The sequence below is a fragment of the Clupea harengus genome, chromosome 5 (genome assembly GCF_900700415.2).
Source record: "Clupea harengus chromosome 5, Ch_v2.0.2, whole genome shotgun sequence".
Taxonomy (NCBI): Eukaryota; Metazoa; Chordata; class Actinopteri; order Clupeiformes; family Clupeidae; genus Clupea; species Clupea harengus.
Genome location: NC_045156.1, coordinates 29,399,020 through 29,532,199, shown reverse-complemented (window position 1 = coordinate 29,532,199; position 133,180 = coordinate 29,399,020). Strand labels below are relative to the sequence as shown.

The 133,180-nt window shown below is 41.5% G+C and overlaps 3 protein-coding genes across 3 annotated transcripts; all 3 read left to right on the top strand.

Annotated features, from left to right (window-relative positions):
- The first annotated feature begins 11,079 nt into the window (after window positions 1–11,079).
- alas1 (aminolevulinate, delta-, synthase 1) lies at window positions 11,080–18,039 on the top strand. Its single transcript, XM_012819948.3, has 11 exons — window positions 11,080–11,224; window positions 12,649–12,860; window positions 12,986–13,156; window positions 13,602–13,727; window positions 14,275–14,497; window positions 14,597–14,781; window positions 14,898–15,077; window positions 15,172–15,336; window positions 15,917–16,185; window positions 16,359–16,521; window positions 17,280–18,039. The coding sequence occupies exons 2-11, from the start codon at window positions 12,665–12,667 to the stop codon at window positions 17,438–17,440; spliced, it is 1,839 nt and encodes a 612-aa protein (XP_012675402.1). The 5' UTR covers window positions 11,080–11,224; window positions 12,649–12,664; the 3' UTR covers window positions 17,441–18,039.
- Window positions 18,040–33,452: 15,413 nt separating this feature from the next.
- Window positions 33,453–95,028, top strand: poc1a (POC1 centriolar protein A). Its single transcript, XM_031568474.2, has 11 exons — window positions 33,453–33,560; window positions 33,934–34,018; window positions 34,116–34,287; window positions 35,215–35,394; window positions 39,178–39,285; window positions 39,384–39,499; window positions 44,977–45,110; window positions 53,453–53,521; window positions 54,124–54,288; window positions 78,464–78,820; window positions 94,055–95,028. Exons 1-11 carry the CDS (start codon window positions 33,549–33,551, stop codon window positions 94,166–94,168), a joined length of 1,512 nt encoding a protein of 503 aa, XP_031424334.1. The 5' UTR covers window positions 33,453–33,548; the 3' UTR covers window positions 94,169–95,028.
- Window positions 95,029–101,107: 6,079 nt separating this feature from the next.
- Window positions 101,108–110,315, top strand: dusp7 (dual specificity phosphatase 7). The gene is made up of 3 exons (XM_012819936.3): window positions 101,108–101,914; window positions 103,191–103,619; window positions 107,166–110,315. Exons 1-3 carry the CDS (start codon window positions 101,512–101,514, stop codon window positions 107,471–107,473), a joined length of 1,140 nt encoding a protein of 379 aa, XP_012675390.1. The 5' UTR covers window positions 101,108–101,511; the 3' UTR covers window positions 107,474–110,315.
- The last annotated feature ends 22,865 nt before the right edge of the window (window positions 110,316–133,180 follow it).

The following is a 133,180-nucleotide window of genomic DNA, read 5'->3' as shown; positions in this document are numbered from 1 at the left end:
AATAAAAGTAGGCCTACTAAACATGTCAAAGCCAAATTTAGAAATAAATATAAGAGCAGAAAGACGTTATCTTGCAATGGTGTTACTCTCAAGCATTTTAAAATGTATTTTAATATAGCTAGCTCAGTTTGCAAATAACCTTAGCTTAGTTATCATGCTTCATACCGTAGACCTGTGTATTTTGATGTTATTTGATGATTTTATATTCATAATAGGCTACAGGTTATTCAGTCCAATTCAGTTCAGATGATGTACATAAGTAAAAACACACACAGATAAGAACATCTTGGAAATAGCAACAGGTCTCTTTCTGTGTATGTAATGTTTGTATGTGTAATTTCGATAAAACCTACCTACCTAGCAGCTTATGTTAGTCAGTTTAAGGTATTTTTTGCCAGCTAATCCCTAGCTAGCCTGCTCCAGTGCATTTTTGCAAGGTGGATCCAACCAACGTTTGTGGTGATGGAGTGATGAATATTGTTGACCGCATTTTACCGGATTCTTTCCAATCAGTTTCGTATGAGGAGAAATTAAGACTGAAAGCAGAGGGGAGACCAAAATACTGCTATATATATGGCTCGTTTTATGACGAGGAGTAGACTATACGGGCAGTCTACTGACAAACCACCTTTACTGTTGGCCTTGTGTGATTTTTCAAGAATGTTCGGTGAAGGCTGTTCGAAGTTGGCTAGAGATGAATTCATGATGTATGATACATACGAGATCTTAATTGATCCGTCAAACATCACGACAAATCAGAGGATATCAGTGAAATGTTAGCTGTTCAGTTAACTTAAAGCCATTATGTGAGACTTGGTATTTTTTGACATTAGAGATGAACGGCAAAAGAATGACAAAATAAGGATGACACATTTTAGGTTTGCTGAAATACTGCTCATGTTTCAGCCTATATACATGGTTTTGAACATGGAGTATGTGTAATCTGATAAAATGTTGTCGGGGACATGAAAGTCACATGTTGTGCATTATATACATTGGACAGTGTTATTTATTACAAGCTTAGGTTTTTAAGGTTGCAAACTTCCTAGGCTTATTTGAGATTGACGAAGACTGAACATTTTGGTCTGAGATCATTTATTTTGATGTTAGCCTGAGACGGGACTGAGGTTAATGCACATGGTTAAACAAAGGAGCACATAGCAGACAGGACGTAAACACACAACCACTACTAAATAAAAGACCAGAAAACAAGGAACAGAGACGCAAGACAGGGTAAAACAAAGGAAACACGTGAACCAAAACCAGAAGATCCTGGGCAGGATTGTGACACTTGTGACTCAGACAAACTGGAACCCATGATTGTGTTATTTCTAAAAGCAGTGATTGCTGTTGCTGACGTGGTGTTACTAAGATGAGAAAACAGCCTCCACGTGTGATAAGTTCCCCCTGCGAGTGGGGATTCAATGGATTCATATTTGTTTGGAGGTTTCCAACAACCATACTGAGGCACCCATGATCGTGGTGGAGTAATAGTTGGAGACCAGCTAAAACGGCCTCCTCAGCGGATAGGCCTAACTGGGACAGATGTCCAGTGATCGAGCGGTATAGGAACAGTCATACTACATCTGTGGTTGAGTGTGAGATTGTATGTGACATTTTGGGGCCCTTGTGTGAAATTGTGTCCATTGTGAAGCTAAAAAACCCAAGAGCAATTGCATTGCAACATAGCATATTTCCACAATATCCCCGATGACAAGTACTAAATTTCCCTCGGGATTAATAAAGTATCCATCTATCTATCTAATCTATCTACTTGGTGTAGAATGGTATAGTAATGGGAACATCGCTCGATAACAGCTGAAATTCTCAACATCGTAAGGGTGTCAGTGTTTTCTCACTGTCTTGCTGTGAGAGTTAGTGAGTTAAGGATTTATTTTTCTCTCTTAGTGGTGAGAGAGAGACATCAGACCTCATTGTCAAACTCAGTTAGAATAAGTTAAGAATACATTCTCTTAACTCCATTACAAAGTTCCCGGGACATGATGCCTCGTAGATCATGACTATTAATGTAAAACGTAATTGTTAATGATACAAATATTCTTGTATTTATATTATTATAATTATTTAAATCCATGGATGTCTGTAGGAATCTCCAACGATTTCTCATAAATTCAGCCCTTAAGAACATGGGCGCACTCCAATCTGGCCTATCTACGACTGCTTTTCCACGTTCTTAATTCCTGTTCTTTAGCTAAGAACGAATCCCAGATAAGAAAACTTGAGATCCATTGTGTATGAGGTAATTTTTTTTAAGTTTTCATACTGGTATATTTCTGAAAATGTATTTACTCTATAGCAAACCATTATATTAATTTGCATTTGACTTATATTCTAATGTATTTCCTTTTATTTTTAAAAAGTAAAGAACACATTCAAGTGATATGTAAATAAACAGGAAATATAATGCAATATATACAAATAAATCTTAAAATGATATGGCATTGTTTCAAAACATCTAGATAACGCAGTTGGTGTAAGATTTTCTATTGACCACCAGATGGCGTAGTGGAGCAATGTGTCAAAAGCTTCGAAGCACCAACCAGTTTGGTTGTAGAAGCATCAGTTTCAAAAAGCCTTGTTTGGTAAATCCCTAGGTATCTGGAGTCTCTAGATCAGTCTATGTCTCACTGTAGTTCAGTATCCCAACAAATGTTATGAAGGAGTTGGATAAGACTATCTGGAGGAAAAGAAAACATTATCTAAGAAAATAAACTATAAGAGGTAGTAGAGAACAAGGTTGCCTTGAAGTTGTGGACTTGAATAATACTTTTAAGATGGAGTGGATTATAGAATGTTTAAATATCCCTAACAGTATCTGGAATGCTTTCCCCACTTATTTAATTCTACTAGTGGCATTAAGTTTTTGTTCAAATGTTATTTTTCATTCCCCAATACACCCCTACCCCCGCAAAACAGTTTGATTGGCACAAAAGGCCAGCAACAAGCTCTTCTGGTGCATTGTACTTTCCCTGTCAGTTTGATTCGCTGCTTGTACATTTGTTTTGGGACGGTGAAAGTTTTTAAAATTTAGTTTGCTAAAATATTAATTTGTTTTGCCCTTCTCGGTTGCTGCTCTTGAAACATTTAGCCAGTTGCTCTCTAAGTTATTGAGTAAAGGTTAGTCTGACGATTACTCCTTGATCCCTATGAATTAAAAAAACAATCAATATTTCTCGCTAATTTAGCCAAGAATGTGGGCCCCTCCACGTGTCAAGTAGACTTATCTGCATCAGCCTGAGATTTAACTGTTCTTTCCATAGAATGAATAAAATATGTCCAAGCTGTTAAAAGTCTGCTGATAAAAGCTTTAGGACATTTAAAATTTACGAGCACAACTTTTTGCCTAATACAAACCAATGACTGAGGTTCAACACACCGGACCACTGCTACACAGTATTAAAGGACGCATATCGCTCTGTTCCCCGTGCAGCTTTGGGACTGTCTGATCACTGCCTGGTTCATCTTCTCCCAACCTACAGGCAGAAACCTGTGGTTAAAAGTGTGGGAAAATGGACAAACGAGTCAAAACTGGAGCTACAGGCCTGCTTTGACTGCACTGACTGGAGTGTTTTTGAGGGTATACAAACCTGGACGAACTTACTGACACTGTGACATCTTACATACGTTTTTGTGAGGACATGTGTGTACCCACCAAAACGTTCTGCTTGGTTTACGGCAAAGCTCAGGCGACTTCATCAGGCCAAAGAGGAGGACTAGAGGGAGTGGGGACAGGATCAACAATAACCATGCAACACTATAATACCCACTGTACAAATTATACCTACAAATTATATTTATTTATTTTATTCTAAACTGCCACGGAGTCAAATTCCTTGTATGTGTAAACTTGCTTGGCCAATAAACACGATTCTGATTCTGATTCAACGCACCACCGTTTCCAGTTAACAGACTTTTTGCAGCAACTTCTAATAAAGAAATATGACCCATTCATGCGTTTTGTCCTAACCCTGTTAGTACTAGCAGTGTAAGATATAATTAGGCCACGGAGGTATGCTTTTAAAGCCTCCCATACAGTCCCTATGCTCGTCCCAGACTCCATGTTTGTTTCCAGAAAAACATCAATATTCACAGACACAAATTTTATAAAATCTTCATCCGATAAAAGGCCTGTGTTAAGCCGCCATGCTCGGTGCGGGGGGACAAATTCAGGAAAGCAAAGTTGCATTACCACTGGGCTGTGGTCTGAAATGACCATGCTCTCATATTCAATAGAGTTAAGAATAGGAAGCAGTTTTTTGTCTAGGAGGAAATAATCTATTCTAGAGTATGACTGGTGAGCAGGGGAAAAAAAAGAAAAGGTTTTTGCTGTTGGATTTTTAAATCGCCAAGGATCCACCACCCCATAGCTATCAATGAAGGAATTTATAACTTTACCGGAATTCGATAGCGGTTTTAAGTTGACAGTTGAGCGGTCGAGGGAGCTATGGACAACACAGTTCCAGTCCCCAGATAAGACTAACTGATGAGAGTTTAAGTCTGGTAGTACTGAAAAGAAATGCTTAAAAAAGTCAGCATTGTCCCAGTTGGGGGCATAAACACAAGCCAGCACAACTGGTGTATTGTACAAGCGACCCTGAACAATGACATATCTCCCATTCTTATCAGTTATAATGTTAGACTGGACAGACTGTACCTGTCTGCGGATCAATATTGCAGCCCCTCTACATTTAGCCTGAAATTTAGAATGAAAAATTTGAGAAAAACCATCTCGCTGAAGTCTAGTATGATCTTTCTGGCAGAGGTGTGTCTCTTGCAAATATACAATGTCAGCCTTTAGTTTTTTTAAGTGAGCGAACACTTTACTGCGTTTGACTGGGTGGTTAAGGCCCCTGACATTCCAGCAATAAACTGCCCGTGTTATCCAGTTCTTTGGAATCTTTAGCAATAAACTGCCCGTGTTATCCAGTTCTTTGGGATCTTTAGCAATAAACTGCCCGTGTTATCCAGTTCTTTGGAATCTTTAGCAATAAACTGCCCGTGTTATCCAGTTCTTTGGGATCTTTAGCAATAAACTGCCCGTGTTATCCAGTTCTTTGGGATCTTTAGCAATAAACTGCCCGTGTTATCCAGTTCTTTGGGATCTTTTCACACTGATGAACAGTGGCAGGGCCCCTGGCCCGGACGGCTTTTCAATAGAATTTTATAAAAAATTCTCTGTACAACTTTCACCTTTGCTGTGTAAAGTCTATGCAGAGGCGCTACAGTTAGGTTCATTACCCCCCACCATGTCGCAGGCAGTTATATCAGTCCTCTTAAAGAAAGGCAAAGATCCTAAACTATGTGACTCATACAGGCCGGTAAGTCTGGTTTGTTGTGACAACAAAATTCTTGCTAAAGTCCTAGCTCGACGATTAGAGACTGTCTTACACAAAATCATCCACCCTGATCAAACAGGTTTTATAAAGGGAAGGCAGTCCTTTGGAAATCTCCGCCGCCTTTATAATATAATTACTCTAATTCAGCGCCCACCCCAGAGGTTGTTGTTTCCCTTGATGCTCATAAAGTATTTGACCGTATTGAGTTTGATTACCTATTTACAGCACTTCGTAAATTTGGTATCAGCTCTGGCTTTGTCTCCTGGATTAAAGTCTTATACTCTGCACCACTAGCTGCAGTTCGTACAAACGGAATTATTTCTAAGTATTTCCCCCTACAGAGAGGTACAAGACAAGGGTGCCCTCTATCGCCCCTTTTGTTTGACGTAGCAATTGAGCCACTGGCGGTGGCTCTCCGGGAGCGGGATGACTTTATTGGCATTGAGCGAGGAGGGGTTACGCACAAACTGTCTCTGTATGCCGACGATCTGCTCTTGTACTGCTCTAATCCTCTCCATTCGGTACCTGTTGCTCTGGACATCATACATTCTTTTGGCATGGTGTCAGGCTATAAAATTAATTTAACTAAAAGTATTCTTTTCCCAGTCAATGCAAGTGCCTCCAAACTCCCTCTCACGCAACTGCCGTTCAATGTGGCGACTGACTCTTTTACATATCTTGGTGTGTGTGTGACAAGAGAATATGCAGAATTGTTTAATAAGAATCTGAAACCAGCCCTTACTAAGGCAAAAGAGGATCTCATGCGCTGGGAGTCTCTACCCATATCATTGGCAGGTAGAGTTAATTCAGTGAAAATGGTCATTATGCCAAGACTACTTTATTACTTCAATACGATCCCTACTTTTATCCCCAAGTCCTTCTTTAAAGAACTGGATAAGCATATTTCTACATTTATCTGGAGTAAGAAAATCCCACGTATCCGCAGGTCATTTTTGGAGAAGTCCAAGTCGGATGGAGGTCTTGCATTACCTAATTTCCTGCATTACTACTGGGCTGCTAATGTTCCTAAAGTTGCATTCTGGATGTCATCTTTTAGAGATGGAGTTGGGCCTGACTGGTGCCACATGGAGCGACAGGCGTGTGGGCAAGTTGATCCTGCTTCACTGCTCTGCTCTCCTTTTCCACTTAGTAGGAGATGCCACCCCAACAACCCCATTGTTAGTGGTTCCCTTCGTATATGGTCACAATTTAGGACTCATTTTGGGTTCAAACACACAGTTCCATTCATCCCTATAGTTCGCAACCCTCATTTTAAACCTGGCCTTCTTGATTCTGCATTTCATCTCTGGTCCCGGAAAGGTCTGAAAAGCATCGCTGACCTGTACCACAAAACGATTTTTGCATCTTTTGACTCCCTGGTTAAGGAACATGACATACCACGGTCACACTTTTTTAGATATTTACAAGTCCGAGATTTTGCAAAGAAACATTTCCCATCCTTCCCATCAGCTCCACTCAGCAGCCCCGAACACGATTGCATCTCCCTTGATCCCTTTCAGCCAGGGTGTGTCTCCAAATTATACAACACAATTCAAGGTATTTCTAGCCCCTCTCTCAGTCATGTTAAAAGTACATGGGAGGAAGAATTACAGTTGGTCATTTCAGATAACATGTGGCAGGAAGCCATTGAGAGGGTGCCTAAATCTTCTCTCTGTGTGAGACATGGACTACTTCAATTTAAAGTCCTCCATCGTCTGCATCTCTGCAGAAGCAAACTGGCCAAAATGTATCCCGACACAGACCCCACCTGTGAGATGTCTCAGTGCCCCTGCCACTTTATCCCATATGTTTTTCTCATGCAGATCAATAGCCCCCTTCTGGTCCTCAGTCTTTGATACAGTTTCTCAAATGTGTGGCCATGCCATTACCCCAAACCCGCTGACTGCCATCTTCAGTGTTATGCCAGAGGATATACCAATTTCAAATAGTCAATCACAGGCCATTGCCTTTGCATTTCTCTTAGCCCGTAGATGCATCCTCCTCAAGTGGAAGGACAGACTCCCACCTTCACATGGCCAGTGGGTAAAGGATGTTATGGCACACCTTAAACTAGAGGAGCTGAGGTTCCGCATTGGAGGCTCTTGTAGGAAATACCACAAGGTTTGGCAGCCATTTTTAAACGACTTCAATAACTGCTCTTCGGACAGTCTCATGAGTTAAAGCCTTACACCCCCCCCCCCCCCCCCCCCCTCCTGTCCCTCCCCCTACCTGCTTGCTGTCTTGTCTGGTTTTTATTATTTAATGTATTTATTTATTTTATTACATTTTATTTTGTATATTTTATTAGAGTTGATTTTGTAGATTTGTATGTTAATTTCATCTGTATGAATTATCACATGACCAGCTTTAATGTAATATTGTCAGTTATTATTGTGTCATTGTATACATTTATGTGAAATCCAATAAAAAGAATTGAATATATATATAAAAAAAAAAAAAAAAATATGACCCATTACCCATATACAGTATGTAGGGGCTAAAATGTTTGGTTTCCTCAGTTTTTGCAACCTCAGTGTATGTCTATTTGGCCTATAGAGGTCAACAGGCCACACGCTTGAAAGGCTGTGGATGCCACACGGACGATAATTCCCCAATTTTAATTTCAGAATCATGTGCTACACCCTCTAATTAAGAGACTGGACCCCTATATTGAGGGGGTACAATCTTTTGATGGTTAGACTTTACTTTTTATTTTAGAATCTTGTTCTGCACCTTCCATCAATCAGATTTTACAATCTACGTACCTCTCGTACTTAATTTGTTCCAGTCTGTCAACTTTTCAGGTCTCGCTGACTCAGTTCATCTCATTTAAATGGTTAGGCTTCCTTCTTGAAAGTCAATGTAAAAAAATTCAATTCTCAATTCATGTGTATCAGATCAATTAAGCTAAATGTTAGATAAACTATTATGATAACGTCCTGAGTAATACAGCTATAGTAGACTATGTTTGCTTGTACAAGTATGTAGAAACTATTTTTAAATGTATAGACTATTTTGGTCTTATGCTGATTTACAGTGCCCTCCAGAATTATTGGCACCCTTAGTGAATATGAACAAAACAGGCTATGAAAAAACATGTCTTTGCTATTTATCCTCTTGGTCTTTCATAAAAATATTACCTTTTCATTGAAGTAAAACTATTGAAAGAAAACATTTTTTTATGTTATTATTATTAAAATATTTTTCTCCAAAACATGTGTGCCACAACTATTGGCACCCCTAGAAAATCTTATAATTAAAATCTAACTGAAGTATATTTCCAGTCATGTTTTACATTTTTAAGTTCACCTGTTTGATTAGGAAGTCTTAAGTGGTCAACCATGACTTCCTGTTTCACTGAAGTATAAATATGAGGTGACACAGGCCAAATTCCCTTAGTCTTTCATCACTATGGGAAAGATCCAAGAACACAGTGACGATGTGTGACAAAAGGTTGTTGAGCTGCACAAATCAGGTAATGGACATAAGAAAATCTTTAAACAGTTAAAAATACCCATTTCAGTTGAAAAAAAACATTTCCACTATCATGGCAATAATTAAAGCGACAGGAGAGGTTAAGAATCAGCCTGGAAGAGGATGTGTGTGTACATTGACCCCACGCACCGTGAGGAGGATGGTTCGACTGGCAAAAGATTCTCAAAGGATCACAGCTGGAGAATTGCACCTACATCACCACAAGTTGATTGGGAGGGTTGCCAGAAAAAAGCCTCTGCTGCCAATCAACAACAAACTAAAGCGCCTACAGTTTGCCAAATGTTACTGGGACTTTCAATGGGACTGGGTTATATGGTCAGATGAGACCAAAATAGAGCTTTTTGGCAACAAACATCAAAGGTGGGTTTGGCATAGACAGAAAGCCCCTCATACCCACTGTGAAATACAGTGGCGGATCTTTGATGTTGTGGGGCTGTTTTTCTTCCAAAGGCCCTGGACATCTTATAAGGATACATGGTATCATGGACTCCATCAAATACCAGCAGATATTAAATGAAAACCTAACAGCCTCTGCCAGGAAGCTTAAAATAGGCTGTGGTTGGACCTTCCAGCAGGACAATGATCCAAAGCATACCTCAACATCTACACAAAAATGGTTCACTGACAGCAGAACAAAGGCCATCACAGTCGCCCGACCTAAACCCCATTGAAAATCTGTGGGATGAGCTGAAGAGGAGAGTCCACAAGCGTCAACCTCAGAATCTGAAGGATCTGGAAAGATACTGTATGGAGGAATGGTCCCGTGCCATGTGTTCACCAACCTCATCAACCATTATAGGAGAAGACTCAGAGCTGCAAAGGGAGGCTGCACTAAATATTAAATGAAAGGGTGCCAATAATTGTGGCCAATCATTTTTTGAGAAAAATATGTGTTTCATGATAAGAATGTAATGTTTCTTTTAATTATGTTACTTCAATTTAAGATTCGATTTTTGTGAATATTTTGAATGAAAGATCATGAGGATAAACGATGAAGAATTTTTTTCGCATCTCGTTTTGCTAATTTTTACTAAAGGGTGCCAATAATTCTGGAGGGCATCTGTTTCTAAATGTGACATATAAATCTACAGGTTTTTATTATTATTTCGTGTGCACATGTATCCTGTCAAGTTAACTCCACCGAAATCCGTGAGGTCAGTGATTGAAATCTGTGAAAATCCGTGAGCCACCCCCACTGCCCACACGCACACAAAAAGACAATACTTGCAAGGACGCAAGTTCCCAAGTTTCGTAAACAGGTTTATGTATGCCCCTATAGAGATCTACGCAGACTGTCAGCCGTAGGCTACGTTGCGAAAACAGCATTCTCTCATTATTGGACTTGGTAATTATTATGCAATGCTATTGTGAGTGAAAATCCATGAGATGTATTGAGATCCGTGAAATTCAGTGCCACGTACGTGAAACATGTGAAATGTTGAAAGATAAAATGTCAGATTTGACCGGTCATGTAACCTCATCTGTGGCAAACGCATGATGGCGTAGTCTCACAGAAGTGCGCAAATGACATACAAACGTAATGAAATGTTTTTATCTTTATTTCTTTGTTGTTGTTTGTATCACAACTTCATGGATATGTGAGTTGTGCCTCTCGAAAATATTGTAGGCACCGCAAATTGCTGAAACATGGATAAGGGTGACAAGCTTTTTAAAAGTTGTTCTATTTCATAATTTTTTTTCGTTGTGCAGTGACATAAGTGCCATGAGAACGGAGGTAGGCTATGTTTTTTTGTTTTATGGTGAGCTCTGAACAATTGAGAAATTGTTGTAGTTTGATATACCACACTAAAGCATACAAATATAACTTAGGCTAACAACATTGGTGCAATGGGGCGATGTCTTAGGCCTACATATAGAACATAAAATGTCATGGACATTAAATTGATTAGAAGTAAAGTAAGATAATTTCGTTCGTGCTATTCATTATACCTCAGTAATCTTGGGCTTTTACTTTTCATTTTTACCGTCTCCCATCCAGAAATCGAGACCGGAAGCAACCTTCTGTATTTAAGCTAGTTTCACGCTGCCACGTTTGGCAACGTTTTGTCGGGGCTGTCTGCTGTGGGCTGTACCAATTCTCTGGCTGAACGTGCAAAGAGACTTTATAAGGGATTCGCCCCAGACCTGTCTATCTAGCCATGACGTAATACTCGTCATGCTCTCGCGAGATTGTTTTACAGTTTGTTGTATAAAGTCCGGTTACATCTACTTGTCCTTTCGTTCGTCCTCAGTGCAGGATAACGAAGAGGGTCTCTAACAACATAAGGAGTCGATTCAAAAGAGTGGCATTAAGAAAAACGTTAAAGACACTAACAACCATCTATTATACGATTACTGAGAGGTTTGTGTTGGTAAGTCATGCCATAACAGTTTTCATATTTACGTTGCTAGATAGCCTGTAATTTTGATGTGTTATGGAAAACTGAGCCGAAGGTAACGTTGGTAGCTAGCGATAGCATAGCTAGGTTAGCTCAGGTTGAGTTACGTGTATGGTTATGCCTGACCTTGTTGTCGGCATTCGATGCTATGTATTCTGAGTTGTATTTACCATCAACGTTACTATTAATGTGATTATTGCTCTGAAGTTCAACAACTAGTAATGTTAACTGCATTAGCCAGATAGATCAGGTTAACCCTAAAGCAATCGCAAGGCTCCGATGCTGTCGGTTCGCTTGCTAAAGTCAGCTGACAGCGTTGTTATACCATCGAGACGCCGGTTAACTGGAAACATTTAACTCAGAACAGTATTTACATCACCTTAATCTCTGTAACTTAAAGGTAATGTAATGCCTGACTCTCTGTTGGTAAATGTAGGTAACGTTAGTCCTCAGTATCCGTAACAGTAAAGTTAGATGGCTAGCTAGCGATAACAACAACTTCGTTCGTGGCTCTGTGATTTGTTCAGGTACGAGACCGGTTAAACACGGATACGGCTATAATGTCACCGGTTACCGTTTAGCCAGCCAACAACACTTAGTTTGATGTTATTGTCAGTAATTGAGGACCTTTTGAAAAGTTATCGTAAGGTACTTAAATGGTCAAAGGGTTGCTAACGTACTGGTGGCTGCAAGTGTACGAACTGGGGCACGTTCAATCTGGATACGGTGCGCACCATTTTGCTACGGTTTCCGGGTAAAATGACATGTTTCCATGAAACTATGCAACGGGCTTTGAGATGCGTCTTCTCTCGTTTTTTGGGTGTGTCAGGTGTTACCCAATTAGCAGCGACGTGTATATAAACTCTATTAAAAAGGCAATGCGTACAATGGATCCAATTAAAGTTCTTTAGAAATGCAAGAATAACAAGTTGAGAAAAAAAAAAACTCGTATGTAATACGTTTCAGCGGGCTATGACATTTCTTCCAAAATAATGCAAAAATGGCTTTCTCAACTGTAACGCAACAGGTTGTTTAACACACCGCCATTTCTATTAAAATAAACTCTGCTACGTTGTCAGGGCTGAAAGAAGCCCTGTTGTCACCTTTGGTAGCCTGTTGTCATTGCAAGCATGCCTAACTTTGGAATATTGGCTGTACAGTGAGCAATACCAACATCTCGAACGTGTCATGCTAACGTTACCAAACGGCTCAGGAAGCTTATGAAGCCTGATCCACACGACAATGGACTATGTTTTTATTTTATTTAAATCCATTTTCAAAAATATTTGTGTCCACATGACCACATTTTGAGAGCGGATGTACTTTAAGCAATACAAGTCTTTTTGGACGGTGAATTTCACTCTAAGGCTGATAATGGTTGTCTGTTCAATTTCCAGGCTTAGACAATCAGTAATGGATGCCATCATTCGCTGCCCATTCCTCTCTCGTGTACCCCAAGCCTTTCTTCAGCAGACCAGGAAAACCCTGGTGGGCTATGCCGTGAAATGCCCAGTCATGATGGATCTGGCCTCTCGGCCTTTGGTTAGAGCTGTCTGTTCATCCTCCTCAAGCTTCCAGAAGACTGAGGACACTGTCCCGGTCACTGAGGGTGAGTGCTTGTCTCATCACCAGTTATCCTTGTGGTTCTGGATGACCTCCTAGTTTTGTATATATGAAGTCTGAATGTGGATAGGATTGCAGAATGCTAAAACAACTGTGTTTTTGATACTCTAGCCCCCAAAGAGACCCCCAATATGCCTCAAGGCCATCCTAAACCTCCAGCGGGCCAGGCAGCCTCCAAATGCCCCTTCCTTGCTGCTGAGATGGGCCAGAACAGCAGTGTGGTCCGCCAAGCCAGCATGGAAACCCAAGAAGATGTGTCTGAGGTTCGCACTGTTCGCAAAGGTAATCCTTTGGTGTCTTAAAGATGGTATCTTAATCTCCCGACCATTAACCATGGTTTATACATTGATTTTTGTAATATTTATTGCCGCCCTGCAGTTAACGGGTGCAGCCTGTATGTGGGAATGCATATTTTTTTGCCTGGTATTTAGTAACACTTAAGTAACTTTGCTAGGTAAAACAAAAATGAGTTGTATATTAATATATCAGTAAAAACAACATGGGATGGATAACACATTTTCATTGCTACAGAGTGCAAATCTCCACGAGAGGTGTAAAACATTCAAAGTCTCATAACAGTTAACTTGGCTATGAACTATCCTAGCTATCTCTAGCATAGGGGGCCATTTTAACGGGTCTAACTGGTAGTCTGTGGCGTCATGAAGTTTTATGTGATTGTCTGACTTCTTTTTTTTTTTTTTTTTTGGGCTCTCCTTCACTTCAACAGATGTGTCTCATTCTGATCTTAACCCACTGGTTCAGAACTCCAAGGCTGCTGGAGACCTCCTGAAGAAGCTCATGAAGCAGCAGCCCACCAGGGTTTCCCACCTGCTGCAGGAGAACATGCCCAAAGGTACGAGCCCTGTTGAACATGCCCAAAGGTACGAGCCTTGTTGAACATGCCCCAAAGGTACGAGCCTTGTTGAACATGCCCCAAAGGTACGAGCCTTGTTGAACATGCCCCAAAGGTACGAGCCTTGTTGAACATGCCCCAAAGGTACCAGCCTTGTTGAACATGCCCAAAGGTACCAGCCTTGTTGAACATGCCCCAAAGGTACGAGCCTTGTTGAACATGCCCCAAAGGTACGAGCCTTGTTGAACATGCCCAAAGGTACGAGCCTTGTTGAACATGCCCCAAAGGTACAAGCCCTGTTGAACATGCCCCAAAGGTACGAGCCTTGTTGAACATGCCCAAAGGTACGAGCCTTGTTGAACATGCCCAAAGGTACGAGCCTTGTTGAACATGCCCAAAGGTACGAGCCTTGTTGAACATGCCCCAAAGGTACCAGCCTTGTTGAACATGCCCAAAGGTTCACAAGCCTTGTGTTTCAGATACAGGTGCTTTTGTGCCCCTCATTGCCTTCAATACGCTAAGCTCAGTTTCTATTTGCACATTTCAGCAATCTCCAACTTCCAGTACGACAAATTCTTTGAGAAGAAGATCGAAGAGAAGAAGGCTGATCACACGTACCGTGTCTTTAAAACTGTGAACAGACGAGCCACGGACTTCCCCATGGCAGACGACTACACAGAGACTCAGAACTACAGGCGAGACGTTTCGGTGTGGTGCAGCAATGACTATCTGGGGATGAGTAGTCACCCAAGGGTCACCCAGTCAATAATGTGAGCACCCCCAGAACAGCCTCTTTCCCTCCAAGCTGTCTGTCTATACTTAGACAAGGAGAGGTTCTAACAGCTTACACTCTTTCTTTTTCTTTCAAGGGATACTTTACGAAAACATGGCTCTGGAGCAGGAGGTACACGGAACATATCTGGGACGAGTAAATTTCACGTGGACCTCGAGTATGAATTGGCTGACCTGCACAGGAAAGACGCAGCTTTGCTCTTCACGTCCTGCTTTGTGGCTAATGACTCCACCCTCTTCACACTAGCTAAGATGCTTCCAGGTAGTTTAAAGGCTTACATCTATAGGGGAAGGGGAACCGTCTCTAAATAAAATTACAAGTAAATATACTACGTAAAAATGATCTGATCCAAAGTGTATTTATTTTTCTCTCTCTAGGGTGCGAGATCTACTCGGACGCTGGCAACCACGCCTCCATGATCATGGGCATTAAGAACAGTGGCGCCAAGAAGTTCATCTTTCGTCACAACGATGTGGAACATTTACGCGAGCTGCTGAAAAAGTCCGACCCGTCCACACCAAAAATTGTTGCTTTTGAGACGGTCCACTCCATGGATGGTAATTTGAACTTTGGTATTTGTTGACATGTCTTGAACATGGGTTGTACTTCCAAGAATCTGTAATTGACACCTGTGGCTGTGTGCCTCTTCAGGGGCGGTGTGTCCTCTGGAAGAGATGTGTGACGTCTCCCATGAATACGGTGCCATCACCTTTGTGGACGAAGTGCACGCCGTGGGACTGTATGGCGCAAGAGGGGGTGGCATTGGCGATAGAGACGCAGTCATGCACAAGATGGACATCATCTCAGGAACCCTTGGTAAGTACAGTGTTATTTTTCTTGAAGATATTTGCCACAAAGGGTGTTCTAGAAAGGACAAGCCTCATTTCAGTAACGAGTGCATTCAGTGTCTGGCCACAATGACTGCTCCTTTGAAAAGGAGGTAGGGACTGGTTTTGTCATTTAATACCCTCAGGATTACTTGAGAAGGAGATTCTCTGCCTGTTGCTTGGTAACAAGGCCTTCTGTTTTGCGCTTATTGAATTTCCTTCGCAGACTGAGCCTTTCATAATGTTTGTTTGCTCTACTTGTGGACTTGGACACCACATATTGGCTGTGATTTTAAACTAGTGTGTGTGTGATTTGTTTGTGCTCTCACTGTAAGGTATTATAAAAATACATTATTATAAAAAAAATTCCCACATTTATCGTGACTGTGGCACAATTGCAAACAAGGATTTTTTTTTCCGAGGTGAAAAATTGATGATTATGTTCCCTGACCCAGAAACCAATACAAAAGGGTCTGTGTCCTATGATTTACCTCAACCAGTTCTTGTCTTATGTTAAGTGGTCCCCCCCCCCCCCCCAACATATTTTGATACATGTTTCCTTCCCACAGGTAAGGCCTTTGGCTGCGTTGGTGGTTACATCGCCAGCACCAACGCCCTGATCGATACGGTGCGCTCGTATGCCGCCGGCTTCATCTTCACCACCTCGCTGCCCCCCATGCTGCTGGCGGGGGCACGGGAGTCCATCCAGACGCTGAAGAGTGAGGAGGGCCGCACGCTGCGTCGCGGGCACCAACGCAACGTCAAGCTGCTGCGCCAAATGCTTATGGACTCGGGCCTTCCTGTGGTCCACTGCCCGAGCCACATCATCCCAGTCAGGGTAAGGAAGTCCTGCAAGATGGACTCCTTAAGGCCATCAGTCTTATTTAGCTGGGCACATTGTACTTCAAGAGTTATAGTGTAAACTTACAAGCACATTAAAATAGTGTTTTGAAAACTCCTGCCTTGACTCTCGAAGTCCATGAAGTTGACGGTGTCTCGTCTTCCTCACAGGTCTCCAATGCAGAGAAGAACACTGAAGTCTCTGATATCATGATGAGCCGATACAACATTTATGTCCAGGCCATTAATTACCCCACAGTCGCCCGTGGTGACGAGCTGCTGCGCATCGCCCCAACACCGCACCATACTCCTGAGATGATGATGTTCTTTGTTGGTAAGTAAATAGAATGGTGTAGGATTTAAAAAAATAATAATTATTGGGAATTTGACCTTGATTGCAGTGGCTGGGTAGCCTGACTATGTCATACTCATAATTCTAGTCAGAATATGAGTCTGATACTGCTCTATTGGGCTGTGATTATGGGGCGTGTTTCAACCGAACCAGGAGAAAAATGCCTCTTCGCTCAATTAGTTACCTACAACCAATCGGAGCAACGTAGTATGTGACCAGGGCCAGCTGATAAATTAAACTTTTACCGGATCCCGTAGGAAGGAAGGCAAAAACATCTTTTCGATTGACAAATGCCTTGATCACGTTTCTCTGTTCCTCTTTCAAAATGAATGCACTGTCAATGTCTAAATGGACTCGAATCTATACATTTCAGCTCTCCAGCGGCAGCCATGTTTGTTGAAAATGAATACAACCCGTGTTTTGGTGACGTGGTTGATTACGTTACGGTTGATCATCTGTCAATCATCGTATAAAGCCCGCCTGACAATTTGATTGGTCCGAACAATTCTTTGATTTTTGATCATTTCTCCCTAACGGAGCAATGCCAGACCGAACTTCCAGACCTCAAATGTTGCGGGCGAGGCTAAGTTTGGATGGTATCCAGGCTAGTGGCTGGGGATTCTTAAGGCCCAATATATCTGATTTTGTTTTTTACAGGTTTTATTGGTCATGTTCTCCTTTTTCATTGTGTGTGTGTCACTTACCATTTATTTACTCATTTTTTTCTTTTCTTTTAATAGACAAGTTACTGACAGCCTGGAAAGAAGCTGGCCTGGAGCTTAAGCCCCACCCTTCTGGAGAGTGTAACTTTTGCCAGAAGCCCATTCACTTTGAGGTGATGAGTGAGCGGGAGAAGTCCTACTTCAGCGGCCTCAGTCATCCTATATCAGCCTGTGGCTGACTGAAGAAGAAATGAAAAGGAAAAAAAAAAAAACATTCCTGTCTGTCAAACTGTACCACTGGGTTTCTTTTTTTCTTTTTTAAATGTTATAAATTATTAAATCAAGATTCCATAATCTGTGCAGTCCTCTGAAGAGGAAATAAATGTGCAACAAAATCTGATCAATCAATGTTTGTTTCATTTATTACGGTGTTAGGAATTGTATTTAATCAGCCATCATGCTGTCATTTGGGCCCGTTATTACAAGCTATACTTAGTTTAAGCTTAGCCACTGTTCTATACATTAGTGTGTTGCCACCATTTTGCCATGGACAAAACACAAAATCAATGGGGCTGTACGCCAGCACCTCAAAGAAATCCTAATGCAGACCGAGTTTTGTAGGTTGAATTATGTAACTTTTATTTCACTTATAACGCTTATTGTACAGAGAATGGATTTCATTGGGCGTACTTTGTGTATGCAGTCATAGACCTTCAGTTTAACTTTTTTTTTTCCATGTGTTCAAACTCAAAGGGAATATATATATATTAAATGATCTTAACCCACTGGCCCAGAGGTGGGAGAGGGATGAAGTGGGTTGAGGTAATGCCATAACTCATTCCTGGGTCACCTGTTGTGTTTTGAGAGTTGCTCATTGCCTCATCTCCCCTAGGCAAGGAGGTTTGTGGAAAAACAGCTGCTAGTTGATCCTATCAAATGAAGGCTCCAGTGTGATGAAAGTGAAAAGGCCCATAGAGACTGAAATGAGGTCACCCACATAGCAGACAAAGAGAATTGGATATCAGGGAGAAATCTTACACTTACGGTCAACGGTCACAGCAGCATACCGGTCAACTGCTGCAAATATTGGTGTGTCCAATCAATAAATTGGAAAAGATATGGGTGTACATTACCAGTCGTTACAGGCACTCAAATTCTCCTGGTTCTGGAAAATATCCTGGCTTTCTAGTTGAATAGACAGAGAAAACCCCTGCTAATCACTGTGCTCCAAGAAGAACTGACCCCAAATGTTACTGGCTTTCCAAAGAAAGAAAAAACAAATACTAAATGTATTTATATCGTACTGTATATCTGTAAACTTTTAACTGGGCACTACTAATCAAGGTTACCTGGGTTTTTATTAGTTTTCTTCATCACTTTTGACTTAGTTTCACCACTGCAGCACTTTCTTGATTCAATTATATTATATAAATAAATGATATACGATGAATCAGAATCCTGGCAAAAACTACACAGAGAAGACAAAAGAACACTCCAAGCAACTCTGTGAAAGGTGTATTATAAAGCAAGCAAGTCGGGGGATGGATACAAGAAAATGTCCAAGTCACTAGATATCCCTTGGAGTAGAGTTAAAGCCATCATTGAAAAAAAAAAAAAGGAATATGGTGCTGAAAAACCAGGACCATACTCTATTCACAGTGACCGTGCACGGAGGACACTAATGAGGGAGGCCACCAAGACTCCTCTTGAAGGAGTTACAAGCTTCCGTGGCTGAGGTGGGATAGACTGCATACATCAACTGCTGCCCAACAGCAACCGATTTATGGGCCACAGCTGAAAAAAAGCTCACGTGAAATCTCGGCTAGAGTGCCTGAATGCATACGGACAATTCTGAAGTCAAGTGGAAAAAAGGTTCTTCTATGGTCTTTTTGGCCATCAGACTAGATGCTATGTTTGGAGTAAACCAGTCAGTGCACATCATCAGAAACACACGCCACCACTGTGAAGCATGGTGGTGACAGCATCATGCTGTGGGGATGTGTCTCTGCAGCAGGCCCAGGAAGGCTTGTTAGTGTGGGGGGTAAAATGACTGCAGGAAAATGTTGGGAAATTCTAGAGGAAAACCTGATGCAGTCTTCAAGAGAACAGCAACTTGAGAGAAGATTTATTTTCCAGCAAGGCAGTGGCCCCAAGCACACAGCCAAAGCTGCTGTGTACTGGAGGGGCTGAGTCAGAGTCCAGACCTCAATTCACTTGAGAATTTGTGGCTGGACTTGAAAAGGGCTGTTCCCTCACAATCCCCATGGCAACCTGACGGAGCTTGAGCAGTTTTGCAAAGAAGAATGGGGAAAAAAGGCAGTGTCCAGATGTGCAAAGCTGATAGAGACCTACACTCACAGGCTCAAAGCTGTAATTGCTGCCAAAGGTGCATCTACACTCCTAAAACAAATGTGTTGTTAGCTAACACAATGTTTGTGTTATTACCAATCAGACACATATTGTGTTGTTTTCTACAAATTGTGTGTTGTTTGATCTAACGATTGGACGCACACAACATGTGTTAAAACATTGACCAATCACATCACTACTTCAACATCTTTGCGCGCCCAAATAGAAAATTCCTTTTTGAAAGATGCACTCGTAACCACGGATTTTTGACAAGACACACGACAGCGAAGAAGAAGAAGACACAGGACAGCAGAAGACTAAAGGTAAATGTCTTTGTACTTTACTTGAGTTCGCAAAAATAAAAAGGTAAATACCCTGGGATTTGTATTTGACGATGAGAGGCTCGTTGTGTAAAGGTTGTGACCATCATGCTGGTGTGCTGAATGGGGACCGTTATGTGAGTGTAGCTAACACCAGAGCCATAATGAGGCTCTGGCTAACATTTACTAGCTAGCTTGCACTGACAACCTTCAGTTCGTCGTTAGCTAATGTAAGCTACTTCATAATAATAATAATAATAATAATGCATTTTATTTGTAACGCACTCTTCATTCAGAAGAATCTCAAATCTCAATCTCATACTTGCTAGCTAGCTAAGGTAACGTTAACGGTTCAAGTTAGCTATCGATAGCTAGCCAACCTGGATAATTTAATATGTAAAATTGGTTAGCATTTTGTATTCGCTATTGAAACATGGAGAGTGAGAGAGAAAGTGAAAACCTGTCTAGTAACAGCTTGCGTTTTGTAATGATGGAGGCTCTTTTAAGCACATAGATACTCTTTTGTCATAGTTTTAGAGCTAGCTATTTTGCATGTGGTGTTGGCTAGTTCGCGCCATTTTGTATTATAACCATAGAGCAGGTGCAACGCCAGTGGTGTAAATCAGTTTTTCCCGAACCTTTTTCTCTCGCATACAACAGTGATGGTATGTTGGGTCGCATTCAGGAAGATGTGGGGAACATGCACTTATAACTTTTATGCAATGGATAATTACTGAAGCCAGTTTAATTGTTCAAGCTGACTTAACCTTAGGTAAGGGTAGATATCTAATTTGGAATCTAATATTTTCATGTAGACATGCTTTGCTTCAAAGCACTTCAGGTGCTCACGCATCTTCTTCCACCAACTGCATCAGGACGAGGGGCTGGATGGAGTCGCTGCAGTGTGAAATCAGCCATTTCCTACCTCATGGACTTTGTGCAAGTATGTTTGTGTCTTATGACTTTTTGGTTGCATCACTGTTCACTGAACCTCCTGATGTTGTGTTGTGGTCTCCTCCAATGCTGGTTTACTAATGTAGTATTTCAAACGTTTTGTGTTACAGCCTGGAACGAGCATCTCATCATTGCTTGAGAATCCTGATTCATCGAGGGCCCAGCCTTGCATCGTGTGCATTGGACATCCAAGTGGAGCTGCCCAGCAGTATCTGATCGTTGCAAGAAGTAACAAGATTGCTGTGCCACTTGGAGATGAAGGGCGGACCTGCACAATTGACAAGCTCTTCAAGATGTATTGGGTTTGCAATCTCAAGTACCCTGCCCAACTGCAGTCTTTCTCCTTCCTGGAGCATATTTATGAAATACCCATTTCTGTTAACAAAAGATCCAAAGTGGTTGAGCTTATCTCCAAGCTCCGGGCTATATCATAAGTAAGCCATGTATGTGTGCCCAAGGTGCAAGCGTGTCATTGGAGGAGAAGTCAGGAAGCTTATCTGGCATCTTAGAACCTTTCATGCTTTATCAGATTCCCAAGACTTTCAAATTGTATGTTGCCAGAACAACTGCCAAAGAACATATCACAATCTAAACTCCTATAGAAAACATCTTAAGACCATTCAAAAATGATATCAAATGAACAAATTGACTATGTCCCAGGACACTTGGAATGTAATATGTTGAATGATGATGAACCAATTCCAGTAGGAGCCACAGTAGATCTCAGAACTGAAAATAGGACAGCGGATTCAGCAACTCTTAATGATTGCGCATCTGCATTTGTAGCCCAAATGTATTCTTCACCCAATACAACTCTCACTGATGTGCAGAGGAGCGTTACATGTGCTAAAGAAGTCCTAGACCGTACTATGGACATTGTTGAAGAAAAAAAGCTCTCCTTTATAGATACCCATTCTATACCTCATGATGACGATGCTTTTACAACTTTGATGCAAGAATTGGAAAATGGGAGGAAAATGTTTGAAGATGTTGACACACCCTATAAAATGAGCAAATATTTCTTTGATAAAAAGTGTCTTGTGAAACACACAGACATATTCTTTTACATACATTTGGGCTACAAATGCAGATGCGCAATCATTAAGAGTGAAGAGTGTTTGGCAGTTGTTCTGGCAACATACAATTTGAAAGTCTTGAGAATCTGATCAGCATGAAAGGTTCTAAGATGCCGGATAAGCTTCCTGACTCCTCCTCCAATGACACGCTTGCACCTTGGAAGATGAGTTTGAAAAGCGTACTAAAGACAATTATCAACAACATGTAATGCTGAACGATTCCACTTCCACAGGCATCAAGCAGGACTCTTGTTTGAATACACTTAAATACTTCCATGTAACAGAGGGTGTTTGTGTAGACAAACTTCCTTTAGAAGTAAAGCTGTTGCTGCGACAGTTAATATATGAAGATAATCTGTTTACATTGGAGCAGCTTAACAATAGAATATCAAGCTTTGATTACGGTTACATTATTGAAAAGAACAAGCCATCTGTGATTCTGAATTTTAGAACAAATGAAAATGCTGTCAGGCAGACAGCCAGCCAAATGTGGTGTCTCTTACTCTTTTTGCCACTAATGATAGGAGACCTAGTTAGTAGGCAGAGTTCACATTGGAAACTTTCTTCTTCTGAGAAGAAATATGCAGTATAGTATTTGCACCTGTAGTCACAAACGGACTAGGTGTGTTTTTAAAGAGGTTGATTATAGACCATCATAACATGTTTAAGACACTATACCCAGACAGGCGACTTATCCCTAAGCACCATTTTATGATTCACTATGGTAGAATGATTGTAATGTTTGGACCGCTTGTCAAGTTATGGTGCATGAGGTTTGAAAGTAAACACTGTCCAATGAAACGTCAGGCTCATGTAGTCTATAACTTTAAAAACATATCCAAAACACTGGCTTACAAGAACCAAATACAGAGTATGTACAGCTGGAAATTTGGGAAGCCACTTGAGAGAGAAATATCAGTTCCAAATGCTTTTCCTGTCATTGTAGGCTCTTTAGAACTCGGTGAGCGGCTCCTTGAAAAACTGCATACAAAGGATGAAAATCTTGGCATTTTAAGCACGGTTCATGTTGCACACACAGTTAGTGTGTTTGGTCAGACATATAGAACAGGCAGTGTAGTCCCCCTTAAATATGATACAAGAGGTGAATGCCAGTTTGGTGAAATAATTCACATCCTTCCAGAATGTGACAGAGTTATTAATGTTTGTCCGAATTTTATCAGTTCAATTTTTTGACAATCATGACTATGCTTATGTGATGGGGGAAAAAAGATGTGTTTGAAGTGGTTAGCATTAATGACCTTGCAGATGTCAGACCATTGATGTCAAGTTTCAGGGGAGATAGAGTTTGCTTAAATCCCTGGTACAAAATTTTGTAAGTTTAAATAAATGTTATATTCTTAAAAAGTATTGATTGATTGTATGGAAATGTATCGATTGTATGAAATATTGATTGTATGGAAATGTATTTATTACCATGATTTTAAAATAAATTAACATTTTTCTACATTGGGTGTACTCATTTAAATTCGAATCATTATTATGAACATTTATTAACACTAATGTGTCCATATAGGGACCACACATATTGTGTTATATTTGACACAATTACTGTGTGAAAATCTTAACACACATCATGTGTGTGTTTTTTTAACACAGTAGGTGTGTTAAAAGTAACACAATATGTGGGGTCCCTATATAGACACATTAGTGTGTTGGGAATTGACACAACTTGTGTTGATATTAACACATCTGTTTTAAGAGTGTACTAAACACTGACTTGAATGGGATGAATACTTATGCAATTCATTATTTTGTGTTTTATATTTTTAATTAATTTAGATTACTTAATAGTGATCTGTTTTCACTTTGACACGTACAATTATTTTTCTGCTGATCATGATCATAAACTGACCATGATTCAATGATGTAAAACAATAAAAGGTGAATAAGGAATACTTTTTATAAGCACTGTATATACACTGTATGCCAACAGTCTATCTAGATTGTGTGCCATTTCTCAAGTGCTAAATATTGACCAATTAGTTTCTATCAGCCCATGTATAGCCCATATTCCACCCACTATGCTGTTGTACAATCGGCACTTTGAATGCTGGTCACTCAATCCATTTTGACCCACTGCCAGTCTATGTATCCTTGAGTGTATAAAGTATATGCTACATGTAATGTTTTAGCCTGACTGCCATTGTATGTATGAATGTATCTGCTTGCTTCTGCCTCTCTGTCTCTCCTCCCTTCCCTCCTGCCCCCCCCCCCCCCCCCCCTCTGTATCTCCCTACTGGGCTGGCTTCAGGCAGATGGGCTATGTTCTCAAGGTTTCTTCCTGTTAAAAGGGAGTTTTTCCTCCTTGTTGCTGTCATCTGTGCTTGCTCTTGGGAGTTCAGGCCTTGGGCTATGTAAAGAGCCTTGAGAAAATGTCAGTTGTTAATGGTGCTATTTCAACAAAATGTGTGTCTTTGATGCCATCACCTGGGTGAATGTCAATTTTGAAAAGGCCAGGGTCAAGTGTGGTGTTGACTTAAACCTTGGGAATCAGCCTTTTTCCAAATTCAGAACTTTACTTTCAGGGTTTTTAGTCTCCCAAAGATCCCTCCCTCCCGAATCCCCACCAGCTGTATTTCAACCAGATGGAATTTTGTCTGTCTGCTGTCAGCAACCTTTAATGAACCTTGGCTTGTTGGATAGGTCCATGGTTTGCTTATCTCAGTGAAAGGTCACTTCCTCCTTTTATCTTTTATAGGTGAAAGCAAGTCAGACCTGCTTTGAATGTGTGTGTGAGCTATGCCTTGCAGTGTGTGGAGAAGCTGCTCTGAATGTGTGTGAGCTATGCCTTGCAGTGGGGAGAAACTCATTTCAAGAAATATTACACCTTCTCTCAGGGTTGGATGTGACATCAAAGAGCGCTTGACAAATCCTTCAAAATGTTCCTGGGTCAACCTCCTTAGGATGGATAACAATGAGCCTCTTCTTCTACCGAACACCATTCTAGTGGTTATTACTCACAAGCATGTGTGCCAATATAGGCAATGAAATGGACATCTCTGAAATAATCTGTCTTAATTGAAGCTGTGGTTCATGCCTGTGATCCAAAGCTCTCATAGCTGCTCTCATAACAGCACCCTTATCTGTCCGTCCCTGGGGCCTCCCAATGGTATGCAATCATGTGACCACACTCCTTACTCAAGCACGCTCCCTAAGCAAACACGTCAGAGCACTCGTTCTGGTACAGGGTCATTGGAGTGCCTTTGCACGGACTGTTTCCTAAACATCAACATTAAGCCCACGTCACAGCTATTGATGCCGCTCCCTGGTAGCCACTGTATGGAAAACTTGGAGCGTTGTCTAAGCATACTTCATACTTCCTGCCATGCCACTACACACTTGAATAAGTGAGTCATATACATCCAACACAGCCTCTACTGTTTATTATTAACTTTAGCAATCTATTTCTAGTTCTATATTCAGTTATTGGTGATATCTGAGAGATCCACAGTTCCACATAGAAAACAAAAATCACATCTTTTTTTTTATGTCATATGATGTAGTTGGTAAATCTGGTCATCGTTGTTAAGTATGGTTGCATCACAAGTATTTTCTCACATTTCACATCTACACAAAGCACTTCTCAAAGCCGTAATGACTGTAGTCATTCTTGGAAAGGAAACATTTCTGAGGGAGTGAAACTAATACTCTTATGGCGAGGTTTAATACTATTTGACTTGAGGAAAGTATTTTGTGCGCAAGAGAATTACAGAGAAAACTCTGTTCATTTACAGTACATCCTTGCAACACTGTTCAGTTCCTGGAATAACCCATGTAATGTAACTTCCAAGCTTTCTCAAACTTCAATCGCCACATGGGAAGTCCTGTAGTTGCAATGCGTCCTGTCTTCAGATTCCCCCTGAGTCTTTAACCAGAACTTGGTGTTCTGTACAAACAAGCTCAATATATTTGGTGTTTTTTTCATCATCTGATGAGATGAGAGTATCCCTTGTCAGATTCTTGTTACAAAAGATAATCTGAAACATATACTTAAAAACACAAAAATGTAGACATTGGTATTCATGTCAAAATGTTGACACACAGTAAACCAGTCATAATGCTGAAACCTTCGGTAGCCTTCATATTCCATTGGTAAAAGTGAGGAGGTTATTCCGGGTGAGTGGTACTCACAGTCTTTGGCAGACGGCTACAGGGGGCTCTTGATCCCGAGTGGCCACAGCACTCTGTGACTGGAATGACGCCAACATAGTCAGCTGGTCACTCCACTTATTGGCCAACACCTCTCAATTCTTCAGGCCTGGCTGAGCCCTTCTAGAACGAATCAAACAATATAGAATCAAACAGCCTCACGTGCTTCATCTCCGAAAATTCTCTTTAGAGGTCAGGAGGATTAATGTGGCACTGGCATGATTTTGTGAAAGAGCCTCAATAACTAGAGGGGAAATATATGTAATATGATATGTTTTGGGGTTGAACAGAAATTAAACATTTACCATATAGATGTTCCTGAATCCCTTCAATTGTGAGAACTCTACACGTGCCCACCTTCTCTTTCCATTCTGAATGTGCTTTCATCAGTAGAACAAAGCTCTTCATGACATGTGTACATACTTGTGACATAATCTAAGCTACCTTTACTCTGGTGAGGCTGAAAGGACTTTGTTCCAGTTGAGACACATCCATCCAGGAACAAGGATGTACAAATAATAGTAATAGTCCGACATGTCTGACATGTCTGACTTTACCGTCACCGAACTATTTCCTGACTGGCAGGTTGTCGCACCAATACAAGTCTGGAATTATTGCTTTGTTATTTCCTCCACAACTCAGTTTTGAAAAAAAGAGTCATTCAACATTTAGTCAAAATACTTTCGAGTACATTTCAATGTGTGACTATATACATGGTGTATTCTGTTCTCAGTCCCAATGGCCTTGCAATGCTATAAAAACTGAATATCCATATTTTCTATCAGCCATATTTTCTATCTTCATTCCTCTCACTGTTATGAAATATGATGGTGAGTGATATTCATCCACAGGGCTGAGCCAGGGCAGTCTTCCTCTTAAATCAGTTAAGAGCTTTGTGAACAGGTTAGTCGTGCTGTTGTCAGGAACTGAGTACAAAATAATTGTGTACAGAAATAACAGGTTGAAGTCGCTTGAGATTCTAGTAAAGTAGTGTACTTACCAATATTTTTAGTGTAATGCGTTACTGTACTTCGTTACCCATAATAGTAATATCGTTACTGTAATCCGTTACTTTGTAACTCGTTACCCCCAACGCTGTTGAAGTGTTAGCACATGTGTTAATTTGCCTTTTACTGTATTCACTAATGTACTATTGTTACTAACGTACTACTGTTTTTTGTTTGTAGATACATGAAACATTGAGACGTGAAAAGCCTGAGAGTCATTATGGCAGTCGACCTGTGTTCTGAGCTGCAGCCGAGACCTAAAATGATATCCTGTGGAAACCTTTTGCCCATATCTCTAGTTACGTATGCAAATCGTGGTCTAGCATTTTCATTTGAATCTAATCACTCTGAAAAGTGGTGGATTTGGTGGATTTAGAATCACCATAACTAGTTTGTGTGGCTTTGTCTGCATTTCTGCAACTCTTTGAATGATAAAAGGTCCACAACTGGATATGATTTCCAAAAAAAAGTCCAACACCTTAAGGTATGAGTAAATAAAATCCCTGAAAAGCAGTCATACCGAATAAAATGGATAATAGTATGACTTTGATTAAACCCAATGCACCGGTGACCTTTCTCCTGTGTATCTATTCTGGTAGCCAGGGGATGAGGGTAGGCACGCAACTAAAGTTCAAAGAAGGATACATTGCCAGATATCCTTATCATGATCATTTCATTGTCACAGTAACCATGGATGGAATGCTATTGTCTCTGTGCTCTGTCTACTAAGATGAATGTTGATGGAATGACACGCCCCTTCAAACATTACAAAAAAATATCTGACAATCTACATGCAACAATAGAATTAGCCAGAAGTGTTTGGGTGGGTGTTTTGTAGAAGGAAGTAAGTAGAAGGAAGCTTTTTGTTTTCCTGGAATGTGCTGGTTGATAAGCTCACGCAAACCTGCTATTAAGTTCACAGCTACTTCATGGAATATATTCATCAAGGCCTTGTTAATACAAGAATGTGCACTTCTGTGAGAACTGTGATTTGTGTGAAATGATTATGGAAAATTAGAAAATACTAATTTCAATGCAAAGGAAAAGTTATATATATATATTATGATAAAATATAATATACTAGTAATATGTTTGTGTATGAGAATAACGGTTCACAATATTAATGTTATTATCATGTGGGAATGATTTTAAAATATTGCATTATTGACTGGATTTGTGAGTGTGTACATTTCATATGGTATAAATTCCATCAAATTGTCTTAGTCTCATTGTGCTGACAATGTAGTCTTGTGACAGGAAAAATGTGTGCATGGAAGTAAACATCCCACTTCAAGTAAAGCCACTATAAACATCACAAAATGGAGCAGATGGCTAAAGTGGAGTTGAGTTAGGGCTGCTATCTCCCATCCTATGATAAGATACAGAGTAAGGTCAAGTGCGGGGCTGAGAGGAAGGTCATAATTATTGCTGTCAAAAGTTTTCTTGGAAGTCCAAGGCTGATAACTTGGTTGAGTCATGTGAGTTACAGAGAACCAGGATGTAAGAGAATATAATATGTATGGAAGGGCGTAACGCATCACCAAGTTCATACTAAGCATTTCACGGTGGTATTTAATCCTCATCTTAAGCAAGGATTTCAACTAAGTGGATTTCAGCCAAGCTACAAACACTTCATTGCAAAAACAGTCAATATAGCCTGGGACAAGTTAACCATGTCTGGAAAAGCTTCCTTTTCTTCCAGTAGTTCCTTGTTTATAAGTGATAAATTAAATGCCCCATGATAGTTAAATGCCCCGTGCTTCCTGATACAGTCATACAACAGTCTTTATGATTCCCGTCACTAAGCAGTTGACCCTTGTGTTATATAGTCCCTTATATAGTTCCCCTGAAAAAGTGACCTCATAGATGATTTGTCATAAAGCAATACTCAGACTATCTCTGACTAAGACATTATAACACTAGGAATGTTCGAGTTGACCAGAATATAGAATGCACAGTGTGTTATTTTTAATGAATACCTGGAAAAACATTTTATACATATGCAAAGTGTCTGTTAACACTCTGATAACTTCAAGCCGATAGTTTACAACATATGGCGGCAAGCTCTCCTGTAATCATTCTGGGACACTTGTTGATCTTGACCGGTCTCCATCAGGATTGGTCAAATGACTGAGTCATACAACAGAGCCGATCAACTGAGGACATTGAGATTTGTGGCCTTTGGGTGGCTTGCGTGGACACGTGTGGCTTTGTCAGATTGGGGTCAAAGGTGTCAAAGATCAGGTCAAGTCAACAGCTGTCCCAGTCTTCTTGCTCTTCCCAAAGGCAGCGGCCACAAAACAGAATAACATATTCAATAACAATAATGATGATTCATAGTTGTGTTCTTCAGAGTCTAGGGATACTTTTAAGAGACTAACCTAGGATATTATGACACAACATCATGCATCATATGTGCATACATTGATAAACACTAACAGAACTAATAAATAGTGGATCTTAATAATCATTTCAAAACTAAGAATGATGCAGTTAATCTCTGAGTTCATCCCATCCACCACTACCAATAACCTCACTACTGTGAACTAATCTAGCCTACAATTAATGTATAACAGCAGGTACGGTTATACAGTAGGCTACATTTTAACAGCGCTCAAAATCGAACAGCTCTCTGTAGCCAGACCTCTAGGGACATCTGGTGTTTTTCTACAGCATTAACACAATGTTTTTTTATTTTCTTTCTTGCCTTTAAAATTGTGATCTAGAGTTGCGTGTAAAGATTGCTTCACTTTCGGTTAAAAATGCAGTCCGCGATACTTGCCGGCAATTCATTTATCTTCATGCTACTTACAGGCGATTGATAGATTGTGGCAGCAATGCAATTTAGAAGAAAAGATTGTGGCAGCAATGCAATTTAGAAGAAAAGAGGAAGAAACTGGTTGTTTTTTTATTTACTGTGATGTATGTTCGTGTGTTCATGGGTTATCATTCTCGGCACGAATATCACACAATAGCCTACATTTTGAACTAATATTTTTGTATATGCCGAAATGTATCTACGGGAAATCCATGACTTGATATGTAGGCTATAGGAGACATGGATTTTACCCGAGGTATGCTGTCATTGCAATTTACGCCTGGTTTCCACAGTTTTGTTTGGTGTTTGTAGCTCCGTAGAATTGACGCAATATGCCCTCTAGTGTTCAACGCGAGGACAAGCATAAATCCACGGATGGCCTCAAAAAAGAATACCTTCGGCTTTTGGCTGCCGATACAGATATAACAATAAAAACTAGAAAATGCATTTCCTGAAGGAAATACCAGTGCATGAAATGCAAAAGTTAAGAAAGGAAGAAGAAAAGAAAGAAGAGTGGAAGAAGGAAATAAGAGTGGAAGAAGGAAGAAAAGGAAAGAAGAGTGAAGAAAGGAAAGAAGAGTGGAAGAAGGAAAGAAGAAAGGAAAGAAGAGTGGAAGAAGGAAAGAAGAGTTGAAGAAGGAAAGAAGAAAATAAAAAAGAAGAGTGGCTCTGGATAAAGAGAGAGTGAAGAGGGAAAATATTGAAAGAAGGAGAGAAAAATGGAGTGAAGCAGAGAGATGGAGTGTGAGAGAAAGTAGACTGAGAGAGATAAAGAGAAAGATGGAGAGAAAAAAAAGTAGAGTATGGAAGGTGTCTGTTAATATTCCTAGTTATACAGTTGAATGGAGAGGGACAGAGAGAAGAGGAGCCTTGGTGCAGGTGTCAGTTAAGCACAGGTGCAAGCCAGTTTAATGACCCTATTATGATGTCGAAATGGCCCAATGTAAGTCAATGGGAAAATTTGTTTTCGTTTTTCTTTAATATCTTAAAAAGTATAAAGTTCAGAAAAATGAAAAATACATAGCATAAGTGTCGTACCTACATACGCGACACAGTTTGAACGAAATTTCTACGTTAAGCGGTTCGAGCTGAATTAATCGCTGAAGTTGGTAAGAAAGAAGAAGAAGAAGAAGAAGAAGAAGAAGTATAAGAAGCCTAGGAATAACAATACAGGGCATTTCATGCACTGTAATAAACAATAGCATTTAACTGTCATTTGTGTTGGACTCTGGCAACGGTGAAGCAACCTCTATTTACACTAACCTACTGTGCAAAAGTCTAGGCCACCATTAGCTTTGTTGTTTTCACAAGGTTGAAGTGACAATCCATAATTATTTCTCAGTGTCAGGAAATATGTACACAGTATTAAAAAAACACAACATTTTCAGAACAAAATAAGTAAGTAACAAAAGTACGTTTTTAGGCATGCCCTCCCTTTGTACATCTTGAACTCTTTTGGAAAGACTGTCTTGAAGTTTTCTTTAGTCATTTTCTGGTATATTATACCAGGCTTCCCTCTGCACTTCCCAGAGTTCTTCTTTAGACTTAGGCTGTCTTTTCTTTCTTTCTCTGTATAGGTGATATTCAGGCCTGGACTCTGTGGAGGCCAGTCCATGACTGTCCGTGTTTTATCTGTCAGCTGTTTTTTTCTCCAAATATGATTTGACTGCATTAGCAGTGTGCTTTGGATCATTTTCATGCTGAATTACAATAATACGCTTTCCAGAAGGAATGGCATGTTGAATTAAAACCTGTCTCTACTTTTCAGCATTCATGATTCCATCAATTCGGGCGATATCCCCAACCCCATTGGCAGAAAGGCAGCCCCAAACCTTGACAGACCCTCCACCATGTTTCACCGAAGGCTGCAAGCAATCATTTTTACACCTCTCTCCAACTCTTCTTCTCACATATTGTCGACGATTGGACCCGAAAATTTCAGACTTGGACTCATCACTTCATAACACCCCCCTCCATTGATCTTCTCTCCAATCCTTGTGAGCTTTTTCATAGCTCAGCCTTTTCACCCTGTTTCCCCTTCCAAAAAAGAGGTTTCTTGGCTGCTACCCTAGCGCAAAGGCCAATCAGACTGTAGAAGGATCAACCTGCCATCCAGATGAAGCTGCCAGATGCTGAGCGAGGTCCTTGCTGAACTTCTTAAAGAAGAAACTCTGAGAAATGTCTCATTACATTTTTCTTGGCCTTCCACTCTTTTTTTTGTCCTTGACCTCTTTCTTTATAACAGCTTGAAGACCACACCTTGAGTATCAAGTTTGTTTGCTGATTTCCCTTTGAGAGTGGCCTTGCTGATTCAAAGTTATGATTTTATGTCTATGAAACTTTGTAATCTTTGGGCATTTTGAATGGGGTGATGTGATTGAAACTTGGTCTTATATATTATTAGCAAACTCCAAAATGAGTATACAAGAGGTGTATGTAATACTCAACACAAGGATTAAGACATAACTTGGAATCATACAATCAATTCATTTTAGGTTCAATTAGGTTCACTTGAATATTAGTGCAGTGAATCTAAATCTCATCTGTCAAGAGAATGTAAGACAGTTTGCTGTATTCTAATAAAGAGACTGAGAAATAAACAGCAAATAAGCATCAATATAATAGAGGAAAATCACAGCGTTAGAGGGAGATAAAGTTTTCATATCAACTGATAAAGATGATCTGTAGCCTATTTCTTATTGGATTATTGGTTAAAGCACAGTGTTTATCTGATATTATTATCACACTGATATCTATGGATAAAATGCAAAAGATGTCTGATAACACAAATTCTCAAAGTGTAAATGTGAGAGTTAAGTGTGAATTCTCCTACGTTTATGTAACTTCAATCTCGGAGGTGTAACAGAATAACATTACTCAGATCCACAATGTGTTAAAACTAGTTCCTTTTTTTTAAAATACAATTATATTGTATAATTGATTTGAATATCAATTTATTCAAGCAACTGAATTGAAGGAAACAGCCTGTTAGCAAATGTATTTATCCAATGCTAACTTCCTGGCACACAGTGTGTACAGGGCTACATGTGGATAGTCTTTTTGCTTAGGAATGTTCCTAACTGAAGTATTCTAAAGTACTCAAATGCAGGACAAACAAAATGCACTGTGACAAAACTAGGTAAAAACTAATTTAAAAGCTACGTCTGCTTTAAGAGAATGGTGTCGGTTCCGGGCGCCAGATGGGGCGCGTAAACTCAAAATAGGAACTCGGACTGTTTTGTTGATACCGCTTCCTCTTGGTTACAGCACATAGCATGCCATCTTGCATGACGTTCCAGGCAGATAATGATTAATCTGTAGTCGCGTTTCAAAACAGAAGAAATATTTGGATTTCTGACAGAGGTTGTGAAGAAGCACTGAGATATAATTAAAGCGAATATATTATTATGCAAAACGTTACTGTAAATCTGTTGAGATTTGGCAAGTAACGTATCTAGTGCTATTACTAACTTAGCGGGGTATCTAGCTACGTTAGCTCACTAGACAGCTAGGCTAAGTTTCAGTAACGAACACCCAACAACAGTTAACATGGTGGTTCTGTAGTCGACGTGTGGGGCAACGTCTTGGTAGCTAAATTGTCACGGACTTCGGCGTTTCTCTGTAAAATCTCTGTTCAGTAATCACCGCGAGTGATGTCTGCAATGGTAAGTTGGCTAAAGTGACTAACAGTTACAGGCAGTTAGGGTGCTATCCTAGCAGCTAAGTTATCATTCATCGTTGATACCTGACAATAACGTTACATTGTGAAATGGACAACTAACGAACATGTCCATTTCACATCATATACCTTTAGCTACGAATGTCACAGAAAGTAAGTGAGGCAATATAACGCTGCTTGTCTTTGCATTCAGAGTGTGATTGCTGAAGTCAGCAAGCATATTCGATAATATGTTATACTGCAAAACATTTGCTAGCAACTTATCTACGGACAGTAGCTAACTTTATCCTACTTATCCAAGTTGAAGTCGTTAACTTGTTATATGTCATTAAATGCCACACATTTGGTGTTCATTTCAGGATGACCCATCACTAGAGAGGCACTTCAAAGGCCACCGAGATACAGTTACATCCGTTGATTTCAACTGCAACATGAAACAAATAGGTAACGTTATCGTTCATTATTGAACTCCCCAATGTCAGAAAACACCGGCAAAAGTTGACTTGTACTAAATAACAGTATGGTTTAATATTCATTTTAGCCACAGGGTCCGTGGATTCATGTTTGATGATCTGGAATTTGAAGCCTCAGATGAGAGCGTACAGATTCGTTGGTCACAAAGACGCAGTCCTCTCCGTACAGTTTTCACCCTCAGGACACCTGGTGGCCTCTGCATCCAGGGACAAGACCGTCCGTCTCTGGGTACCCAGTGTGTGAGTTATCTTTCTTTAGTCTTTATGTACGCAGACAAATCACTGACTGTTTTCTATTAACGTCGATGGGATGAATTCAATGGAACAACTATTGGTTTAAGACAAATTTCCCTATAAGATTATTTAATCTATTGATGTAATTTCAAACTTTTCACCCAAGGCAGTCAATACAACTTAATAAGACAAATGTGTCACCTTCTCTGACTCCTGAGCAGTTCTGAGATGAAAACAAAACGAAAAAGGGTAGGATGTGGACAAATGCACTTTTTGAAACTATGTTGCTTTTACACTGTCATTCGTTTAGTAGACAATGTTGAATTAGAATTCATGCAAAGTATTTTCAATAATGAATACATTTAACTGACTTAATAAAACAAAGGTCTGAAAACATTTTAAACAAATTAAAACAATTTTCAAAATTCCAACACTAAATGATTGCAATATTTGTAAACCCCTTGCAGCATAGAGCTTTGTAAATGGTGGAAACATTACAGGTGAAGATAATTCAAAAAGGCACTCTCTTCTTATAGCATGTGAATGTGCCCTTTAGAAAAAAACATTCTTTATAGTTGCTCTTATGAAATGAAAAGTTAATTCAACTTATTTTTAATCACTGATATTCAAATTTCATAAGCAAACAAAGAGTAGGTAATGCAATGCAAAGTGAACTTGGTGATAGAATTATCGGTTGCTGAAATTCATCCCAGACACAGTCATAGTGTTATTCATTCTGAACAGCGTCTCTGTCTTGTGTATGTACTCACAGACTTTGATACAATTTGATACAATGTTCTCCTCAAGATAAAAATAAACATGTAGGTACATTTTGTATGTTGCACTTTTAATAGCTTGAATAGCTATGTTTTTTTTAACATAAAATGCAATATTTTCATCACTGTTCCTTTAATGGTACTTTCTTCCTTTCAGGAAAGGAGAGTCAACTGTATTCCGAGCACATACCGGCACCGTCCGCAGTGTCAGCTTCTCCAACGATGGTCAGTCCCTCGTCACTGCTTCTGATGACAAGACCGTCAAAGTCTGGGCTGTCCACCGGCAGAAGTTCCTCTTCTCCCTCACCCAGCACATAAACTGGGTGCGCTGCGCAAAGTATGTTGCCATTTTAATCTCTGTTTATCATTCAACGAAGAGCTGTTTTAGTGAGTGTAGGTAATGAGGCAGGCCAAAGACTGTGGCCTTGTCACAAGATCTGTGTGATTATATTCTGGAACTTGACACATTTTGATGGAAATATGTACATATTTAAATGCTACATTTAAACATTAGCTATCGTTGATGTTAGATGTTAGATCTTTTTACATTTAAAGGTAGCCAAAGTGTAGGGCTGGGTTCTATATGAAAGTATCAATGTATTCAATGCTCTTTTATTCACAAGGCACTTCTGGTCAGCGTAGATTGTTTTATGTAGTTCCCGAAACAGTATAGACGATAATAGTATGGGTTGGAGGCTGGACCACCACATTGGCCTTCAACTAAGAGTGAGCCCTCCTCATCTGAGATCAGATCTATTGTTGCAATCTTCCATAGGGAAGTCTCTTTGTCTGTAGAACACCAGCTCTGGCCTTATGCAACTGCAAAACACAGGGAAAAGAGACATTTTATGTATTTAGTGGTTTAAGAATTACTGGGGAAATCTCATACGTCTTTGATATCCTTTTGCATTTAGGATTTAAAATAATTTTAAAAAGTTGTCTGCATTACTAATTGCAACATATACAAAAAAAGTGTAAATTGAACAAATGAATGGTTACGTTTGGTTACGTTTGTGACATTAGACCTATTCCACAACAAGGGTAGGCCTAATTATTATCTAATTTTGTAACTTAATTACGAAAGCCATGCACACCCTGCTCAATAGATGCTGCTGTTACAGCCTGGTTTTGTTGGGATTGTACGCCCACACTGGGGAGAAGAAAAGAAGATTAGTTTAAAGTTCATGTAGATTTAGAAATCCAGTTCATGTTATGAAACAATTATGAGGATATGCCTTCAGAACACGTTAGCCTAGCATACCTTGGCAGTGGATCATATCTGTTTGTGTTGCTGCATATTAGTCTTCACAAGGCTTCCTGTAAAAAGTAGGCTACAGTTAGTACGAGGGTTCAATCCAAGCACTTTAAGGCAAAGAGCAGATAAAGTAGGCTGCAGTTAGAACGAGGGTTCAATCCAAGCACTTTAAGGCAAAGAGCAGATGAAGAAATGCGAACACTAAAAACAGCTGGTTGCAGAAATAAAGCTACCACAATGGAGTTCTTTTCTGCCAGTTTAATCGTCTTTGGAGCAGACACCTCTTGCACCTCTTTCAGGTCTCTCTTGTCCGATTCTATCCCGTCCGTTGCCATAGTATGCTGTTCTTTTATCTTCTTTAAAAACGCACTCCACTCCACATTCGAAAACTCCAGCGTTCTTTTGTGAGCCATCATCAGATAAGCTGATTTTATCAGCAGGTTATGATTGAGGCCTACAAGTTCATTTGAGATCCTTCTACTGCATATCAGTACCCTCCCTCCCACCCCAATGCAAATGTTGTGCTGCTGTTGCACATAATGGTATGCTATTGGTTACTTTGACACTACCCTCGCTTTGAAAATGGGGATGTGCCTTTGTACTACCTACTGGGGAGACACAAGTTGACTCGTGATGTGATGACCGTTTTCACCTTATTTTAGAAGGCTATATGTTTTTGCATGTTCCGTTCGAAAAGTCCATCTTTGTAGGACAGTGCAATGAAAAAGGTCTATTATACATTAGCCACACTATTAGCTATAGCCTATAAGGCTAGGTCTATATGCTATTGTACAATTGTGCTTTTTGGGTATTTTGTGGGTAGTTCTCAATTACAAAGATGGGAAGGTTCTGAAAAACCTGACCTGTGTAGCAACAGTAACCAGGGGGGGCTGGACTAAGGGTGAATTGAGTCTGCGTCTTTGATGCACATTGGTTGATGCACTGTAGAAAGGAATACACGTAGATCATCCTCTACCTGCAGCCTTGACTGGTACTTGCTTTTGGAGGGGAGACTCAGTCTCCACAGACGGCCAAAAGTGTGCCAATGACACTTAACTCATCTTTTGGTTCAAGTTCATATTAGAGTTCAGCTCGACCAGGGCCTCTTCCTCATGCATGGTCTGTCCATCACAGGGTGTCACAGGGAGTCACAGGGAGAATGGAGTTCACACCCACTGACTTGCCATGGTCTCCTCTCCAAAAAAACTCACATAACCCATTCAAACGTGTACTCTGTTGTGCAGAGTCCAGTTGCAGCCTTGCCTTCCCCACAACATCTTCCAAGGTTGGGACCATTTCCACCAAGTCCAGTTCAACAAAAGCGCAACTTTTTCCTGAATCCAGAAACTTGGTCATGTGCCAGGAGGACATGGCACTCTTTGCTGCTGAGCTTCCCCTAAAGCTGCACAGTGTAGCTACTTTTACGCCACTGTTGAAACCCCCCCAAATGGACAGTGTGCACGTGTATTTGTTGACAGGCTATGCAACTGGCAAAGACAACGGCAGAAGCCAAAGAAGCATGTAGACTGTTAAGGTAATGTAATATCACAAGATTTTAGACAAATATGACTCGCCATAGTTTTGCTGAAATCCTGCACATGTTTTCAGCCCTTATACATTTTTGTGTTGTATGTGTAATCTAATACAAAGTTTGTTGGCGTCATGTTTAATATACATTGGACAGTGTCATTTATTACAAGCTAGCTGAGTTAGGTTTTCAAGGTGGCACACTTCCAAGGCTTATTGGCGTGAGACTGACAAAGCCTGATCAAACTTTTTGACGTGAGATTCATTTATTTGGATGCGAGCCTGAGACAGGAATGAGGTTCGATGACTTTGGGCATCTGGAAAAACTACAAATCATCAAGTTATTACTGACCAGTCCAACAGAAAGAAGGCCAGCTCAACATCTGACTTCTGAGCCGTGGCATCCTTTTGTAACTTTGAGCTCTCACCAACGAGTAGAAGTGAGTGAAAGAGCCTGGAGAGGAGAGGGCTCTCATGAATACCACCCAGCGCCTGTGCCTTCACATCAGATGCTATGTCTGAGATGCAATGCTGGATGGTATTGTCAGACATTGGGATCACATTTAGCTTGGTAGCAGAAGCTTCTCTCGTCATTACCGAACACATGTCTTTAGCAGCAGTGAGGAGTAACGCTTTTCCAGTGCTGTGGGGTTTACCTGCCTTAGGTGTGCGTAACACCACACGGTATGATGCTTCGGTTGCCTGGGTATTTACAGTGCTAAATCTCTAAAAGTCTGTGACCGCAATTCCTTTAGCTTCCCGTTACCCAAAAACACATGTGGCTTGGTCTCAATATGAGTTTACATGATCTCACAGTGTCATTAGCTAGCACCTCTTTGCAGATGGAGTATCATAAGGACCATTCCATGAAAATCCAAACTTTATGTAATCATGTTCATACCTAGGGTCCTCCGTTTTCTGCTTGCCCCAGACTCTGTCTCCTCTGTCACTGTTTGTACTTAAATCGATCCATGTTGCCCTATGCATAGCAGAAGTTGGCTAACCAGATATTTACAGTTCTTTTTTTCTGTTTCATTTTTTCCTCACACTACACCTCACCTAAAGGGCTGTTCTTACATTTCAGAAGAACTTTTGGCCCTTATCACAAAACTATGTAGTGAATAGCCTAGGTGGGTAATGAGAAGGACTGGTGCGTTTATCTGCCCTTAACATGGCCAGAGCCCATCACAATGAACTGCCCTTAACATGGCCAGAGCCCCTCACAATGAACTGCCCTTAACATGGCCAGAGCCCATCATAATGAACTGACCTCAAGAAATGGTAAAACCCTGCGTAATGTGCCTTTACCTTAAGAACATATGCCATCTTATTTTTCAGGTTTTCACCAGATGGACGATTAATTGTATCAGCCAGTGATGATAAAACTATAAAGATATGGGACAAAAACAGTCGTGAATGCATACATTCCTTTTATGAACATGGAGGGTAAGTCTTTTAGGATTTTGTCCTGGAACTTTAATGACCCCAATGTGTTGATTCCAATGAGTCAAAATCAATTTCTGTTGATTTCCATTTATTTCTAGTATGGTGAACTTCGCTGACTTTCACCCAAGTGGGACCTGCATTGCAGCAGCAAGCAATGACAACACAGTGAAAGTGTGGGACATTCGCACCAATAAACTTCTTCAGCACTATCAAGGTAAGGGATTGCGAAGCTTATTTTCCTGGTTTTGAGCTTGTCACTTGTCAATTTAATTAATATGTTGCTCCAAGTGCTTGTAATAAGCACATTTATGTTTCATCATTTAGCAGATGGTTTTTTTGCGAAAATAACTATGGAACTGCAGTTCTGGCAGTGTAAAAATGTTACACACTAGTAGTTGTTTTGATTAAAGCAACACTATGTAACAATTTTATGTTAAAATAACAGCATCAAAATCATTTTGGTGGTACAGTGTAATATGGAGAATGGCGTCTGCCACAGCACGCCTGGTACGACCGGAATGTAACTTTGGTGGACAGGGCATGACACTTCTCGCGAGACTAATGCTTTATGGCACCACCTCACACAACTACAAGTAGACCCTTCTGTTGGCTATAAGAAGAAGCTAGCGCAGTATTCTCTGTATACTGTATTTTACTGATTGGCGAGAGCTAATAAAGACAAAAGGATGCAAGTCAAATGCCGAGCTGGCCTTCTTTCTTTTGGACTAGTCAGTAATAACTTATTAGCTGTCTTGATATGTTGTGTGTTGTGCTTGATTAATGTTTGGCTGTATTAGGAAAGTTGTCGACTTGCTAGCTTGTAATAAATTACACTGTCCAATTTATGTTATGCTCAAAATGTGCCTTTATCAAGTCGCCAACAACATTTGATTAGATTACACATACTCCACATTCAAACGTTTGGAAAACAATGTATATAGGCTGAAAATTTGAGCAGTATGTCAGCAAAACAAAAAATTGTCATTCTTTTTTTAAAAATGTTTTTGGGTGTGTCCGATGTCACAATAAATACAACTAAAATCATAGATTTTGTAAATATATTTGTGTAAAATCTTGTAATATTACTCTACCTTATCAGTCAACATGCTTCTATGGCTTATGGCATGTCTTTGCCGGTTCCATATCCTTCAATTTGTCAACAAGTACACGTGTACCATTCTCCATTAGGAGGTCTCAAAGCGGAATTTGTATTTACGACAGTGGTGAACGACACTATGCAACTACGCGAAACTCAGTAGTGAAAAATACCAATTCTTGCATAATGGGGTTTTAAGCAGTGGCCCATGAATTCGATTTTTGATGTGAAAGAGATGTTCTACTTCCAGACCAACAGATGGTGCAGTTTAAACTGTGTGAAACCCCTGTAGTCGTATCTATTTTAGAGAACGTATCCCCAAGTTGTCACCCTGCGACTGATGACGTGACTTAGACGATCTATTTAGTTTGTTCGTATGGGATTTTGCATCCATAGGAAGAGAACTGGGTTGAACTGAAAGAGCAGTGGTGTTTGGCCCATTTCAGAGCAAGTGAGGACACTTCAAAAGCTATAAATGGATTACAGATAAGTGGTATGAAATTCAATAATTTGGGCTCCTTCTTGGAAGTCTTCGAAGTCTCCGCCATGGGAAGTCTCAGCCATAACATACGAAGCCCTAAACGGCTTAGCTCCAAATTGCCTCAAGGAATTTGTTGTCCCCTACTGCCCACCAAGACCACTTCGTTCCCAGAGTGCAGGTCTCCTTGTAATTCCAAGAATATCCAAAAGGAGGCAGAGCCTTCTACCATCAGGCCTATGGAATAATCTTCCTGCTCCTCTCCGAGAAGCAGACACCCTTTCCATCCAAATCGAGACTAATGGCATTCCTCTTTAGTGCATCCCATAGTCATGAATAATTCATCAAAAACCCATCACCTGTCGCAACATTCTTCATGCTTGTTAGCCATGTTGTTGTGTTTAGCAGGAGTGGGCTACAGACTGCATATGTACCGTGAAGGACAGGTTACAAAGCCATTCCTAAGGCCCAGGGACTCTGGAACCATACATACAATTATTACGTAACTGAAGAAGAAAAAAAAAAAACTAAACGATGACAATGTATGACAAAATGAAGGTTTTTGAGTGACCTAGTCAAAGTCCTGACTTGAATCCGATTGAGATGCTGTGGCATGACCTTAAACGGGCAGTTCATGCTCCAACTCTCCAGTGTAGCTGAATTAAAACAATTCTGCAAGTGGCCGAAATTTTCCCACAGCGATGTTGGCAGATAACGCAAACATTTGGTTGCAGTTGTTACCGCCATTTAATGATCATTTTAAAGCCGCATTTTGTGTACTCAATTGTCTTATATCACGATGAGTTTGATGATCTGAAACATCTAAATGTGACAAATAAGCTAAAATTGAAGAAATATGGAAGGGGTAAATACTTTTTCACAGCACTGTACCGTTTCTTCTTTTTATTCCTCCTTAATCCTTTCAAGTCTGCCCTCGTTTTGCTCTATTCTACCACAGTACCACATAAATGTTTCTGGCCCAAGTGCTTGGTATCATTTTATTCAACAGAACCTCTTAACTTCAAGTATACATTTCAAGATGCTACATAGATTTGCCAAACCCAAAACCACCCAAATAATAGAACATGCATCTGAAAAACAATTACTAAAGGATTAGTTCTCAAATACAGCGAACAAACAGTTTTCATATTATCTAGTCATTCTTTTATATGCATACCAATCTTCAATGACCATAAAAACCTGTGCAGATCGTCAGACCAAGCCTTACAAAAGTTATGAGATGGATTTTTGATTCTCAAAATTGTTGGCAAAGCCACCCAACCGGAGGAGTTGCTATATCTCAGCCAATATTTGATCTATATCTCAGCCAATATTTGGTCTATATCTCGATCACCTGTCCTGTGTTCCCTCACTTCCTCCAGCACTCTCTCATCAGCTGCTCCCACATTCTCATGTGAAAGCTAGCGAGCTACAGTACATTTTGCTATGGCTGAATATTCTGGTAATAACAAATTTGATTAAAGAGCAGACAAATTGGCTATAATGCGCCATGGAGGTATATATTCATGGTGGTATTTCAATTTAATTCCAGATCGCACCTCCCAGCAAAAAATCAAAAAAGCCAGATAATTTGTTCAGTGTAACGTCGACTTACTGATTAGAGCTGTTCCCTTGTAAAGCAGGGTAGGTTTGTAACTAGCTAAAGAAAAATATTACACTTCATGCGTTTTTTTTTACATTTCCATAGAAGTCATGAGAATGTTGAGGACAGATTTCTTTTAGGACTGATCCTTTATTGATTTGCATTCTTAATCGCTTTGTCTTTATGTTTCATTTGGATGTTTTCATTTATGTACCGGTAGGCCTTAAGCTCATTGAATGTGTATGAAATGTGCTGTGTAAGTAAACTTGCCTTGCCTTGATAACAAAACAAGACACGACTGTTCAGAATAACTCACCATAGGTTACCACTATTATGATTTACCTGACTAATGTAATGTTTTATAATCCAGATAGGCAGTTTACGGTTCTGATCAAATTGGCCAGATGTTCTGCATGGACTTTTTGTGACATTTTGTGACTTTTTAGTTGACAAGTCACCAGTCTGTCACAATAGTGGGCCAAACCAAGGACATGGAAATGTGGAGCACACTTGACCAGTTCCAAATATCATAGCGTAGCTATGTCAGTTATCGGACAGTGTCAAACATCGGCCATTCTGTTAAACAATCAAAATGCTAAGTTTAATAATGGATTAACAATCGATATGCTCAGTTTAATAAGTTGCTGAACTTATCAACGGGGTTAACATGACAACGCGAACGTTTGCCGATAACACACGCCGTCCGATAATTAACACTGTTACGATAGGTGCCCAAGCCAAAACCAATAGGAGATCTGTGTGTCATAGACCCATGGACAAGTAGTGCGTGTCTTATGAGTTGTAAAAAAAATGTATCTTTCTGAAGAAGATTTTGGCTGACCAGTTAGACATTTAATCTAATCTTAGATGTACAGTGTTGTTTACATCATATCACTGTTCTGACTATTTTTATGGAGTTGTCGGAGAAAGCAGTGGTGAGTGATGTTGCTAAGCGTGGGATTGGTGGAGGGCCCTGTCAATCATTGTTTCGGTGATGGGTGAATTGTCATGAAACTTGTGAGTGCTTAAAAGCCATGCACTTGACATGATGATATCAAGTTGTTGCCATGGTGACAACGCATCATTGGAAAGGAGGAAGTCCGTGTGCACATCCCAGGTGCAGAACAGGGCATGCTTGCAGCTATAATAGTTTATTATATTTCTCTCCCAATGCATAGAAATTGCAAGTTTAGACTGGTTTGAGTTTATATGCTAAGTTATGAATACGTAACTTGTTGTGGTCATGGAATTTTTCTGTTCAGCAACTGTCAAACTAAATGTAGGCTGGCTTCTGATAAATGCTTGGCATTTGAAGTGCTCAATAAAGCAAGGACTGATATGATGTTGAACTGAAAATGTGTTTGTCGTGGTATAAAATCAGTGAAGAGGTAGGGTTCATCAGATATGAATTCACTTTAGTCCCTTATGGTGAGTTGCTTTTCTGGTTGTAGTAGCAGGTTCTGTCCTCAAGGGGGCTGTCTCATTCTTCTCATATCATATTTGCTTGTGAATCTTGGCAGGCATGGTGAGGATTTGGGGAAATGATATAAGAATGGTTGCCCTAGTTGAGTGTGAGAAATCTTGTTAGCTTGCTGGAATTTGTTTTTTTTAAGGAGATTTTTCAGGGTCTTTTCACTGACCACATAGAACTCCATTCCAACTCAGGTTGGAGAGAGTGTTTGAGTTGAGCTTCAAGCTGCACTAATCCACCACACCATCAGATTAGATTCCAGAGGTGACCCCGGGTCAGCAAAGAGCACAAAAGAGTACTGTTAAAAAGTGTAGCGTGTGTAAATAAAATCACTCTGACGCACTTGTTGATGTCTTTCATTGTTGGTACTTATTTTTGCTAAGATTTAGTTACATTATGGTTACATTACAAAAGGGTTCAAAACAGTTACAAATGTCAGCTTCAGTAAGGAGATTTGGTCAAAAAGTAATGAGCTAGCTACTTTGAAGGCAAGCAAAAACCCTGCAATAACCACCAACAGCCCAATTGGCACTATAAAGGCATAAAAGCTTTCTAACATACTAACTGGTATATTTTAGCGATAGCTGGCAATGTCGCGCTGTGAAAACTTTTTGTGCATTTTCGCAGGGTGTTCTAGCCCGGAACGGAACACAAAACACATATGCATCACATATGCACCACAGTGCATATCCTGACTGGGTAGTAGGAACAACATATGCGTTTGTCTGTCCTTCACTTACCATCAATCATACCATCAAAATTAATTTGAAGATAATGGCAAAACCTTTGCCTATAAAAACATAACCCAAAAAGTTGCAAATTGCAGTGTGTTTCTTTTAAGATATAAGGTCAAACGAATACATCGGAATCTCAATTACTACTAATGTGCTTTAACAGAACCTAAAAGTCGTACTAATTTGGCCTTCTTTCTGAAACGTTGTGTATAGCTTTTGGTACACAAGCTCATATTCAGTTTTCCTAGTCAGTGAAATTTGTGATTGTTTTGGTGGTCTGAGAGTTCACAATATGCTTGACCTCCACAGTGCACAGTGCAGCAGTGAACGGTTTGTCCTTTCACCCTAATGGGAACTTCCTCATCACCGCCTCCAACGATTCTACCCTGAAGATCCTGGACCTGGTGGAGGGGAGGCTTCTGTACACGCTGCATGGCCATCAGGTAGCGTTGTCTAAGCCCTAATGACCTACTAAACATGTTACACACTACTTTACACGCTGCATAGCCATCAGGTTGTGTTGTCTAAGCCCTAATGACCTACTAAACATGTTACACACTACTTTACACACTGCATAGCTATCAGGTTGTGTTGTCTAAGCCCTAATGACCTACTAAACATGTTACACACTACTTTACACGCTGCATAGCCATCAGGTAGCGTTGTCTAAGCCCTAATGACCTACTAAACATGTTACACACTACTTTACACGCTGCATAGCCATCAGGTAGCGTTGTCTAAGCCCTAATGACCTACTAAACATGTTACACACTACTTTACACGCTGCATAGCCATCAGGTAGCGTTGTCTAAGCCCTAATGACCTACTAAACATGTCACACACTACTTTACACGCTGCATAGCCATCAGGTAGCGTTGTCTAAGCCCTAATGACCTACTAAACATGTTACACACTACTTTACACGCTGCATAGCCATCAGGTAGTGTTGTCTAAGCCTTAATGACCTACTAAACATGTTACACACTACTTTACACGCTGCATAGCCATCAGGTAGCGTTGTCTAAGCCCTAATGACCTACTAAACATGTTACACACTACTTTACACGCTGCATAGCCATCAGGTAGCGTTGTCTAAGCCCTAATGACCTACTAAACATGTTACACACTACTTTACACGCTGCATAGCCATCAGGTAGCGTTGTCTAAGCCCTAATGACCTACTAAATGTGTTACACACACTACTTTAGTGAATACTATCCAAATCTCGGGTAGGCTATCATTGAAGTAAGTAGGAAACTATTCACCCGATCTTCAGTTCGGTGGTTGTTTTCTATTGTTTTCCCTCTCGTTCATAAGTGATGGTGTATTTTCTCCCTCCTAACTGCTCCCATGATCCAAGTTAACTGAGTGCATACAGCAGTACTGGAGAGGACCAATAGGCAATATATCTGGTAATAATGATGGAAGCTGCCTTGAGTGTGTTCTCACATGAGCAGCTCCCAGCTACATGCATTCATGTTTTCCAGTAAATGTGGCTCTTCACACCTGTGCTGGCTCGTGAGGCTCCATCCCACCTAGAACATTTCACAGCTTTGTCTAGTGCTCCTTTTTCTGGTGCTTTGTTGAAATGATCCATCCAAAGAGTGTCAAGGAAACCGCCCACCAATGCTGACTCACACACTTGAGAATCTACTGTCTCTCTCTCTCTCTCTCTCTCTCTCTGCTCTCTCTCTCACTTTCTCTCTCTTTCTTTCTCTCTCTCTTTCTTTCTCTCTTTCTTTCTCCCTCTCTCTCTTTCTCTCTCTCTCTCTTTCTTTCTTTCTTTGTTTCTTTCTTTCTTTCTCTCTCTCTCTCCCTCTCTCTCTTTCTTTCTCCCTCACTCTCTCTCCCTCCCCCCTCTCTCTCCCTCCCTCTCTCTCTCTCTCTCTCTCTCTCTCTCCCTCCCTCCCTCTCTCTCTCCCTCCCTCCCTCCCTCTCTCTCTCTCTCCCTCCCTCTCTCTCTCTCTCTCTCTCTCTCTCTCTCTCTCTCTGTATATGTATATGTGTCTGTAAGAGTGCAGGCGGCATCCTGGCAGCGTTGTGTCTTTCACACAGTGGCCAGTGGGAGTGGGTTAGTGAGTGGGCTGCCTCTGAAAGCTGGGAGGTGAAGTAGGTCTTTTTCTATGTGTCATTCTTAGAGGACGCTGGTGTACAACGATGGGAATGTTTGTTTGCTGTTGCTGTTAGTGGTTGAGTTGGTGAGAGAGGGTGGAAAAGGAATATGGAGGTGGAAAGACCAGAGAGATAAAATACTGCCTGTCCTTGGAGAAGAAGCTGTAGATATCTGTGGCCGTGGCATTCCTGTGAAGTCAGTCTAAGTAAGTCTCACACTTAAGGGTCTTCCGGGGAAAGAGGGGTCTTATTACAGCTCCCGGAGGTCATGGTGGGATTTTAAGCTGTAACTTTAATAGCATCCTCTCACATCTGTTTGCACCAAGCTCATAAACTCATGTGACTGGATTTTGTCAACATTTTTGAATATTCAGAGTGTTAATTCACTCTGGTCTGTTGCCTTGAAGCACCTGTTAGTGTGGAGTAGTATGTGTATGAATGTATATACACACACACAACCACACACACACACACACACACACACACACACACACACACACACACATATATGTACGTATGTATTACTTCCATCTTTTACTATTTCAAAATATCAAAAAAAAAGGAAAAGGGTCCGAGGCAAAGGTTTGGGCTCCCTACATGGTCAGGACTTCGTAACATCCCTTTGGCAAGTGTCACAGCTTGTAAACGCTTTGTGTAGCCATTGTAGTCTTTCGATTCTCGTTTGGGAGATTTTCGACCATTCTTTCTTGCAAAAGGATTCTAGCGCGGTGAGATTCTTCGGCTGTCTTGCATCTTTTGAGGCCTGTCCACAGATTTTTGATGATGTTTAGGTTGGAGGACTGTGAGGGGCCATTGCAACACTTCACTTTGCTTGGTACCAGTTTCGCTGGTATTTCAGCGAATCCATTCTTCCCTCTACCAGTTGAGAGGGGCGACAGTGGTACAGTGGTAAATAAGTCGGTTAGTAATCAGAAGGTTGCTAGTTCGATTCCCTGTCGAAGTGTCCTTGAGCAAGACACTGAACCCCTAATTGCTCCTGATGTGCAGTGTGCCATCAGTGTAAAATGTAAAATGTGTATACATTGTAAGTCGCACATATGTAAGTCGCTTTGGATAAAAGCGTCTGCTAAATGACTAAATGTAATGTAAATGTTCCCTGTGCCACTGGATGCAACACAAGCCCCAAGTCATGATTGATCTTCCCTCGTGTTTAATGGAGGAGAGGTGTTCCTTTCATGAAATTCTGCAGCATTGTTTCTCTCCTAAAAACACCTTTGCTCATTGCGGCAAACAAAGTCAGTTTCACCAATGAATGACCATGATATGTAATCAAAGATTTAAGGAAACCTGGAAACAAGTTGAAATACTGGCTTCTCCAAAAAACATTGTTACAGACAGTGTGTTCTCTTTTTAAATTTTCGTTCCTGAGCGGGAACGTCTGTTTGTGTTTTGGCCTGTGCGAGCGACCCTGCCGACTGCCCTTTTTCCATTGCCATTTCGACACCAAGTGTTGCCAGATTTGAAACAAATTGGCAGGCAAACACAGTGTGCTGCAGCCATGGAAGCAAGCTAATTAACTGGAACAGAAATAACATTAGCTGTCCTACCTGACCTTAAAAGCTTTGGCATTCTTCTAAAAAAAACTCCATGACCAGAGAGGTCGTAAAACAATTGGATTGTAAATATGCATTTGAAAGAGGGAGACATGTTCGAGCCCAGGTGGATTTTAAGACTGATGCTGAGTTGGCAAATGTTCTCCTGAACAGGTCATTATTGTACTTCAGCTAAGGTTAGCTAACCTTACCTAATTCATCACGGTGTCACGACTACTTAGCTCGCAGTAGCCATGACAGAGGGAAGACAAGACACCGTCGGGTAACGTTAATCAATTATTACATTTATTTACAAAATATACACAAGTCAGTAAGTGAGAGGAACGGTAAAACAAAGTGTCATGCGCGTCAGTAATGTAGACTATGTGTAATGCATAAAGTTAGGCAATGGGAATACTGCAGCCCGCCTTCCAGCGTCAGCTAGAGCAGAAAAGAGAGTCCTCCTCTGAGGTTCCGAGACACCGGCTATATAGGGATGGCCATCACCTGAAGCCCCGCCCCTGATTAGCAACAGCCTGTAACTCAGCTCCTCCTACAGGTTGAACAGAGAACAGGAGTCATACCCAAATAGAACACCAGAGCCTAGTGTCAATAGGCAGTGGGAGGAAGAGGCGTAACCCCAAACGGCACGGCAAAGCCGGGGCGTCACAACGGCTACTAATCGGGATGGGCATTTAAAGTAATTTCAACCTTCAAGCGCTTGCATTCATGCTCTGTGTTCCGTGTGCAGTTGGGTTATCAAGGCAGCGGGTATTTGAGACACACAGCTGGTGAAGGGATCCTGACTAGTGCTGGCTAACGCCGCCATGCTAACACACGCTAACGTTAACTCACTGGAGGAGCGGATGGGCACAGGTTTGTTTACTACGTTGACAACAACCAGCGTGACAAATGTGCGACAGAAACTGCAAGTTTGACTCTAAATTAACTACATTTACGAATGTCATCACTCTATATGTTGAACGAATACTGACGTCCAAATTGAGTAACGTTACTCATGCCCAAACAAAGCTTGTCTTGCGCTTAATCGTGGAGGTTCAGTGTCCTCCACCTGACAACCCACCTGAGCTTTGAGTCTGGGGAGAAGGGGGCGAGGGGAGACCACTCTCTCCAATATTTTGAATTTGGACTGCAGTACCCATGTTAAACACTTACTGGTAATGTTACATATTGTTCCTTTAACTTCATCGGTCCGCAGGGCTTGTTTCCAAAATGTATGAGACATGACCAGTGTTCAAAGTAGGGCCAATGATTTTCCGTTTAAAAAAAAATGCATTTTCCGTTTCACATTTGGTGAATTCCGTTTTTTTTCCGTTTCAGCTCATTTTGTTCACCCTGAGGTATATTGATGGCTTAAAATTAGTGAATAAGATGTGCCCTTCTTAGATTGTTGTTTGCCAGCATTAACAGAACAGAAGACTAAACATTTTTTGTTTTAAATGCGATTGGGAAGACGAGCAAGTGAATGTGACTGAATGTGGGTTTAGCGGACGTGTGTGGGTCAACCGTTAAAAAGGGGGCGTGGCCGGAGCAGAGTTCAGCGCAGACGTGACATTTTCTCAGTGGTTTTGTTCTTTAATTAATGTTTGTTCATCGTTGCAATCGTTGTTGTGTTTATTTGAAAGAAATATAGCCTTGCAGCCCAAAATACAGGGGAATTTGGGCGATTTGTATGCACAAAATGATGTTTCCGTTTCAAAGTTGCAATTCCGTTTCAAAGTGTTCATTCCGCGAATTCCGTCCGTTTTCCGTTATCGCGGAAAATCATTGGCCCTATCAAAGGCTTGTTTTAAATGCCCAGGAAAGGTTTTCTTCTGATACCTCTTTCACGAAGGTCATAATTGTGCAGGTGTCGCTGCACAGTAGAATAGTGCACCATTTCTCCAGGTCCTGTTCAATACTCCTGCTACTCAACTTAAGGTTTAGGGTACGGGGCCATTTACCATCATAGCTATATTGTCTATGAAGCCCGTCTTCAGCGCTTTGTTGGTAGGATACTTTTAGAGAATGCTGTCTGTTCGGCGCTCTACAGCGATTATGCATGTACACAAAGTGAATCAGTGACAGCGGTGCACCAGACTGTACTGTAGCTGTAGCAGACTGACTGTACTGTAGCTGTAGCAGACTGACTGTACTGTAGCTGTAGCAGACTGACTGTACTGTAGCTGTAGCAGACTGACTGTACTGTAGCTGTAGCAGACTGACTGTACTGTAGCTGTAGCTGTAGCAGACTGACTGTACTGTAGCTGTAGCAGACTGACTGTACTGTAGCTAGCCGGCAAGCCAGTCAGAAGTCAGAAGTCTAGCCAGCCACGTTTCTATATCAGGATTGTCATTTTCATTTTAGTAAATTATATGAATAGATATCTGACCTCACATGGCCCTACTGACTTAATGACCAAACAATGGCCCCTATATTTTCAAACCTTTGAAGATGACAACAAAATCACAATCTACAATATGATTGGCCATGGCTGGATAAAATCTTGTTCTCATATGTGTTTACCATTTCACAACTTTTGATGCTCAACTCTGTGAATTAGCTCCTACGCCACTGGTAGAAGAGATCCACATCGTTCTTCCCGGTGACTTCCCCCAGGTTTGTCAGCGGTTGGGCTACCTTCAGCCCCTCCTACGGTGCAACTCTGACCTCAGCTTCCGACATGGCTGTTGCAGAAGCCAGACTGAATGGCTTTGTTTTGCTTTCTCTACTTCACAACTTCAACACAGTACCACCATTACAGACACATTACTCACATCACTTAATAAGACTTCTCTTAGAATCATGTCCCATCTTTCTCCTCCTCGAGGATCAGGTTGATGCTATGGCTATGCTCAAGCTGATAAGCTTAAATTTGATTTTATTTGCATATTTTGTATGCTCTGTCATCAGAGTGAAATTGCATGTGATGATTATTCTCTCTGATTTGTTTACATTCTTCGCATTATTACCATGGAATTTGCTGTTGTCTGTAGACAACAAGTGGCTGTGAATGGGTGCTGCTTACGGCTCTGTGCGCTGCCTGCTGTGTTATCTGTCAGATCCCAGTGGCCTGCTGGGTCAATGATCCTGTGAGAAGTCTCTGGTAGGAGAGAGACAGATGGTGGTGTTCGATTTTTTTTTTTTTTTGTAGTGGCTGTTTTAGTGGCTGCCGGCCCCCCTGTTTCCACAGGTGTGAGAACTCAAGACACACTGTAGGCGGCAGATGATTTAACTCTGAACTGATAAACCCCACCAATTCAGAATCAGCATTTGAACTGGACATTTGAGATTGAAGACGTTCTGTGGATGTAAGCTTGTCTGTCATTTTGACACTTCTGTATTTGACCCTTTCCTCTTCCTTTCCTCACCCTTGCCCTGAAGCTATATCTACAAGACGTTTGCCTACATTTGTCTTGGGCCATCTTTGTCCCCATCGATTCCTCCTCTTCACGTTTTCTCCCATGTTGTGCCTTCACACCTTGCTAGCCTTTGGCTTTTGACCATGTTGAATGTTGGAACATCAAGAAGTCTCACTCTCTGTTCTGTGGTCACGTCTCGGCACAGCGTGGTTCATCTTCTTGTTCTTAGCTTTCTGTGTGTAACACCTGCACTTCCCAACCAACCCTGTGCATTTAGGAGTCGACGATAAGCTGTTAGCTGCATTGACGTGTCTGCCATGTGCTGGGATTCATACACAGCAGACTAGCGTGGCTTGACATCAGTGGTATGCTGTGATTGGAGTGCTTCCTCTGTGGTGGATGGGCTGTGCAGATAGTGTGGTGTGGAGCGGTTCTGCTCTGCTCTGGAGTGAGCTGGAGTGATTCCTCTGTGGTGGATGGGTTGGGCAGATAGTGTGGTGTGGAGCGGTTCTGCTCTGGAGTGAGCTGGAGGCTTCCCTCAGGCCCGCCCGCTGCAGGAGGTGTTGGTGTGATGATTCAGCAGGACTCATCCACGGCTGATCTTCCCTCTCACTCACAGATGTACAAACACACACTCAATCTCACACATACAGATTCATATAGATGCAATGATTTTCTCTTCCACACAGGCACAGAGAACCTCACTAACTAACTCAATGACTTACTCTTTCTCTTTCTCTTTCAGACACACTTACACACATTCATACATTTGTAAAGACACAGCGAAGGTGTACTGACACCTGCATGGATCAGTTGGGAACTCCGGACAGGGGAAACAATGTGTCTAAGGTCCTCTTGTGTCTTTCAGTCAGAGGATCTCCAGCAACAGGCCTATAGTTTTACCATAAGGTACACATTGTGTACTGAAAGGAGAAACATTTTGGATGCTGACTTAAACACTGTGTTCTCATACCTGCATAGGCAATGGCTTCCAAGCTTGTAGTTATCCTTCGATCCGTTATCTCCTCCGTGTAGCCAGAAGCTGCCAAGGACTGCGATGAGCCTTCAAGCCAGACCTGTAGCCAAAATGTTATTGAACGACTCCGCCTGCTATGTCTGCCTGTTGCCATGCCAATTTAGTGTGGGCGAATCTGTCTGTATGTTGGCGTTGGTCGTGTGTGTGTGTGTGTGTGTGTGTGTGTGTGTGTGTGTGTGTGTGTGTGTGTGTGTGTGTGTGTGTGTGTGTGTGTGTGTGTGTGTGTGTGTGTGTGTGTGTGTGTGTGTGTGTGTGTGTGTGTGTGTGTGTGTTTGGTCGGAGCTGCGTTGTCTTCAGTGCCCATGCAGTGCCCTGTTTTGGTACACTCATTGATGATGCCATGTTTCTTTTCTATTGACTAAGCCAAGACTTCCTGTCTGTGACTGATTCAGCAAGTCAAAGGCTGTTTTGCACTGTTTTGCGAGGGTGACATGTAGCTCTCTTTGACCACAATAACTACACCATCTACTTTTTCCTGAAAGCACAGAAACTGTCATATTTTTTTCTATTCAGTTGGATATACTGTAACTCCTGAACTTTTTTTAGGATGAAAAGTATTTAGGTTTGTTCAGCAGAAATGAATTGTCATTGGATGATGAGAGGGTTAGTGTGGGAGGTCTCATTGCTCAATGTGGTTTACCCTGTCTAGAATATTCCTGATCATGTCATGAATCATCCTACTGCTCTCAGCTAATGCTCTGTGTATGTGCTTCCTCTGCAGGGGCCTGCAACATGTGTGGCCTTCTCTAAGGCTGGTGACTACTTCGCCTCCGGAGGCTCTGATGAACAGGTGACTCACTCTGTCTCTTGCGCCTGTGTAGAGCTTTAGCATATTAGATGACTGGTATGCTGCCCTGACCTGCAGTGGTTGGTTCAAACGTACAGGTTGTTGTGCTAACATGTATGTTTTGACTGCTTTCTTGCTTGAAGTAGCAATTCTTCTCTTTAAAAAAGAGCCATTGAAGAACAGCTTTGACATTTTTAGGGTTTAATATAGCAATTTGCAGTTATCAAGCTACAATTGCACTTTTTTTATTTGATGTTTCTTTACAGAGTAGAGTACATGTTGGCAATGTAGATAATGCTTACTTTCAGAAAAAGGCCGCAAATACATTTTTGAAAATGAGTGAATTAAACAGTGTTTTTCTTTCATTGTAAGTGCCTTTACCTTTGTGATAAGATTTCTGCTTATTACGTGTTAGAAATGTCATTTTACAAAAAATACATCGCATGTCACATTTTTCAGCAATTAATGACAATGGCAATCCAGTTTCAGTCCTGAGTCTTTTTTTGTGCATGTTCCAGGTTATGGTGTGGATGGCTAACTGCAGTGTGTCTGTTCTATAGATGGTTGTGTGAAGGATAGAATTAGAATATATGTATGTTTTACAGGTGATGCTGTGGAGGACCAACTTTGACACAGTGGATTACGGGGAGGTATTGCGCAATCAGCAGCGTAAGGGCCTCAGGTGTGAGGGGGGAGTGGCACAAAATGGAACTTCAATGCACTCCAAAGGGCCAATGCACTCCAGCTCTTCCATCCAGCTTAGATACCAGGTAACTCACCTAAGGTTTGGATACTACTTTAGGAATAGATTCCCCCACTCTGAGCTCTGAGGTACAGCCCAAAGGATGACTCTCACCCTTAGGTAAATAGATTCCCCCACTATGAGGTACAGCCCAACGGATGACCCTCACCCTTAGGTAAATAGATTCCCCCACTTTGAGGTACAGCCCAAAGGATGACCCTCACCCTTAGGTAAATAGATTCCACCCCTGCGCATGGGTGAGTTCTCTTACTTGTCATTTTGTTGTATTGCTGTTTATTGCCAAAACCAACTAAGGCCTATAAACTTACACATTAGGGGCAGGAATCACAGGTTAACTCTCAGTACAATATTGTCAAGATATTAAGCCTATGATAATGATACATCAACACAGACAATTCTGCTGCACTAAAACAATTCACAATATCAGCTGAAAATGTATGCTTAAAAAGACAATATTACTTAAAAAGACAATAGTTTTAAAAAATCTGATGTCAGGTAATGTGCATTATTTATGAATAGGATGTGATGGTCATACAAAAGAAACATTTGAAAGTGTACTCAAACTATTTTAACCTTCTTCGGTGGCACTGATTGCTGGTTGTTGAATGATTGTTACCGTTATATCAAGCACCCCTACTTGGGGACAGAGGGCAGTGATCCTCTGAAAAGCCGGGATGGTTATGTGAATAAATCCAGTTTTGACGGGATTTATGTTTGAAAAAATATATCGATACTTCGTGCCAAGGTAACAATAGCATCTTGCAAGCAGAAATTATGTAGCTAATCTGATTTTTTTTTTTGTGTGTGTCCCACCGCATATTTTAATTGATTTCCACGCTTATGTAGCATATAAGTTACGAATGTGTACGGGAAATTATGTCTTAACCCAGGGGTGTCAAACTGAAATACACAGAGGGCCAAAATGAAAAACTGCGTCCAAGTTGAGGGCCGGATATATTCCAATATTTATATAAAAAAAAAGGAATATCATATTTTTTCATATGTAAACATGAAGTTAAGTTTAACATAGGCCTATTGAATCTGGGACAAGCGGCCTAAAGCTAAGGCCATTTAGTTATTGCCTATAAACACAGAGATCAAATTTAACAATAAAATAAACATCAGTGGCATTCATTTCTTATGGCTCTCTTTTCTGCACATCGCAGGCGCTCCATCTGTGGTCAGTCCTACAAGTTTCTCCCAAGGCAGCCCCTTTTCATTTACACATTTGGATACCTCTTCAAAGAGATATTTCCCAGTAGTTGTGCCATGCATTGATTTAAATCCCAAACGTTCCTCTATAACGCACAGAGTCGAGTCCACTCCACAGATGAAGATTGACAGCTGGGCAGTATTAGATGTGTGGCTGCTCTCATCCACAGCAAGGGAAATATTTTCCCTTTCCCATCAGCTGTTGTTGTAGACCGGTGGCAAGGTCACATACACAATCAGCAACCGTGTTTCTGCTCAGGCTCACATTTTAAAATTCTTGCCTTTTATCAGGGCACACGATGTCGCAAACTTTTATAATGCAGTTCTTGCTAAATCTCCCTCGGTAAAGGGTCGAGCTGCTTTAGCGATCGCTACTACAATAAAGCTTGCCTTCACAGCAGCTTCACTTTGTGATTTGGCTTTTACGAACACAGTCTGCTGTGACATCAGCCTTCTTTTCAACTCCTCTACCTTCTGGAGCTTCTGTTTCATGTCCAGATGTTTATACTTGTCTTGGTGTTTTGTTTCATAGTGCCGTCTTAAATTATATTCTTTCATTACAGCCACATCAGCACACAAGACATACAGGTTTGCCCTTTACATCGGCAAACATATATTCTGCCTCCCACCTCTCTTGAAAACCCCTGTTTTCAAAGTCCACCTTTCGTTTGGCCATTTTTTGGGGGGGGAGAGAGACAGGCCGCAAGCTAAACTTTGACTTCAGGTGATGAGGCTGCAGACAGTGGGGCAAGGGCTCGCGCTTGCATGTCTCAACTGACGTAGGCTACCAACGCGGTGGCAGTGCATTGTGGGACTTGCAGTATTAGTGGCGCGTGCGACATACCGGCGGCTGCGGCAGGCCAGCTCTGATAGACATTAGATATTACCTGGCGGGCCGAATAAAATGACATCGTGGCCCATTCTAATCAATGGAACATTTTGCAACATTCAGAGGAGCCGGCGGGCCGGATGAAATGGCTTGGCGAGCGGGATCTGGCACAGAGTTTGACACATGTGTCTTAACCCTACCAGAGTAAACTCATGGAACAGGGATTTTTGTGCACTTCTGTGGACAACTTGGTAAATGCTGTGTAAAATACCCCCAGATAGATAAAAAAAAACTTTATTGCCACACAACAATGTTGGTGGTATTCTTTTGTCATAGGTAGCTCAGTCCAGTAAGGAGGGGGGAGATGGGGATAGGAAAAAAAAGTTTCATCTTTGTGCGACTGTCAGAACTTCCATACCAGACAGATATTGATGCGGTGATGATACTTTCTATGATGGCTTTATAGAAGAGCACCAAAAGGTGTTTGTTCACATGAAACTTTTTCAGTTGTCAGTTGAGGAAATACAGTCTTTGTTGGGCTTTTTTGATAAGGTGGGAGGTGAAATTTTGGCTGATGTAAGAGCCCAGAAATGTAAAGGACTCTGTAAGGGTTATGGGCTGGTCAAATATATTAACTAAGGCTTTGGTGTTAGGCCTCCTTCTCAAGTCCACAACTATTTCCTTAGTTTTTGAGGCGTTAATATGGAACTTGTTCTTCCTACACCAGTCTACAGCCCAGTTCACTTTCTTGATGTACTGAGACTCATCCTCATCTCTGATTAGGCCGATGATGGTGGTGTCATCTGCATATTTGAGCATCTTGACGGAGTGGTGGTGAGATCTCAGGTCATTTGTGTAGATGGAGAACAAAAGAGGAGATAGCACACAGCCTTGCGGCGCACCAGTGTTGAGGGTCAGAGGGCATGATGTTGCGTTGTTGACTTTGACTGTTTGAGTTCTGTTTCTCAGGAAGTCCAGTATCCAGTGACACACAGCTATGTCGATGTTCATGGCTTGCAGCCTGGAGAAGAGAATGAGTGGATCAATTGTGTTGAAGGCTGAGCTAAAGTCAATAAACAGCATGCGCGCGCATAGGTGTTACTTGACTCCAGATGTTGCAGAGTAGAGTGAACAGCCAGGTTGATGGCATCTTCTACAGATCTGTTAGCCTGGTAAGCAAACTGATGGGGATCCATCAGCGGTGATACACTGGATTGTAGGTGAGAGAGTATGTACATGTCACCATGCAGGGGAGGGTGGGGAAAGTTGGTACACGGGTCGAACTGTGTCGAATTCCTCCTCACGGGGCAAGTTGTCACAAATGCACACTCTAATTCTGTGCTGAAATATTATATGACAATACAATGTATACCAAATACCTGCACAAGACTAAAGTCTTTAAACAATGGAACTTGCGGTATGTGTTCTGTTACAGAAGCGCCCTGCCTAGTCCTAAATTTGATCCAACAATTTTTCTTAAATATACATAAACAGTCAAGCCGGAAAGTCTGCACACCCCTTTCACCTTCTCCACGTTTTATTACATAACAGACTTATACTACAATAGATTTTCATTACACACAATAGCCAATAATGACGAAGTGAAAACTTTTAACAAAAAAAGGTTATTTAGGGGTTACATATCTGTACACACCCTTAGCCTAATACTTGGTTGCTGCACCTTTGGCAGCGATTACAGCTTCAAGGCGTCTTGGGAAAGAAGCTACGAGCTTGGCACACTTGTTTCTGGACATTTTTGCCCATTCCTCTTGGCATATCCTTGCAAGCTCCGTCAGATTGGATGGGGAGTGTCGGTACACAGCCATTTTTTAGCTCTTTCCACAGATGTTTAATTGGATTCAGGTCTGGGCTCTGGCTGGGCCACTCAAGGACATGCACAGACTTTCTCTGAAGCCACTGCTTTGTTCTCTTGGCTGTGTGCTTTGGGTCGTTGTCATGTTGGAAGGTAAACCTTCGCCCCAGTCTGAGGTCCAGAGCGCTCTGGAGCAGGTTTTCTTCAAGGATCTCGGTGTGCTTAGCTGCATTCATCTTTCCCTTGATCAGGACTAGTTGCCCCGTTCCGCTGCTGAAAAACATCCCCACATCATGATGCTGCCAGCGCCATGCTTCAATGTAGCGATGGTATTAGCCAGGTGATGAGCGGTGCCTGGTTTCCTCCAGACGTGACGCTTGGTATTCAGGCCAAAAAATTCAATTTTGGTTTCATCAGACCAGAGAATCTGGTTTCTCATGGTTTGAGAGTCTTCTAGGTGCCTTTTGGCAAACTTCTATACCTTTTACTAAGGAAAAGGCCTGATTGGTAGAGTGCTGCCTGGATGGTTGATCTTCTGAAAGGTTCTCCCATCTCCACAAGGATACGCTGGAGCTCTGTCAGAATGACCCGCGGCTTCCTGCTCACCTCCCTGGCCAAGGCCTGTCTTCCCCCATTGCTCAGTTTGGCCGGGCGGCCAGGTCTAGGAAGATTATTGGTGGTTCCAAACTTCTTCCATTTGTGTGCACACTTGTGTTCATATGATATTTTACATTTTGATTTTTAATAAATTAGCACAAATTTCTCTGTCATTATGGGCTATTTTTTGTAGAATTTGGAGACAAAACATGAACTCAATATATTGTAGAATATGTCTGTAACGTAATACAACATGGATAAGGTGAAAGGGGTGTGCAGACTTTCTGGCTTGACTGTACATACATTAACATGTATGTAACATGTCCTCATCAGTCCCTTCAGGAATTTGTGATCCTGTGATATCGAAATGTCAAAATATTAGAATATTCGCTATTGCTTTTGTTGTGTTTTAGCATAAAAAATACAAACTCCTAAAGAAGCTAAAAGCCTTTTATCAGGGTTATCAACACTCCTCATACATCACATGCGCTAAATGTTCTTCCTGGAATGTCATTGAGAATGTGGTTCAGTAATAGTTGCCAATGTATCATTTTTTCAAGAAACCCCGGCAATGAAGACTTAATTAAAGATTATGTAGAATGAGTGTGATCCATAAGCTTACCTTGCCACACAGACACTTTAGCTTACATACCCTTGCCTCCTCAACCCTTTGATTACCTTCATAGTCAAACAGACTATTTATTTCTGATTCTCTAAGATAACTTGGCTAATGTTGCGCACTGAAATTGAAAAGGATGAAACCAGACATTTTTGTTTCACAGTAGGCTGAAGTGAAATTATTACTTTTTTTAATGATTTGGAAACTTTATGATTCATTCTAGGGCTGAACGATTTGGGAAAATAATGTAATTGCGATTTTTTTCCCCCCAATATTGCGATTGCGATTTAATATGCGATTTTTTTTTTATTTTATCCTAATTTTTTTCCCAACAAATCGTAATAAATTATTTAAATATGACCATCACAATATTAGATACATTTAAGGTAAAATATAATTTTCCACATTTTACATTTTTATTTAACTGCTCATTACAGAATCAAGAACAACAAATCGGTGGTTTTGCCACTGTGCATTTAAGTAATTTAAACAAAGTCATTGTAAGAATAAACACAAGGCATGCACTTTTTAAACACTGTGTGCAAAATTTACCATCTTATTTTTTGTTTTAGACCACGTTTTAATCGCGAACGTTGCGGTTAGAAAACCGCGTTCTATCATATCGCGATTAAATCGCAAATACTATTAATCGTTCAGCCCTAATTAATTCACTATTATCCCCCTTGACACGGTTATCGGTTCATAGTAAGGCAAGGTGTTGGCTAACGATGGCTAACGTCTATGAGGAGGATGTGACATAGCAGTGGTAGCGACGTGCCATGACATGAATGGTGACTCATTCTGCACATTCCTTACTTTTGGCCCTGTTTTGCCTCTTGTGTGCCCCCCTTTGTGTGTCTCCCAGAGGGGAAATCACAGCTGCCAGACTCCCAATTGTTTATATCCTCCAAGCAGAGACATGCTTGGAATTCCTCTATGAGAAGCTGTGGCTGGCTGGCTGGCTGTCCGCGGTCATTAGCAGATGTTTCCCAATGCCTGATTCACATTTGGTTTTGTCAGTAAGTTAGAGGCACCCAGTTATGCCTGACAGAACTCCAGGTTTACTGTTACCTGTGGAGACCATTGCTGTACCAGCTCCGAACCACTGATATAAAAATTCTACTGGACACTGTAATGTATGAGCTCACCCATACCCACACCCAAAGTGCTAATTGATCAAATTGTAAACAGTGTGTTAATGTAGGTATACACAGTACAGATGTTTAGAAAGAGTGTCTGCATACCAAGTTTTGGACAAGTGTTAGCACTTCATGGTTAAGATTGAAGTTGATTTGAGAAGAAGTATGTTGGAAATATACTTAAAGATATACTCTGCGATTCTAATCCAATATACTTTCGATCAAATTGAGCAAATTGCTCCTCACAGTCCTCTAGCTGTATGTTTTGTGTGTGCGCTAAAAAAAAACGCTGGAGTTAGTACGCAGTCCTGGCTTTGTAAATGAATAAACATAGTAGTTCATACCAAGCCTTAAACAACTCCAGCCAATCAACATGTTGCCTCAGGAGCACAGAAGAGAGGGGTGTCATTTTATTGGCTGTTGAGTTTAAATATCAATCTTTCACCTGTACCTTTAAGGAATAAGTAGTTCAATATTTAAGTATCTTAAAGGGAATGGTCTACACTCTCCTCTTCTCACTAATTGTATCAATCCACAGGCTTTGTCATTGGGGTTCTCCAGCCAGATATCATTGTCCTGTTGTCATCCTTGCAAAGAACCCAGACATTTCCATTCAGGACATGACTTCTGTCTGTCCATTCCATCTGTCCATTAATCTGTGTACCTGCCTACCTCTCTCTCTGAGTGTGTGTGTGTGTGTGTGTGTGTGTGTGTGTGTGTGTGTGTGTGTGTGTGTGTGTGTGTGTGTGTGTGTGTGTGTGTGTGTGTGTGTGTGTGTGTGTGTGTGTGTGTGTGTGTGTGTGTCTCATTCTCTTTCTTTCTTTCTGCCACAAATGCAGACATGCAACAAATTAAGCAATTATAACAAAGAAATGTTAGGCTGAGTTGAAAAGTAACACATTTGTTAAAGCCAAGAAAGTTAACTGTGGTATGTCATGTCTTTCATAGGTTTCCATATTTAAATATGGAATTTCTAGACATATTTTGGTGTTGTGTGTAGAAAGATGAGCTCTGAACCCTGATACTGATCTTACCTTAGAGTCCCTGTGAGCAGCCCAACAGGTATGTGGTTTTGAACTCGTCATAGGAGTAATCTTCTTATATGATCACTGAGTGTCCTGGACAGGTTTGTGAGTTATCTTCAGTGGTCATTGGGAAAAAAAAAAAAAATGGTCGAATGTGCCAGTTGTGACTGCTAGTTTCTCTTGAAAAGATTTGCAAGTGAGTGAGGGAGACTACAGTTAATTCATCATTGATGTAGTGCATAGACAACTGGACATCTGAAATGTATTTTTTTTCTTATGCAAACTCTGCATGAACTACCCTTGCTGACAATTAGCTTGCAGTGGCACTCTCTCCTAGATGTTCTTCTGACTGTGCTGAACAGAAGAGCTGTAGTTGTATTAATCAGGCCCTGGACAGAAGAGCTGTAGTTGTATTAATCAGAACAGAAGAGCTGTAGTTGTATTAATCAGGCCCTGAACAGAAGAGGTGTAGTTGGATTAATCAGACCCTGGACAGAAGAGCTGTAGTTGTATTAATCAGAACAGAAGAGCTGTAGTTGTATTAATCAGGCCCTGAACAGAAGAGCTGTAGTTGTATTAATCAGAACAGAAGAGCTGTAGTTGTATTCATCAGGCCCTGGACAGAAGAGCTGTAGTTGGATTAATCAGAACAGAAGAGCTGTAGTTGTATTCATCAGGCCCTGAACAGAAGAGCTGTAGTTGTATTCATCAGAACAGAAGAGCTGTAGTTGGATTAATCAGAACACAAGAGCTGTAGTTGGATTAATCAGGCCCTGGACAGAAGAGCTGTAGTTGTATTAATCAGAACAGAAGAGCTGTAGTTGGATTAATCAGGCCCTGGACAGAAGAGCTGTAGTTGTATTAATCAGAACAGAAGAACTGTAGTTGTGTTAATCAGGCTCTGAACAGAAGAGCTGTAGTTGTATTAATCAGAACAGAAGAGCTGTAGTTGGATTAATCAGAACAGAAGAGCTGTAGTTGGATTAATCAGGCCCTGAACAGAAGAGCTGTAGTTGGATTAATCAGAACAGAAGAGCTGTAGTTGGATTAATCAGAACAGAACACAAGAGCTGTAGTTGTATTAATCAGGCCCATTCCATCACCAACAGGAGGAGGATGGGATAGGATGGGATCCTTGGACGGCTACTGAGGTGGTGTTGAACAAACCAGAAGGATTTTAGAACAGCAATTCCTGTAACTTGTCAAATAGTTTTATATACATTATAAATATAGTTATAGTTAGTTCTAAAAATAGAAAAGGGTTTCAGATCTTGGGACCGATGCAAGGCAAAGGAGAGGAACAGACCATTAGTGGCAGTTAAATATTAAAAGCCCTGATTTAGATGTCTGTGTGTGTCTGTGTGTGTGTGTGTGTGTGTGTGTGTGTGTGTGTGTGTGTGTGTGTGTGTGTGTGTGTGTGTGTGTGTGTGTGTGTGTGTGGTACAGACTTGCAGGTATTGGACAGGTGTAGGGTGTCACAGCTGGTCTTTTTCTCTCTTTAAAAAACAGCATTAAAAAGCAACTAAAAACAAGGGCAGTCAAAGATTGTTTTCTACAGTGAGCAACTGCTCCCGTTGCCACGCCTGACCCTGGCACCACCCGACTCCTACTGTTACACAGATCAATGACCTCAAACCCTTCAGCCAGCCATCTCTTATGGCCAACTGGAAGAGGACACCTTAACCCCAACCACCCATGCCTCCGTCGTGCACACATCCGCTTTTGGAACTCAAGGGTACAGCTGCCAAACGTGGAACAACAATAACGCGTAAACGCTCAAAAAGTTCAATATAGGCACCAATTTATGAATTTGCCCGACTAGTTCAGATCCTGCGACCTGGACCACACAGTTAGCCGTGCAGCCTTTTCCTGAGGGAAAACTGAACAGAATGAGAAGAACCATCGTAATCTTAAACCATGGTCATTATTTAGTATGCTTTTAAACATAATGATCACTAAATAAGCATTTCAGAGTTCAGGTGCAAAGCATTCCTTTTTTTATCCAGTATGGATATTAGGTAGCATTGCTCCTTCACTGACTAACATTCTAGTCCAAATAAATAGATCTTGGTGCCTCTCTGTGTAGGCTGGCTGGCCGGTGCAATGCTGTTGCAGTATTGAGAAGTTGTGTGGTAGCGTAGCTGTCTACTTTGCCCCCCTTAAGTAGTGCATACAGTATATCAGTATATAACTGAGGCACCTAGCCCGTTTCAGGGTAGACCTTTTCTGTACATTTTGTCATAGGGTTTTTGAATATAAATAGCTTTCTGCAATTTCACACTGTATTTCACTTTTACAGTGCAGACTCGCTCCAGGTGATTCTGCCCACTCATTCTGAGGTACCCTTAGAGGGTTTTTAACCACTATTAGCGAGGAAGTACAGTATATGTTGCACTTCTCTCTCTAATGCTACAGTACCAGTGCAGTTACGTAAAACAAGCTTTATTGCAGACTGTCTAGTAGACAAGCATTGCAGAGGAGGTGCTCTCTTAGTCACGGGGTGTTCTGTAAATGTCAGTCTCTTCAGCACTCAGTAATTCACAGAATTACCGCCACCAAGTCTGTAATGGACTTTAATAGACTTTATTTCATTTGTCAGGTGTAATTACACGGTCCTTAAGGCTGCTCTACAGTTGGTACAAATGGATTCATCCCTGTGTCCTAGGTTTGTTTTTAAATGAGAATAATGCATTTTGCTGCTGAAAGGTCTTTTGAAAACAGAATTCATTCTAATTCAGTCTATGCATTAAAACTAGGTTGGATGGAGAGCAATGGGTAATAAGGGCTGTTCAGGATAGAATAATCGTCTATGACATGCTCTGCTCTACCTGGCATACATTATGGTCTGGAAACTGCAGGGATTGGTTACATTGTGGAAGTTGCAAGGGTGAATTATGAAGTCACATTCACTACAAGATGTTAATTAGCTTAGACTAAAGAATGCTTTCCAAGCGATTGGTACAGCGTGTAACTTTCTTTGTGGACAGAGCTTTTGAGATTTGGGTTGGCAGCACCAGGCTAAGTGGAGCTGGTTGATAAATCAAATACTTCTAGCAGGGGAGAAAACTTGTGTTGTTTTGTGTCCTTGTGAGAATCATGCAAATGCAACTCCAGGATTAGTCATATTTATGTAAGTCATTTCTGATGATATTTGTCTCTGTGGCATCTGTATGACCCTTACATCTATGATACCGGGAGAATATGTTACTCCAGTCACAGCTATTCCAACCACAGTTTACAGTTTACATGAACACAGTTTGGAGTTGAGGGACAGATTCATGTTGTTTTTGTGATCCTGATGTGTTGTACTAGCTTTGAAAATGTCAGTAGCTTTAAACAGTGGTTCCAAAGTCAAATGTACTATAACAAAAGTTCACCTACAACAATATGTTTATGCTGCTAATGCACGATTTCGTTCTGTGTTTCTTAAGTCTGTTTCAGATATGAACTGGACAGTGTTTCTACATGAAAAGTACATTTATATTCGGTCCCTTTAAATTTAAAATAAAAGGGCTTATCCAAGTCCCATTGCCTAGTTATGGTTAACAACTCAAGTAGAGGTTATGTTAGGTTCAATGCAAGTGGTTTAACGTTACAAGTAAGATTCACCACGGTAAATGTTTTGGTTGAAGGTTCAGGAAAAACATGAATGACTGATGCAGATGTTGTGAATGCTTTCTTTCTTGAACTAGCGAATACTCACAGCATTTTAGCTAAGGTTAGATATACACTCTCATTTTTTTTTTTTTTTTTTTTTTCAGGGCAAGGAGTTTAAAGTTGCTAAGGTTACCAACATAGATTCACTTTGAATGTAGTGTTCCAAATTTGCTTTTGTCCCTAAAGCGGTGAACTTGACAGAAGTTTATAGGGAATAGTGAGTGAACAGTAGGCCAAGTCTGACCACAGCCCTGTTGAAAGATGAGGCAACATTAGTTTCCATTGCATTTGTGCTTTAATACAAAAGAAAATCACTAGTTTGTGGGGTATAACTCAGCGTAAATGGTCTGGACGATTTGCTGTCCCTGTTCATACAGAAGCTCACCTGGGTGTTGTCCGTGCATTGTCCTAGGGGGCTGGCGGTGTCGACTTACAGGGGTGGAGCGTGGTCATGCATACCACCCACCCACAGAAAGATCAAGTATTGTCCGAAGTGTTAGTATTAGTAGTTTGTTATTGCAGTCGCACAATATTTTCAAGGACATTCAGTTTTATTGTTAGACTATAAATCCATAGGATTCAAATGATTTGCCGAACTCTCCCATGCACACTGATTCTTTGCACTATGTGATTGACTCCTCTCTCGCTGCTAGCTGTTAGCCTTAGATTTGCCTAATGAAAAACTAGCAAGACACAGTGCTGTGGTGAAAACATGGCTAAATATTCCACACTACACAGGTACGTAGACTGGTGACAAACACAGAGAACTGGAGTCATCATATAGCTCAGGTGGGTGAATGTGGGCCTGATAGTCTACGGGAGAAGTCTGTCACATTATATTTATTTCTCTACCTAAACGATGAAGTGAATTGGGTAGCTAATACACAAATGTTTTAACGGCAACTGTTGGAAATCTAGCTAGTTCAACTATGTTTTGCCATTATTGCCAGTTCTCCATTAAGGGTTATTAAGTCATTAAAGCTAATAAACAGCAAAACTATTATGGAAAATGGAAGTGTTACTGGACAAATTTTGGAACAGAGAATATCCAGAATTTTTTTTTTAGTGAAGAGCAGTCTGGAGCAGCTGCAGTCATGCACATCATAGAGCTGATCTTTGTGGAATTTGGAGAAGACCAGTCTTTCCATGTCCTCATTTGACGTGGCTTTGTCTACGCCAGGCTCCTGAAAAGCTCAGGTTAATTGAACATGACCTTTTATCTGACCTTTTATCAGCAGTAGTGGAGAGTGGTGGTATGTGCCCTTTCAGGGCCTTGAATGCTGACATACCATGGATAGAGCACATTTGGCCACCTATATCCACACAGCACCTGGTGCCATTTGTTCATAGTATCAGTGTTCATTTTGGCAGCTCTTTTAGATTTAGTCTTAAGACGAAAATGCATATTAGTTTTAGTCACATTTAGTCATTTTAATCCTTCTTAGTTTTAGTCTAGTTTTCGTTGACGGAAACTTTTAGTCTAGTTTTAGTCACATTTAATAGTCCATCTTATAACCACATTAAACTCCTTTCCTTCCCTTCTTAGGCCCAGAGACCCCTGTGTTGTGTCTACAACTGCATAAGGCTAGCTTGCCGTACTTAAATTGAGAATACAATTAGCATATGCCTACAGCTGAATTTCAATTAATTCAATGAAAATTATTATTTAAAGGCAATACTTTATCCTTCATATGAATTGCTGTGCAACCTGATAACCAACAAATTTAGCTAGACGGCTAGTTTTGACACTGGAAAGTGGTGCCAATGATAATAACAATTGCCCAAATAGACAAGGATATGTAAACCAATCACATATTCATGTATTTGTTCTTGATTGTTATGCATGGCCTGTCCTATAGTCCATTCTGCATTGAGTTTACTAGCTATCGATAGCAAGTATAACTTAGCTATGCCACCGTATCGTTAGTTAACGTTAGGTAGCTAAAAGTTTTGGCGAACATTTGCCAAGGCTAACGGGAGGCTTCAATCGATAATTATTAGCTAGCTATCCAAGCTGACACCCTATACACTTGACTGCCCCTTTGAAGTTGACTTAACGTTGGCTAATATATGCTAATAACTAGTTAACATTAGCTAGTTATCATTGACAGTTACTAGCTAATTTACTGTGGCATAAATTGCAGGGTTTTGCGCTTTCAGGTGCCTCTTGAGGTGTGTTGTGTTCTTCCCACCTATTTTGAAGCCACATGGTTTCTCTCCCGTTATTGCGGTGCATTGTGTTTTATTTTCTGTCAAGTTATAAGATTGTCCAGATATCTATTCTTCTTTTTCTTCCAGTCCCGAGTGCTTGAACTTGCCATCATATAACGTTTGTTAGGGCGTCATTTGCATGTCTGGGCATCTCAGGGAGTGGAGGAGGGATACAGGGCCTGGCGACATTCAACCAATGATGTAAGGTGCATGCAAGTTTAGAAAAAAATTATTATTGTGAGTTAGTCAACCACCAACATTTTCATCTCGTCTCGTCAACAAAAGTTAAAATAGATTTAGTCATAGTTTTTATTTTCAAAGATCTGTTTTCATCACGTCTTAGTCTCGTCTTGGGACAACGCATATTTGTCGTCATAGTTTTCGTCAACGAAATTAACACTGCATAGTATACAGTTGGCAACAAAGCTCTGCACTCTGGTTTGACCAATGATACATCAAGGGAATAACAACCATATGGGTAACGTATAGTGCTTTGTGTGATACTCATGCACTACTCAACCAAGCAGATGTCTAACAGCTTGCATCTTTGTCATGTCTCCTGCTCCTTGCTATCACTTCAGGTAGTCTGTTGTTGCTGGGTCCTAGGTTGCTCTGTCCACTTCAGCAGTACTTGCTTTTACATTTACATTTACATTTAGTCATTTACCGGACGCTTTTATCCAAAGCGACTTACATATGTGCGACTTACAATGTATACACATTTTACATTTACACTGATGGCACACTGCACATCAGGAGCAATTAGGGGTTCAGTGCCTTGCTCAAGGACACTTCGACAGAGAATCGAACTAGCAACCTTCTGATTACTAAACGACTTCTTTACCTCCTGTACCACTGCCGCCCCGTCCTGCTTATTTATTTTCTTTCGAAGCTGTCCTGCCTCTGGTTTGGGCCTGATTCACCCTAGCTAAATATGGCGTGCGGTCCTTATTGGTTTCCCATAGAAGTAAGGGTCATGAGACCTTGTTTTGTGAGTGAGACGGAGCACTTGCCCTGTGTTTACTGTCATGGGAAGAATGTGTGGCAGGAAGTGAAAGGGTTGTCCTAGTTGGTTCTACTCTACTTTTCAGAACTAAAAAGACTAATTGATACATAGTCAAGTGGTTTTAATAAGATTCATAAAACAGATTGGCCTGGGCAAGCAGTTTATTTTACAGAACTGGTTTGAGAAGTCTTGATCATTTATGACACCTGATCAAAATCAAGAAAATCTGTGAATTTGACAGGTCTTCATAAATGTGAAATCATTTAGGAATGAGTCTGACCTTATTCAAGGCCCATTTGTATTTGTCATGCTCCGCTGCTTCTGGTTGAGATGCAGAGAGGAGAAGTGGCCCCCGTGTTCAACTCAAAAATGACTCAAAGTTCATTTCTCTTTTTTTCTCTCCTCTTCTCCCTCCTCCTTGTGTTCAGGTGTTGCTTCATGTCTTTCTGTGCTGCCTACACAGTCCTCCTCCACCTACTGTCTTTCTGAAGAGGTGCTCTGATCCTGCCTGCTCCTGTGTGCAATATGCCATGCACTAAGAACAAGAGAGGAGCTTTTTCTTTGTTTACAGCTTGCCGTGATGCAAAATTCACTGATCACGAGGGAACAGATTATGGACACCATTGATCCAAAATGAGCGGGGACCAGACCACGGTCACCTGCAGTTACGAGACAAACTAAAATATTTGTAATGATATTCGGGTCATTTGCAGGCAGGTCAGTTAAAATTAAATAGACTGAAATCAATATTTAAGCATTAATAATAATAATAATAATAATAATAATAATAATAATAATAAGCATGTAGGCAAAGATGGCATCAGTGCTTCGGCAAATTATCAACAAAGTTGACAGTGGACCTAATGATAAGTAGCCCAGTAAAATATTGCTGATGTCGTCACATGTGTTGTTGTCTGAAGTACAACAAACTATTTCATAATCTCCCTACAGGATACCTGTTGGCTAAACTGCCTTATAGTTGAACTTCCTTGTTGAATTTCAGAAAATAGGTAGTGTTTGTGCTGCTTTTGTCGGGAATGCTCTAGGTTGGCTTAGGTATTGTGAGACGGAGGCCATAATGTTTTGGTCTAAATGTAAAAGTTTGACCTAGCCAAAAAATGCCCAAATGAATTTAACCATGCAAAGTCACACGCACTTTTTTGGGGGCAACAACCACCGTGACAGAAATATACGACAGAACCCGCAAGTTTGACTCTAAATTCACGCAGTTTGTGTGATTCTCTAAACGTTGAATGAATACTGCCATCCAAATCGAGTAACGTTATGTAGTGACTCATGCCCATTGAGTAACTCATGCCCATTGAGTTTCTAGCTATTTATCTATCTTATCTGATATAAAACCATATACCCGTTTTAGAGGAGCTTTTTCAATTTTGTGACAATCAATGGATGTGGTCAAATTTTGCACGTGTCAGATTGCTAGGCCGATATTTTAGTTTGTTTGTCAGAAAGCTAGGAAAGAAAATCAAGGTCAAGCAAAGCCAAGTCAAGACAACAGTTTGAAATAGATTTGAGAAAGGAGGCAGCTGAAGAAACAATGGAAACAAGCAGATGATGATGAAGGTATTAGTGTACTGCAGGCAGAGGTAAAGAGTAGACTGGCTATGTTAAGGAGGGTGGAGCTCCTCAGGCGAAGAAAGAAGAAGAAAGAACAAACTAGAATTGCATTCTACAAGGATCCATTTAAGTTTGTGAAGTCTTTCTTCACTCAGGAGAAAACAGGAAGTTTGAAAGTTGAAAGAAAAGACCTAGAGGAGTATCTTCAACAGCTACATACAGACAATCGTCTGGATTGGATTTCGTGTTACTGGCAGACATTCCTCAAATCGGAGGGAGGTGCAAGAGGCGTTCTGAAGGGCTACGTCGTGTCCTGGCCTTAACGTGGTACCTTTATCGTGTCTATAAAGGAGCACCTGATGTTTTGAAATATATATGGAAGCTCATGGTGATTGTGTGGAAAAAAGGAACAATTCCAAGGATGTGGCGTCTGGCAAGTGGTATTTCATTCCAAAGGAGAAGAACGCCATGAACATAGGCCAGTTCCGACCTATCAGTCCTCTTAATTTGGAAGGAAAATGTTTCTTTAGTGTGGTAGCAAGGAGGTTGGTCTCCTATCTCAAGGCAAATAGTTTGATAGATATTTCCGTGCAGAATGCAGGAATCCCATTTTTTTATATATATTTGGAACATAGCAGCATGAATGTTTGGAACCTGCACTCTGACTGCAACGCCAAAGAGCCAGGCTCATTGGTAAAAACAGGAAAGCAGTTCAGCATAGGGGTATCATTGGGCAGGTACAGGGTAGAAGAGCAGGGTTTGGGCTAGGTGATAGTTGGGAAGCATGGGGTAAGGCTACGTTGCTGGAGAAGAGGCAGATGTAACTAGCTTTGTTCTTGAGCAAGATAAGGAAACTAAAGCTTCTAAAACCAGCATGGTGTTCAGGCAAGGAAGATCAGCTGGAGATAACGTTGGCTATGGATGCTAACAGCCATTAAATTAATAGTTGGAGCACTTCGGATGTCCTCCCGAACCCCGCCGAACCTCAGTCAGTGGGTGGGTGAAGGTAGAAGCTTAAAGTCGTGTTTGGGTATTGGCTGCATTAAAACATATTTTGTCTGGATGAAGAACTAGCCTGATCCAGGTTGCTGCACATCAGGTTTTTAATTATTTGCATCTTTCTTTGAGAAGAAGCGTGGGCACCTGGCACGTACAAACAGGACTGGCAAGATTGGAGATTGCTGGCTGATTTCGGTACACAACTTTTAAGTTCCACAGTGTGTTATTGTGACTGATATGAGACCAGACATGGTGTTGTATTCTGAGTGTGAGCGCATTGTTTATGTGGAACTGGTGGTGGAAAACATGGCAAAGAGCCGTGTGTGCTTTTTTGTGTTTGTGTGCATGTATGTGTGTGTTTGTGTGCATGTATGTGTGTGTGTGCATGAGTTTGTGTTTGAATGCATGTATGTGTGTGTGCATGAGTTTGTGTTTGAATGCATGTATGTGTGTGTGTGCATGAGTTTGTGTTTGAATGCATGTATTGTGTGTGCATGAGTTTGTGTTTGTGTGCATGTAATGTGTTGTGTGCATGAGTTTTGTGTTTGATGGGCATGTACTGTGTGTGTGGGCATCGAGTTTGTGTGTGTGGCATCGTATGATGTGTGTGCATCGAGTGTTAGTGTTTCGTCAGTGGCATGTATGCTATGGTGTGTGGTGCGTGGCATGTATGTGTGTGTGCACTGAGTTTGGTGTTTGTGGGCATGTATGTGTTTTGTGTGCATAGTATGATGTATGTGCATGAGTTTGTGTTCTGTGTGCCAGCATGTATGTGTTGTTGTGGCATTATGTGTATGTGGCATGAGTTATGCTGTTTGTGTGCATGTATTTGTGTGTGTCGCATGAGTTTGTGTTTGAATGCATGTATGTGTGTGTAGCTGAGTTTGGTTTGCGTGCATTATGTGGTGTGCCATGTATGTGTGATGTGCATAGTTTGGTTTGTGTGCATGTATGTGTTTGTGTGCATAGTATGTGATGAGTTTGTGTTTGTGTGCATGAGTTTGTGTGTGTGTGCATGTATGTGTGTGTGCATGAGTTTGTGTTTGTGTGCATGTATGTGTGTGTGCATGAGTTTGTGTTTGTGTGCATGTATGTGTGTGTGCATGAGTTTGTGTTTGTGTGCATGTATGTGTATGTGCATGAGTTTGTGTTTGTGTGCATGTAAGTGTGTGTGCATGAGTTTGTGTTTGAATGCATGTATGTGTGTGTGCATGAGTTTGTGTTTTGTGTGCATGTAAGTGTGTATGCATGAGTTTGTGTTTGTGTGCATGTATGTGTGTGTGTGCATGTATGTGTGTGTGCATGAGTTTGTGTTTGTTTGCATGTATGTGTGTGTGTGCATGTATGTATGTGTGTGTGCATGAGTTGTGTCTGTGTCTGCCCTTTAGCAGAGCTATGTGCCCCCTGCCATGTTGCTGGGATCAATCCTGCTGTTTCTCCTCTCAGCTTGGCAGGGACTGTCTGATGCACTGGGTGCTAAGTGCCATTTCCTTAAGGATCAAAGCTAAATATAGGAGACCCCCACACCGCCACCCTGAACAGAGACGGAACCCCAGTTGGAACCAGGAGTGCCGGGTCTAATCTGCAAACATTCTGTGTGGCTGCATGCTTCTGTTACAACTAGGCGGTTGTCCAACTGAGACGACTGAGCTGTCAAGTTAAGACTGAGATGCCGTGGTTAATGCATTGAAAGACTGTAGGTAGGTCCGATGCCCAGTACCAAATCTAATATATTCACAGAAGTTGTTGGTGTGAGTAGGTCTGAAGGGGACGATGTTGAGGATTACATCTTTGCTAGTGTATTTCCTTTGTAACTGACCTGTTTTCTATCACTCCAAGTCAATTGCCTGTGTGTCGCCAGAATAAGATGAAGAAAACAATCTGTTAATCTGATGCTATTCTCATAAAATATAAATATACAAAACTATTTTAAAGTTATTATTACCGTAAAGGAATTAAAATATTTTTGGGGAATATTACATGGCCAGCCCTCCAGCAGAAGTATATAGCTTTAGTATGACGCATGGTGTTCTGTGCTGTAGATGATCTGGAAAGCATGGGATCTCTTATCCTCATTAAAAGGTTCTTGTTAAGTAATAGATAGTTGCTTCCTCAAAGCAGGCAGTGTCATGACATTTCCACATCCCCATTCTTTTATTGTTTATCTGTGAAATCAGGGTTCATTTGACCCATAGCTGGATTGGACTCAGCTGACATGTAAATGTCTGATTGCTCGTCCTGTTTGCTTGTCATTGCTTTGCCAGGTTGGCTGGCAAGTCGATAGAGTTTCATTTGTACCGTAATATTAAATGCAAGGACCTTGAAGTGGTCAGTCTGGGGATTATTTACCTTTTGAAAAGGCATACTACAACATCTGATCTCACAAGATTACATGGCAATTTAATCTGTGTCAGTTCTCCACACAAGCAGCCCCAGTGCTCTGCACACTCACGAGACAAGAACAGGCTCAGGCACTAAGGGTTGCTTCTGCCTTGAACCACGCCTCTCTGAGCTGCCCTCATTGGTGCCCCTGGGAGAGGGGCAGGGTGGCAGAGGGGCAGGGTGGCAGCTCACGCGATGCTGAGAGACTGAATGGAGGTAGTCAGCTGAGGGCAGAGGGAGAGGGAGAGGGAGAGGGAGAGGGAGAGAGAGGGAGAGGGAGAGGGAGAGAGAGGGAGAGAGAGAGGGAGAGAGGGAGGGAGGGAGAGAGAGAGAGTGATGGGTTTGTAGTGATGGTGCAGTGCCAAGAGCTGACAGGCAGATCATCCCCCCCATCCTCTGATCACATCTGCCCCTTAATCTCCCCTGCACCACATCTGTGCTTCTCTCTCTCTCTCTCTCTCTCTCTCTCTCTCTCTCTCTCTCTCTCTCTCTCTTTCTTTCTCTCTCGCTCTCTCTCTCGCTCTCTTCCCACTCACGTGCCCAGGCAGGCGAGTAGCGCAGCAAGCTTCCCAGGCTCGCTGCACCACAGCAGCCGGAGTGGGGGAGGGGGTTTACTCCCAGCAATCGCTATCCGAATCTACCCTCTACTCCCATCCAAACGAGGAAGATTCTCAAACTAACCAGCCAACAAATCTGCTCTTAGAAAAAAGCTGCCGCCTGAAGCTCCTCTGTTGAAATGAACATGCTTTTTTTCTGTGACACGTCTGAGTTGCTTGGGACAAAATGTATTTTCGTTTCCTATGTGGGGTGTTCAGATGGTCGAAATATATAAACAATCTCTGTTTGCTTTTCAAATATACTGGGTCTTACTAACAATGTAAGTAAGAAATTCCCAAACCCCCAAACATGGCATTATATTAGTATGTGTTGTTCTGCTGTTTTGTTGTTTTGGTGAGGTGGTGTGATGGGGAAGGTCATGCGGGGGGAAACTGAGGAGGGAACAAGAGGCATGGAGGGGAGAAACTAATGCATCAGAGGAGCAGAGGGCACAAGAGGATGGGGAGAGGAGGAACAGGAGGGCACAAGAGGGATGGAGGAGGAGGAGGAGCAGGAGGGCAAGGAGGAGGAGTGAGGAGCAGGAGGAGAGGGCAGGAGGAGCAGGAAGGGCACAAGAGGGATGGAGGAGCAGCAGAGCAGGAGGAAGAGGAAGCAGGAAGGGAGCAGGAGGGCACAAGAGGGATGATGATGGAGGAGGGAAGGAGGAGCAGGAGGGCAACAAGAGGGATGGAGGAGCAGGAGGGCACAAGAGGGATGGAGGAGCAGAGGACCAGGAGGAGGAGGAGGAAGCAGGAGGTAGCAGGAGGGCACCAAGAGGCATCCCCTGTGATCCATTAACAGACATCTGTTTGAGCCCTCATCACACCCCTCAACAGATACACACAGAACATGCTGAGAGAGAGGAGAACGACTGCTTGTCTCCACTTCTGTCATTTTCCACCTCAGCAAGAAAATCAACTCCTCTTTCCCTCTTTATATTTCTTCCAGGATATCAAGCAAGACATAAGAGGATATCTTAGCAGTGAACCTTTTTTTTTTTACCGGGGGCAATGTTTTGAGTGGCCTCTCTCACCTCAGTTATGCCAAACTGACAACTGAAGATTCAAACATTGTCATCAAATATATGATGTGTTTGTTCAGTTCCTGCCATAGGTTGATAAAACACACTAAAGAGCAGTATGTATAGGCGGTCAATGATTTTTTTTTTATTAAAAACATGGCTGAACTCAAAACTAAAAGCAAAAAATGCTTTAATTCTATAATTTCCAATTGTGTCTCAGAATGTTCATATATTCATATGATATGTTGTGTTAGAAGAGTCATTTTATGGTATACATTGTGCAAAACAAAGGTATTTGAAACCCTGTACGGGTGAAATTCTAAGAACAAGTTTACCTGACATAAATGCCGTGGGTGATGGAATAGCAACAGTGTCGTTTATTTAATCTCTAACAGCGCTTCAGAGTATATTTGGCTCTTCAGCACTGTAAACATAGTTGTTGAGGGCTGCGCTTCAAAGTCAAAGTGTGGTTTCTATCATTTCACATTTGAGAGGTGGTTGATACTCCATTGCAGTAATGTGACACAGGAATAGAGAGGTGTAATATTTTGCATTGGAATCCATCGCTCTGTCTGTCCAGGGTCCAGGGTCCTCATGACAGCAACGCTATAGAGAACATTAAGGTCTTAGAGAGCACCATACTTCAAAGGCGTGCATTCAGAGATACTGCACCGCTGGGCCGAGAGATGTTCTTTAATCCTTCAGTCCACTCCTCAGCTCAGACTAAAGGCAGCTCAAACACACCCATAAACACACGGAAGGTTGCTCTGGACTGAGGGCTCCTCAGCAGGTCCACTTTGATCTGTTCTGGAGAGCAGAGATCAAACGTCCCAGCACACCAGCACCCAGCCAGGCCCTGTATGTCCCTGCACTCTGCTTCCCATCCCCAGGCTGAATAGGAGCTTTGTAGAGTGGGCCTTGATTCCCTCTGTCTGATGTCAGGAGTATGGAGATGAGATTTCCCTGCCTTTGAGGTCTTGAAGGTCAGTAACAGATCCCTACCACAAGGCATGTGGTCAAGTTCATTGAAATGACATTTGCTCACTATGCGATCACGTGGGGCAATCCGATTAGGTATGCGGATAGCGTGCAGACGAACACCAACAGCAATCGGTTTTCGAGGTTACTCACTTTGGACCCCCGATTCGAGGGAGTGCGGATACAGTGTGCGGATACAGTGCGTTCGTCTGCACGATAGGGCTATCCGGAGACGGGGTTCACCGGGTTCAGACAAACTAGAGTCCGTCTGCATGGGGTGAAAGATCATCCAGCTTGTGAAGAAGATAGCTTGATCTGTTGGGTAATAGCATGAGCAAACAATGCTATTAGTTTTCCTACATTTAGTGCCACAGCGTCTGCCTGCCTTTTGTAAAGGAGGTTTCTTTTCTACTCCTATGGTGCTGGAGACCACAGGGAACATGCTGGCAACATGTACACTAAAATGATCTGATTACCTCTGCGTCATACCACAGTAATGTAGGACTCTGGATGGAGCACTGACTTTTTTCTTCTTTTTTTTTTTGCAAATCCCTTTGCAGCAGTGTTCTGTGTTCTGTGTTCTGTGTTCTCTGTCTGTGAATGATTGCTCATGTGCACAGCCTTTGGTTTTTGGAACCGCGATCTCATTGGGCCATCCACTCCCGCTCCTCCACTGCCCATCCCTACCTCACCAACCTGCCCTATGTGTGTCATCCCACTTCCTGTGGTGCCTCAGTGTGTGTGCAACTCAGCTTGATGAATTGGTGTGTATGTGGGAAGGGGCTATTGATGTCTCTGTCAGAGCAGTGCAATTCTGTGTTTCACTGGGGCCCCAGGAAATTTTCCACTGTTGGTTTTTCCAGTCCAGGTGATTCATCAGGAGGGTGTTAAAAGTGTGTGTGTGTGTGTGTGTGTGTGTCAGAGAGAGGGAGCCTGGTGTGCACGACTATGTATGTGTGTGTGTGTGTGTGTATGTGAGTGAATGTTTGAGCAGCTGTTTTACTGCTGCGCTGCAAATAAGTCCTCCACTCAACAAGAGTTAATCCAGCCTTGTTGAAGCGTGTTGGCTCAGCACAAGCCTCCCCAGACTCGCACGGTTTTCTATTCTATTCTACTCGAGTCGCCCCCTTCTATTGCGCTCACACCAGTTCTGCCACCCATCTGCACAACTCAATCCAACAGCAGCAACCAGATGGAGATCCGCTGAAGAATTTTTGCATTTTTTTTTTTTTTTGTATTTTATTTTTTCCTTATCAGATTGATTTTACACACACAGAGTACAGGATTTGGATGGATGATTTAGGTCATACATTGGGTACATTTCTTTTTAAGTCTCAGCTTTTAAGTGACGATCAAAAAATGAAAAAGTTGTAACTGTATGCTCTTCAGGAGCGTTTTCAAGGCTGCTCTGCTTGGTTAAATATAGACCTACAGTGTGCTGTGTGGGCTGAGGTTGGTTTATGGAAGGGTATACCTTACAGAAAGTAAATATTTGAACTGGCAGGCCTAAGCCATTTCCCAGGCAGTGTAAAAATGCACCTTGTAGCACTCTTACCTGGCACCATTGGTATTGGACCAATACATGCTCAACCCAGTGTTTGTTCAACACTAATAAACATCTTGCACCTTTCCAGTGATTTGTGAGGTAATGGTTAGGATGATTGTGAATAAGTGAACTCATACTTTTAGGTCAGCTGAATGCATGTGTGGTAACACTGTTAGCCATTAGAGTTAAGCAAATTGTATGTGTTATTGAAGATTTCCACGTTAATGATTCAAAGGGGTTTCTTGGTTTAAGTCTGTTTTTCTTTCTGTCATATTTAGTTTTTAGTCTGTGTTTATATCAGATGGAACATGTTCTGAACTCTGTTAAAGATTCAGTTTGCTGATCTGTTTCAGTGGACATCTATAGTCACATTTGACTGGTTCTCTCCTGCGATATTGCATCATTTTGGTATGATCTCATGGATGCTGTGAAAGTGACATTAAGATACAATTCTTTATTTGTTTTCCTTGATGGAGGAAACTCCACTCCGCTTCACGTCATGGTTCTTTGCCCACACCTCGTCCAGTATTTCCGTAATAACGGAACACGGTACTATTTATTGCAATATCATATTGAAGAATATTTTAAAAGTTCTGATGAATCTATGTTAAATGAATCAAATCATGATGAAATATGAAATTTCATAATTCCATTGTGTGATTTCCCGCAGAATCCTGAATTTTGTGAGCTATCAGCCACCTTGTAGGCTTACAACAAGTGGCGAGGCCTTCTAAGGAAAGGCCCACATTTGGCTTAAAATGTGGCTTAAAAGCACCTATATTGATACTTCAAAAATACAAACATTATGACCTAACTATGACCCATACTGAAGGAATTAAAGGGGTTTCTTCTAATGTGTGTGAACTGTGTATGAAACTTTCAGTCATGCTTCCAAAATGGCGCCATTGCATTGAGTGTATTGAGTGTGTTGTCCTTGCTCATAATCTGGAACATCTCTCATTCTCTCTCGTAGTCGAGTGACGCCTCCAAGCCGTCCAATGGAAGGGGCTCTTCCTGTGAATGGAGTTGTGGCAAAAACCCAAGTGGACACACCAGAACCTCTGGAGATCCATATAGCCAGTCCTCCTCCATGGACCAGCAGCATCCATATACCCAGTCCTCCTCCATGGACCAGCAGCATCCATATACCCAGTCCCTCTCCGTGGAGCAGCAGCAGCAGCAGCAGCAGCAGCAGCAGCAGCATCAGCAGCAGCAGCAGCAGCAGCAGGAGCAGGACCAACACCCTTTAGCTGCACAGGAAGAAGGGATACCTGCTGCTCTGGCTAACACTCTGGAGCACATAGTGGCTCAGCTTGATGTTCTTACACAGGTAAAAAACGCAGTACTAACATTACAATATCACTAAATAAGATGTTCTTACACAGGTAAAAACGCAGTAATAACATTACAATATCACTAAATGAGATGTATATAAACAGGTAAAAAACGCAGTACTAACATTACAATATCACTAAATAAGATGTTCTTACACAGGTAAAAACGCAGTAATAACATTACAATATCACTAAATGAGATGTATATAAACAGGTAAAAACGCAGTAATAACATTACAATATCACTAAATAAGATGTTCTTACACAGGTAAAAACGCAGTAATAACATTACAATATCACTAAATAAGATGTTCTTACACAGGTAAAAACGCAGTAATAACATTACAATATCACTAAATAAGATGTTCTTACACAGGTAAAAACGCAGTAATAACATTACAATATCACTAAATAAGAGAGAATATCGTTGTATTGCTTATTATTTAATTCCAGATTGTGACACATTCTTTAGAAAGAAATGTTGATATTTGTACAGCCATGAAATAGTTTTATTTTTTTCACCATAGCACAATTCCGCTTCGCATTGTGGCCGTATTCCTACCCATGCACCCCTTTTTTCCTTTTCTGCTGGCCAAGTGCTGTGTGTCCTGTTATCCCGTATATTACCTTCTCCTGTTTTTGGCTCTGACACTAAACCAAGGCTTCCTCTCACTCTAACCTCACTTTTTAAGCGCTAACACGTACTGTGCGTAGAGGTCCGATCCCCTTAAACGGTTGTCCCAATCACATCACTGACTCCTTTTGTAGTACTAGTGCTCGTGTGACTTCACTCTGCCAGCTGATGAGATTTAAATATAAAGAAGAGTTTTCTGACTTGCAAACACAGTTTAACGGGTGTACATAACTGTTTAAGCCCAAGCCCTGAGCTGATCTTTTGCCCAATGACCTGTTTCCGCCCTGTGCACCAGATCTGTTTCCAGCATGTCTGTTGATCAGCCCTCCCCCAAGCTGTTGCACAACCACAATTGAAGCACGTTTACAGCCATTTGCCATTAAGACATATTTTAAGACATTTGTTTTTAAAAAAATGACTCAAAGAAGTATAATGTACTGTTACACATAACAGTTCGTAAAACTCTCCCCGTAACATCCTAGTGAGAGAATCTAAATGAGCACGCCAAACTTGAAGAACCGACCGGAAGACGCAGTCAGGAGTTTATTTCAGCATGGAGGCCCCTCGAAGCGTGTGCTCAGAGAATGGCCTACCTGATTGTATAAGGTGTTGGCACTTATACCATTCAGTCAGGTAGACTACGGGGGGGGGGGGGGTGTGAGACCACACCCTATAGGTAGTGGCAGGAAGGGGAGACATTGGGGTGAGGCGGTTCACCTGTGGGGGGATGGGGTGATAACAGAGGACAAAGAGTGATAGCAGGAAGGAGGCTATCTGGGGGGAAGGGGTTCAGATGCTAATCGTTCAGATCTCAGTGAGACAGACAAAGTACACATCCAGGGGTAAATAACGGACTCAGATGAACAGATAACAGTAAAATAGTTATATGCGGTTCTATTACTAGTATATAAGCTCATCTCCACAGTTTTGCACAAACTCATATTGACTGCCAACAAGGGTCTTGCAATGGTGGGAGGAAATGACCCAAACCAAGAAAGTCAGACCTGTTTAACTTGAGCCATTTGGTGAAACTGTGTCAAATAACATTGAGTTTTACAGCCTAATGTTGACAACTTTTTCAAACAAGCATGTCAGTGGTTTACAGTACCAACTCATGAAGCATTAACTACTTTGATCACATCACTGATTTGAGATTGTAATGTTTGCTAATGTTAGCTTTTGCAGACAGTGTCATGAAGTTTTCTTGTCAATGTCAGGTAACTAGTCACTAAAACCACCAAGTGATGGCAGAAAAACAAAGAACTCTACCCAGCTAAATTACATTCACCATTTACTGCAAAGAGAACGCCGTTTCCCTGGGAGTTTGTGTCTGGCCGATGATCTGTTATGATAACTGAGTACACACCAAGCTGAATCTGGCAAAGCCTAGTTATGTGTCTGCACAGGTTAATACGTATGAGTGTCATGGTTTTGAATGACCTTGAAGAGAAAAATGCTATTAGAGTCATGCTTGAGTGGAGCAGGACAGTGGCGACAGTGGTACAGGAGGTAGAGAAGTCGTTTAGTAATCAGAAGGTTGCTAGTTCGATTCCCTGTCGAAGCGTCGTTGAGCAAGGCACTGAACCCCTAATTGCTCCTGATGTGCAGTGTGCCATCAGTATAAATGTAAAATGTGTATACATTGTAAGTCACACATATGTAAGTCGCTTTGGATGAAAGCGTCTGCTAAATGACTAAATGTAAATGTAATGTAAATGACTTGGCTGGAGGTGGAGGTCATAATTAGAGAAAGGGCGTGCTTCACACTTTTATGGTCCCCGCTCTTGCAATATACCATGGAATATGTGTCATTTTGGTATTAGCACTGGAACCATTTTCCGAGCACTTAATGAACTTTTCTTTGGAGAGTGTGTAGACATACACATCTCCCCTTCTCTGCCACCCCCCCCCAGATATCTCCTTCATGCAGGCTTGTAGTAACATACGTTTAAACGAGAACGGCTCTTGGAGAGTGCAGAACAATGGGTGGATCTGTCCTGTGATTTGGGTTCTTCCTTGGCCCATGCTTCACCCCTCCACCAAGTTTCATGAAAATGAAACAAGTAGTTTTTGCATAATCCTGCTGACAAACAAACGGTACCAAAAACATAACCTCCTTGGCGGAGGTAAAAAATACATAATAAAGATACTGTCAATATTGTACGTTTTTTTGCTGAGACACTAAATCAACAAATGTATTATTCAGTTAGGGACTCTTTCTATCTGCAAACGAGAGAGAACTGTCCAAAGTGGTGATCCTTTGGACTCCTTTTTTTTGTTGCTCAAATGCTAAAGCCTTCAAATTCATTATACTAGTGTTCCCCTAAGTATAGGACCTTCTAGCTTTTTCATCCGGTGGGCCTTCCTGGCTTAAATGCCAGTGTATTTCCCCCCTGAGAGCAGTGTCATGTTCAGGAGGCTCCTGTGTCTCTGATAGAGGGGAGGTAATGCTTTGGATCCTGCTGCAGAGGGCAATGCATCTCTGCACAGGCTCACTCACTCACTGTGGATACCGACAGCTTCTGGTCTATTTGCTTGGTAAGCCAGGCTTTAGCTCATTTTGGACTGATCTAATCCACTTTTAAGAGAAAACAGAAAGAACATGTAATTGACACATCAGCATTGAACTGGAGCACTGATGAAAGGGAATAGAGAGCCCTTTCCAGATGAACACCAGTTAGGCTTGACGTGATGTGGAACACATCCCAAACTTAACATTTAAGATGCTGTTGGAAAGATCTCTCCATCTTACTAAACTGATGGGTGATATTCCAATTCAATTCAGTTGAGTTCATAAAAGCACCAAGAAGCATTGAACTAGTCTCTAGGCGCTTTACAGGGCTAAGAGCCTGAACCCCTAGAGCAAGCAGGGGTTGAAGAGAGAACCAGGAACAAGTAGATGGATTCATACACATATCAGTGGATAGACGGTATTGGCACACATGAAGTATATCTACCGTAAATCCTCAAATAAAGACCGGGATTCAATTAGAGGCCGGGCTTCAGATAGTAGGCGGGGGCGTGGTCGATACAGACAAATAAAGGCTGGGCCCCGAATACAAGCCGGGGGTAAAAAAAGGTACCGGTAGCCTATTTTACTGTAGCCTACCAGCATCAGTCCATCAGCACAAAGCAGACATTACAATTTAATTTAATGCATTTCATAAATACATGTTCTCCTCATGTTTAATGTTGTTGGCTAATTTCATGGCTGTTTGCAATAAAAAAAAAAAAATGTTTCAGCCTACAAGGCGAATTTGTTATTATACAGCTACTTGCCTAAACGATAGAAGACGTTCCTCCAAAATACAGTACCTCTTTTTAATGATTTTGTTGCCGTTTCGTGATTTCCGCTAAGAAAAACTTTTTCTTCAGGTTAATAGAACTTTAACGTTCCAGGTGTTGCGTAGCAACCCATTACTTGCTGACTTCAAGTTACAATGACTTTCCGCTACGGTAAATGACCCGACTTCTTGCGGAATGATATGAAAGATGTGAATTAGAAGCACAAAACCCATTGCCAATGACAGCGGTCATTAACTTTTCGCAGTGGTGAATATCAAGAAATTACAGACCTGCTAACGTTGGGGTGCCCCATTCAAATCAACGGAACTTTTTGGAACATTCTGAAGAGCCGTATAATAAGTAAGAAATAAAGACCTGCCCATGTTATTGCCCCTAATACAAGCCTGCCCCAAATACAGGCCGGTGCGCTGTGCAGCCTAAGTAAATAAAAGCCCCGGACACAATTTGAGGATTTACGGTACATGTTACATACATGATTGTAGAATTTGTGCATAATAGTTTTGGTGGGAATGGGCAGCTATACACCAAGGGTTTCTGCGGGTAGATGGGGAAGATAGTGGAGATTGTCTCTTTTCTTCCCCTCCTACTCCACACTAAGTTAGTGGACAGAGCGAGCGACGTTGCCTTACATGTGTAATTATAGATTATGGTGATGAACACATGAATCACAGTACACCTTCACCTGCAAATAGTACGGACAGGTTAGAAAAAATATCAGGTAATCAGGTAATATATCATCTTTTTATATACCACATGTATATACCACATTTTTGAGTAGGGGTGCTAAGAAACCCAGATATTACCCCTTTTCCACCAAAGCCGGGCCGGTGCTGGTTCCGGGCTGGTTCCAACTCTGGAACCAGTTCTTCCGTTTTCCACACAAAAAAAGCTGGCTCCGGTTCCAAAAAACAGGTTCGAAGTCAGCACCAGCTTTTAGGTGGGCCAGAAACAAGAACCGGTGACGTCGGGTTCGTCCCGAGGTTATGGGCGGAGCTACCACACCAGAAACAGAAATTTTCGCCGCCATTTTTTTCCACCGTCAACCAAGAGGATGAGTGAAAACGGTGAAAACATAAATGAAAAATCCATCCAGCAGTGGATCACCGATGAAATAAAAACATTGATAGCGATTTTGTCATCAACAGAAATGCAAGACAAACTTGGGGAGGCAGTAAGGAAAGCTAAAATATATGAGGAAATAGGGGGAGAGTTGGAGATGGCGGGGTTCAAAAGGACAACAGACCAAGTAACAAACTAATTTAAAAAAATAAAGAAAGCTTTCATCCATCAAAATGTGTTGTCTGCATCGTATACAGTAACTCTTTCAATCTATCTTGTTTTGGTTGTGTGATGTCACACCTAAGATTAGCTGTTGACTAAGCAAATTCGTGTAGCAGCTAGCTAACTAGCATTAGCTGCTAGCTGTCGTGAGGTACTGTTACAGCTGTTGTGGCAACTGGTAAGTAGGTAGTAGCTAGTCTACTTGTGTAAAGATATATGTATTGTTTATGTAATCACTTATATATGTATTGTTTATGTAATCACTTTTATATATTCAACCCAAATGCGTTGGCAATACTAGTCTACAACGTTATGGTCATGCCAATAAAGCTTATTTTGAATTGAATTGAATTGAATTGAATTGAATTGAATTGAATTGAATAGTCAACTCCCGTCATGAACTGCATTGTCACTCGTTTGATCTACGTGGAGAAATATAGAAAACCCGTTGCCAAGTAAACAGAACATTAACTTAAGCTTGTTTGGTACTACATGGTTTAAAATGAAACATAATAGAAGTTTTATCGAAATTTGTTTGCCTTCTCCCAGGAATAAAACCACTCGTGAATAACTAGTAACCTGTCACAACATTCCAAAATGTTCAGCTAGGACAACGGAGGCGTATGACGTGATTTAAAGACGTAGCTAGCCCTACTCTGGCTCTCGGTCGGTGGAAAATCGAGCTGGTTCTTAGATAAGAACCAGCACCGAACCGCTTAAGCACCAGCCCGGAACCAGCCCGGAACCAGCACCGGCCCGGCTTTGGTGGAAAAGGGGTATATGAGTACTTAGCTCTAGCGTTTTACATTAAGAGCTAGGGGCTAAAGCCAAGGTGAATTCATATGGTCATATGGTCACTGACACACTGCAACTCTGGAGCTTTGCTTCTTCTTGTAGCTGTTTAATTGTTTTGGAAAAGATGAAGATAATTTTGTTCTAATTTTGCTTGAAAAGACAAACTAACTGTGAAAGGAGGTAACATGCTTTCTCGTGAACATAGAATTACTTTTTCCAAAGAAAAAAACAAATTGTCCTAGAATCTAGAGTTGAAAGTAAAACAAAGCCAGAAAAAAACCCCAAAAAAACACTTTTATTGTTTTCTCTCCGATCACTGTTTTGACCCTGGCTGTTTCCGTGTCTAGCCTTCCCACATGTCATGGTGTTTCCGCTCTCTGGGACAGGGGACCTCCGTGTGTTTTCAGTGGTTAGAAGAAGATGGTGGGGTTGGTGCTTGTGCAGCAGATGGTTCTCATTGGAATGGAAGGTCCTTGGGTCCTTGGGTCCTTGGGCTGCTTCTTTGGCATGTGCTAAACAGCTCTGGCTTGGACCTGTCATGGTTTCTTTCTGACCATGCTGTTTATTGACATTCCAGGTCGACTGTCTTCCATGGAGACTTTTACCCTAGCAACATTAGCATATTCCTCCAGAAGATCTGAAAAATGACTCTGTTCCTCTCTTCCCATCTCCCCTACCACTACTCTTCCCCTCCCCTGTCTGGATCTTGTAGCACACTTTGAAAAGGGGTTTTCTTCTTGGTATAAACCAGCTAGTCAATTTAAGCAGATGAAGCAATGCTTAATAAAAAAATTCACAAATGCGGAAAAATTATACACGTGGCTTCAAACGGCGTGTGTGTGTGTGTGTATAATGTAGCAATTGATTGCTTGCCTGTGTTGCTTTGATTTCCATAGACAAACTGACAAAGTAAGCTGTAGAAAGAGTGGCCTCCACTGACCAAATTATAAATGACACGAAGCGCATGTTATTGGCAGGAATGGATTTCAGTAGGTGTGTTTAGGGGTCCAAACAGAAAAAGACAGTGAAACACGATGGGCAGCAAAAACCATAAATCGCAGAAGCACCAAATCTTGACCATAGATTCTAAATTGGTGAAATGATTCCTCTGAGTGAAATTGTCAAGCGAAATTTTTGCCTGTAGGGGGCACTATAATAACAAAATCAATTCAATCAATCCCGCCAATTTCTGCCAGGAAAGTAAAACACTCTTGTTAGGTCGTACATCCGATTCTCGTGAAATTTGCATTGTCTGCAGACCATGCTGACACAAACTTATTTTCCGATTTTTTTTATCAGTCAAACTGTTTCAAAGATTACAAAGAGAAACGATAAAGATGTCCTTGCTGTCAGCGAACATTAATGTGGTTGACAGGATCGCTGTCTGTGAGCTATGAAGAAAAAGTGCGGTTTAAGCGTGAAGGTAGACCAACGTTCCGTACCAGTCTTGAACACAACTTTTTTGGGACTGATGCGACAGCCATCCTCTCGCAAAACTGCTGATGTGCTGCTAAGCCTAAAGTGTCCAAAGCCCTATTTGCTAGGGGTGTTATGACAAATAGCAGTATGCCACTTATATTCATAAACCTTGCGTTTCAATAAGTACTGTAGTGTTACATGGCCAGTCATGAGTAGTGAACAGACTATTTGCGAAATTATATGAAATATGTGAATCTGAAGCATACAACCCTTTGCCAATTGCAGCAGTCATTATTTTTTTGCTCTGAACATTAGGGTGGCCCATTCAAATCAATGGACAATTCTGCAGCATCCTGAGGAGCTGTATAATAAGAATGTTTTAAATACCTCTATGTAGGTAACACTTATATCTACAATGTTCAGAGCTCAAAAGTCTTTGCCACAAACACTGTCCACCTCTAACAATAGGATTCTGAAAACCGTGTACTTACAGCTGATTTAACCAAAAATAATGATAATGACGCTCTCAGATTATTGTTGCTGATTGTGCTAAATAATAGCAATAATAAATAATAGCAATAATAGCATATATAGTACTTTGGGATCAATGTTTTTAGATGGGGGGGCAAAAGATAGAAATGTCAAGACATGTCAAACTACTTCAAAGGTGCCTGACAGGCCTCAAACCTCAGAGGCTTGAAGCAGTGGCTTGTGAATGAGTTAGCAAGCTAATGTCAGCTAACAAGGTAAGAGAATAGGCTTGCATCCAGACCCCTCTACCTTTCTTGGGTTCACAATTTTATGCTTCATACTGTGTTTTAACCACTAGCCGTCACTGGTATAAGCCTAGGGCAGCAGTACGATGAGATGGGAAATTACTGTTAGTCACTTTCGCGAAAGGTACAATTAGCTTTTAAATGCAAGGATTTTGCAAAGAAGCTTTTTTTGTTTTGTTCATTGGCTGTATGAAGGTAAATTAGCAATCAAAATGGGTGTCCTGGCCTGTGCTACTTTATTTATTTATTTATTTATTTATTTAGATACATTTGACCTTGTACACATGCTTGACATAAGTAGTGAAATGCTATAAAAAGCATGTGAGAGAAAAAAAGGCTTTGATGGCTGTCATCTCGCATGTGGTTGCCATGTGACCGCTTCGTGCTTAGGCCTTTGTGGAAACCACATCCAAAGAGTACTGCCTTCACCCAATGCCAGGTTTGAGTTAAGCACATTTATAGAGTATTCTGTACAGCTGTCCTAGACAGTGAGCCTAGTGAGCCTAGCTCCAGCATTTCCACTGGCGGACAGTAGTGGAAATATAAAGGATTCTGTAGTAAACTGCTCCAACAAATATACTGTGTTGTACCGTTTTCAGCCAGTAGGTTCAGACTGTTTTCCACTGTTATGCAAGTCAGTGTTCACAGTGTTCTAGGAGTCAAGTGATTTTGTTTTTTTGAACTGTTAATGGGTGGTTTACACTGTAGCACTCAAGTACAACATTGGCCCTCCTGCTGTTTTGCATTTTCCAGACTATTAACTGCACCTTATATAAGCCGCATTACAGTATTTATGTAATTGTATAAAAAAGAAACTGTGTATTGACCGCTTCCGTGTGTTAACTGCAATGTATTCAACGTTACATCATGCCATGGAGTTAGAGTGCAAGCCTACTAGACGTTTAAAAGTCGAGTTCGTCACACGCTAGCAGCTGCCAATTGGTAACATGGTTCCCTAAGCTAGACATAGCTAGGAAAGGTAAACAGCTACAATAGGTAGAAACCCTCTGAGTGTCTGTGCAGCTTAATATTAACACGAGTTCATATTAACTTCATATTAAAATGAGTTCATAGTTCACACGCTAGCAACTACCAACTGTTAACATGGTTGCTTATAGCCAGATTAAGTGGCATGAGACCTCCCATGTTTTACACCTCTCACGGAGATTTGCGCTCCATTGCATCCCGTTAAAGTTGCGCTTCCCGTCTTATACATATGCATAAATGGGAGGCTATAAGGGAGGGTGGGTGTTCGCCGCAAAAAGATGGGAGGAGATGTGTAAAGTGCGCCTAATTATATATTCTGTGGTATTTACTAAGACTGCCTGACGAGAGCGCGTATCTAATTTGCGTGAGAATTCTCCACCTCATAAAAGCAGGTCTAAACCAGGCCTGTTCCATTTGTAACGAAACAAGAGGTGTTTTAGCATGACATATCAGCTGCTAAATGAAAACCATGTGCGTGCAAGAAATGTGACGCAATTCATTTGAAAAATAAATAATACAATACTGGTCGATACAGAAATACAGGTGAAAATATAACAGAAATGTTATTTGTTTAAATGTTTATATTTGATATATCATTGAATATAGGCATATAAAAAAATGGTCCCACCAGCTAGCTGGTCTTACCCTGAATCGCCACTCCATGTAGGGTTTAAACCGTTGTCTTTGCCTTTTCCCCCCATCGTTCAAGCACAACGAGTACAGCGCTCGCCTTCTGCGTAGGAGTAACGCGTATCTATTCAGGAAAAGTACTTACATTTAGTCATTTAGCAGACGCTTTTGTCCAAAGCGACTTTGTACTTGTACCTGAAGTACATTAACTAAACTAAGTAAATTGTAGAGACAGAGCAGCATATTTATTTCACCTTCCATGTTTATTTTGACGTTATAACCTCTCGAGCGCAAGCTACCCACAGTGCCATGGCAACCGAATGTCATTGTGTCTGAAAACCCCTGTCCCCTGTCCACACTACAACGCGAACCCAGAGTTTTCAAATGTATTACAATCTAGGGCAGCGTTTTTGAAAAGCATCGTTTTCAGGGTCGGAATACGCCGTTTTAGTGTGGACGGAAGGGCTAAGCGGAGAAATATTTATGCGTTTTTTTATATTTACCCGGGATAGTGTGGACAGGGTCTAAGTTTTCTGCAACCTCGTGAACCAAAAGCTCTAATTCTAATTCTCCATGGTGGCAGGAACACACTGACCCATTCTCCCCTATTTTAGCGGGGCGCTAATAACATTAGAGGGCGGAGTAAGGCTCTGATTACGCGACGAGGTTCTTGTTTGATAAATACTACGCAAAATGCGGAAACACATTGTGTCCGCTGTATGCGGTTTGGCAAACATACGTAAATGAGGCCCTAAATGTGAAATGATAATGTGTTACCTCTCCAATGTTGTTTTTACGTGATACGTTAATGGGATTTGTGAAAGAGAGAGAGAGACCCATTCATGCTTTACCTGGCAGAGTTACTGTGCGCATTACTAAGTACCAGGTTAAAGAAAAAATGCACTCAAGTGTATTGGACACACTCAAGTATTAACCGCAGGGCTGCAGACATTTTGCAAAATCAATGTATTTATAAACCACGGTTAATAGTGGGGAAATTCCGGTATGTTTCTTTCTCATTAGGCAATGTTTTTTTATTGCCTATGTTCGTTGTAGTTTGTCATTTCTCTCAGTGCAACTGAGGTTTTCTCTGGAGTAATCTTGAAGTGGTATTGTTAGAGGATCCCAAACTGTTCTTTAATGCTCTTCTCTACCATGGTGACAGACTGCTACTTGTCCTTTTCTGCAGAAGCACATTTAATCCTACAGCAATGCATCTGATGTAATGAATATTCCAAATCCCAGGACTTCAGTTCTCCCTTCCTCCTTTTTTTTTTCTGCCTCTTTTGGTTGAAGGAGTGTACGAAGTTGCTTGGAGGCAGTGATGAATAATTCCCATTTGAACCTGAAACACAGGAATCTGCTGTGTTAGCTAGTCTTCATCTCTTTCCTCTTCTGCACAACTCCAAGAGAGGTCCTCTCCTCCCACTCCTTGCCTAGATAATCACCATATTGGAAGTAAGGCTCCCCTGCAGACATGGTATGTAGTGAAAACTTTAAGAATATAATGTATGAAAGATCAGATATTGTACCTAGTGCTGAATAGGCATGAGGTTGGCTAATCAGCCTTCACATCTGGAAACTAGAAACACCCACACCCACACCCCAGCCACTGCAGCCACTGGAGCATCTAGTTGGGTTCATCGCGAGACTCTAAATATGAAATCTCTCATTTTGCCTCTGCACTGTATCTCATACACGGCACACACGTTAGCTCTTCATTTTATGTTTGCTTTGTTCCCAGTTGTGTGGACAACTATGACAAGTCTTTGCTATCAGTTTTTGGGTGAACCTTCACTACTAAAACCCAAATAGATTTAAAATAAAAATAGGAAAATAGAAATAGAAAAAAGAATGGAATGATGGTGTGGATCTAAGCAATAACTGGAAGGGTTTGTTAAGGTACCTGAAATACCTGGGCATGTGGAGTCATTTTAAAACATTGGAAAGTTGTAGTTTCTTAATCAAGTCAGAATCTTGTTGATTGACCAGACTGGATTGAGATTTGTTTTTGTCATTCCAAACAAGGCTATTTCCAAATGGCTTGTATATTTAAATATGTAACCCTCCATACAAACCGTGATAAAAGAGTGTTGCAGTTTAGTAAGTGAATAAAGAGCGGGGATGTTTTCAGCTCTCAGAGATGAGCGTGACAGGCACAGCGTATTGATTGGAAAAGCACACTCACAGAGGAAGGAAATGCAAAACCCTTTTCCCTGCAGCGTGAAATACCAGCAGATGTTATCGAGTCCAGGCCCGGGCCCCTGTGGGGAGGGGGAGGGGGAGGGGGGACTCCGGAAGCCTGTTTACGGCGTGCTGGCCTTGCCATGTCTCCGTCTCGCCTACACACTGGATCCGCATGTCCACATGCATGCAAGGGTCAGCTCAGGGTCGAGGTATCCCAGAGCCACAGTGTGGGGATCATCCAGGCACTCTTCACATAGTTGTTTCTCTGTCTCCCTCCCTCCCTCCCTCCCTCCCTCCCTCCCTCTCGCCTTCGGTCTCACTGCTTCCCTCCCTCTCTCTCTCTGTTTCCCTCCTTCTCTCTCTTGCTCTCCATTTCCCTTTCTCTCCCTCCCCCTATCTCAACTCAGTAAGATGAGTAGGAATTGGTCTGTTGTGGAAAAACACTGGTGTCCTGTGAGACAAGATATTACAGCAAGGTCAGACGCTGTTTTGCTATAAATAGAATTCAAATGATTTCTTGTTGCTGTAAATTGATTTTACGCCGCTCTTCCTAAAAGTTTGTAAGGGGCTCAGTATATTTGCTACAGTATTTGTGTGTGAACATAAAGGACCCGTATGAATCCACTTTTTGATCCGGTCAACTTTAATTTGAACATATTCTGTCTTTCAAGATATTCTCAGTCAGTCTGGCTTTTCATCCGTAAAGGACAGAAAAGTTACAATGCCAGGCCAACACATCGTGAAGAAAACATTGAGCTCAATTTGACTCCTAACACATGAAAACAAATGTGCTTATGTAGAAGGTTTGTTTCACTCAATGAGTTGGCCAGAGCACAATACACTCCCTCTTTGGGGCACAAAGACAAAAAATGCAAACTCAAAGAGCACTACACTGCATTATTAGTTTGGATTAGCATGGAGTTATCTCTTAATAACTACACCTTCCATCCATTTCCATTAGTGGAAGTTTAAAGCTGTTAAAAAAAACTACACGTAGTGTTGATTGGGCATTATAAGTACCACAAAAGGGCTGAGTCACAGTCCTACACTGGACTTGAACTAGAAACCTCGCATATGGGAGCTGGGCATGCTAGCAAGGAGGCTGAAACCCATGGATGCTAGCGTCTGTCGCTAGCATTTCTCTTCATATGTCAGTGAGTGAGGTGTACTCACTCTGCCTGCCCAGCTACGTTGTTTGTTTCCCATTTACAGTGCCAGGACTGTGTGTAGACATTTCTTACTTTTTCTTAGGAAAATAGTCCTAGTCAATAATGTTTCTACTAGTGCTGTCAAACGATTAAACTATTTAATCGCGATTAATCGCATTTATGTCATAGTTAACTCAAAATTAATCGCGATTAATCGCAAATTTTTATCTATTCTAAATGTCCCTTCATTTATTTATTTTTTCCATCATTTTATTTTTATTTTAATGCCCTTATCAACATGGAAAAGTGGATTGGCTTGCTTTATGCAAATGTTTTATTTTATTGAAAACTAACATTGCCAAACAGGGCAGTACAAAATAAAATTATAAAGTGCACATTTCAGGTAAACAAGGACTCAGCCTATAGTGCAGTTAAACCATGGCTTAATATTGTATCTTTTTTTTCAAGTTTGTTGGGAACATAGCAGTCAGGCCTCTTATTTCAGAAACAATGAACTGTAACAGTTAGGTTACCAATAAAAGGTAAGCCTACTACTTCTTTGCTTTCAGCCAGCTGCCTGTTGACATTTTCAGACAACAGTGAAGCTCGCTTCTTTTGCACAACACAACTTTTAAAAGTAAACTTTCCATTCAGAAGCTTTTTATCATCCATTTCGCCGTATGGCGCTCACCATTCACTCAAACCGTAACGTTAGCCTACTACACAGTTTGCGAGGCCAAAAAGAACGTTAATCTAAAAAAAAAAAAAAATTTAAAAAAAATTTGCGTTAATCTCGCGATATAAAAATTAACGGCGTTAAAATGGGTTTGCGTTAACGCCGTTAATAACGCGTTAAACTGACAGCACTAGTTTCTACAGTTGTAGTTTTGGTAACGAACAGTAAAGATTAGCCTGTCGTGTGATGCTGGAATGGGCACTCAAAGGAGAGCGCCCCTCTTTCACAATCGATTACAGGCCCTGAACGGGGGCTATTTCAGAGACTCGGGAGAGGAGAAAGGTAGAACACTGACTGTACGAACAGTCATTTCCTACAGTTTCTTTACAGTTATTGAGGCAAAAAGATGCAGGTGTATCTCTGTCATCCCCATGTTGTCAGACAATAACATTAACAAGTCTGTCAGTGACTAAAACAAGCGGTTTACTTAGATGGGCATGCTTGCATAGCCATTTTGCAGTTGCTGGTTTTAGCATTGAAACTCAATACTGGACTTATTTCAATTGCCACTTGTTCCTAGTAAAAATGTGGACCCAAAAAAAAATCTAAAAATCTAAAAAATCACAAAGTTTTCTTTTATGTTGTGCTAATCCTAAATTATTATCTTAAAAGGCGATTTCGTCATTAGAAAAACCCTTTTACAATGATGTATGCACAGCTGAAAAATGTGCTGTTTAAATAAGCAGTAGAGTAGGCTACTTGAGAATCTAAAGTGTGAGCATTTGTGATGGATTGGCCAACCCATTCACAGGATCACAGACCTGTAGTACGAAAAAACTGCTATCAGGTCAGTCCAAGTTGTGGGAACTGCTTCAGGAAGCATGGGATGAAGTTTCTGCAGATGTCCTTTTAAAAAAATTGACAACTTGAATGCCAAAGGGTCTGCAAGGCTGTAATTGCTGTGAAATGATAGATTTCTGATCATTTAGAATCAAATATTTTCTATTCACTTTCAACATATTTCCTGGCTAAACATTTGTTATTAAGGAAATCATTTTACTGAGCGATTCTAAACTTTTGAATGGTAGTTTATGTGACATGTGTCTAGCCTCAGTAGACCACAAGAAGCCAGCGACTTTCTCAAGTCTTTTCCATGGCAAAGAGAAGACGCTGTGTTCACTCACTCCTTCCTGACGCGCGCCAGCGTGAGCAAAGTGCATTCCACCCTTCATAATCGCTGGGATTGTCCCCAGTCTGGAATAACACCACATCTGTTGGCGGCTGAAATGGGTGCATTCATGCATTTTTGTGACGCTGTATTATTACCAACCCCTTCTCTTCTCCTCTCCTTCCTCTGCTCCTCTTGTCCTTCCCCTTTTTCTCCCTGGCAGACGGTGGCAATCTTGGAACAGAGGCTCACTCTGACAGAGGACAAGCTGAAGGAGTGTATTGACAACCAGCAGAAGATCGCACTGCAACAACAACAGCAGCAGCCTGGGGTGTGAATACTGCATCCTTCCTTAAAGGAAGAGAGGGCACCTGGTCTATCCCAACCCAAATCTGTTTCCCTTGTTTCTCTTTTTCCCCCCTGTCCCTCTCACCTCCTCCTGTGTCTCCCTGTGAGCCACTGTCCTGCCCCTTTGCTCGGTCGGGAGCACAGAAGGGGGCTGTTCAGAGTTCGCCCACACCTTGTGGGCGTGAAGGATATTCATTTGGAAAGCCAGTCCACCAGGGAAGGCAAACTGCTACTAGGTTTTAGGTGTGCTGTTGTCTTTGGGTAGGTTCAAGTGTCGTTGTTTTTCACTTGAAGTATGTCAGTAGGTAAGTGAGCTGGAGGTGTACATAATATTACATGGGAAAGAAAGACAAATATCCACAACATTTGGCGTTGAGAATTTCACTGAGAAGTTGTTTTCTGCTAAGCAAGATGTGTCATTAGTCCCATTGAGGACTTGGCTTACAATGATGCCTGGCCAGGGACATTTAAATAAATGTGAACATTGTCAACGCCCCTATGCAATATCATACACAATGAAAACACACATTACACAAATTCAATGAATTGAATAAAAGTGAATATCTTTTTTTTTTAAGTTATTTAAAGATGACCATGAAGCAAATCTATTTGGGTGCCTTAACATCGATCTCTTAGAGGTGTAATGTGCTGTGCTGTTTTGTGTTTTTGAGGTGTGTGATATGCCTGAACGTGTTCCTTTCTGAACTTGATTGTGTCATTGAACAGGAAATTACCTAAGGCTTTAAGTCTGTAAGTATTAAAGTTAAATGTGTTCTGCTATTACAAGTTGTCAGACAAAAGATTGTTTTAGTATGTTTAATGATTAATAAACATTGACATGACATTCCATTCTTTGTACCCTTTACCCTGTGAGTTCTTTCAGTAACAGCTTTCAAGGCCAGACACAACCTCATCCATTTAGGATGAGAGTGCATATCTGGAGAAAACTTATTAAGGGTTTAGTTGTGGTGTGGAAATCTACATCTGATAAGGCTACGACAACAGGCGTTCCATCTTAAAAACCTGCTCTTAAGTTGACCAGAGCAGCACTTTTCTCTTTTACTTACTACGCCCAATTTTGAGCTCCTTGTGAACAAGAAATTGGACTGGTTGGATTCCGCTAACTTTACAATAGTCATCACACGCATCTTTCCTCCTATAGTTTTATCCAGACTTATCATACACATTTTGCCCTATTTTGGGACACATGCAAAGGTATAGGTAGTGCACTGATAATATGTAGCTTTTTTTCTCATAAAAGACAACATTACAATCTTTACCATCAATAGACCCAAAAAACAAAACCTAAAACATGCCAACAGTAGACTTGAAAAATGTATTTGTTATTTGAGCTCAGTACTTTTGTTCACCAATTCTAGATGAAATACAAATATAATCTTTAAAAAAACGATTTTTACAGTGTAATTTGAGTCAAGAATAGAGAAAAGTTTTTAAAAGTTTGTTGTCATCTGACTTGCCAGACGGATGACTTTACTGCCATCACAGCAAGAGTGTCTTCTGTGTTGTGACTGATCCCTTGGGATCTGGGAGGGTCTGAAGAGGAAAGTAGGGAGGCTAGTTGGGGCTCTGTCTATGAGCGAGTGAGGCCACATCCGGCCTCTTCAGTGTGGAGTTTCTTTCAAAATGGCTGGCTGTTCATGGAAAAAAAAAAAAAAAAAAAATAGCATTTGGCTTGTGCTTGTGCTGGGCCCGGTCCGGTTCTCCCTGCCTGGGCTGGACTAAAGACCGGGGCAGAGCTCTGTGAAGGCCCTGACACGGGCTTCACCAAGAACCTCCTGGGATGGTGCTGCAAAGGTTGGGGCTCCGAAGGAGATGGGTGTCTGGGTTTAATTAGAGGCATGTTTTAGAACCCTCCCATCCCCCTTTGCCGAGTTTGTGTGCCCTTTCTGTGGGGGGGGGGGGAATCAGCAATTCTCTTCATGCAACACATGTGTGGACTGTGAGGTTGAGGTAGCACTTACTAGACACATTGTTCTGTTTTTGGACTCTTCCCTTCCCCCCTCTGTCACTCTTCTGCCTCTCCGCCTCTCCTGTGCTTCCCCTCTCTCTCTGCTTGGCCTCTTACGGAGATAACATCTGGATGCATTTTTCATCTCTCCACGCTACTGGCTTTGTTTCGGAAGAGCAGTGTGCCACAGTTCACCCAGTGCTGTAATGATCCCTCAGCTTTGTTCTCTCTGTTTTTCTTAGCCTCTAATTTGCCCACTCATTATTTATTTTCAAAGGATTTAAGGGGCTTGAAATCGAAACCAGATCCTCTCATTCAGCATGTTCGGGACGGAGGGAGGGAGGGAGGGAGGCAGGGAGAGACTCCACTAAGCCTCTCGATAGTGTGGCGCTCTGTCCTGAACCGGCAGGTGTTGATGTTCTGCTTTTATCAAAGACCAAGAAGGCAAGTGATGCACTATTCAGATCTTTTCTTATCTCTGGTGTTCATGGCCGAATGCATCACGGTATGTTCTTCGATATGCATTCTAAAAGGAACTGGTCATTATTCCAGAACAGAGTATGAGGTCTTCTCCCCTGGTTGTTTGAGATTTGGGAGCTGGAGATGAAGGGGCAGGATTGTTAATGCTGAGAGAGAGAGAGAGAGAGAGAGAGCTCCAGCAACATGCCGCCCCTGCTCGGACCACTTGTATATCTTCTCCCCTGGTTGTTTGAGATTTGGGAGCTGGAGATGAAGGGGCAGGATTGTTAATGCTGAGAGAGAGAGAGAGAGAGAGAGAGAGCTCCAGCAACATGCCGCCCCTGCTCGGACCACTTGTATATCTGGGGCTTTTCTGGCACAGGAGCACATTGCTTCATTTCCTGCTTCCCCTCCCACCGTGAGTATTGGGTTTATGTTTGTCTGGGAAACGGGGCCCGTGTCTGCCCCATGTGGGCCCTTCCACACAAAGCAGCCCACGCTTCTGCTGCACAACCAGCGTTCCACTCCTCTCCTCCAGCTTCAGCCAACTCCAAATAAGCCTCCCACTCCAAGGCCACGAATGGGGAGTCTGTGGCTTTCATTTGAGTGAGTGTATCATGTCATTGAATTGACCTGTACTGCAGATTCAGCTCTGACTACACTACATATAAAGCACTTTGAGCTGCATTCTTTTGCATGAAAGGTGCTATATAAATAAAGTTTTATTATTATTATTATTATTATTATTACTATATGGTTAATCCTGAATAGATTTGTGTTTAGTATTCTGAACATTCGAGTCATTTAAGAATCAATTCAGTGTTAAGTGTTAAGACATGTTATGTTTAGTCAACACTTTAGTTCATGTAAAATAAGCAGCATTTCACTTGCTCCAAAATTGGTAAGCATTAATTGTTTGCTCGTGTACGGAAAGGGTAGTATTGCAATATCCCGGACCTGCATAGAACATTAAGGGTGTGCAATGCATGAGCGCAAAAAGTATCATATTCCTTTTAATTTGTTTACCGGCGTATCTGCTTTCCTCTGGCTGATATATCCAGAATGCACGGCACTAGCAAGACTCCAAGACCTTATAACTTCATAACAGTGAGTCGTGTTCGAAAGCAAACAAAAGATCACCTTGCAACACCTTGCACTCGAAAAAAGTGGCCTGATTTTTTTTTTCAGGGTTAAAACCTCCCTTTGGAGCGCATGCCTGATCAAATAAAGCTCAAAGTTCATTTAGACTTCGAACACACCTTCCTCATTATGTACACAGTCTCTTGGATCTCACCCATCTTTTAAAGTACCAGGAGATGTACCGTGTTAAAGATTGTGACAAAGGACAACATGCCTGATTCATGACTTTATTTACCTCAAATGAGTAAAAGGTGTAGTAAAATGAAGTTACTTAATTATGGCTGACTCACGTGTTGATTTTTATTGGGCTAAAGGAAATGCCCCCATTCCTTTCAGTTACCTCTACTGATGAGATGGCAGGTCTGAGCGTGATGGCAAAGTTCAAACATGAGTCAAATTCTAAATGGGGCACAAGTGAACCAGAGAGAAAGAGTACATGCTTAGCTGATCTAACTGGAATGTACGGATGCTAGACTGTACCTTTTTTTATATAAAACCTTCAATCGTGTGAGTTGGTGCTTCAGAGCTAGAATTCACCTCCACCGCCTTCTTTCCCCGCACATGTGCAGAGCAATCAAACGCTTAGAATTGTGATTGCTGTGTGTTGGCAGGTGCATAGATGGAAATATATTTTTAAACATTATTCTTTGTATTTCAAAAGTGCGTTGACATGTATGCTATAGAAAGTTGAAGTTGATTGAACACCTAATGACTAATGTGAATTATGTAAAGTAATTACAAGAATTGCTGCCTTGTCATAAAAGCATAACATTTGGAGTTCAGACAAGAAATAATCATACAGCCGTTGTTTTCATCGTAGCTCTCAGATTCTTTCTACTTGTCCTGTAGTGGACTTTGTGAAATTGGCTGTCTGATTCCATTAGCCAATCATTTGTGAGGTACAAAAAAAGTTACTTAACTTTAAAGCCAGGGGCCAAAAAAGAGAGAGTATGAGAAAGCTACAACTGCCTTTCTAGAGCAGTGTTTTTAGTTTTTTTTTTATATTTCTCTTTACGAATTTGATTCTTGAATGCTATAGGTCAACACAAATCCACAGAAAAGGCCAGATAAGGTGCTGGTGTTAGTATTTAAAGGATACTATATTTGGACCACATCATTCCATTTTGCCAAGGAAGAATCATATGCTCACGGAATGAGTTTCATCGGAAGTTGCTTGTCTTGGTAAAATATTGGCTGATACACCTTGGAGGACAGTTTGTCCTGTAGAACGCGCGGGGGGGGGGTAACATTCCCTGGGTCATATTCAATTCCCTGTGGTCAGATGAGTGTACATGATGATGGTGACTTAACTGCTGTGTGTTTGTGGAGACAGTCCTCACTATCCCTGGCACTTGGCACTGACTTGAGGCCAGCAGGAAATTAAACTTAAAGTGACGCTTCCGGGGGCTCACCTCCCAAATCCGGAGCTATGAACAGACACACACACACACACACACACACACACACACACAAACAGAATAGGGCATGCAAGTGTGTGGCTGTGGATCTGAATATAGACGTCCTGACATTGCCCTAAACACATGAGAGTGAACAACTTTATCCAGTAGATGAATACAAATCAACTTATAGTTTATTAAGAAACTAAAACACATTTATCATTTCAACCAATCATATAGACTTTATGACCTCAAAACAGTCCTTGACCAAATGATATTGAGAATATGATGACTTAACTATGTCAGCTGTTAAATCTCCCAGTGAGTTAGCTGTTTAACACCTGTCGTTGACCTCCGTGATATACGTTAAGCTAATACAGAACACTTCACAAGTTTAACTTCAAACCAAATTGACATTTTATCACTGAGCAGAAACAAGCGTTTTCTTGGTCCTGTAGACTGAAGGACTTTTGAATTGGACTCAGTCAGTTAAAAGGGTCTGGAGCTACTCTGAGGATGGGTTGGAGATGAGAGGATGAGAACACAAGAGCTGACAGTTTGGAGTGACTGTAAGTCATCCGGATTTATAAAGAGCCATTGTGCACGGCCACAGCACACCCTCACCTCCCCTCACACAGCTGCTTGAAGTGAAACGTTCCCTCTTTTATTCTGCAGTTTATTTTACAGTCTGCTCATCCCAGACACAGCGTACACATCTGCCAGTTGTTGTGTACTGTATCATAGTGACGTTGGCCTGAATGCTTTTATTTGGGTGGTTATGTGACAGTTTTGATATTGTTCTATCTGAAAACACTCAAGTATGGTAGACTTTTGCTTATTTAAGAACTGATTAATGGGAAACCCCAGCTGATCATGATATTGATAAACATTGCATCTACATAGGGGAAGTTAAGGAATGAGTGTGACAGGAACTATATCCTTTTATGATAAAGTAGTGCAACAAGAACTTGAATGAGTGTGACAGGAACTATATCCTTTTATGATAAAGTAGTTGCAACCAGAACTTGTTTGGAAAGGAAATGACTGGGTGTGAATGTTTCAAGTTTCACTTTCTGTTTTGTGGAGAAAACTAGGGCCTACTCTTTCTCTTTCTCTGTAAAATGTTTGTACCAATTTAAGTCCTTCTGCAGTTGAAAATATTTATTTCCATTTAAATATCAGAGTAACTAGTACGTGTAATTTGCATTTCAACTCATATTTGGGTGTTTCAATAACGTTTTCTCTACGATGCAAGCCTATTTACAGCAGGCCAGGACATATTTTTGCTGCATACTTCTTCCCGAGGACGTTCCATTCACAATCATTGCTGTTATGTCGCTGAGGCAGTTGCGCAGATGAGCAGAGTTACATTTAAAGTGAACTTACACATTTCAGATCTTCCGGTTTCTACCATTTTATCCATCACTTTCGTTTACTTTGTTTACTTATTAACTCAGTGGCTCATCTTACATTTTAAAATAAGTAAACCCAACACTGAAGACATTTATGGCTCTTTGTGTGGCCTATGAAATGGGGCTAAGCAATGGCAGCTTACCTCTGACTAAAACAGCCTAGCATGTAAAGAATCCAAAAACAAAAAAGAATATTTTGTTTTACATAATATATATATGACAGGGATTCGTCTATTAAATGGCATATCTCTATGCATCATAACCAAATTAACAGGCTTGGCGAGAAGAACAACTTTGTGAAACTACATACCTACAACATTTGGTAGTGAAAAGACGTTGTGTGTTAATCAGTGCCCCTTATAATGTGTTATGTAGACTTCTACCGTGGGTAAACACGTAGTAAGGCAAAAGGCTATTGTGTGAATGAGATGTTCTGCATTTCTTTCAACCCTAAAAGAAGAGGCTACCAAACAGCGCACTAGGCAACTGCGCCTTTAAAATGTTCAACCGTTGACTCCTCCTCCTGCAGTGACACCACTCTTCAGTAAAAACCCTTTATTACTGACTGTCAGGCGGCTCGCTGGAAATGACAAACGAGACTGAGGCAGTAGGAACATTGAACATGTTAAATAATGAACTACACTATCCACCTGAAGTCACGATTTCGTTAAACTAGAGTCTCGGGCCTCTACTGTAGAATAGCCTATCTCATGGACGTCTACGTAATACTACGATTTAATTCCTAATTGAAGCGGACTGAAGACAAACACTCCTAATGTGTACTGCATATCGCTTGACCTCTTCGCAACCATAGTACTAGCCTACTTTTTTGGTTGAAAGGGGACTACAGGGTTACCGCGCATGTGGCTCTTTTCATTGGGGGAAGTTCTATTTCATCGCGGCGAACATTTCCCCTCATTTCATTTAAGTATAACAGCCTCTTTATATTTCCCTAATGAAAAATAATCTTTGGAGCAGCTCCCGGGACGTGCCTATTATGATGTCGAGCAAAGGTGTGGAATGGCTGCAAGATGAACTGGAATCCGGAGTGAGCTCGTTGCTCCTGTTGGATTGCCGATCGCACGAGCTCTTCGAATCATCTCACATTGAATCTGCAATAAATTTAGCGATACCGGGTCTTATGCTCCGGAGGCTGAAAAAGGGGAATTTACCCATCCGATCCATTATCCCTAACAACGAGGATAAAGAGAAGTTTGTCAAACGCTGCAAGACGGATACGGTAGTGTTATATGATGAGGCCACTTCGGATTGGCAAGAGAACGGAGCAGCGACCTCGGTTTTGGGGCTTCTCCTGCAGAAACTGCGAGATGACGGGTGCAAGGCTTACTATCTTGAGGGTAAGATGCCCAAAATTGACGTCCACCATGCCCGTGTTAGGATAGCCATGACTGACATGCATATTTCGCCGCATATAACTTCAGGAGGTGATTTGTTCGAATGTTTCTATGTAGGCTACCGAGACAATGATTGTATGGTCTAAGTAGCCTTAACAGTTGTCTTAGTTCGGTCTTGTTGGCAGTTAGATTTGTGTTGGGGATAAGTTTGAATGGTGGTCTGTAATACACGTGCCCAAAAGTTGTGTCTTCACGATTTTTTTGTTATACTGTTGCCGAGAGCTGAGAAGTAACATATCTTTGCAACATTGAAATATTGTTTGCCATTGCGCTGAAACTTCAGTTGGGGCCACGTCTAGTTGTCTGTGGTTGTTTATGCACCGTTGACGAGTAACGTTAGGCTACAACTGTAAGAGAAGGCTGTTTTAAAATGCCAATTTAATATGATTTAACTTAGGCTATAACCTACATAGTTTTCATTGGTTAAATTGTATGTCAGGAATGTTTACTACTCAGACACGGTACGTGAAATATGGATCTAGGCTATACTAATCATCAAATTCGCATAGTCTTGCAATGTTACAGATTTAATGAAATCGGCCTAAATTAGTTTGAAACGATCTGAAATGTCAAAGATAGGCAATGAACAGAAACAAAACTTTGTGGAATAATGTTAAGAAAAAGAAACATGTTTTCAATTAATTTCCTAAAATGGCTCCGCCATGTTGTCTTCCTTCAGGACAAGGCAAGTATTTCATGAATGAACAGGAAGAAGTGCTCATAAGCGCCGCGTGCGCAAATAAACCGTATCTTGATTTTTCTTTCGTTTTTTACTTAAGACATGTGAGCAAGAGACACCATATAGTATCAAAATCAACGTTAAATCAACGTTTCTCAAATTCCCGTATTGACGGCCAGCTGCCATTCACAAAAGTCGACTGGGTTCACAAAATGTTATTACTAGGCCACCATCACAGCCTTCTTGAAGGGTTAGGAATTGTATTTCATGAATAACTATATCTGAAACTGTGAATACCACTGTGAATTTGATAATTATTTAACATCATTTATTTGTTTGTTTATATCGTTGGTTAGTAATGTAGCCTATGTCCATACTTGTTTGTTTACCTGCTTCTTGCTTAAGAAAGTAAATAATTTAGTTATGTGTTCATATTTGTTTTCGTAAACCCTAAATGATACTTTGTATGAGATTCTTGTACTATCGCAGACCTCAATCTGGCATCTTATGAATCTGTGCTTGTTTGAATATTTTTCATAGGGGGATTCAACAAGTTTCAGACCGAATACCCTGAGCACTGCGAGACGAACCTGGACTGCTCCTGCCCCAGTAGCTCCCCCCCTGCCTCCGTGCTGGGCCTGGGGGGCTTGAGAATCAGCTCCGACTGCTCTGATGGGGAGTCAGACCGTGAACCTGGCAGTGCCACAGAATCTGAAGGCAGCCCTTTACCCACCAACCAACCAGCCTTTCCAGTCCAGATCCTCCCATACCTTTACCTGGGCTGTGCCAAGGACTCCACCAATTTGGACGTGCTTGGCAAGTACAACATTAAGTACATCCTGAACGTAACGCCCAACCTGCCCAACATGTTTGAACACGACGGGGAATTCAAGTACAAACAAATCCCCATTTCGGATCACTGGAGCCAAAACCTGTCACAGTTTTTCCCTGAGGCTATTTCTTTCATTGGTAAGTAGCTAGCCTCATGCATTTCTTTACGTCCATTCTTTCTAATACACATGATTGCCTAGCAGTCAATGGTTGATGTTTCTGCCCTCTGGTTGGAGGGGAATGTTTGAGGTGTGTGTGTGTGTGTGTGTGTGTGTGTGTGTGTGTGTGTGTGTGTGTGTGTGTGTGTGTGTGTGTGTGTGTGTGTGTGTGTGTGTGTGTGTGTGTGTGTGTGTGTGTGTGTGTGTGTGTGTGTGTGTGTGTGTGTGTGTGTGTGTGTGTGTGTGTGGTAGTAGTGAGAGAGATTACCTCATAGTTAATCCATTTGGAGTCTGAATGTCAGTAATGCAGGCTGATTATCTCTCCTCTCCTTTTGCAGTAGCTCATTCATTATTTATCTGGTTTAGAAAAAGACTATTTTGCTTTTTTATTTGAATTGTATATCAGAAATGCTTGTTGGCTTCTCTATGCAACTGTGTCTCAATCAATCTGCACATATGCAGTTGTAGTTTATGAGTATTTTCAGGAATTAGGCCCTCTAAAAGAAAATGATGTTGGCACAGAACAGTTTATGATTGCCATCCAACAGGTTGTGTAAATGACCTTATCTGGAAATGTGGCACTCACTGAACTGTGAGCACAGATAACCGTGAGCAAGCTGAATGAACAGCACACAGGAAGCTTTAGTTATTGATTGACTAGCACTCATCAGCAGATTACTCAACTGAATTCTCTCAGGAAGAGACAGTCATCTGTCAACTGCTCCATGGTTCAGGCAATGTGAAGAGATTGGGAAGGATAAATACAAGTGTGGAGTAACTTGAGTAAACAACCCTATTAACGAGTGCTGCTGTCCTAGTGGCTTTGGAGAAATGAGCAAGGGTTCAGAGGGCCATTAGGATTTGTTTTCTATGAGAATATGTGCTGCAAGGATGGGTTAATGCCCATTAGAACAGCATGAGAAAACCCTGTTGCTCACGCATTTGTTCAGTGTGTGAAAAGAACCTCCAACGTGTTTCACGATTCCTCACACCGCTTCCTACATGTTTCAGGGAAGTGTGTTTATTTGTTTCATTTTTATTTTTTTTAAATCAACAGACTGTTTTTTTTTTTTTTATGAATGGTCACAGACCACTTATTTAGAAGGTCTCTGGTAGTTGTTGGGATGAGAGAGACAGGAAAGAGTATGTTGGAAGTTGCACAGATTTAGAAAAAGAAAGACATTTTATATTTTACGGTGGGAAAAAAGCCTTTGTGACCCTCTGTCAGAATATGAGGCCTTCACTAAAGTGCCAAATGATAGTCAGACAGGAGAACTGTTTTAGAGCCTCTTGGCAGGTTTTGTGCACCTCAGAAGTGTGAGAGTGTGGTGTTTTTCAGGAAATGCCACTTGAGCAGCATGTGGCTTTTGTGGGCTTAAAGGTGTTAATGTAGTTTCCTGAACCTATGCTACTGATTGTCACATTTGTATTCCGAAGTTCATTAATCATTTACTATTATGGCATTAGACCTGAGAGAGACCATGAGTAAAGGACAGGCTTTTTACCTGGGTAGGCCCACCGCTCATGAGACAAAAGGCCAATTAATGTGTGTTTTCACTTGCTAGAGCAGGCCTTACAACCCCTTTTAGTGCATCTGGAAGCAGTTTACATTTGATGGCCTGTTCCTTCTTCAAGTTAACATCGTTCCCCTGAATGGGGAAGCCATTTTAAGAAAACTAAGGTTTTGGGGAAGTGCTCAATGTGAGCGCCTGTGCATTCTGTCCCACTTTAGGTTTCAAAAACTGCTCATAATCTTTGCTCATAATCTAAAGTTCAACATTTATAATCCTGTTTCAAGAATAGTTGTTTATAATTCACATACTTAGGAATGTGTTTGTTTGGCATTGAGAATGTCTATAGCAATGTTTGGTTTTTTTGACAAAGTGCTGCTATTGAGGAGAAATATGACTTCATGTCAAACCATTATCAGGAGGCTTTGACCTCTTTCAGTCTGTTTTGGGGAATTGCGAGAAGGGAATTGCATACATTTCTCCAGGGCTGTATAGTTGTTAAATGTCCAGGTCCATTGATACAAATGTTAGGATGTGACCATGTGACGAAATGTCCCCTGTCCTTACCTTATGAAGCCAAGTTGGGGACATTTAGCATGTGTATATATGTGCCTATCAGTATCATTGCTAGTGTATAATAGAATACTGGTGTTATGTACTCCCAGTGGCATTTGTGGTTATTTTCACCATTCAGAACTTAGATGAAGAGTGTATTGACTTGTACAGAACACTGCAAAAACAACAGGAAATGGAGGTCTCTTTCAATCCCAACACCAAACATTATTTCCTGTGGTCACAGTGAAGTCTGACCTGCTTCCAAAACAAATTCTTGAACAAGGGGAGGAAATGCACTGTGTGCCAGAATGTGTCATAACATCCTGTCTTGTGGCTTGGAGTTGTATGTTTTCCCCTTAATTCATTTCACTTTTGCTTTATGCTAGTTTTGCTGACAAGCTTTGCTTAGGCATTGTGTGATTTCGGGTGACCAGAGCATAGTAGTCTCCAATGTAGCCCAAACAAGGGCAGGTAAAGAGTAGTTTAGCACCACAAATACTATGAAATACTATTAAATGAAATATGTATGTTCATAAGAACAAGAATTACTGGTTTCCATATGGAGTTTGCATATAGATGTGCTGAAAGTTGTCTCCTAATGCTAGCTGGCCCAGTCATAACGTGAAATGACAGATTAAATGACATTAATTAAATTAAATTACATTCATTTCTTCCCTCTTTCAGAGCCCAAGCTGTAGTAAAACAGAGTGATTGTGAGACACTGAGGTGCTCTGACTTTGGAGGGGGGGGACATTAATATTCCTACAGTCTCTCAGACACTGGTGTTAAGGTAGCTGGCCTCAAGGAGATGCAGCTGTAGTGGAAATGTGTTGTCTCCATCCATGAGCTAGAGAGGGCTAGAGAGAGCGAGCGAGAGAGAGAGAGAGAGAGAGAGAGAGAATGAGAGAGGGTGGGTGAGTGAGTGAGTGTCTGTTATGCTTATTGTTAATGTCTCACTGGTAAACCGTGTTACATTGCTGAATGAGACAGCATATTCACTAGTCATCAATATATAACATCTGGTGTTCCAGTACAGACGGTTAAGAGAACATGATTTACAAGAGGGGAACATTTTTCAATGCAAATGTGGCTTCTCTACATTTTCACCTCTCAGAAATGCTTCCATTCATATGTGAGATTCAGACTTCATTCATAATTGAGCCCAGGGACAGCACAAAAAAGATTAACCCTCCAGTTCCACATGTGTCTGCTTCTGTCCTTGAGCACACCGTGTTGCCGTGCTCAGAGTTGCCATTCAGATGCAACATGAATGAATTGATTTCTAAATATAGTTCATGTCTCCTGCTTAAATTCCAGTTATTTATTTTATTGTTGCTTTGAGAAAGTTGTGCATTTAGCTTTGTCCTTTGCTATACTTCCATCGTTAACAGTGTTCCATTGACCTCAATGTCTCTCAGTATTTTAACCTTCCTCCTCCTCCTCTGTCCCTCCTCTTCTAGATGAAGCTCGTTCCAAAAAGTGTGGCATCCTGGTGCACTGCCTGGCCGGCATTAGCCGCTCGGTGACGGTCACCGTGGCCTACCTGATGCAGAAGCTCAACCTGTCACTCAACGACGCCTATGACTTCGTCAAGCGCAAAAAGTCCAATATCTCACCAAACTTCAACTTCATGGGGCAGCTCCTTGACTTTGAGAGGACACTGGGTCTTAACAGCCCCTGTGACAACCGCACGCCCAATGACCAGCTCTTCTTCACCACGCCCACGAATCACAATGTGTTCCAGCTGGACACTCTGGAGTCCACATGAGACGCCCTGGCATGGGGTCGCCAGAAGAGAGACGACCATGTCGTGGCCAGGTGGCATGAGCAGCCACTCAAATGAATGTTTATCTTTCCCATCACCCACATGGGAAGCATTTTGAGCTAACAGCTTAAATGTTAAAATGCTAAAGAGTTGAAATGAAAGGTGCAAAGCTGTTAAGAGGATGAGGAGGAGGAGGAGGAGGAAGAGGAAAAGGAGGGGGATGGTGGCAAAGGGGTCTTGGGACTGTTTCTCTGAGTGGCTCTTGTTGGAGGGAATCACCCACCACTCTTGAAGCCCTGTCTTGCTGCCACCTCCATGATTTGAGATGCAGCTTTTCTTGCCTTTTGGAATAGACTGTTCTTTTTTTTTTTTTTGTTCTTTAATTGGAAAAGAAAAAAAAGGAGTGAGAGACTGAGTACCACACAGAGCTTCATACAAAGAAAGGGGAACGGAACTGCAGTGCTAAACTTCTTGTCGTCTATTGTTGGGACGGCGCCCTCAACCTCCTGACATGAATGGTGCCAATGTAGTGTCTGGGATTTCTGCTTTTCTTTCATCAGAGGAGGTGATCTCACTCTACCGAATGTAGGGTCTGATTTTTTATTTTATTTTTTTTCAACAAAACAAACACAAACGTGCACATGCATATATAATGTGTTGGCACATACAATTAGTATGTGTCGTACACATTTGTATATTTGTATACATTTTCACGTCACATACGTATACGCATATATGAAATGAAAAAAAGCTCTTTTGTCCCAAATATAAATGATTCAAAGACAGTATGGCCTGGGCGAATTCTAGATTGTATTTTGAAGAAGACAACAGACCAACAGACTTTGTAATATCCAATTGTTTTTTTTCTTTTTTTTTTCTTTCTTTCCTTTTTTTTAAGAATTCTTTTTTTCTATGTTGGTAATGACCTAATGCATTTTGCACAGTGGTGAAGCCTTTCACTTCTTGGCACTTAAAACTGGTACTCCACACAGAGATAAAGAGACATTGAGAGAGGCAGGCAGCCAGTCCTAGGCTGTGATGCGCCCATGCAGCTGGCCTGGTGCATTGGGCAGAGCTGCTGGAGGGGGGGGTGGGGGGTGCACTTACTTAAAGCTTATTGTTCCGTCGCCGCGGACAAAAGATGGGACCGTTTTCTGTCACAGCAACAACAAGCCCCACTTCCTTAAGAGAAAGTGTTTGTTTCATGCAGGGTTGAATCACCCTCAGGCCTTTACGACTATTACAATTACAGTATACAACAATTATAAGAATTCAAATAAAAAAGGAAAATGATTATTTGTTCTAAATGAGCATGCTATGCTCTCTAGGGCATAACCCGGTTGGGAGAATGACTCTTAGTGGATGGAAACTGAATGTTAGGAACTGTTTTTTTAAACTGCTTTAGCTGCTTTTGTTCTGCTGACCGAGGGTGTCTGCTGGACAGGGCAGCATAGAGTATGTAGCAAGAGGGGTTTCTGAAGACAGAAACATCCAAATGGTCAGTGTTGGGAGTTGGCAGGGTTGCTTGAAGCAGGCCTTACATAACCTTTTTAATTCTCTCTAATGCTGACTGTTCAATACTCTTTGTATCTCACTTCAGAAAAAAAAAAAACACATTGTTGAAAAAGTTTGTTCATTTGAGAAAAGAAATCAACGTGTAGTAATAATGAGTGACTAATGGTCTTTAACGGGTCAGAGGTTGTATTTGTTACTCTCTGCAATATATCAAGAAACTTTTGCAGTGTTTTTTTTTTTTTCTTTCTTTCTTTTTTTTTTTTTTTCAATAATGGCCTCGGGTTTTTAAATTCCTCTCCTTTTGTACTCCAATTCCAAGAACTCCACCGTAAATTGCTTTGACACTGAGGTGTCGTCACCTGGGTTGTTCAAAGTACAGGGCTTGGCATCACGTTCATGTGCCCAAGTACTGGGTAGCTACACAACATGTAGACTTAGCTGTACGCTTAAACATAACTTTCTGTTCTGTCCTATAAGACAATGCCATCACTTTAATTGATTTTTAATAGAACTCCATTATGTGCTCTATGCTATTCCTGTGGCCTTTCAATATATATATATATATATATAGATATATATACATGATTATGTATTTTGAGCAGATATGCAAAGAGTCATCTCCTAAATCTAGCATCAAAGATAGTGACTGTATCCCACGAGGGAAATGGCTGGTTTGAAGACTGCACCCTGTCACAATAAGGAAACATCGTTGAGAAGTGATACTCGCACCCTAGGATTGAAGTGGATTTCAGTCCAGAGCTTTTGAGTTGGAAAAAGTCAATCCTTGATTTCACGCTGCTTCTCGTGGAGGAATGTTTGAGTGTCTGTAACAATGAAAAAGAGAAACCATAAGTGTTTTTCTTTATTTGTATATTGCCAGAACACAGGAACGAGGTTTTCTGTGAAATTTCTTGTAGCTACATCATGGTCAGAGAGTGTGATATTGAGCGTGAGAGGAAAAGAGTGCGAGCGAGAGAGAGAGAGAGAGAGAGAGAGAGATAAAATAGCGAGAAAGAAGAGAATGATAAGTGAATGACAGAAAATGTTTATCTTACCTCACTGAGGAATTTTTCAGGGATTTTTTGACAATGCATCTACATCGTGTTACAGCTTCAAATACATGTCAAATAGCTGTTTTATATGTGCTGTATACATTTTTTTTAAAGATGCAATCTATATATATATGTATAAAACGGCTTGGTAACCGGGCAGTTCATTTTTCTGATTTATGAAGGATATAAATTGACCCTATGTATTGTATAGTATATGGAAACCAACACAACAAGACATGTTTATACTGCAAATAAATAATGAAATATTTTTTGTTTAACATCTGGCTCCCGTTCATTTGTTCTCTGAATGTAAAAAGACTGAATTTGCCTCCCCTTGATTTTCGTCAGCCACTTGACACATCATGTATTCAGACCGTTGGTTCTACCACGCCTGGGTGAATCTGATGATCTCATGTGTTTTATCTCCATGACCACAAATCTGTGTACTGGTGGCTTTTGGATGGGGAAACATACCTTCTCACCTTTCTTTAACACGATGCCAGGACGGAGCAATGCAAACGCTAGGCCAGGGATCCAGCGCGACGACTGACTTTGTCAGCTGACTGAAGCGCGTTTTGTAGATCCCCCCATACAGGACTATTCAAGGACAGATCCACTCATGCACACCTACTTTGAGTTGTTAGCCAGGTTGAGAGGGAAACGGATGATGCCGTGGGCTGCACCTGTGGGCCAGATGGACGCTGGCATCAGCATGTGAATTCTGTAAGGGACTTGGCACACGGACATGGAATTACGTTCGCTGGTTGTTTATATTTAGGCCATGACGTTTGACTGGGTGCGGCATGCGTAGAGTCATTGGTTTTCTCTATGTCTTCCACCTACCATTTAGACCGTGTTAAGGTTATTGTTATTTTAGATCAACTGCAAAAGACTTCTGCTCTGTAGTGGGAGATGGTTGAATGGCAGAAAACCAGCCTTTTTTGTGTGTTCTAGTCCCCAGTTACAGGGAGAATCTGCTCTGGACCTACACCTTTGTTCACTTGGAGGGAACATGACGAGAAGCAACCTTTCTGTTGTTACATCTGTATTTTCAAACTTCAAAGTATATTTTTGTCCTCACTCTTACTGCCCTTGAGAATAAGTTGGATATGTACTGTATGTCTGGGAGGAACCAGTAACATGCGGGGACCTGCTAGCTGCAGTCCAAGTGTCTGAACACAGCTGATCCCATGACAAGTGTGTGACTGATTTCAAGAAGCTCCTCGGCTTGTTATTGTGACTCCGTCTCATGAAACACCATTTATTTGTGTTTATTAAGATATCCAGTGATATTTATTCTGAAAGCAGCACTGGTATGTTGTTAATCTGACGGCATAAGACAAAGGTCTTAATTATTATACCACAACTGTAGTAATCTCAGATTTATTATGTGTATTGATATGATCTCACTCTTTCCACGAGTGAGATTACATAGCATAGAGACATTCTCCTGATTTCCCTGCTCATTGAGTTCAAATGCAAGAGTGTAGACAAGATGCACAATGACATAGGACTAGGCTTCTTTACAGACCCTCCTGTCTCTGTCTGAGTCTTTATCCATATGGCTTTCCCCCTGTTTCTTCCTGTCTGCACACGCGCTTCTTCGACTCAGGCCAGGGCGGTCAACCCAGAGAAGTGGCCTCCTGCATGCGTAATGACGGGATGTCTTCTCCACTGTACCAGGATCCACAGCGCCCCCCCACCCCCCCGAGCAGAGCTGCTAACACTGGACGTTCGCCAGACGGCCTCTTCCTGGCAGAGGATGGAGGTAGATGGAATGGGGGCATGGATGCTGCACAGCATGGGAGTCATAATAGGTCAAACTGGAAAGCACTTCAGCAGTGACGTCACGGGCAGAGAGGGTGTTTTCTGCCGGGGTCCTCCGGAGCTGCAGAGGACTGGAGTGCGTTTTTCTTTTTGGTTCTGGAGTATGCAGAAGAGAATATGACATTAGCTACGCATTCAGAGCTGAGTGTAAGAGCACGACAGGGCACAGGCCTTTTCATTTGAAAATATCTCCATAGCTTTGATTTAAAGGCAAATCCTTGACCTCTGCTGGACCTTGTCAGTCCTTCCCTGCCTGTGTGCTTCCCTGTTCTCAGACAGAGAAAGGTGAACAGTGGGGGAAATAGAAAGGAAGAGGTGGATGGATAAAAAAAAGGGATGGAAATGGAGGGCATGTGAAAGACTTGAGATTCTGCACTGCACTGTCGGCAGGAGTGGCCTAGAAATAACTCCCCTGTCTTGTCTGAATACCATGAGTGAGTGGCAAGCCTCTCTCCTTTTATCTCAACTATTCTCTTTTTATTTCCTCAATTACCATTTTCTTCTTCCTATATTATCGCCGCACACCCCCTAGCCTTCCATTTTCTGTCCTTTCTATTCCATATGAGTTCTCCCCTCCTCTCCTCTCCCCTCCTCTCCTCTACCCTCCTCTCCCCTCCTCTCCTCTACCCTCCTCTCCTCTCCTCTCCTCTCCTCTCCTCTCCTCTCTTCTCCTCTCCTCTCCTCTCCCCTCCTCTCCTCTCCTCTCCTCTCCTCTCCTCTCCTCTACCCTCTCTCCTCTCCTCTCCTCTCCTCTCCTCTCCTCTCCCTCCCTCCTCTCCTCCTCCCTCTCCTCTCTCCTCCTCTCCTCTCCTCTCCTCTCCTCTCCTCTCCTCTCCTCTCCCTCCTCTCCCCTCCTCTCCTCTCCCCTCCCCTCCTCTCCCCTCCTCTCATCTCCTCTCCTCTCCTCTCCTCTCCCCTCCTCCTCTCCTCTCCCCTCCTCTCCTCTCCTCTCCTCTCCCCTCCTCTCCTCTCCTCTCCCCTCCTCTCCTCTCCTCTCCCCTCCTCTCCTCTCCTCTCCTCTCCCCTCCTCTCCTCTCCCCTCCCCTCCTCTCCTCTTCCCTCCTCTCCCCTCCCCTCCTCTCCTCCTGTCCTCTCCTCTCCCCTCCCCTCCCTCCTCTCCCTCCTCTCCCCTCCTCTCCTCTTTGCTCTCCCCTCCTCTCCCCTCCCCTCCCCTCCTCTCCCCTCCTCTTCTCTCCCCTCCTCTACCCTCCTCTCCCCTCCTCTCCTCTCCTCTCCTCTTTGCTCTCCTCTCCTCTCCCCTCCTCTCCCCTCCTCTTCTCTTCTCTCCTCTCCCCTCCTCTCCCCTCCTCTACCCTGTTCCCTTCTGCTCAGCATGGCTCACAGGTTTGCTTCCCCCTGCCATCAGACCTTCAGTCAGCCTTGGCACAGTTGCCTTGGGCACCCATACGTTAATTGGCCAATATGAAGGGTTTTTTCCGGGGGGGCCCGTGTGGCAGCGTGTCAGCTCCTGAATCATTCACTTTCCGAGGAGCAGAGACCTTTCCAGACCACCACACAGACTCACGTCTGCCTGCCAGGATCCATGACCAAAGATGAGTCTGCAACTAACAGCAGCCGTGGGAGTAGGAGCGACGATAACACGTCACATCTGAAATGTATACTTTAGCATCTCTAAGTCACATTTATACCTGGATCACAAGCTTAGCACCAGAAGACTAGCCCTAAACCCTAACCCATTAGAATACTTCATGTTCTGTTGGAATCTATTTAAAGATCTTTTAAATAATCCCAGATGCATCCAAGAAATCTTAGTTGCAGACAATAGCTCTAATTTGTTAGTGTTAGTGTTAATGTCTAATGGTCTAGGCCAAAACTGCCTTGTGAAAGTACCAAATGTCATACGTGTGCTTGACCCCCTCCTAGCACACGGCCTCCATTATTATGGAGATAATCTTTTTTTTTTTCAATCGTTTTCTCTGTGTTCACTAAAGTGTGTGTTGATGATTGTGTCTGCTCCCTGTTATGATAAATGCAGCTGAAATATCATTGCCTTGGTCTTACCCAGAAACATTTATGCCATATGAGTGGGTGGTTGTGGGTTTCAGCCAGAGGGTGACATTTCTGGGTAGTTGTGAAGAAACAGAACCATCTTTTCTCTTCAGTCTGAAGCGAAGTAATAATCAAATATAGCTGTGGCTTGTTTCACTGGCTTGGTCTAGCAGGCTGGCCATGGGGCATGAAGATAAATATAGCAATGGAACACATATCCAAATGTAAACAGATCTGCCTTCTCAGTCTTCATGGCCTTCAGTTTCTGAGCTAACAACACCCCTCTCTCTCTCTCTGTCTCCTCCACCTGCTTCTCATCTTGTGTGCAGTGCAAATGCTTATAAAACATAGTGAAATATTCTTCTTCTCTGCCAACAGCAAAATACAGATGCAAGATAGTGATGTTAGATTGTTGAATTGGTGAGTTGGTCACTGACTATGACATCAAGTTTAAAACTAAGATTTCTCAATAAACTCTTATGTATCGATCTTTCAGGTGTGGCAGTGTATTATAAAACTGAAATGGTTGTATGAATGTACCATATGCCTGTGGCGTGAATAACTTCAAATGGAACAAATTGAAGTCAGTGGGCACTTTAAAGCTAAGAATAACCGATAATGGCCACCAATATGGCCGCCACTGAGGAGTTTCACTATTGTACTTATGAACAGTGACCTATGGGTGTAGGGGCATCATAGGCTCTGGGCTCTGTAAAGCGCCTAGAGACAATTGTATTGTTATGGCGCTATATAAATAAAATTGAATTGAATTGAATGACCCACTACATTATTCTACATGTGTCCTGATTTTGCTATTTTGGTCAATAGTGCATTAAATAATATTCAACAGCCAACATCATTAGGTTTTAGAGTCAAGCATTGTCTGACTAATCAACACCTCATCATTTTTGGGGCTCATTGTCTAAAGGAAGTGACCATGGGGAGTGTTGTGTGAGGCCAGAGCATATGAAACAACAGACCAAGGGGAACCTAGTGAGTCACACAGAGGGAAGGGTACCAAACACAGTGTGTTCAGTCGTGATTACACCATCTCCACTGCTAAAACAGAACATGTCTGCTATGCCATTTCTCTCATGAAAGAGGATATCCGGCGCAGCCTGGACTGCTGATGTGTATTTCACATGTGGTTAGTTAAGGCTGATTCTCAGAGGGTGTTAGTGTTTCACTCTGTTCCGTTTCCCTTAATGCTGGTATAACCCAGCCATAAAGCCATATTTGAAATGGATTTGAAATAGTTACAGTGACAAAGTTCATAAATGACGAAAAATGTCATAAATGCACAAGTAATGCTGACCTATCGCTAAAAAAAAGTGATTTCTTAAGTGTTTCTAATCCTCTTAGTGTAACTGAACTGGCTGCAAAGAGAGTAGTGAGACGATGAGTAAGGGTATTTTGTTTGTTAAAGTGATTCGTAGATACTGTTCATACATACACAAGTGCTACACCACAACAGCATGGCTGTGGCTAGCGTGCATTCCTGGTGTGAATGGTCTTCTAGACAGGTGTGGAGTTATTCAATGCAAAACCAAATTAAAGCTTTGTGCTGAAATTCCTCTAAGGAAGGAAATGATGTCTTTTCCCCATAACTACCCCTCAACCATTCCCAGATTAAACCGAAGATTTATTATATAGAACAGTCAACTACTCTTCACCAAAGAGAACGGAGCGAACACATCTATGAATGGCTAATACAAAAAAAGGACACTTATGGGAGACTATAGTAAAGTTTCTTAAGACATTTCTACTGCTACTGCTTCTGTTTTACTGTATGTAGTGTGCTGGCATCATGACTGCTGCTGTGCCTCATCTCAGGGGAGCAGTTTGAATGAATCCTTCCCTGACACTTGTCTACAGTGTGAGGGTGTGAAGGCTTTGTATTTCAGGAAACGCAAACACAGTGTTCACAGTCAGTCAGTTTGTCTTTAAAAAGAACTGAAGAGGCAATACCAGTAGCAACAATGAGATCCGGTAATGCTTATTCTGAAGTCAAGCTGCTTTTTTTTTATCAGAGACTCTACAACGAATTTACAATTTTTACAAGTTCATGAAGATGATCCAATGTGTATAGAACTGGCCAAATGTGAGCTAGCACTGCCTTAGCCATCATGAGCTAATCTTAGGAAATAGAGGGGCAAAATATGTCTTAGGAGAACCTGGTAGTAACCTTTACAGAATTCTATATCTCATGCTTATAATTAATTAAACTATATGATTCACATTTGTGTCTGACCTTTTAAACTAGGCCTACTTTTTCCACAACAGGTACATGGTGAACTACACTGGTTAGGTTACTATGAGACCTGACAGAACATTCCAAAACACACTACCACAATTATGGTGTGGTGAAGTAGTGCCGGGCAGTGAAGTATTTTAGCTCGGTGTAGAGCAGTTGTTCCAAGCATTTCTTCGACAATAGAAACATTTAAAGATCTGCACCTCTATAATCAAATCTGTGCAATGGAAATGAATCACTATCCATCTGCAAACTATAGGTCTTCTCTGTTACTAAATCATAGAAGCACATAAACCATGTCCATTAGCGTGACTCAGTTCTGTGTTGTATGTGCACAGAGGCTACTGCTCCCTGAAGAACAGCACATTTAGCTTATATGCTACGATTGTTTTGATAAAGATGTGAAAACATGTACAGACAACCAACAGCAAATGTTTTTTGTGTCTTATGTGCATTATCATTAACGGAGGAATGATTCTAAACGTATCTGCTCCTCTGCAGTATTTGCCTAGTATATGGCCATTTGGAACAGGTCATTCATTAGTGTCACTAGTATACCCTGAAGGCAAGTGTGTACACAAAGTGGTGATTCAAAAATCATACCTCCTTTCTACTGGATAGTAATAGAGAGCTTGTGTATTGGGTTATGTCTGAGGTTTGATAGCGCACTCCTCAGGGAGTCAGCCATTTTCAAAATCATTCCAGTGCTCTGAAACATTTTAAAACCTAAACTTTTTATTGGTTAAAACACGCACCAACCTCTGATGTAGGTTAGATGTAGTCTCTCTTTTTCAATGATGTAGTCTCTCTTTTTCAATGATGTAGTCTCTCTTTTTCAAGGATGTAGTCTCTCTTTTTCAATGATGTAGTCTCTCTTTTTCAATGATGTAGTCTCTCTTTTTCAATGATGTAGTCTCTCTTTTTCAATGATGTAGTCTCTCTTTTTCAATGATGTAGTCTCTCTTTTTTTTCTATTTTGTTCTCTCTGTCAGTTATTTCTTCCTCCCTTTTCTTTCTTCTTTCTCTTTTAGGGAGGGGCATTCCTCTACTTTCAGAGTGATGGGAAGAAGTGCATAGCAGTGAGTGGCAACACCCACCCTACCAACAACAGAAGCAAGGTGAGACAAGTTGAAGCGTGTGCTGCCCAGCACATACCTCAAGCCCAGGCCGTGACTGCTATGCTTTTAGCGGCTGCGGTTCGCAGAAACAGCTGCCTTGGTTGTCCCTCTGCCTCTCTCCCTCGCAGCCCCGAGGGCCCGTCATGCTATATCCCACACTGCCACTCAGGGGTGGGGGAAAGGTGAAAACAGCTCGGGAAGGACAGGTGTGCTCATGACATGGGATTAAACACCTCAGTTTAGAGGAAATTGTAGAGTGGATATTAATAAAAGTCTTAACTTTGCCTCAGGTTTGTCACGAAATCTCACCAGCTTTAGTGTTTTCTCCCATTTCGCCTCCAAGCAACCTGGGAGTGAAGTTTTATCCCCCGCCCCCTCATCCCGACAGGAAGTGTGTAACCGATGACACTGTCCTGGAGTTTCACTGGCTAATTGAAACCTTTAAACATGCACTTAAGACATACCTCTTTGATCTCGCTTATCACTCACTGTAAAATGTATTTAACATTTATGGAACATTTATTTATTTACTTATTTCTGTCTCTTTTCAAGTGTTTGTGTTACTTCCTTGTATGAAATGCGCCGTACAAATAAAGTTTGATTTGATTTGATTTGATTTGAATTAACTGCCGTTGAGTGGCACTTCCTCCCTGAGCGTCCGTGCTGTGAAATGGAGGACGGCAGCAGGGGCCCCATGGCACGGGGGGGGACTCAGAGGAGAGGCGGTTGACACCGGTCGTATTGGAGCCAACTAACCCAACCCAACCAAATCAATAACCCATAGAAAAAGAGGGGAGCTTAGTCATCTTAGCGTAGACAAGGCTGTCGTCGTAGTTACATCAAATCTCAATGCTAGGCTTCATGCTGCCTCATCCCAATACAATACAACAGAACAATAATACTGTCATCTGATATGAGTGATTAAAACTACATATACATACATCATAAAACTCTTACAGCTGAACTACTTGACATTTGGACTGGGAGAGTGAGGCACGGGGTATTATCACAACGTAGAAGGTTGAGCCAATGAAAGTTATTTCATCTGAAAGTGGCTGTAATAGCAGTTTGGGAGGAATGATGTTTCCGTTTGGGTAAACATGACTGAAGAAGGCCCACCGCTGAGCGATCTGAAAGATGGATAGATGAGCTCCACAGCGCAGAGAGAACAATGGCAGAGGGGGGAGCTCGTGTTTTGTAGCATAATTATAATTGATGTCATCTAAGCAGTGGGCCTGCAAAAGAATGTCAAACTAAACATTCTGATACTGCTGGAGGCTGGAGACAGTGTCGGTAGCTATAGTACAAGCAGTCACATAGGAAGCAGCTGACAAAGAAACTCATTTGATCAGAGATCAAAACAGAAAAATAAGCAGAAAGGAATATCAGGTATTAATGAATATATCCTCCTTTCAGATGTGTAGTACCTACTGTATATCTGCCCTAAAAGATTCAGTGTGGTGTCATGCACCTGTTTGTTTATTGTGAACTAGCGTAAGTTGAACTTTATTGTGAACTAGCATAAGTTGAACTTTATTGTGAACTAGCGTAAGTTGAACTTTATTGTGAACTGCCGTAAGTTGAACTTTATTGTGCACTAGCGTAAGTTGAACTTTATTGTGAACTAGCGTAAGTTGAACTTTATTGGGAACTAGCACCTGTTTGTTTATTGTGCACTAGCGTAAGTTGAACTTTATTGTGAACTAGCGTAAGTTGAACTTTATTGTATTTATTGCTGTGGACTTTGTTTCTCCCCATGCTTGTATACACAACCAAATGTGCTTATCATGCACTCTTTGCCCTTTCTGAAGTGTGAGTTGGCATATACTATGGAAAAAAATCAGTATCACTAACCTGTTAGGTTATCAACACACAGGCGCGCACACACACAGACACACAGATACACACACACAGACACACACACACAAGGTAAAAAAATATTTGCGTATTTAGAGGGATTTTTCAAACAGTTAAAAGGTACAAATAAAATGTTAAACATTTTTCCTTATACATTATTATTACATATATATTGGTAAATATCAGTCAAACCCACACTTGGTTCATTTGATCAATGTAGGCCAGCCATTATGGGGGTGTGCCCACAATCAACTTCCAGTTGCCCACACGGAAGAGAGGTACTGAGGGCCCACCATGGGCAAAACCATCCAGGTCCCATGTAGATTATCCCTCATGGGACACCCAGAGTAAACCTGAAATAGCGCCATATGGCCAAAGGATACTGAGGGCCCAGCAAGGGCTAACACACACTGAGCCTCTGTGAGACGTCCGTGGGTTAGTCCTCCGTGACCCTGTGGGGAATTTGTGTGACCCATGGCCGAGTCGGCCAATTGAAGAGTGTTTGTCTGTTGGCCTGTCTAAAAGATAAAAGGGCAGTTGTTGGGAGGACACTGAGGTCGTTCGACCCGTATAAAATGAGAGAAGGAGCAAAAGGTCATTTTCTATGTCCCTGATCTATCTGATCTACCTGACCATGGAATGCCTCAGTAAGTTTCCTGTCTTTATGATAAAAAATAGGCATTTTGCAATCGTATTCTACAGTCAGATTGTTTAGGTCACAGTCTGACTAGAGAGCTTGTAGAAATGTCTTGGCCAGTCTCTTTTTGATCCATTTACAGTATGGTGCCTCTGATCTCCCTGACCTATTATGCCTTTCGGTGTTACTGGTTCCGTCTCACATAGTGCTTGTAACAGACGGGTCACATTCTCCCATCACTCCCACTGTCTGTTTTTGTCATTTCTGCTCGCTCACAGCGGCGGCCTGCTGTCTCCTGTCTTTGTGTCCACGTGTTGGGAATCTTCGTTTCACGCCGTGGCACACCACCCAAAAAAGAAGAAGAAGAACAACAACACGAAACTAAATTAACTTAATAAACCGATGCTTGCAAACCAGCCATCAGCTGGTTTTGACCACTCTTTGAGGCTTTGCCAAGCTAGGTCTGTGCTGACATGTTTTAATTTAAGTTAAACATGGGGAGAGGTTTTAGCAGAGAACTTTAACCCATACACAACAGAGTCAAGATGTTACAGCGCTGGGCCTTTCCATCATTCATAATAACTGGGGGCTCGTCCGGGGTTAAATGATAGTGTGTGTGTGGAGTGGTAGCTCGGTTTGGTTTGTTTATGTTTGTTTGTAGCATTTGCTAGTCATTTTTGTTGGTCTGCTTATGTAGTACTGGGAATTACATTTGTAACAACTAGTTAGTTGTTCAGGAAGAAGAAGTCTTGTAACAGCATTGGGGTTGTGGGGCTGGCTTTTTTTATTCTGGCAATGCTTGTTATGTGATTAACGATAGCTTTATGCTATCATACGGTTACTTAGTTAGTAACAGTATTTATGCCCGTTTTTGTTCATTTGTTTTGTATTTTTTTGTTTGTATTTAGTTTATTAATATTTCAGTAGCATGTCTGTGGGCATGTTCGTGGTGTTACACTAGTGTTAATGTTAATGTTAGTGGTTTGTTGCAGTTTGTAATGATTTTTGGTTACTTCTCACACCAGACCCAGCTAATGACACACTAACCCAGTGTCAGTAGTTTTCCAACTCGCCCTTGTCTGGTGAGGGAAGTCTGGGTTGAATTTTGGTGTGTTTAGTTGTATTTGTTGGTGTGGTTCTGTGTCCAGTGGGGAACTTTAGCATTTGGGTTCCTGTTATCTTTGGTCTAAGTTATCTTTGTTGCTCTGACCGGCAAAGCTTTCTGTGCAGGTAGTTGACCTCAGGAGGCAGGATGCCTGTTACCAGCCTGTAACCTGCAAGTCCCAGATGGTGTTGATATAGTGCCAAAATACATTTACATGAGGTCTGATATTCCATTTATAATCTGACAAATAGTCTGATCAGAATGACCCTTAGGTTAGTCAGAATGAACAACCCAATTGAAATGAAAATTCAATTGGATTAATAAGACTGGGTTAAACCTCGAATATTCCATTTGATAGGAAAATGTTAAGGACTAATAGCCATTCGAACATTCATTATGAATAGTAATGGGTTTTGTGTATTTTCAAAGACAACTACTTCAAATGCCCTTTTTAGAAACCTAAAGAAATAAGCGTAATACCAGTAAACAGAAACCATTGTTTAAATACTCAAGGTGGAACTATTTTTGGTAACATTACTTTGCTTGCAACCCGTTTACAGTTTTGGAAATACTGTAGTTAGGCTACACTTGTGGCCTGTGTGATATACTTGTGTATTATATTACTAGTATATACTTGTGTACTGTATTACTTGTGTATTATTGTATATTATACGTGTTGCCTGTGTAGAATAGTTGTGTAGTAGATTACCAGTGTCACATGTCAGTTTACCAGTCTTGGACACGCACACTTGATCAGATCAGAACCCCTGTAAACAGCGAACAAAATATGTCAATCAGAATGTGTTCATTTGGAATGGTAAAAAAATTCCTCCCATGTAAACATAGCTATGTAACGTGTGCTGTGAGGCTCTGTCCATTACTGGTCTTAATCTCTGACCTCAAGCTTGGAAGGTGGACTGGCCTCTATAACATGTGGAAGGTGGACTGGCCTCTAGAACATGTGGGAAAAGAGTGTGCTGTGCAGTTGCCAATGTGATAAGACAGTTAAAGGTTAACAGATGATTAGAGAAGCGCAGCATAGGCAGGTCTTAATGTTAACAACAGACACACACACACACACACACACACACACACACACACACGCACACACACACACACACACACACCGAAGTGTTACCGAAGTCACACACAGCTGATACAAGTGCACTCTGAACTATCTGGCGCAGTCTGGTGTTTCAACCTACTATGATAAAATAGGAGGCCGTGCTTTAGTGTGCCCCCAGTGGACCCACATACAAGATATGACATTCATATATATACACTCTAAATCCCTCACATATGGACCTGTTCTTGTGAATACATGAACACCCACACCTATGCAGACCCAAATCCCCAGTCCCACACACACGCACACACACACACACACACACACACACACACACACACACAGACATGGGTGGCTGAAAAAGAGATGACTGTGTCCTATCAGATTTTATGGCTGGCTTGGAGACCCCAGACAGAGCGAGCTGCGGTGCTTACGTGCAGAGCTGATACGACTGGGTAAATATCACGCTGGAAAAGTCTGTTGACACAGTTTGGGCCACTCTCGTTGTTATCGTCCAACCAAGACCAGTTACAACAATAAGCCCAGCCGTTACTCACTGAGAGGGCTCTGGCTGCCGTCCATCACATGCATTGTCACTATATAAATACCTTTTCAGATTATTATTCACATATCATGTTGTTAGCCTGTCTTGAGCCAACTAAGGCACGTAAAAACAAACACATCCATGGTTGGTGAAAAACCCAGTTCTGACATTACTTTTTTTTTTAAATCACCTTTTCAACTGATCATCATTTATATCCAATATCTACTCATTGTGAATTCTATCATTGATCTTTAATCAAATAGGTTCATCATCATCATCATCGTTTGAAATGTAACTACAGTCCTCTGTACCAAGGAAAAAAATCATTTTTAGCCATGGTCTCACAGATAGAAAGACGATAAGATGCACTAACACAGTAAATGTATGATGGCATGGGTCTACTTCCAGAGGCCTCTCTACTCTCATTGAATCAATTCATTTCCCCTGGCTGCTGTGCTGTGCTGTGCTGTGCTGTGCTGTAATCCTCATTTATGAGGCTATTTCCATAACGTGTGCATGGCACTGCATCCGGCCGGCTGCTCTAAGCTGGAGGGAGGGAGCAGGCAGATTACACCATGGGTCAAAGCAGAGGAGCAATAAGTGCCACATACACACACACACAGAGTCATTAACACGCATATGTACACATACACACACACACACAGAGTCATTAACACGCATATGTACACATACACACACACACACACACACACACACACACATACACACACACACACACAGAGTCATTAACACGCATATGTACACATACACACACACACACAGAGTCATTAACACGCATATGTACATATACACACACACACACACAGAGTCATTAACACGCATATGTATATACACACACACACACACACACACACACAGAGTCATTAACACGCATATGTACACACACACACACACACACACACAGAGTCATTAACACGCATATGTACACATACACACACACACAGAGTCATTAACACGCATATGTACACATACACACACACACACACAGAGTCATTAACACGCATATGTACACATACACACACACACACACACACACACACACACACATACACACACACAGAGTCATTAACACGCATATGTACATATACACACACACACACACACACACACAGAGTCATTAACACGCATATGTACACACACACACACACACACACACACAGAGTCATTAACACGCATATGTACACACACACACACACACAGAGTCATTAACACGCATATGTACACATACACACACACACACAGAGTCATTAACACGCATATGTACACATACACACACACACACAGAGTCATTAACACGCATATGTACACATACACACACACAGAGTCATTAACACGCATATGTACACATACACACACACACACAGAGTCATTAACACGCATATGTACACATACACACACACACACACACAGAGTCATTAACACGCATATGTACACACACACACACACACACACACACAGTCATTAACACGCATATGTACACATACACACACACAGAGTCATTAACACGCATATGTACACATACACACACACACACACACACAGAGTCATTAACACGCATATGTACACATACACACACACACACACACACACACACACACACACAGAGTCATTAACACGCATATGTACACATACACACACACACACAGAGTCATTAACACGCATATGTACACATACACACACACACACACAGAGTCATTAACACGCATATGTACACATACACACCATATACAGCCACCCATGCACACAGAGGGAAATACACTGCTTCAGAGTCAAACAGAAACACACTGCTTTAGAGTCAAACAGAAACACACTGCTTTAGAGTCAAACAGATCATCAGGGAGAATGACACCGGAAGTGTCATCAGCAAACACTCACACTGCATCACCATCATCATCCCCAAAGAAATGAAGCTAATCGCAAGGTTCCTGTGTTGTAAAGGAAATGAAAATGATTCTTTTATCTGTAAACCTATCGGGGCTGTGGTCCCCATCAGTGAATGTGAGCAATAATCAAGCCCAACTCTACCCTATTTATGTAGAGGTTCCTCTTGGCACATCCTAAATGATTACGGTGAGGATGGTAATGAGGTATTCACCACAGATGTTACCTTGGTGCCCTCATTGTTCCGGGGCTTCCTTACATAAGGCAGGGCTTACTTACATAAGGTAGACACAGCACACAAGCCTCTCATCTCACAGGTATCACAACCCCTCAGCCTTTGGAGTGTGAATAATTATACTATCTTCATTAGTAGAACCACTCTCATTCAGGGAATATGTCTGACACTACATAAGGACGAGACATTGACAGGTTAAAAGTACATACAATATAATCAAGTTTATTCCCTTTGTTATGTATTTCACTTCGTGTACCAGGCCATTTGACCTTTTCTGGATATTCGCTTGACCTCTTGTTCAACAGTGCTGGTTTAGTAGAAGTCACTGTTTGTCTTGTCCAACAGTGCTGGTTTAGTAGAAGTCCCCTAGTTTTCCTGCTATGCATGAATTCCTTCAGTTCTATGTGACAGGACATGGTGCTGTACTCTGAGTGTGAATGAATAGTTTACCTCACTGAGTTAATGATTCCTTTTCATGTGACTGATGAAGTCTTTGAAAGAAAAAAGCTAAGGTTCGCTAGATCAGCGGAGGACGATGTGCATAGCTTTGTAGGTAAATCTACCACATCATTTCTGTTTAGTTTCCAAGGTCAGAAGTTGTTAAAGGCCACTGAAAAGGGTTACCCATCATGGCTGGGACATGTGCCTTAACCCATTAGACCTGAGGGATCCTACCCGTCCTCTCATGATGCTCTGGACCCAAGCAATAACTGAATCATCATACTGTATTTGCTTAGAGCCCCCATGTATACCTATAGCCTAAACCCAGTAAGCAAAAACACATCAGCAAGATGTCTGGGTGATGTGTGCAAAAGATCTGTGGAGACCTAGACCTTATTTTTGTCATGTTAATCTTTTTGGTCATATATTTAATACGAGGTTAGGTTGTGACTAAGAATGCACACACACACACAGTTCTTTATCTAGTACTACTCCTTGTGAGGGAGATCAATGATGAACAAATCATTTCAGAAACAGGCTAATCGACTATATTGATAGATGCTGCAATAGAAAAGTGAAGAAATCACGTGCACAACTACCATAGACGTAACTGGTAGTGTTCAAGCATGAAAATGTAGTATGTGAACTTTCTTTGACTCCTTTTTTGGGTGAGAAACAACGCACTGTAATCATGCATGTATTCAAAACTTTCCCCACGTAGTATTGGCCTTTTGCTTATTAAAATAGCATGATAAAATACACATCATTAATTCTGAAACACACTATGTTACCTGGATATCTGCCATATAATCTGAATCATGCGATCACAATGATAAAATACACCAAAACACATTTTAGCTCATTTTCCAACACCACTGATGGCTGTAGCTGACTTTAATAATGTCATTAGTCACAACCCATGGCAACAATTACAACAATTACCAACCAAGTGTGTCAAGACGTCTTCATCACGTTTAAGTGTCGTCTGGAATCACTGTTGTTGTTTGGTGTAATTGCAGTGTGTTTCTGTAATGCGTTGTGTTGTCTGAATTTGCAGCCTGTTTTTCTAAATGCTGCACATGTGTTGTCAAATTGATGAAGATGTTTTTTTTTAAGTTGCTTGTGTTCTGTCTATTTGCAAGTGTTTTCTTAAACTGCAGTGAGCTGAACTCTCAGTTTCCTAGCTTCAACATCATCCTACAACCACTGCGCTATACTCTACAACATCAAAGGCTCAAGCTCTACAACGATTAGCTGAGGTACTTCACTTACATTTAGTCATTTAGCAGACGCTTTTATCCAAAGCGACTTACATATGTGCGACTTACAATGTATACACATTTTACATTTTACACTGATGGCACACTGCACATCAGGAGCAATTAGGGGTTCAGTGTCTTGCCCAAGGACGCTTCGACAGGGAATCGAACTAGCAACCTTCTGATTACTAACCGACTTATTTACCACTGTACCACTGGCGCCCCACTGTACCACTTCCCTGGTGCAACAAAATAGATGTAGAGGAAATCCGAAATCAGAGCAACGGCTTGCTGGGAAGATGCCTGGAGAAGTTTGTAGTGCTCATGTTTTGCACTACAACACTTCTTATGGATCTCAGTTTTCTTGGGCAGACACTTAGAGTGGCATTCCAGGACTTGTCAATGATTGTGGTTGTAATGGCAGCAGATCCAATATCTGTGACATCCTTGGAAGCACTCGGGGAAAGTATTGAACGCGTGCAAAAGCTTAAAAGTTTAAATGTCTTTATCTTCTTAAAGATTCAGGTATCCATGTACATACATAAATAAATGATTCTTGTATATCTGTCTTACTTCACAATTAAGCTAGCACGGTCAAAAAACTGTGAACCTCCGTGCCTCTCTGTTCCTTCTAACTAAACATGCTCTCTTCACATGGTCAAAACAACGTGTCAAAATAAGAGTCTCTACTTTACAGAGATATTCATTATAATAACAAGATAATACAAAATAATATTATTCCAGAAATAATACACATCTTATTTATGGCTCTGGCAGTGGTTATTTGAGGCCGTGCCCTATCAGTGGTGTGGAGGAGGGTGACCACCACTGTGGGGCCGTCCTCAGGTGTCTTGGGCTTCATTCAATGAAACACTGATGATGGCAGGTACCCACTTCACAACCTCTGTGAAGTGTTAAGTATTAGTGTGGTGGTGGTGTGCCCTGGTGTGCCATAGTGTGTCATTTCGGTTGTTTAGGTGTAATTACTTGCATATAATGTTGCAAAGTGTGGTTGTTGCGTGAGGTCTCTAAACATTAGCACAAAGACTTTCACATCTCACCCTGTTTGTAATTGAAATACCATGTAACACCATAAAGCATTTTCTCTACAAAAAAATACAAAGCATTTACATGCACACTAGCATGATTGTAGTATCGTTTTGCCAAGAAAGTGCAAGCGTAGTCCTTGGAAATTCATTATTACATTTACATTTAGCAGACGCTTTTATCCAAAGCGACTTACATATGTGCGACTTACAATGTATACACATTTTACATTTACACTGATGGCACACTGCACATCAGGAGCAATTAGGGGTTCAGTGCTTTGCTCAAGGACACTTCGACAGGGAATCGAACTAGCAACCTTCTGATTACTAAACGACTTCTTTACCTCCTGTACCACTGTCGTACATATTCTCGCTCTATGTAGCCCTGAAGTCCTAGAGACATTTTTTTTTTCTGTGCATGTATAACACATATATAGGTTGTAACCACAATAAAAGCTAGCTTGACTTGATTTGAAATGGGTTAAACTTAACCTTTCATTTATGTCTGGGGTTGCTTAGAAAGGTCCATTTCATCCCACCATGCCCCATAATTAGCTGTTAGGTTGTCCGAGTACTGAGCCCTCAAATGATAGAATCTAAACGAGCACGCCAAAGTTGAAGAACGAGCCGGACGACGCAGTCAGGATTCCTGGAGTTTATTTCAGCGTGGAGACCCCCTCTCAGCTGGTGCTCAGAGATGGGCCTATACTGATTGTAGACTATGTTGGTATTTATACCATTCAATCAGGTAGAATACAGGAGGGGAGGGGGTGACCACACCCTACAGGTGATGGCAGGAAGGGGAGACAGTGAGGTGGAGGGGTTCACCTATGGGGGGAGGGGGGTGATAACAGAGGACAAAGGGTGATGGCAGGAAGGAGGCTATCTGGGGGGGAAGGGGTTCACATGCTAATTGTTTATCAGGTCTCAGTGAGACAGACAGAGTACACATCCAATAGTATGAGTAACAGATGCAAAATAAATGCTACACTTTGTTCATGTCTCTTACAACAGTAGAATAGCAATATTTTCGGTTAAATCAGTCCCCCATATCAGCATTTCTATGCTCATACAAGAACCGGAAAACAGCAATATGCGGTTCCATCACAGGCTAATCAACTATGTTGATAGATGCTGCAATAGAAAAGTGAAGAAATCACGTGCACAACTACCATAGACGTAACTGGTAGTGTTCAAGCATGAAAATGTAGTATGTGAACTTTCTTTGACTGCTTTTTTGGGTGAGAAACAAAGCGCTGTAAGGTTGTCCATCTTCTGAGCCCTAGTCTGCGTGTGTGTGTGTGTGTCTGCATGTGTGTGTGTGTCTGCATGTGTGTGTATGTGTGTGTGTGTGTGTGTGTGTGTGTGTGTGTGTGTGTCTGTGTCTGTGTCTGTCTGCATGTGTGTGTATGTGTGTATGTGTGTGTGTGTCTGCATGTGTGTGTGTGTGTGTGTGTGTGTGTGTGTGTGTGTGTGTGTGTGTGTGTGTGTGTGTCTGTGTCTGTGTCTGTGTCTGTCTGCATGTGTGTGTATGTGTGTATGTGTGTGTGAGTCTGCATGTGTGTGTATGTGTGTGTGAGTCTGCATGTGTGTGTGTGTGTGTGTGTGTGTGTGTGTGTGTCTGCATGTGTGTGTGTGTGTGTGTGTATGTGGGTAATCAGAGGGAAGGAAGCGGAGGCAGTCTTCCTGTTGGCCTCAGCAGAAGAGCTGACCGCAGCGTTTGTCAGGCTCAGGGGTGGGGTGGGGGACGGGGGGGGGGACGGGGGGGGGGGTCGACGAACGCAGCACCTCTGACTGCCCCACCCACCTCTCCTTCCCCTCTTGTGTGCTCAGGTCACATGCTCTTGTCATGACTGTGCCTGTGACAGACGAAATGTCTGGAGAAAAGGCGCTTTATTTTTCTCTGCCCTCAATGGAAACAAACTTTGTAACTTCGCCCTGGTGAAATACTGTTCAGATGAATGAAAGTTGACTTAATTCACATTCAAATTCTTTGAAATGGTTGGCTATAATAAATGTATCTTATGTGAAATTGGATGCCGTTGCTCTAAAAGTCCCTGGCACATTACATCACAGTACTGAATCTGAAACTTCAGCTGTTTGTGTATGGATGAGAATAATACAGTGAGAGTCACACTCTGTGCATGGCTGATTAAATCTTCAGAGTTCTGCACAGTAATCCTGATCTTTTTGGTCAAAGTCCACATGTGCCAGGACCCAACGAAATTCCCCTCCTTTTTTTTTTCTTCTGTGGAGTGATTTTTTTCCCTCTAGTTGTGAAAACAAAGAGATGGGATTGTGGGGGTAATTCCACACATGAAAAGAGCCATTTATTATGTCCCTGAGAAACTGTCCAACAATGTGTGACCCTAGCCTCTGTAGGAAAAAATACAACCCATTGATAAAGAGGCTTTTATTGTCAATGCATATGCATATACACATGTAACTGCACACACATGCTGTCTCTCAGCTGTACACTCACGTATGTACATACACGCACATACACATACACGTGCACATACACATACACATGCACGTACACGTACACTTACACTTACACTTACACTTACACATACACATACACACACACACACACACACACACACACACACACACACACACACACACACACACACACACACACACACGTACACGTACACGTACACGTACACGTACACGCACATACACATACACACAAAGCCTACGTTTAAGCATACAACGTTTCTGAATTATTGCTCTTCCACTTAATTTCCTGTGTGTGTGTGTGTGTGTGTCTGTGGCGGGATTATGGCCGGCACTCTAAATCAGATCTGCAGCTATTACTGCTTCCACCCATCTTAGTAATGGAGGGGCTGTGGATGATAATGCCGGATTAGCATTAATTCCCCTCCACAGCTGGGAGAGGAAGACTGTCAGGCTACAGCAGGGGAGATAGATCAACAGCTCTGTCCCCACATAGAGATGGATCAAATCTAAAGTATGGATGGCTCAGTTCAACACAAAAACTTGGAAGAAGGAGATTTAAATTTGTGAAAATCCTAAATGAATTACTATGAGCTAATTCCAAAGAGAGACAAGCAACAATACACAAACCCTGCTGTGTCTTGGCAATCTTTATCTGGCAGCTTACATCACTGGCTGATGTGGGTTTCAATAGGGAACATTTCTCATTTTGAAAGGACCTATGACTGTCCCATGAGGATTTCAGTATTGCTCAAGGGAGTTGCCATCACTCCTAACAGTAAGAACATTTCGAAGCCTAGCTTTCTTGACACAACTTCCAACTTTCAACTTCCAACTTTCAACTTCCTAATGAAATGGTTCCCAGGGGGCCACAGAGTTACAGCAAGGCAGTCACGGGTTGAGGGTGAAAAAACAGAACTAGACCCTAAACAACCAACTACTGGTCAAATGAAGTATGGCAGTGCTCTTACAGCATGGTAGCCTGTAACTAACCTATTCGGAGATTCGTTTATAGCCTACTCTGTACTTATATAGTATGGTCAGGGCCTACCATTCAGCCTATATGTTAAAACAATAGCAGGGTTGGGAAAGTCACTTTTTGAAGGTTACAGGTTACTAGTTACACTGTTAAACTGTAATATGTAACATAACTATTTCAATTACAAAAGTAAACAGAAGCTTGAAAAAGCCAAACTGTATGATTTGAAAAGGTGATTTGCAAAGCATCAGCCAGCCAACTATCTAACGTTATCTTACCTTAAAAGCTAACTACCCACAAAGTAGACAGCTTACTAGCGATCAACAATATATCATAACGCCATGATTGGCTTTTGACCTGTCAATCTCGCTATAACGTCTGTCTCATCAACACCCCCCCAAATGTTGGGCAAGCAGACCGATCGCATTTGATTGGGGTCTGCATTGCTGCAACGTGAAGTTACATTTCTGGGGAGGTGTGCATCACACTATGGAGTAGGCTATGGTGTGAGGGATGTGGCTACGCTTTAGAAAGGAAGCGTAAATCGGCCTTATATAGTTACTACACAACCCTGTACAACGGAAATGTGCCTAACATGAACATTGTGTTGATCACCCAGTGTGAAGTTAAAAATGTTTTTTTTTTGTGCAAACAATAAATAAATAAAAGAAATTAAAAAAAAATTGGAAACTGATGGAATATTTAAGTTGAACTGATTGATGAAATGAAATAATAAATGTTCATGTTCTGTAGAAGGAATATTTAAGAAAGGCTATGTAAGAGCTTATGGGCATCTTTTTTAATTAAAAGTTAAATTGCATAAAATGTGTTGAGCATCTCTCTGGTGGTGGTGGTGGGCAAATGTTTTTTTTTTTCTTTATTATCAACAGGGGGGCCTGCCATGAAAGGTTTGTGAACCACTGTCGTAATGTAATGCATTGAGTTCTACAGTGTATAATGTCCATAAACACAACTCCTCATTGCAACGCATTGTGTTCCTATTCTTTGTGTTCTAGTGGTATTATTTCCATAAACCCTGTTTTTCATTGCTATTCTACACATTTGTATGCCTCCAAATGTGTCTGCGTCCTTGTGTCACTTGTGTTTAGTATAGACTTTGCTGGAACACCCAGCTGAGACAATGCTACTGATGTGGTGGTATGGGGTCAAATGGAGTGACCTGAGTTTATGCTTAGAAGCCACAAAAATAAGAGGAAAGTGAAGTTCTAACAACCGTGAAAAGTGAAGTTTGTCAAAATTACAGGTCAATCTAAAATACATTTCCCAGCATGCACTGCCATCAATAAAAAAATAAACAGGGAAAGTGATCTCGGCACTCATCCTGACTGTAATCCTTCAGCATGTGTGCCCTGTGTGCCCTACAGCCTCTTCCTCACGATCAAACTGCACACAACTGTATCCTCAAAGAGAAAATCCATTTTCATTGCCAACTAAAAGAGAAGGAAAGAGGAAGAGAGGGGAAAGTGTCACTACCAGTGTTGTGGTAGTGCTGCTATTGGGTCTGTTAAGACTGCACACACATGATAGCAACGTTAGCCTAGCATTATCACTGCTCCCAGTATCCTGGCATTTTGCAGTCCCTTGCAAGTGAATGCTGATGCTGTCGAGGCAGGCAGGGGATCTCAATAAGATTATTATGTAATATATCTCTGCTTTCGGAGTCTCTGGAGAGTTCATTAAATATGGAAATTAAAGCAACAAACGGACAGTACTGTACCACCTCATTCATTTTGCGGAGCTGATATGGTTTGGATCTTCATATATTATGGCAAAGTCATATTCATGTTTTATCATATTTTTTTTATAGAAAATGTTTTCACTGATGTTTTTCATTGACCCTCCGTGAACGGTCCTCTTGGCAGTAATGTTGAGTGTCATACCTTTTAATTCATTATGTGATTCTGGTATGTATTTATATCTGTCTATGTATCTAAAAATAAGTCAGACAGAGATGTATCTGCATAAAAGACGATGTTCCTCCCATCATGTAATCCTGTTTGAAGCACTTTTTTATATGCTCCTTTCATCTCTTTGCTTTTTGATTCATTTCCTGTTCTCTCTACTCACTCTTTTCTTATGCCTTACTCACCCTCTCTTAAGCTCTGTCGGTGTCTGTGTCTGTCTCCCTTAGTGTTTTCATCTCTCTCGTGCTCTTCCCGTGTCTGATTAATGCTTTCATAGCTTCCGCCGCCCTTGGTCTTTCTCCGGCTCTGTGTCCTGCTCTCCAGGCCTCTCTCCCTCGCGTTCTCCCTCGCGTTCTCTCAGGAATGGGATTCTCACTGGGATGATTTGTTGAATGTTGGCTGGGGCTCATTCTTGGGCACTGGCCAGCTGAGGTGAAAAAATGTATCAAATCTCATGAGCAGGTGAGGGTAG

Bases quoted from the DNA above. Each gene is read 5' to 3' on its own strand.
- alas1 (XM_012819948.3), top strand. From the start codon at position 12,665: ATGGATGCCATCATTCGCTGCCCATTCCTCTCTCGTGTACCCCAAGCC. The intron at 14,782-14,897 runs GTAGTTTAAAGG...TTCTCTCTCTAG, and splicing joins ACTAGCTAAGATGCTTCCAG to GGTGCGAGATCTACTCGGAC. The intron at 16,186-16,358 runs GTAAGGAAGTCC...TCTTCCTCACAG, and splicing joins GCCACATCATCCCAGTCAGG to GTCTCCAATGCAGAGAAGAA.
- poc1a (XM_031568474.2), top strand. The intron at 39,286-39,383 runs GTAAGTCTTTTA...ATTTATTTCTAG, and splicing joins TCCTTTTATGAACATGGAGG to TATGGTGAACTTCGCTGACT. The intron at 54,289-78,463 runs GTAACTCACCTA...TCTCTCTCGTAG, and splicing joins CCATCCAGCTTAGATACCAG to TCGAGTGACGCCTCCAAGCC.
- dusp7 (XM_012819936.3), top strand. From the start codon at position 101,512: ATGAAAAATAATCTTTGGAGCAGCTCCCGGGACGTGCCTATTATGATG. The intron at 101,915-103,190 runs GTAAGATGCCCA...TATTTTTCATAG, and splicing joins CAAGGCTTACTATCTTGAGG to GGGGATTCAACAAGTTTCAG. The intron at 103,620-107,165 runs GTAAGTAGCTAG...CTCCTCTTCTAG, and splicing joins TGAGGCTATTTCTTTCATTG to ATGAAGCTCGTTCCAAAAAG.